Here is a 107013-nt window from a genome sequence, read left to right as displayed (position 1 = left end):
TGAAATTCAGCTGTTTATTTGTCCAGTGTTCAATTGAATTTCGAGGATGGAATTATTTTAAGAGAGGTAGAATGTAACGAACCTTAATTTTGTATTTTTAGTAATTCAATACTGGATTAAGTAACCGAAACCTTCAACTTTTGTACATTTTGCCTATATTCTGTCATAATAATCGATTAATTGGCTTTAATGAATCTATTAATTCATTTTATGCCAAAATAATTGGTTCATTACCTGATATTAATCAAATTAGTTGTTGTATGATGTTAGGTACTTGTTTTTGTAATAACTTTCAAGCTACTTGTTTTTGTAATAAATTTCATACCCAAGATCTCCCTTGTGCAACTAGTATCTACTTAAGTACTCAATTACTCTTTGTAAAAAAAAAAATACTCAATTACTCATATAATAGGGCAAGCACTTCAATCAGCCAACCCAAACATTTCAAAATAGAAGCACTAAACAAATGGCAGCAGCCATGACAAGAATAATCAAACAGAACTTCTTCATTATTCAGAAGGTGAGAAAAACATAAGAAGGGGGTTGAATTGTGTTGACTTTTTCTCCTAAGCTGAAAACACTGATCAGAAGGAGATAGAGTGCTACTTGTGAAGTGATGTTCAGAACTAGATGCAGCGGATAAAACAGAGAGAGAAGAAAGACACAAAGCAATTTATACAGGTTCCTTCCATAAACCGGAAGTCAGTCATGTCCCCTTGCACTTCAAAGGAGAATTCACTATGTAATATCTGATTACAATTGCTCACTGCTAAAACTAGCAAGAGACTTCAAATTGCTCAAGCACAACTGCAAGAGACTTCCTATGCTCCTGAATACAATCAAGAGACTTCTAATGCTCAAGCACAACTGCGAGAGACTTCTTAATTCAAACAGAATTACAAAGAAAAATATTTGAGATTGAACACTTGATATACAATCAGTGGTGTTCACAATACAAATTAGATACAGACTCTTAAGACTCTAGAATTTCTAAGATATGAAAGTTGATAAGAAATTCTAAGTGAACTTTTGAGTGCAGAACAATTTCAGCAGAGTTTTGTCACTTGTAATTCTTGGTATTGTTCTGTATGAAACTCTAAGTCTTCACTCCTTTATATAGAGGTATGAAAGAGACGTTGTGAATTGTCAGCATATCAAAATAGAGTCGTTTGAAGCTTTGATCAATCACCAATGATCTTTTGCCTGATATGGTTATTGTCCTATGAAGGATCAATTTCAAATGCATTCCTATTGTGAAGGAACATCTTTGCAGGCAGAGCTGTTTTTCTTGTCTTGTAGCAGAGACAAAAACATAGTAGTGGAGGTAGTGGTTGTACACTTCGTACAATTGTACTTTGTCAACACTCTTTGAAGAACAAACATCAAATGCCTTCAAATCCTTTCAAACTAGTTGTTGCTTCATTTTTCCAGTCTTCTGCAATGCTTAGACGAGATTAAATCCATTGAACAGCCTTTGAAGCTTTATGTTGCATCTCGTGATGAACTGCAGCTTCTGGTGATTTTCAGCTTCTGATGACGTCATTACTTCAGGAGCACTTTTGTCTTCAGGAGCAGTTTTCTTCAGACGCTTTAAGCTTCCTTTTTGTTGATTCCTTTGCTCTCTATTGTTCTTCCAAGACGTTTTTAAGATGTTAATTTTTTTCTATAGTCATATACACTTGAACAGATATTAGCATATCTAATTGACAATTTTTAATATCTTGTTATCATCAAAACTCTCAAGGGTTAATGTTACACACATTTTGTTCCAACATATTCACATACAAGTATAACACCTATTACCACACTTGTTTATCTTAATTATATGCTTCTTGTTATATGTTCATTAAGGAACAATCGTGCTCAATTTTCTTGTCTAAAGATAAGTAGATTTCTTATAGCTTCGAGTTTTCAAGAACCACCAAATCTTTTGCTATGGTCGACCAAACTCAAACGTATGAGATTTAGATTTAAGTTCTCAAGAACCTCCAAATCTTTTGCTATAATCGACCAACCTCAAATGCATGAACTTTAGCTTTAAGTTCCCAGGAACAATCTACACCAACCTTGTATGAGCTTTCCATGTGTAACTTCTCGGGTACTCATCTTGCACTCAAGATACCAGGACATAGCAGTAAACCTTAACCTGTAGGAAATTACACTTGGTTGTTAGTGATTGATTTGTTTGCAGAAATATGACCAATGACATTCTCATTCTTGTGCCTCTTGCTTCTACTGTTGATGTCACTTTGTTTTATGATTATCTATTTCGGTTTGCTGATTTTGTTAGCTACTATATGGAGATCTAAAGAATGGTATATTGTTTTAGTTCATTAAGATTCTTGATCCATGGCTTTATAGACAAAATTAAATAAACATGTATTGTATTTAGATGCATGCTGAATTGCTGATCAGTGATTAGTTTCTGTTATGGATTATTAATCAATATTTAGGTGCTTTTTAGTTAGCTTGTCGACAACTACGAAGATAAGTTCTTGCTATATGGGCACCCTAGTTGTTGCAGTTGCAAGCAAAGAGTGTAAATGAAATAAAAAATTGACTTAAAAAATAGTTAGAAGTCAATAGAAAATCATTGCTTTGGTGTTGGTACGTGCACTAAGTGATTCTAGAGGTCATTTTATAAAAGCAAGGACAGCTTGGTATGATGGTGTACCCAATCCAATGGAAGCAGAAACATGGGGACTCAAGGAAGCTACGATTTGGCTTGATGAAATGGGGATGTTAAATGTGTCGATAGAACTAGATTGCAAGCTGGTTACTGATGGCATAGGGGACAAATCTACAAACCAATCTGAGTTTAGCAAAATTATTCATGATTATAAAATTCTCCTTTTCAACTTTCCAAACTTAGTTTGGTTAACAGCCAAGTTAATTTTGTTGCTCTTCGCTTAGCAAGGGCGTCAAAATTTTATGTTAGTTGTCATGTGTTTGATTATATTTCATCTTGTATTTCTCACATTTTGATGAATGAAATAGGGCCCGTTTGGATTAGGTTTATTTTGAGCTTATGAAAAAGAGTATACAAATAAATAAGTTTTTAGGTATTATTCATAAATTTGTAAATGTAGTTTATGCAAAAAATAATTTATGAAGATACAATTTTCGTTTGTGAGGGCTTATAAATTAACATAAAAATTTATTTATTTGCATAAGTTATTTTCCATAAACTTAAAATAAGTCTAATCTAAACAGCCCATAATATAACTTTGTTATTGTCAAAAAAGAAATCAACGGAAAAATTTGTATGAGCTTTGCCTGCAGTTGTCAATCAAATATCATCACATTCTAAAATTTTGGAAAGACAACCTTGGCCTCACCATTAAATTTGACTGATTATATACGGTAGAAAAAATAAAAATAGAAAAGGTTTTTTTTTAGATTACCTTTTTTTTTTTACAAAGCTAACAGAAACAAAAGGAAAAGAAGAGAACAAAGAAGCTAGCCAGTCAAGATTGAGGAGGTCCTTGATGTCTTGAATCAAAGTAGCATACTTATGAAATATAGGGATTAGTTCTTTAAGGATTTGAACACAATAGAGAGAATCCGTGTAGCTGAAAACCTCTTGAAAGTTCATCTCGTTGGCAAGTAAAAACCCTCGATGAATGGCATAAAGCTCAGCAAGAAGGATGTCAGATGTGCCTGCAATGTAACCTGAAAAACTTGTAATCCAATGTCCAATTTGGTGTCGAAGTAAACCTCCAAATCCTGCTCTGATGAGATTTCCTAAACAACTGCCATCAATATTAAGAATAATACAAGATTGATTAGAGGAGTTCCATCGAACCCATTTATCTGCAATCATTGGGGATGGAGAGCTAGAGAAGCAAGATATAAGGGTGGCAGATAAGTTACGAGCTTCTATGGCAAGACGGTAGGTAGGGATAGAAATATTAGAGAAACAAAAAGAGTTCCGATTTCTCCAAACCGGTATCGTGGTGAAGATATTGGAAGATTACCTTTAAAGAATGGTGGGTAATTTATCCATCAATCAATGAAAATGAACAATTTATTGGTAGGGTCAAGATAGTTCATGATACCATTTAAAAATGTGGATGTTTATTAGTTGTGGTAAATTACCCACCATTATTTTATGGGTAGTCATAAAAGATATGGTAGAAAAATAAACAATTTTGATGGCATTGCCTTGATTAGCAAACTTGATTTGCAAGTTAACGTTTTCTATATAATATATAATATAAGAGCAATGCTATATATCAAGAAAGATTTTATCGTTTTCCATAATATAAATCTTACTTACTAAAGCTTGTCAGGTCAAGCTAACCCTAACCCTAAAATTAACTTAGCATTTTACCGATCATTCTAAAGCATTTATGTCCAGGTTTGACCTCCTCACCCTTAATACACGCCATAAAGTCATTTCATTACAGGTTGTAGTAACTGCCATTTATAACACGATTGCACATTATTTTAATTTTTGAAATAGAATAACACACGATTGCATATTAATTGTCATCCCAAATTTGAAATGTGAATTAGATACATTGGAAAGAGAGTAACACACGATCCCATTAATAAAAAAAAAACACGGCTGATTGCATATTAATTGTCATCCCAAATTTGAAATGTGAATTAGGTACATTGGAAATAGAGTAACACACGATCCCATTAAAAAAAAAACACGGCTAGAAAATTAAACCCGTGAATTATGTACAAAATTGTATAATGGAAATAAAATAACACACAATCAATTGTATATTGATTAGCATTAAAAACACACGATCGAAAACTTCACGAAAAAAAGGAGACCACATGGTTGCATATTAAAAAAAAAAAATCACACGGTTTGTATAATGGAAATAAAATAACACCCAATTAATTGTACATTAAATAGCATTAAAATCACAGGTTGAAAATTTCTTTAAAAAAAAAAAGTCCACACGGTTGCATATTAAAAAAAAACAGCACCGTTTGCAAGTTTAAAAAAAAAAAAACACGATTTGCATATTAAAATCAGCCTCCTTTCTCCTTCCATTATTCTATCGTTGATTCAATTGGAGGGTCGTGGTATTGAAACTCTGCTGTCCTATCACTGCTTGACAGGTAATACAGTTATTTTTTCTCACAATTACGACGTGTTTTAATATCGTTTCCTATTTTTCAAACCTTTATGATGTTGCAGGTCCTTTGCTAAAAAATTCAGCTTCATTCTTTGAAAGTGTTGTCAACAAGTATTGTGTGAAGTTTAGGACATACAGTCGAGTATGATGTTGAAGAGGTGAAGATGATTTTGTCTGACATGTTCCAATTTTTTTTAGGAGAGGCCTGCATTGGCCTAAAATTAAATAGCCTAAAATTACAAATGAAAAAGTGTTATAGTGCAAATTAAAATATTTCTTATGGTAGGAGAATTATTTCAAACGATAAATGAATGAAAAATTAGGTTCGTTGGAAAATTTCTCAAGAATTATGTTATGCTTAAATACGTTGCATTAAACAGTAATTCTATTTAATTTGTGTTCCTTTCGAAAAAGAAAAAAAAAATTGTGTTATGAATGGTGGTATAATTATTTTTAACGTTAAACATTATGAAAAAATACTTGCTCTCAAAATATCTCAGAATTCATGTCAATCAAGTTGGTCCATTAAATTTAATTCCACAATTAAAATAGAATTAATTTTTGATTAATTGTAACTTCCAATTTTAGCTACAGCAAATCAATATGATTAATTTGAGTTGCTGAAAGGGAGAGTCAAATGATTGCAGTATTAATGTATAAACTTCATTTAAAATGCATAAAAAGATGATGACTTATTAATATGATTACATAAAGATTTTGATCTCAATGACAGTAAATGTCAAACCTGTAATTCCGTAGCCTAAAATTACAAACGAAAAAGTGTTATAGTGCAACTCAAAATATTTTTTGCAGTGGGAAAATTATTTCAAAAGATAACCTATTTCGAAATTATTTTATGCTTAAATACGCTGAGTTAAACGGTAATATACATTAATCTGTGTTCCTTTTAAAAAAAGACGAAAATTGTGTTATAGTGCCAAGGTCCAAAATTTTTATGGTGGTATAATTATTTTTAACGTTAACCATTATGAAAAATTACGTGCTCCTAAAATATTTCGGAATTCATGTGAATATGAAATTACTTGCTAAAGTTTTGTTCGTAACATATATAGCGACATTGAGAGAAGAACACACGGGAAAATCTGAAAAGATCTTTTGTGATGATGATGTAAGTTAGGTACAACGATAAACTAATGGTGTAAATTAGGTACATCGGAAAATAGGCCTGCATTGGCTGATGAACACAAAAGAATGATGTCAAGCTTGACTACAGAACAACGAAATGCTTATGATAGAGTAATGACAAGGGTTGGTGAGGGTATGCCTGGTCTGTTCTTTCTTTACGGTTACGGTGGCTCGGGAAAAACATTCATATGGAGGGCTATGTGCGCTGCACTGAGATCTCAAGGTGAAATAGTGTTGGCAGTTGCATCGAGTGGAATTGCTGCATTGCTGATACCAGATGGAAGAACCGCGCATTCTAGGTTTTGTATTCCTTTCAGTGTTGACGAGTGTTCAACATGTACCATTGAACCAGATTCACCATTGGCGATATTGATTGTTAAGGCAAAGCTCATAATCTGGGATGAAGCACCGATGATGCACATACATTGTTTTGAGGCAGTTGATCGGTCTTTTAGAGATATTCTAAAAGCGGTGGACGGGCGAAATAAAAACATTCCATTTGGTGGTAAAGTTGTGGTTTTTGGTGGTGACTTCAGACAGATATTACCAGTAATACCCGGAGATATCATACCATAGGTTGTACATGCGACAATTAATTCTTCGTATCTTTGGAGATTTTGTGAGGTTCTCACTCTCACCAAAAATATGCGAATTCTACACGGTGCACATGAGTCGGAAATTGAAGAAAGAAAGCTATTTTCAGATTGGGTATTGAGTATTGGTGATGGTACAGTTGGGGAAATCAATGATGTGGATATCATTGTTAGTAATATGACTTACTTATCAGGTGATCCTCTTGCTTCAATTGTTTCTAACATTTACCCAAATCTTTTAAAAGATATGAGCAATATATATTACTTCCAAAACATAGCTATATTAGCCCCTAAAAATTCCATTGTTGATCGGATAAACGAGTATGTGTTGGACTTACTGCCAGGAGAAGAAAAAATATATTTGAGTTATGATAGCCCATTAGCAAATAAAACAGGTACCGATGCAGTAGACGATGTTCATACGCCTGAATTTCTCAACACAATAGTTGCGTCTAGACTTCCAAATCACAGGTTGCGCTTAAAAGTAGGAGTTCCAGTGATGTTGTTAAGAAATATAGATCAGAGTTTGGATTGTGCAACGGAACTAGGTTGGTCATTACAAGGATGGGTAAGTTTGTGCTTGAAGCACAAGTGATATCCGGCCCTAACATAAGTGATAAAGTTTTTATTCCAAGATTATCTTTGATACCTTCTGATACTAGAATTCCTTTCAAGTTTCAACGAAAGCAATTTCCACTTACCATTTCTTTTGCAGTGACTATAAACAAAAGTCAAGGCCAATCTTTGAAACATGTTGGCGTATATATGCCATCACCTATCTTCTCTCATGGTCAATTTTATGTGGCTTTGTCAAGGGTTACTTCAAGAGAAGGTTTGAAAATATTAATATCTGATGATGATGATGATGATGAAGACACTGATGTAACGTCTAATGTAGTTTATCACGAGGTTTTTTGCAACGTATCCTAAATTGTGTACTTGGAATGATTGACCAGAATTAAACTTCTTCTTTGTTAATCATTTATGACTGACAATTTTTCCTTGGTTGTGTACTTTCTATTATTTAACAAAATTAAAATTCTACTATTCCTATGATTCATAGTTGGAATGCATCATAAATTTTGTACTCTCTATGTTATGTTTTACGGCTTATTGTTAAATTTATTATGACTTATTCTACATGAAATTAAGACCCGTGCGTCAGCACGGGTCATGGTTCTAGTATCGCATTAAGAATTCATAGCAACAAACCCTAACTCGATCACTTACTCTCTATTCTGGAATATGGGTCGTCACTCTCCATCCTCCAACCCTCAACTGAGCCACTGCACCATCTCTCCTCCACCGCCTTCTCACCGCTCTCGCAACACAAACATAAGTGCAAAAATAGTAGGAGCCATAACGGCAGCACAGGGAGGGATTCGGAGAACAAAACATCTGAGCGGAAGGAGAGGAAGAGAGTGGAGTGGAAGAGCCATATCTGGAGGAGCGGACATAGAAGGTCTCAGTGGTTGCCGAAGGATCACTCTGCAGCTGCAGACTTAAAGCCTGGCGATGAAGTGTCTGGTGATATAATCAACGACCTAACCAAGGTTTCCATGACCATGGCCAGCCATTTGTTCTCCAAACAAAATTTTAAAGAAAAGAATGTTGTGTTTTCGCCTTTGACGCTACACACCGTGCTAAGCATCAACGCTGCTGGCTCTGAGGGTCCCACACAACAAGAGCTTCTCGACTTCCTTGGGTCCAAGTCCACTGAACATCTCAACTCCTTCGCCTCTCATCTCCTTTCAGTCGTACTCAAGGATGCTTCTCCCACCGATGGACCTCGCCTCTCTTTCGTCAATGGCGTGTGGGTTGAACAAACCCTTTCTCTTCAACCTTCCTTCAAACAAATTGTAGCTAGCTACTGATTACAAAGCCAATTTGGCTTCCGTTGATTTCCAAAACAACAAGGTATGTATATCCATTGTCTTTTCTATATGTGATTGTGTCACAATAAGGTATTTCCTAAAGTTTGATTAATAGCTATTATGTCGATTTTGGATATTGGAACTTGGAAGTGTTTGTTATTTTCCCCTTAGTTTGACTCATAACTTTTGAAAACATAACTCTGTTTATTTAGAAGGAAGAGATGATTATTATTACGATCACTGTCTCCTTCAGCATACAACTATAATAAGATGATTTTAGAACAGCAAGTATCAACTTCTATGAAAATAATTGACAAATGCAACTGTCCTCTCCTTATTGTTTTCCACCGTAATATGTGAAAATTATACTGACAAAAAGTTAATTTATTATCTTGAAAATTGAAAGAATTGTGAAAATAATTCAATTGATCTATTTGCATAACTGATTTTTAAATTTGATATGGGTTTAAAGGCTGATGAAGTGGCTAAAGAAGTAAATTTATGGGCCAAAAATGAGACAAATGGTTTTATTAAAGAAATTTTTCCTCCAAGATCGGTCCACAACTTAACCAGACTCAGTACTTACAAATGCAATGCACTTTAAAGTAGCATGGGATTGGGATGATCCATTTGATATTCCGATGACTAAAGATTATGATTTCCACCTTCTAAATGGCAAATGGCAGCTCAATCAAAGTTCCCTTCATGACTAACATGAAGGATCAATTTATTAGTGTTTTCCATGATTTCAAAGTACTTCGTCTTTCTTATAGGCAAGGTGAAGATAAGCGCCATTTCTCCATGTACATTTTTCTTCCAAATGCAAAAGATGGATTGACAGATTTGGTTGAGAACATGGCTTCTAAATTTGAGTTACTAGAACACAATCTTCCAGTTATTCAAAAGAAAGTGAGAAACTTCAAAATTCCAAGATTCAAATTTTCAATTTGGCTTGAAACTTCTGATATGTTGAAGGAGTTAGGAGTGATTTTACCTTTCTCCCTCGGAGGTTTAACAAAAATGATGGACTTTCTAGCGGGTCAAAACCTTTTTGTTTCCAACATATTTCAGAAGTATTTCATTGAAGTAAATGAGAAAGGCACTAAAGTTGCTTCGGCTAGTGCTGCTGTAGTGACACTTTGCATGTGTATGGGTGATTGTCTATTAAAGAATCTTTATCCAACAATCGAGACTAATTGACCGGACAAGAAAACAATATTTGCTCCCTCTTATTAGACTTTTTGTACAGGAACAAGAATAGAGAGGAGCGAAAGATAAAAGAGAGTATTATATTGTTATATTATGTGTATATTTATGTTATAGGTGAGTTCTATCATAGAAAAAAATTCTTATGAAGGAAAAAGAGTACGACATCTAAAAAAAATTATAGTTAAGGAAAAAATGTTCAACATCATTTTCATGTGAATTACCTCGTTAAAAGTCTTGTCAGGTAAACTAAATGGTCTTCCCTATGAAGACAATAGTCTTACCAGAAAAAAAAAAAAAAAAAAAAGTATAGAAGATGTTTATTTCTCCTCATGAAGACAATTATATCTGAGACGACGAAGAGCAATCTTTTATATCAATTTCGCAAAAAAAAAAAAAAAAAAAAAAAACTTCAGAGCTACTTTGAATGAGGTGTGCAAGATTTTCGCACAAAATAATTTGTTGAATATTAATATCACCATTATTCTAAAGATCATTTGTTCAAAATAATCTTGGAGAAATATGTTTTGTTCGGTCTCCTTCAATGTATCTATATTTCAGCTGAGCAATGCATGTCGTATTATCTTCATAAACGATTGTTGTATCCATTTTTGGAAGATAATTAACAATTATTTTGCATGCGTTGAACCCAGGACCTTAATCAAACACATTCTCTACTTACCTCGTTTAGTGCTAAAAGGAGCTTAATAAATCTCCATGAAATGAATGTATCTCCACTTGCACACTAGTAACTTGCTTGTGGTCTATCATTATGAGGATCTGACAAAATACTTGCCTCTACATAAGCAATTAATCATAGTTCTGGTATTTTGAAATAAAATAAACTCATATCCATTGTATCTCAAAGGGAAGGGAGGTGAGGTGAGGAGAGAAATTTCAATTACATATATGTTTGGTTCAAAAGAGCAAGGGGGAGAGAGGGGAAATTTTGATTACATGTATGTTGGATTCGTGAGTCGTGCTGACAAATGGGCTGCCTATTCAGCCCACGTGGGCCAGCACATATAAATAGGTTGGAGCGATCTGCCTCGTTTCCTAAATAGGCCGCCAAATTTGAGCTCGGCCCAAATATTAATGAGCTATGCATGAATTTTTGAAACAACATCTGACATTTTGTTTGCCGAGCTTACTGCAATCCATCATGGTCTTCTTCTGCCCATAGAATCAGGCATTGACGAAATGGTTTGTTACTCATATTCCATGCTCTCCATTAAATTTCTCAATGAGCATGCTTCCATTTATCATGTCTATACTATTTTAACCCAAGATATTAAGGATCTCTTTTCCACAAGCAATTTCTCCGTTTATCACTGTCTCAGAGAAGGGAATCAATGTGCAGACTTTTTAGCTAAGCTCGGAGCCACCTCGAATGAAGAATTTTCTACTCATGATACTCCTCCAAGCGACCTTCTCCCTGTGATCAAGAACGACATCCAGACCAAGCATGCCCATGTAAAATACAATTCTGACGATATGATCCAAACGTATTATCGTTTTTCGTTCTTTTTTACCGTTCGACTAGTGATAATATATATATGGGGCATATCAGGTGAGAACAGTAACTTTACGTGATAATGATAAGAATAAATAGTAGCTTTTTGGATTTAAATTTAAGGGCTGAGATTAAAAGAGTGCAAATCCTCCAAACTCACGCAAAAGCTTTTTTCATTGTGCTTGTTCTTTCTTCTTCTCCTTCGTGTCTCCAGCCTTCCACCTCTTGACCCATATACTTCTCAAATCCGACAACCACCTTCTTCGTCACCCTTGCCGCCGCTTCTCTCAGTTTAATTTGATTAGCGGTGAAAAGTTTGTGTATATTTGATTTGAAACAAGTTGATTAAGGGTTGGAGTTTGACGTTGGGTAAAATTGATTAAGATTTGAAAACAAAAATTGATCATGGTTGGAGTTTGAGTTCAATGGTGGGGGCAGATCTGCCTTTGCCATCGTGGAAGAAAAGAGGAAGACGAGAGAGCGTTTCATGTGGTGTGCTAGGGTGTATATTTAGTGTTTAAATCACAACCTTTGTTTTTTAATCTAATGGCTGATAAATATTCTTATCATTCTTATATATAAATGTCATTCTCACTTTTATATATATATATATATATATATATATATATATATATAAATGCCATTCTCACTTATTAACCATTTGATTAAAATAAATGGTCAAGATTTACTTGCTCATTAAAGATACACATGTTCGCCCTCCATTCTATAAGCACGTCTTCTTCCTCTTGTTCCACTCTCTTCTTCCTGTATCGTCCAAATTTGCATACTTGCTGCTCTAAAATTAACACAAATTGGTCACTATCTTCTTGATTGTTATTTATTATCGATTCTTCCTTATCATTCTAATTGAAAAATTGCAAATTCAAATACCTAATTTTTCATTCCCCTATGGGTTGTTACTAATACCAGCGAAAAGCTTAAGAATCTTTGGTGAAAACTAATTCAACTAATGTACAATAGAAAATCATAGTAAAAGCTTCGGCAATGGTGAAATACGCTGGAGGACATTAGAGTGACAAGATCCCATATTAAAACCTAAGTGAAGTACGCTTGACGTCAAAAAGGGTATTTTTCTCTTCTCTCTGTAAAATCCAGAAATAGATCTGAATCTCTTTGTAGTACATGCAGAATAATCGGTGGAGATGGATTGGCAATTTCCGAATTACGGCTACAGTATTACAGAACCGGTGGTGATGCATGGGTGTCTCCGTGCTTAGGTTTGCAAAAATAGGTCTGAATAGAGAGGAAGTTTTAACGCGAGAGATGAGTGAATCCATTAAAATATGTTAAGATTAATTAATGGTTGTAAAAGACTAAATTGTAAATTGAAGCCATTTTTGTGGTTCAGCGAAGGGAAGAAGAACGAAGCCCAACAGTGAAGGAAGAGAGAAGAAAGGAAGGCGAAAGGAAGAGAGGTGCATACGGAACGTGTGGAGTTGCTTCAAATAAATATCAGCCGCTAGATTTGATCTAACGGTTGTGATTTAATCCTCTCACCCTCTCATTTATAAAGTCCTCTCATTTGAAATGTCATATATATATATATATATATATATATATATATATATATATATATATATATAGGGAACTTCTACGGTACACTCACAAAGTGAGATGTACCGGTACTCCTGCTTCATAATTTTATAAATTAACGATAATTTTTTATGTAATAAATAGCTATTTGTCAATATTTATATTTTATAGAACATCATTTCATTGTTTACAAGAATTATAGTAATTTTTTTTTTACATATTATCATAAAAAATAAGTGGGTGTATGTTAGCAACTCCTATAGACATTTGCTACAGCCACTTATTTTTTAGAAGGTATGTTTTAGCAAGTTATAACTAAAAAGTAGTCAAATATACGGTAAGGGGTAGCTTGCTAAAACACTCCCACATGAAAATTATCGAGTGTACCATAGAAATTGTATATATGAGAGTTTCTACGGTACATCCTTTAATTAAGGTGTACCAGTACACCTATTTCATAAATCTATAAGTTAACGATAATTTTTATGTGATAAGGAGATATTTATCGACTTTTATATTTTAGAAAATATTATCCCATAAGAAAAAACATCATTTCATTTTTTATATGAATTATACTAAAATTTTTAACATTTTATTGAAAAAAATAATCAATATTCACTATTATGAGTAATAAAAATTAAAAAAATTTGAATTTTGCTTTGCCGACACTTTTGAAAAATAAAATATAATTATTATAATTATAAATGATAGAAAATATTTTTTTCTAAAGAAAATAAATCATTAAACTATTCATTTAAATACACGGTTGTACCGGTACACTCAAAATTATCGAGTGTACCGGTACTCTTGTTGCACAAAATTTATAAATTAACGATCACTTTAATGAAATAAAAAGGTATTTGTCAATATTTATATTTTAGAAAACATTATTTCATAAGAAAAACCATCATTTCATTGTTTATAAGGATTATATTAAAAAAATTACATTTTGTCATAAAAAATAATCAATATTCATTGTTATGAGTAATAAAAATTCTTAAAAATTAAATTTTATTTCGTCGAAGCTTTTGGTAAATAAAATTTAATTATCTTAGTTGTCAATGATAGAAAATTATTATTTTTCTTCAAAAAAACAACTGATTTATTATTAATTTTACGACTTGGTGTACCGATACACCCAAATTCATTGGGTGTACCATAGAATTTGCCAGGTACACCCAACATTTTGAGTGGACCGGTACACCAAACATTAAATTAATAATTAAATTGATTATTTTTTGAAGAAAAAATAATTATTTTCTATCATTGACAATTATAATAATTAAATCTTATTTACCAAAAGCGTTAATGAAATAAAATTTACTTTTTTTGAATTTTTATTTCTCATAATGAAGAATATTGATTATTTTTTATAAGAAAATGTTAAAAATTTAATATAATTCATATAAACAATGAAATGATGTTTTTTCTCATGAGATGGTGTTTTCTAAAATATAAATAATGACAAATAACAACTTATCTCATAAAATGATCATTAATTTATAAATTTATGAAGCAGAGTATATGTACACCTCAATTTGTGAGGTGTACCGTAGAAGCTATATATATATATATATATATATATATATATATATATATATATATATATATATATATATATATATATATGTGTGTGTGTGTGTGTATATATATTTATAAGAAGGAAAGGTCTGAACAGAGGTTTTTGATTAGCTCTCTCTCCTGCGATTCCAACTACACAAACAAAAGTCGCGATTTCCGTTCTCTTGGTTCCCTTTCTGCAACTCGTTCGGGTATTTTCGATCTTCAATTTTCCTGTTCCTCTGTTGTGATTTATACTTGTTCATGTCATTTTCCCCTGATATTTCTGAACTGAAAATAAATTTGAAATTCTGAATTGCAGAAAACGGTGCGTTGCTATGGACCCATCTATAGTAAAGCTTCTCGAAGACGATGAGGATGAAACTATGCATTCCGGTGCAGATGTCGAAGCCTTCCAAGCAGCATTGAATCGAGACATTGGCGGAGATGCTTCTAATTCTCACCTTTCTGATTCTGATGCAGGTATCCTCCAATTTATACTTCTCTATCTGTTGTTGATTGATTTTATAATTTTCTGTTTGCTCGATAAATTAGTTATCATATTTTTATGAAGGAAGCAATAATTCATTCAGTCAATCATTACCAACGTGGCCAACTTCGAGCCACGACAACCAGACTGACTCTCAAAATCAGGAGCCTAAAATTGAACAACAGCAAGAGCAACCTTCTTCTGAAACGGAGCAAGGACCTATCGTGGAACCGATACAGAATGTTGCCTCACAGGATGCAAGTAATCTTAATTTATCACACAGCCAATCACAAGACGAATCTCTACAACGCCAGACTTTACCTGTTTCTCATCAACAATCTCAAACAAATGAAGTTATCAAATCTGAAAAAGAACCTGTTTTTAACAACGAGGCAATCAAAACAAATAATCCCAATGAACAATCTCAGTATGCAAAGCTGCAGCAGATGAGTAATCAACAGGCCTCGGTCAACGAACAACCTATTAGCCAAGTCAATCGTAGTAAACAGGTACCATTTGGCTTGTTGCTCCCTATATTGATTCCCCAACTTCCCAAGGACAGGGCAATGCAACTTCAAACTTTATTTAACAAATTGAAGGTGGGTTTCTCAAACCAGTTTCATATCATGTCCTTTTTCCCTCTATGCCGTGCTAAACTACTAAAGTTTGTTGTGCAAGGCTTTTTCATATTTCTAAGTTTTTCATTTTGTCAATTTCGTTGTCATTTGTCTAGAGAGATGAAATACCTAAAGAACATTTTGTACGGCTTATGAAAGGGATTGTGGGGGATCAGATGCTTAGGATAGCATTAACAAAAGTGCAACAACAGGTAGGCAGAATAGATGATTTTTCCTAAGGTGGTTAGAGATAGATTTCAACGTTATGCTAAGAACCATCCTTTTTATTGCAGACAAAAACCAATACAGGTTCTTCTGGACAGCAGCCCCCTGTAAGGATGCCAACTGTTACTTCCAGTGGAACAAAATTTAACGATCCCCATGCATTAGCACAACTGCATCAGAGAAGTATGAATGCTGCTGCAGACCATTCTCATAATGCTTCTTCAGCTATCCAAGTGAAGAGTGAGCCAACCTATTCAACTATGGACATCAGTGCTAAAAAACCTCAGGAACATGATGTTCGAGTAGTGCAATCAAATCAATTACCAACATCCAGTTCTATTGCTGTTAGTCAAGAAACTGAAAGATCTGCCGTTCACATGCAAGGCCTAAATAAGCAGCAACAACAGCATATACATTTCCCATCGACATATGGAGGCAGTGGTGGTAACTACAGCCATTTTTCCGGGACAACCACTAGTTCATCATCATCTTTCAGACCACAACCTCATCCTCATGATTCACACATAAGGCAAATTCCACATCCGAGCATTGGTCTAAATCACTTAGGTGCAGAACGTCAGAGTTCTTTCAATGATCCTAAGAGAATGCCAGGTGGATCTGTGTCGACTGTGGTAAATAATACATCATCACACCAAACTTCAAATTCTTGGCAAACATCAGCAGAACAAAATTCAGGCTTGTTTTCATCTACTTCATATGTAAAAAAGGAACCTAATGACCTTTCTATTGAGCAGCAACATAGGCATCATTTATCTAAGTTGCATGGGTTGCCTTCTGTTAATTCTGGTCAAAATGAACAGGGTAGTGGTATCAATCAAGGCACTGTAAAGGACGAGTTTTCAAGAGGTTCTTTAGCATCCACTAGCATGGCGCATACAACATCTGCTAGCTTGCTTGCGCCAAATACTGCTTCCCATTTTGCATCTCAACCAGATCCAACTGTCTCTGTAAGTTACAAACTAATTTGCATGTCTTTTGTCTAAAGAAGTAGTGCCTAAATTTTGGGGATCAAATAGTATCCAAATGTTCTTTTTTGTTTTCATGATCATGAGCATGACACACCCAAACAGTATTAATCTGCTTGAATTGTTTAAAGAAAATTTCCCCCTATGTTATAATTTTGTGAAATAGTAAGGCGTCTTTTTGAGAGATTGGGAAGCTTTGCTATTTTCACGTTCTCCTCTTCAACTTTTTTTTTCTTTTTTGTTCTTTTGATTTAGAGGATTTCTTGTTCTTGTTCTCTCTCTCTCTCTCTCTCTCTCTCTCTCTCTCTATATATATATATATATATATATATATATTCTTCAGTATCAATATTTTTCTTCTTCTTCTTATATACAGTTTGAAAGAAAACAAGTAACCAAGAACTGATTGAAACTAATCCGAAATTTTTATATTGTCAATAATCAAGAGTCAATTTATGGTACTATATTATCAGATCTAAATAGGGCTGCTAGGATTTGTAGCTTCTAACAGCATTTTCTCCCTTCATGTGGAGAGAGTATTAAAGGATAGGACTCTACTAATTTCAGTAAGTTGCTAACTGTTTTGTAACTGTCAAAACTGTATGAACACTGATTATAACTGTCAGTCTGTCACAAAACAGTTGGCAACCAACTGAAAGTTAGTTGATTCTTATTCTTTAATGGAGAGTAACAAGCCTATAATTTTGCATTAGGTTCCATTTCATGCTACTTTTTAAAGCATTTGGCTGTTACATAATATGAATTCATTCTTTTTTTTTTGTGTGTAATTTTTTCTTGAAAAACAAGCCATTGTTCTGTTTGCAAGGGCATGTTCATCACCGTTTTTAATGATATCTTAATACTTTGCTGATACTCTATTTCTTTGCCTCCTTTTCAATTTTATTAGGTTAGCTCTCAGATCCCAGCTAGCACTTCTGGTGTCATGTCAAAGACACCACTAAAAAAACCTCCTCTTGGCCAGAAGAAACCACTTGAGGCACTTGGTTCTTCACCTCCTCCTCCAAGGTGAGTCGTAGCATTTTGCTTATTCATTTTTTTTTTCTGGGTTAGTTATTGCTGTCAATTACTGATTTTGATATGCATATCTGCTTGCTATCCTACAGTAAGAAACAAAAGGTGTCTTCTCTGGAACCAAGCATTGATCAGCTTAATGATGTTACGGCTGTTAGTGGTGTTGATCTTAGGGTATGATACTTCGTCATATTGAAGAAAACCATAGTTGGGAACACATACTTTTCTGTTTTAAAATTTCAGGCTATTTTTGTGTTCTCTTTTTATAGGAGGAGGAAGAACAGTTATTTTCTGGGCCCAAGGATGACAGTCGAGTTTCAGAAGCATCTCGAAGAGTTGTCCAAGAAGAGGAGGAAAGTCTGATTTTACTGAAAGCTCCATTGCAGAGAAAATTGATTGAGATTAGTTAGTCCTATTTATGTCATTACTCTGTCCATCTGATTTTGTTTTTGCCATTCTTCAAACTTATCTAGATATGTACTTGGGCCTATATAAGCCTTATAGCTGTTGTATTTTGTCATGTTGGCAGTGACCGAGTGTGGCTTGAAAGGCATGGGTAATGATGTGGAAAGATGCTTGTCACTGGTGAGATTAACCCCATATTTCAATATTTGTTACAAGTAGGATTCCATGTAATCTTACGGCTGAAAATTAATGTTCAGTGTGTGGAGGAAAGAATGCGTGGAGTAATAAGTAACATAATTAGAATGTCAAAACAGGTCAGTTATTTTCTCTAACTGCTTGTATGAGTAGCCTTTATGTCAATATGTAAATTTTCTTAATTCCGATAATTTTCCTACCAGCGGGTTGATATTGAGAAAACAAGACATCGGACTGTTGTCACTTCAGATGTTCGACAGCAAATCATGACAATGAATAGGAAAGCAAGGGAAGAGTGGGAGAAAAAACAGGCCGAAACAGAAAAGCTCCGGAAACTAAATGATGTGGGTTCCATTTTGTCGCTTTGTGGAATTTGATTTTTGTATAGTTGATTACATAATACAGTTTTTGTCCTTGCACTTTGGCATGCATATATTTTATATTTTTGCACCACAGATTCACACGGACCTATGTGCTTATCATTTAAAACTTGTAATGCTATTTTTTGAGTATAGGTAGAGGGTAGTTCCGGAGTTGATGGTGACAAGGAGAAAGATGAGGGTCGTAATAAAGCAACAAAGGTACTGCTGTCAATTTAGATGATGCAATTCACCTTTATATATGTGGAAAGTCATGTTTTTATTGGTAATGCATTGTAGGTAAACAGGGAAGTAGATGACAAAATGAGGACAAATGCTGCAAATGTGGCAGCCCGAGCTGCTGTTGGGGGAGATGACATGCTGTCAAAGTGGCAATTGATGGCTGAGCAAGCCAGGCAGAAGCGTGAAGGGGGGACGGACACTGCATCTGGTTCTCAGCAAACTAAAGATATCAGTCGCAAATCTTCACCATCATCAGGAAGGAGCACAAAAGATAATCAAGAAAGGGAGAGAAAAGGTCCAACTTCGCTTGGGAACTCAGGTGCGTTTCTTTTTGGTTGTTTCCTGCTACTTGCAGCTGTCTACAAATTCAATGGAGTTTCTATCATTTCAGTTGTATATTCAAACTAGTTAGTCAGGCTGCATTGATTTTTATGCATATCTTAAAACAACTTATATATAATTTTTTGCTTCAAAATAAACATTAATTATGTACATGCTATTACCTAATATTCAAATTTAGTAAGTGCAATCAAAACTCTGCAAAACCCACACTTTCCTTGCATAAGAGCGGTAAAGAAAACCGAAGTCTGAATGAGAATAGGAGAGGATGGATGTACTGCCCGCCTTCGTCCAAAATCAACCAGTATATATTGAACTAACTTATAAGTTGTTTTGGAGCTCACTGGTTGATTTTGGATGAAGGCGGGCAGTAGAGAAGCCAGGAGTAGGAAGTTGGGCTCACTAATGGAAAACAGAAAAGAAAAAACAACACTGGCAGAAACTAAAAATTCAAAGATAATATTATAATGTATAACTTTTTAATAAATAATTGTTTTTTTTTCAATAAAAACTTACTACTTTTAGTTGCTTTAATATGCGCAATATTGCACATGTTAGACAAACCCTATTATAAATATCACAGCACAGTACTGAAAAGATTGGACAAATCTCAGAAGCACAGAAATCCAGTTGGAAGTAATTAACTGTATCAAACAGAAAGCAGCTTTGTAAGCAACTGTGCTTTTTTAAACACTTGCATTTGGCTAAGAAATGTAGGCAGAAAATACAACAAATCAATAAATAAAAATGCAGAATAATTTTTATCAGAACATGACATATCACACATGTGCCAGCAGGGGGTTTGTTTTTATTTTGTGTGTGTAAATTTCAATTGCAAAATAGATTCTTGAGGCAGAAAAAATTGAGGAAGATAATTGGAGTTGTGATGATCAATTGTATAAATGGAAAAGATCTAAGCTCTTGTTAATATGTTTTTTTGGCTGAAGTGGTAAATATAAATAACTAAATGTGGAATATCTTCTCAACTTTTTTTGTTTAATAACTGTTTAAGACAGTATTGTTTGTTTTCCCTCGTGTGTTCCCCGTGATCAAATTGTCTGGAGTTTTGAAAAACTGATTCTGCACGACCTAAACATGCATAAAAAGTCTTGTCAAATTCATACTTCACTAATAAAACTTTATAGCCCCATGGTCTCCAGATACAATACAATATGTGTGTGTACCCCCATGTTCTGATTACATTGTGCAACATTTTTGTTGATACTATGTCCCTGTGATCTTGTTGCCAACAGCGGCTAGGAAATTTGGGAAAAATCATTCTCATGGATCTCAAACTCGCATAGCTCGTAGCATCTCTGTGAAGGATGTAATTGCAGTCTTGGAGAGGGAACCTCAGATGTCCAAATCATCACTCTTGTATCGAATGCATGAGAGGATTCATTCTGATACTTCAACCGAATGAGGTAAAATGAAATATCTGGGTAATTTTTTCCTGTTTATATTACCATTGTGCTTTCTCTCATCTTATACTTATTGATTGATCAATGACATTATCTTATACTTATTGATTGATCAATGACATTATCTTATGCTTATTGATTGATCAATGCCATTAACTTATGCTTAATGATTGATCAATGACATTAATTGGTCACAAGTTGGAGATCGACTAAGTTTTCTTTATTAACCTGGATATTTCCAATTATATTTGGATTTGGTCCCGTTTCCAAATTAGCTTCAAAGAAACTAGCTCTTTTTTATGTCCACCCACTGCATTCTCTTGTATGCATTTCACTATAGGGTAACATGGAAATAATGAAATTAAACTGAAACTCGTCACTGAGAAAATTTGAGGTTTGAAGCTGGGAGTTATGCCCCTTGACACTGTTGCATCCCTGGCTCCATCTTAATTTCACTGTCAAAATGATAGTCATGATTGTTGCCGTATCAAATTAAGTAGCATTTACTGTTTCAATCTCCAAATGTCTGGTCGTGGTGGGTGTGTTGGATTTGCATGCTCTTTAATTGTACACCTCAAATTTCTGTAGATAACATATCGGGATGGTGATATGCATCAGGGCGTGTGTAAAAAGCTTCGACTCATTCAGTGAAAGAAGACCTGAAATTATTTGTTTTCTTTTTATGCTCCAAAAACTGCAGCATGTAACAATTGAACATTGATGTTATTGCAGGACCTGCTTTTCTGACTTTTATCTTGTAGTAATGAAGAACCGATTTCAAACTTTACTGTGTTTTGCCATGATGGACTCACTTTCTTGACCTTTTTCTTGTAGTAATGCAGGACCTGCATTCAAACTTAGAAATGTGAAATTGTCACTCACACAACTGTATTCCATATTAAACCAAAAAAATGTTTGTTTAGCATTTGTTTTGGATGTCTGAAGAAAATGTTTACGTTATTTTGCAAGACATAGATTGGAGACATTTGTAAAAAAATACTATAGAAATTGTATTGATGATTACATTAAGGGTTACAATCAGACTTCTGTGTCGATGAGAATAATTAATTAGTGCAATTAGCTAGTTTAACCAACTTTTGCATATATATAATAGTTTAAGGATTATACACAGACAGGATTTTCTTTTATAAATTCAACCAATTAGGTTTTATAATATAGACAATTATCAAGATATTTTAAAAACAGCTTAACAGTGTTATCATGGTCAAGACTCGAGTCTTATCGTTAAAGATTGGTAACAGGTATTTTAACTTTATATTTCTAAAATGATTTTTGTGACAACTAAAAGCAACTTTTAGATTTTTTTTTCTTTCAAGTTCTCAGTTATTTTGTTTTTTAACTTTTAGTAAAAACTTGTGAAAGTGATTATTTTAATAGCATTGTCGGAGAGTCTATAAGTTACAGTGTTTTCTACATTTTTGACCGAAATTTTTACATGCGCAAGATCGGCCTCATAATCTTTGTTCTATAACCAATATTCTAGCTCCTTATTAAACCAATTTAACTTAGATTAATATTTAGTTATAGATAAGAATGTATATGATAAATGTTTACGACAAAAGTGCTTAAATAAATTATATATCTAAACAAACCTAGATCATATTTGCAATAGTAAGATTCAAGCATTTATTTTTACTTCATCATCCGACAATGTCCTATGTTCATTGTTTTAAAACGAATTGCGTATAAATTATACTCCGCATGTTCCTTAATATATTTCGCTTTTGAGATTTGGATATTTTTCTGCCCATTCCCATGTTGAATGTTATTCTTTAATAATATCAATTATTTACCCACCTTTTTTCTCTCTCTTTCGGACTGTTTTATTTTATTTGTTGGTCAATAATTGTTGGATTAGGAAAAAGTAGATGGTTGAACAAAATGGCAGAGGGTGATTTGTTTTTTCGCTTTTGAAGAAATTTTGTGTTACTTTTTTACTTGTCATTTTGATGGTTTTAAGGCTATATTTTATCCACTTTACCCTTGCTTAATTATACTTTTCTTTTTCAATTTTTCCATAATGAAGTGATTGTTCTCCCAAGTAATAAATAGTTGAAAATAATTTGTGGAGATACATGCTCTCCCAAATAATTCTTTTTTTTTTGTTAAATAATCTGCTTTCACTTTAGCGCAAAAGCAAAACGTGGGGGGGAATAAACAAAAATGTTTTCACATAAAAGCTTGTTTGCATTGAAAATGTTCATTTGTTTGAGAAGTTTATGGAGATTTTGATTAGAGAGGCTTTTTAATAACAGAATTTTTTTCAAAAGCAACATGTATTAAGAAATGGAGGGAGCACCTAAAGTTTAAATAAAAATAGATAGATAGATAGAACAGACTCCCTTAGGCAATACATAAATGTGAGACAACCAAACGCCTAGCACTAAAAAATCTTTGAAATGTTGGGCTGTCACTAAAAATTGAAATTCTTCAACTATGCAACCTATCCCAGGTCCCCGACCATTCCCTACTTTGCTTTGTTGATATGGGCAAACTTGCCTTACACTAACAATAGTCCAATCAAAAACTCTATGTACATCAACAGCTAAACAGACTATGGCTCTTAAAACAAGTACACAATATTACACAGGAAGAGACTCTGGCAATGAATTTGGAGCACCACTACTACCATTGAGCACAATCACATTTCCATCGGAATCAGCATCCACTATAACAGAGTCACCCTCTTTAATCTCTCTAGCAAGCATCTTCTCAGCCATGCTGTCTTCCAAAAGTCGCATTATAGCTCTTCTTAGAGGTCTGGCACCATAACTAGGATTATAACCTTCGTCGACCACTCTCTCCCTAAATCTCTCTGTCACTGAGAGCTCAATCTCTTTGGTTTTCAGTCTCTCGAACACCTCCTTCAGCATTATATCAGCTATCTCCTTAACCTCCAGTTTTGTAAGTTGCCTGAAAACAATCATTTCATCCAGCCTATTCAAGAACTCTGGCCTAAAGTATTGCTTCAGCTCCTCGGTCACCAAGCTTTTGATTCGGTTATAACTGCTGTCCTTCTCATCATAGTCAAGGTCAAATCCTATGCGACGACCTCCTTTCTCAATCACACTGCTTCCAACATTTGATGTCATTATAAGAAGTGTGTTCTTGAAGTCGACAGTTCTTCCCTTACTATCTGTTAGCCTCCCATCTTCCAGAATTTGAAGCATCATATTGAAGACATCAGGATGGGCTTTCTCAATCTCATCAAAGAGTACAACAGTATAGGGACGGCGCCGAACTGCCTCAGTCAATTGACCACCCTCGGTATAACCAACATATCCAGGAGGTGAACCGATGAGTTTGGAGACTGTGTGCCGTTCCATAAATTCGCTCATGTCAAGCCGAATCATGGCTTCTTCAGATCCAAAGTAGTATGAGGCCAATGTTTTGGCCAACTCAGACTTCCCCACACCAGTAGGGCCAGAAAAGATGAAGCTGGCAATCGGCCGGTTAGGGTTCTTAAGTCCAACACGAGCTCGGCGGATAGCACGGCTAATGGCTTCTACTGCTTCATGCTGACCAATAACGCGTTTGTGTAAGGTCTCTTCCATCTTGAGAAGGCGATCAGATTCGTCAACTGAGACTTTATCAACAGGGATACCAGTCCAGGCGGCAACAATATGTTGTATGTCAACTTCAGTCACAAGTGCACCTACATCTCCTGCCTCACTCTCTGCCTTGCTCATCTCCTTGTTTTTTTGTATTAGTCCTGATATCTGAGCCTTAAGATCCATTTCTTTATCCCGTAGCTCTCCAGCCTACCATCAGCCCGCTGATTATTAGCCAAAAGTAAAAGAATTTGGAGATACATAATCGAAAGAACAAACCACTACAATGTCTTCAAACAAAAACTAGACTGAAGTCGCTATAGAACTTTAGTAAAGATAAAATAGCCTTAATTAGCTTAATATTATGTAATCTTGTATGAAAAAAGGTGGTTAAGTATCCTTAAAATGTTGGTTAATGTTATGCAAGCTAAATCTTAAATTATGGCCTTACCTTTTCAAATTCTTGATTGCGAACAGCTTCATCTTTCTCCTTAACTATCTGCCTAACCTCCTTTTCAAGCCCTCTTGCTTCTTCAGGTAACTGAAAGAATATAAATCCAGCCCAATTAGCTCAACAATAAACGAGACAAGAACTGCTGGTTCAAAAATGGTAGAAGAACAAACAATACCTGTGCATGTTGAAGTCGAACTCGGGAACCAGCTTCATCAATCAAATCTATAGCTTTGTCAGGCAAAAATCGATCACTGCAGAAGACATAATTATTATTAAGATAAACAGCAGGTGGAAAACAACAAGATACAGGGTACAGTTTGATTCATTCATATTCACAACTATATGAGAGTTCCAAAATAAATTTTGTAAACAATTTAAAGGCATAATGATAAATTCCAAAAGATTGACTTTGGTCAAAAAATTCCCATTTAAACATACAATAACCAAAGCCTTTTCCCACTACGCGGGATTAAACATGCAATACCAGAACTATTAAAAAAAATAAAAATTTACACAGCATAAATCAAAATTGAAATGAGGAGAGAATGTGCATAATATAAATTATGTCAAACCTGATATATTGATATGACAGCTCTGCAGCAGCTACAAGAGCATCATCGGTATAACGGAGCTTGTGGTGAATCTCATAGCGCTCTCTAAGCCCTTTCAATATTTGTATGGTTTCACTCACAGTTGGCTCTGGCACTTTAACTGGCTGGAATCTCCTCTCCAAAGCTGGATCTTTTTCAATGTGCTTCCTGTATTCATCTAGTGTTGTGGCTCCTATACACTGCATAAGTATTTAAATTTATTTACTTAAGAGATGAAAGTTGTGGCAAATTCAGCATATGCACAACCATATATATTCTTCAGTCTTCACATTTCATAGCCAGTCCAAAGTGACCATTCAGGATTTTTAATTTTTTTATACTATTGATAAAAAAAATGAACTGTTGAAAATGGGTTTAACTTCGGTGACTTTGAGTTTTGGTGACTTCATTGAAAATGTGTACACTTTTTTTTTTTCAGATAAAAATATTCCAAAGCTAATTATTGAAACATCAGCAAATATATGGTCATTGATCTGCAAGTCAAAAGTGAAATACTGCATTGTGATTTGATATACAGTTTGAAATCATTGTATTGCTGAATTATTTCCATACTACGTAAAATGCCGTGTATCTATTTTTTATATCAAGAAAATATTACCTGTAGTTCACCTCTAGCAAGAGCTGGTTTCAATATGTTTGCCGCATCAATTGCCCCTTCAGCTGCTCCTGCTCCAATGAGAGTGTGCACTTCATCAATGAAAAGTATTATTTCATCACTTTGTTTAATTTCCTCCATTAGTTTTTTCAATCTCTCCTCAAATTCTCCACGATATTTAGTTCCAGCAACAAGTAGACCCATATCCAGGGTTATAACCTAAATCATGCAGAATGAGGCTTTCATGTCAAGACGCCAAAAAATATGCTAAAATTCCATATCTAAGAACTTAAAACGGACCCAATACAGAAACTCAAAACAACAACACAATCATATGACTAAATACAACGCAAGGTGCTCCAGAACTAGTCTAACCATCTTGATGCAAGAAAGTTACTTTCCAGTCAAAATGTAGTATTGGAAGTAAATGGGCAAATATGTTGAAATCATATTAATACATTGAGCAACTTGAACATGTTTGTGGTGCTGAAAAAGAAAGAGCAAATAAACCAAACCAACAACAATTTGTAAACTAGAAATAGAAAGAAAGAAACACCAACCTGCTTTCCCTCTATGGTTTCAGGGACATCACCATTTGCAATCCGTTGGGCGAGACCTTCAGCAATAGCTGTCTTTCCGACACCAGGTTCCCCAATAAGACAAGGATTATTTTTGGTGCGACGACCCAAGATTTGAGTAACACGTTCAATTTGTGGCTGCCTACCCACAACAGGATCCAATTTTCCCTAGGATTTTGATTTTAGAGGACAAAGACGAGAGAAAATAAGCATGCTTGAACACATAATGAGACGTCATTAACAATCTGTCATTGAGAAAACTAGGATTGTAAGTTACCTCCTCTGCTAGCTTGGTCAAATTGGTGCCATACTCCTCCAAAGTTGGCATCTTGCTATTACTACTTCCAGAGCCAACAGTAGCCCCAACATTGTCAGCACCCTCACCAACCATGCGAATAACCTGTTCCCCTCAAGTGGAGCGCAAACACACAAACATAAATTAAGATGAAAGCATGTTCTTATATAATATAATATAATAAATATACATAAAAGGAAAACATAAATTAAGATGAAAGCATGTTCTTATATAATATAATAAATATACATAAAAGGAATAAATGAGAACATAATACTAGCCTGGGTGCGAATATTAGTTGGATCAGCACCCAAATTTTCAAGAACACGTGCGGCCACACCCTCACCCTCTCGAAGAAGACCCAAAAGCAGGTGCTCAGATCCGATATAATTGTGACCTAGAAATTCCAAAATGTAAGCCAAAATTTCAGCAAACGTAAACAAATACAAATATTTAACCACACTCCAAATAAAAGAAAGAGCAGAAAGCGCTGAAAGGCGGGTCAAAAAATAAACTAACAACAACTCGTAGATAATTTTAAACTCAGTTTGAATGTATTTAATTCAAATTGGTCAACCATCAGATCAATCAAAGCAACAATCAAGGCATGTTTGGAATAAATCATATAAATAACAAGTCATGAACACAATTTTCTCGTAAACAAAGTATAATTGATTTGATATGAAAAACGACATATAAAGGTATGCTATCACTTACCAAGTTGGCGAGCTTCCTCCAATGAGAGTTCCAAAACTCTCTTGGCACGCGGAGTAAACGGAATCTCAACAGCAACAAAACCGCTACCCCTTCCAATTATCTTTTCAACTTCCACGCGAGAGTCTTTCAGGTTAATTCCCATAGACTTTAGAACCTTAGCACCAATACCAGTGCCTTCACCAATAAGACCCAACAAAATTTGTTCTGTTCCGACAAAATTGTGACCAAGCCGCCTAGCTTCCTCTTGAGCCAGCATAATAACTTTGATTGCTTTCTCCGTGAAACGCTCAAACATGGCTCTAGTTACACATCTGCTACCTCTACCACCCCTTGCTCTATTAGTACCAATCTGAGTGAGCACCTTAGAATGAAAATCTTGTCTGGGTCTAAACATAGAATCCAAAGAGTTCAAAGGACGTAATCCAGAGAAACCAGACAGTCGCATTGTAGCAGTTTGTGTAGCATACATCATTCTGACAGACCTAGGTCTTGATCTCACGGATCCATTGTTGTTATTGACATGCCTTCGACCAGCCACTAGGCCGGGGACATTAATCGACTGTGCCAAAACCCTAGACATGATTCCGGAATTGTTCACTGCATTCGTTGATGAAAAAATATATCAGCAAACATGTAATTCAAATGAAATAACACACTGCCCCGTATAATTAAATGTGTACTTGCATTCTTACAATAAATGTACAGATAAATTACATTTCTTTTGAAACTTCCCACAAACGAGGGCTCAAAGTGAAAGTTAGTCAATCAGAATGCAATACAAAACTATAAGGCATATGAATGATAAATCAAATTTTTCAATTGAAGGCATATTCACTCAGCATTAATTTTACAAACAATTGAGATTAAATTGTAAAAATATTGAAGCAAAAACCTAGTGTTAAAGAACCCAGTTTCAAAGACTAATTTAACAAACCTGATAGGAAAAAGCAGTTGCAGAGACGAAAGAGGGTCGTTCGGTGAAGAAGAAGAAGAAGATGGTCGGTCGTGGGAACCGAGAAAGAAAGGTTAAGCGTGAAAGAGATTTTCCCTATAGGAATAGGATCTTTTTTTTTTTATTTTTTTTTTTAGGCTCCTATTAGGATGTGATTAACATCAACTTCTCTATGCACTTTAATTTTTTTTACACAAACATTCAATTAAATTTTTATTGATTAATTTTTAAAATATCTTTAAATTATCTATGTGGCATGAATTCATTGAATGTATATATATATTTTTTTTGACAAGAGATTGAATGTATCTATAAAATTATCTTTCATTATCAATGTATTCAAGACCCATGAACTCCCTTATCTATAACTAGAACCATAATGTCACTCAATAACTAACTATCATACCATCCCTTCAAAAAAAAAAAAAACTAACTATCATACCCTTTGTTTGGTCTGTTCATAATCAACTAACTAAGTGTCCGTAGGGAAACAGACAAGCAATTATGATTTACAATACAACAAAATCAATTCTTGAACAAAAAGTAGAGGTGTAACACACATTAATTATCTTGATTGATTTAGACATTTAGTTGTTGCAAATTCTATTGGACGTCGCGAGAGTGCCCAATAGTATTCACATGTTGTTAAAACGTCAGATACAATCATCAAAGTAAAATTTAGTTTATCTCGGTCAATTTAATCATCAAAGTAAAATTTATCAATTTAAGACATATCCACACAATATTGTAATTTATAATAGTACAGAGAAGGAAAAAAAAAAAAAAACATCTTAATTTTTCAATTGAAATTAAAAAACCTAGCGAAAAATAATTATAGAACAATTACAAAACCTAATTGAAGGACCATACAAGTGTCATCGTGAGCTTAACTCAGTTGGTAAGGACAATGCATAATATATACAAGGTTCGAGGTTCAAACATTGGCCACCACAAAAAAAAAAAAAAAAAAAAGGACCGTACAAGTATATGTGGTGTATGTTTATGTGTATATCTTGTTTGTGTAACTCCCTTCACGGACCTTGCCTTTTTTTTTTCATTAATGACAAATGTTAATGGTTGGTTTTAAGATTAATTTTTTCTCATTCGTCCGTGTTTGAACTGAAGACCTCTAACATAACCAACTATTTTTCTCAAAACTTACAAAGCCTTGGTCTCCTTAAACAACAAAATCTATTCTTTTAGTTGATATGAAATGACTTAAAAAGTAAACAACTTAAATATTGTTAAAAAAAATAGTCATTTCAATATGTAACATTGTTGTGAATTAGCTCACAACTTGCTAGAAGCAATTAACAATGAGAAACATTTTAAAAACCAATGAACATAAGTAAATGCATGTTTTATTAATCAAAGAAAAGATAAAAAATAAAAAAAATAAATAAAAAAAAAAACATAATTATCATATCATTAATTTAAAATAAAAAAATCAATTTTGAATATTAGATATATTATAGATAATTGATTTTCTTTCATTCTCCTTGTTTAATTGCCGATTAGAATTGACCTTTCTCCCCTCTTCCAAAACTCGTTCATCAATATAACCTCCCGTCCTTTACCACCTCCTCCCCCCTATTCCCCTCATTCGCCATCCACGTCCACTGGCTTATCTATCGGCATCTTTATTTGGATTTCCCTTCTTACCTTGTTTATCTTTGGGATAATCATTTGACTTTTGCCCGTATGTTATCTCAAAAGAGACAACAACAACAACTCAAAAAGAAACAACAAGAGGAAGTGGTAGAAAAAGCAGCTCAAAGATCTAACACATCCCCCCACGGCTCATCAGGAGCACGAGTGTGCGAGCGCAACTTTGCTACTTTGTGGTGTGTTGAACTTGTTTGTGCTTGTGCCTTCTTTCTCAAAACTAACAAAGCCTTGGTCTCGGTAAACAACAAAATCTATTCTTTTAGTTGATATGAAATGACTTAAAAATTAAACAACTTAGATATTGTAAAAAAAAAACTAGTCATTCAAATATTTAAAGTTGTTGTGAATTAGCTCACGACTTGTTAGAAACAATTAACAATGATAAGTGTTTTAAAAACCAATGAACATAAGTAAATGCTTGTTTTATTAATCAAAGAAAAGATTAAAAAAAACATAATTATCATATCATTAATTTATAATAAAAAAATCAATTTTAAATATTAGATATATCATAAATAACTGATGTTCTTTCATTCTCATTATTTAAATTCTGATTAGAAGTGACATTTCTCCCCTCTTCCAAAACTTGTTCATCAATATAACCTCTCGTCCTTTCACACCTCCTCCCCCCTCTTCCCCTCATCTGCCATCCACGCCCACTAGCTTATTTATCGGCATATGGATTTCCCTCCTTACCTTGTTTGTCTTTGGGGTAATCATTTGACTTTTGGCCAAATGTTATCTCAAAAAGAGACAACAACAATAACTCAAAAAGAAACAAGAAGAAGTGGTAGAAGAAGCAGCTTAAAGGTCTAACATAGCCCCACGGCTAATCAGCAGCATGAGCGTGCGAGCGTAGGTATTGCTACTTTATGGTGTGTTGGATTTGTATGTGGTCGCGTCTTCTTTATCTTTGTATTAGACTATTTTATTTATGTGTCAGTTGTTGTGTTTCTATAAGAATTCTCAGTTTGGTAGGTTTAGTATTGGTCGATTTAGGTTGTTAGTGCACCCGGTACATGCTAGTATGCATTACAAGGTTGTTCTTTTCAATGTACTTATAAGGATGATTAGATTGATAGCTGAATTATTAATTTTGATTTTGTAATGCTTCCATGGTTGTGATTTTTTATGGATAAACTATAAATTACATTATTCACCACTTTGAAATTACACGAGGAAAACCAACAACATGAATTGTTTATTTGATCTCTCGTTTGTTTTTATTCATTCTTTTATATTTTCTTCTTCTTTTTGCACAAAGACGTAAAATCAAATAAACTTTTGCAGACGCACAAGTACAAAAAATTGTTATCCATCTAAAAATTAGCATACGTTATTATTATGAAAAATTTAGTGCACCTCTAAATATTTCTACATACTATATATATGTATTACTAAAAAAATTGGTACCCCTTTATGTATATATCGCATTGCAAGTGCTCAAATTTGATATAATTAATAGACTATTACTTTTCCCACCCTGATGCCTTCTCGCGCGCCCTTCAAAAATTTCATAAATACACCTGGTCCGAATTACGTAATCCGGACCAGATTGTAAGTGTTTCCGGAATATATAATCCGGACAAATACGATATGAATATTTTGTGTCTTTCTTTGACGTTAAGGGTCTCTGTTGACCGTTATACGATCCTCGCATATGCTACCATGACACCACTAACACTCCTAAAATCTACCTAAAAAACTAAATTTTTTTTATGAAAATGTAAGAAAGGAGGGTGAAGAAGAATGAAGGAAAATGTTGAAGATCCAAGACTTTTTATAGCCTAAAACAAGTCATAGGTAATTTGGAAGTCAAGGAAAACATGTTTTTCATTCAAAACCGTCCAAAAAACGTATTAAAACTCCACTAAACGGCATAACCTTTGGTGAAACGTCACCGGCCAAAATGTTACTGAGCGTTTCCGGATTTTATAATCCGAAATGCATGAAGCTATTCCGGATTTTAAAGTCCGAACTGCATCAGAACCTTTTGTTTGGATCGTTTTCGTTGTAATTGCCTTAGAAAAAAATAGAACAAAGGTACACAACATAAATTGAAACAACATAAGACAAATAGACAGTTAAAAAAAGCCATAATAACAGAAATGATGAATCTTTTAGGAAGGTGTTTTCAAGAGGATTTCTTTGAGTTAGATCATGTTGCCTTGCCAAATGACATATTCATCTGGTAGACAGCAATATCTAACTCATAGCAACCTCTTAATATTTTTGAGTTATCTCTCTATCAAGGAGGCATTAAAGAGTATCTATATATTTTTGACAGCATGTTGATGATATTCATCATGCCGTTATATAGAGATCTATATATTTAAAACAGCATGAGAAAGATCCTCAGCACAATAATAAAAATTTGCATGGTCTCTTTGGTGTGCTTGTTTGTATTTTTGGCAGCATGCTGAGGATCTTCATCATGCAGTCAAATAAAGAGATAACTCATCTATTTGCGACCACATGAGAAAGATCCTCAGCTTAATGACAAAAATTTGCATGGTTTTCTTTGGTGTGTTTGTGTGTTTTGATGGTATTGAAGCTGAAAATCGGAGAGGATGTATTTATAGAGGTCCTTGGATTTTGTGGATCACGTAAACTCCTGGTGCAATGTGGTCCATACAAAAGAATCCTATGCTGACGTATTCCGGATTTCGATTTCCGGAACACACATACGCCCTAGGCAAATCCGGATTTCGTAATCCGAAAAGCATATCTTTGGTTATTTTATCGAATAAATGAACATATTTTATGTAAATTAAAACGTAATGAAAGTTTAAATAATATATATTATTCAAAACATAATGCAACAGCTTAATTCAACAACACATAACTAACACACAATTAAAACAACATAAAACACGTGATTAAGTAAAACATAGCACATTATCATGGATCGTCTAAACTAACTACTTCCTCCTCTGTTCCCTCCAGCAGAGCTCGGATCTCTTCGTAGTTCCTGGTCTGGTGCAAACTTTTCAGAATTTTTTCAGCAGATCTAACCCACGAAGCGTCCAACTCGATCGGTCCTCTTGTACTGTGCTGACCAAAGACAGAGAACATGGTTCGCACGTCGTCGTCGTTCTTGAGTTTCATCTGGCCGAAGCGAAGAGATCCAACTAAGTCGGACAATAGAAATCGATATTCAACTCCGACCACCCTCCTCGTGTCTTTGTGGTTGAGTTGACGGTTGATTTGATCCAGCTCATCCTTCAACCCGGAGAGGGTGACATCGTCTCGAATCCTAAACAGATGGGTGGTGTTCCACCGTTGTAGTAGACTGCCGCTAGCTTGGTGTTCAGATCAAAGACAGGGAATTCTATGTTTTTTTGTCTGATGTAGTTTAATTGTAATGAAAACAGGGACCCCCTATTTATAGAGGTATGTGGGCATTGTGGACCACAAAAATTATCAGTGCAATGTGGGACACACAAAAGAATCCAATGCTGAATAAATCCGGATTCTAAAATCCAAACCAACCCTCACCATACTCAAAGTCCCAAGTTTCCCGTTGTTCACCCCAGTATCGTATGTTTCCGGAATACACATGTATTCCGGATTATATATTTCAGATTACACTAGAAACTTTTGGCCAGTGGTCTGCACCACAAAGAAAACGTTTTTCAAACGTTTTGGGCGGTGGTCAAGTTGAAAAACGTGTTTTTACACGTATTTTGACTGTAATTATGGCCTTAAAACACGTTTTTGGTCCCTCCATCACTATAAATAGGGTTCATTTTCTCAAAAATAGTCACACCTTCTTATTTCTCCTCTTATCCTCTTCTGCAACGATGTGTTTTCATCGTTGACCTTTCATAGAAAGAGGCCTCTTTGGAAATCCATCAGGGGTCATATGATCGGTCAATAGGGAAGGGGTCAGTCTAGGTGTGAGGTTGGTTTGCCTGAGTGTCATGTTGATCATCATTGTCTCTTGTTCCCTAGAGGCCCCTGTGCCCCCCATGTCTCCCCACCAACACCAAAGCTACTGGTATGTCCCATTAGGCAGCATTGGTTTCTTCTTCCCCGCCATCTTCTTTCCTCCCCCCCTCTTTCCTCTCCACCGGTGGTTGGAGCCACTGGTATTGCTTATGTAATAAGTTAAGAGTAGAAATAGATTTAGCATCTCATGTAATAAGCTTAAAAAGCTTGAAAATTATTGTAATGTATTGTTCATATATTAATAAAATGAGTTGTTTTTATGTTTGTGTCTTTTTATTTATGTTTTTTATTTTACGAATTTTGAAGATTAAAATTGCTAAAGTTCTGGTAAAACATTATTCCAGATTTTCAAATCCGAAAACATCTGCAAAATTCTAATGCAATCCGAAAAACGAAATCCGAACCAGAGGTAAAATTGAAAAAAAATAGGGCGCATGAGGAAAAGAATAGGGTGGAAAAAATAATAGTCTAATTAATATTGTGGCCTAGAAAATCTAAAATATAAACCTTTTCAGCAAGTGAGCGCAAATAAAAGTATCATACACGAATAAAGGTTGGTCAGAAAATCAACCAACTCTAGTTTCTAGATAAATTTCAACTTACTTTAAATTTGTAATATATCATGGAAATAACAAGTCATAAATTTTTTTTCATAAACAAAGTAAGTAATTGACTATACATTCAAAATGACATATACATTCTTATTTTACCAAGTTGGTGAGCTTCCTTCAATGAAAATTTCAAAACTCTCTTGGCACGCATAGTAAACAATTTCTTTTAATAACGGCAAAATCACTATCTCTCCTAATTATCTTTTCACGTGCATCTTTCAGTTAATTTCATACATTCGTTTACATAAATATTGGTGCCTCCACCCAACAAAATATATTCTTATTCGACAAAATAGTGTCACAACATCTAAGAATGTTCACTCAAATTGGTGAAACACTATGCATCTCCGTCGCTACCAATGTTCACAACATCTTTCAGTTTTATGAGATTAGGGATATGTTCGAATAAATAGTATATGAGGTCCCTCCTGTGCATGCAGACAAAAAGATCTGAAACCAATTCCAGTTTCGTTATATATGTTATGTATTGTTCGTGAATGATGTAAGAGTTAGTACTTTTTTTTTTGACAAGAAAGTTGTTAGTACTTGAAACTAAGAGCAACTCAAGGCATATGTGACGAATGAAACCCTTGCCAATATCAAGGTAAATAACTCGACTCACGTCCTAATATGTGATGTCGAACAAGATCAGCATCATTTGTTGAAGTTTAAAAAAAGTTCGTTGTTATTTTTTAATCTCTCTCTGCATAAATTAAAATCATTTTGTACATTGTTGAGTTGCATCAAGAGTAACATCATAAAATAAAAGATTTTAAAACGTTAAGTTTGATAGATCTCAACACTATATCAAATAAATTTAGATTTATTTCAAATTTGTACATATTATCAACATGTTATAAACTTTTAATTCAACGGTCAAATTTAAAAAATATTTGTCAAATAAAATGTTATGCGTTTTTTTGTTGAATGCCATTAATCTTAACAAATCTTAATAGCATATTAAATGATTTTACTTTTTAATAAAATTCCGTAGGGACGATGCGTATATTATAAATTTTCAATCCAACGGTGGATTTTATAAAATTTGTATTCGTTAAAATGTTATTGTGCAGTGTAACATTGCACCAATGTAATTTGATTCTTCATGTATAGATAATTTGAAATACGTACTCATATATAAATATATATGGTTAAATATGTTTTTGATGTCCTTGAATATTTCAACTTTTCGTTTTAGTCACTCTAATTACTTCAACTTTAATCTCCCATAAATTTTTCACCATCACTTTTGGTCTTTGCTTTTCGGTCAACTCATATATCATTCAAAATTTTGAATGAATGAGTTTTTGTACAAATATTTGTAATCAAGACCAGAGAAAATAGACAATTTATTTATGACAGATAATAAAAAATAAGATTAAATTCAGTTTTGCTCTCCGTGTTTTGGTACAATTGTAATTATAGTCCTGCCATTTTTAATTGTTAAATTTTGGTTCCCTTTTTTAAAATTCTCGAGGAACCAATGATTTTGATAATCAAATTTGATAACGTGACAATAATTTAGGTGATCTGACATGAAAACAAAATATCTATTTAACGAAAGCCTTAAAAAAATGGGTTGTTAAATTGACACAGAATTTTGTACCAAAAAAAAAAAAAATTGACACAGGATCAATCACACGGTGGAAAAGATAAATTGCAATAATATAAAAGGCTCAAAGCGAATAAATATTGTCACACCATCAAATAAGTATGTCAAAATTTATGAATTGGTCATATTTTCTGATATGGAGACCAAAATTGCAAAGTTGGTAGCCAAAATTACGATTTTGTTAAAATAAGGGGAATTCTTTTGTATTTAATCTTCAAAAACGTATCATTATATATATTTTTTTTGAAAGAATATCAGTATTAATATGTCTCTCATAATTATCTAGGGTTAATAATGTTTTATCCCTATAAAAAAAAATTGGATTCGATCCTTATAAAATAAAGATTCAAGCCATATGACTCAGCAGAATCTCTTGCGAGCAAAATAAAAAATACCCTATATTAAAGCACCGTTAACCCATCATCTTAATACAATGGTCTTTGCATATCATGATTTTGAAATATAGCAAATCTCTCACTTCAAATAAACTACTACCACATCCTAAAATTTAATAATTGTGTATGTGATCCATCAAGGAAGGTGTTAATAATGCTTTTAATCAGGGATGCTGCAAAGCTTAGTGGTTCTTCCACTATAAATTGTGGTGGACCTTTACTAGTGGCTGCCAGGGTTTGTTGATAGTTGGGTGAAATAACATTGCATAGTTAGCATTAAATTAAAATTAAAATAGACAAAGGAAGAGTGCGCAATTTCAACAATGCCAGATCACTTATTATCAAAGAAGCAAGACAATTATTCCAATCTAAGCTCTCTATGATTGGACAGTACGCTTAAATTTCATAGTTACAGTAAAATTCCTATGATCAGGTTTTGTCTAGTAGGCCACTAATAATATTCCAACTGAACTAAAATGGACTGAAAAAAGGTTTTGTTTTGTTTTTTAAAGTAACAACTTGATTGGAGTCGTGTGTTATTATTGTCTATTACTCCTTTAAAAAGTACAATTTGTGAAGATAATTATTGTAATAATTATTTGGTGTCGTGTTGACTCGAGACCTTAAAATGTGTTTTCTCAAAGTCTCAGATTCAATTCTCCTTAATACCAATTTTAATGGGCTAGTTTGACTTAAAAAAAAAAAAAAGTAATGTGAACTTAGTTTCTCATTTTTATTGGAAAACCTTATATGAACCACTGCTCAAGGGGTAAAATAAATTCTCAAATACTATGACAGCATACACAACTTATAGCTCTATGGCTTTGATTTATACTTTTTGTAATTAGACCAGCCATCAAAGACTGTGAATTATAACATGTTAAGTTTGCAAGTGACCAAGAGGAATTCCATTGAAGCGTGATGTATGTGGTAGAAGAGATTTGGCAAATCCACCGTATGTGTACATTATCTATTTATAAAGCATGATTTGGAGTTATGTGGTCTCCAACTCAATGTCACCAAGACACTGAAGTTGCTTATCTGTTGTAAATTACGTTATTAATCTTTATGTCACATACATCAAATCACATCATAGTGTCGCTTTTTTAAGTTAGTTTCTAAAATATCTACATTTATATCTACATAACGTGATTTGATTGGATGCATGTATACAATAAGATTAGAATGATTGTGTATACAAATTAAATCTATAAACTATTTAGAGGATACACCCAACTATTTGGAAACATGGAGGAAAATTTATAAGCAGAAAAGGAATGCCTGTAAAGTATAAACCAAAAAAGTTAAGAAATTAACACTTTTTTTCTCTGTAAATGAGGTTCCATAATACCATTTCTTGATACTGTAAACACCGAAAAATGATGTATATTGATGCAATACTACTTTTATTATTTTATAGACACACTCACAACTACACTATTCTCTGTTCCCAATTGAAATATGTATTGGTTATAAAAGAATCTACCAATCTCCACAGACTCAATAGTTCCAAACCAATAATAAATACCAGCTATCCCTGCAATTCTAAAGCAAATTCAAAAAGAAGCCAAAACTACAACTCTCATACTGGAGCTAAAAGATGAACATGCTGATTTTCAAGTGTCTTCAGATGGCTTTGCTGCTAGTTTTGTCTAGCAGATTCACCATAGCAGAAAAGAAAACACAACATCTTAAAAGGACATACATAATTCACATGGACAAGTTCAACATGCCAGCAAGTTTCGACGATCATCTCCAATGGTATGATTCATCACTAAAATCAGTATCAGACACTGCAGAGACGATGTATACCTACAAACATGTAGCTCATGGCTTCTCCACAAGGCTAACTACTCAAGAAGCAGACTTACTCACAAAGCAACCGGGAATTCTCTCGGTTATCCCTGATGTCAGATACGAGCTTCACACAACTCGAACACCAGAGTTCCTCGGATTGGAGAAAACAATCACTCTTTTACCGTCCTCTGGAAAACAAAGTGAGGTGATTGTTGGAGTAATTGACACAGGTGTATGGCCTGAACTAAAAAGCTTCGATGACACTGGACTTGGACCAGTACCCAAAAGCTGGAAAGGGGAATGTGAGACAGGTAAAACCTTCAACTCATCAAACTGTAACAAGAAACTTGTTGGTGCAAGGTTTTTTGCTAAAGGCTACGAGGCAGCTTTTGGACCTATTGATGAAAACACGGAATCAAAGTCACCAAGGGATGATGACGGGCATGGAAGTCACACCTCAACTACAGCAGCAGGTTCTGCAGTTGCAGGAGCAAGCCTCTTCGGTTTTGCTTCTGGGACAGCAAAAGGCATGGCTACACAAGCTCGAGTGGCCGCTTACAAAGTGTGTTGGCTTGGTGGTTGCTTTACATCAGACATAGCTGCTGCGATTGACAAGGCCATCGAAGACGGTGTTAACGTCCTCTCTATGTCTATTGGTGGAGGTTTAACGGACTACTACAAAGACACTGTTGCAATGGGAACTTTTGCAGCCATAGAACATGGAATACTAGTATCCAGTTCAGCAGGAAACGGTGGACCTAGTAAAGCAAGTTTGGCTAATGTTGCACCATGGATAACCACTGTCGGTGCCGGAACTATAGACCGCGATTTCCCTGCCTATATTACCCTTGGAAATGGGAACAGATATAACGGCGTGTCTCTTTACAATGGAAAATTGCCACCTAACTCTCCACTGCCACTTGTTTATGCTGCTAACGTCAGCCAGGATTCCAGTGATAACCTGTGCAGCACAGATAGTTTGATTCCTAGCAAAGTTTCAGGAAAAATAGTGATATGTGACCGAGGAGGAAATCCTAGAGCTGAAAAGAGTTTGGTGGTCAAACGCGCAGGAGGAATTGGGATGATTTTAGCAAACAACCAAGATTATGGTGAAGAGCTAGTTGCTGACTCCTTTCTCCTCCCTGCAGCAGCTTTGGGAGAGAAAGCAAGCAATGAAATAAAGAAGTATGCTTCTTCAGCTCCCAATCCAACTGCTAAAATTGCATTTGGCGGTACCCGGTTCGGGGTTCAACCATCCCCAGTGGTGGCAGCTTTCAGCTCTAGAGGACCAAATATACTCACACCAAAAATACTCAAACCCGACCTGATAGCTCCAGGAGTCAACATTCTAGCTGGATGGAGTGGGAAAGTTGGACCAACTGGCTTGTCAGTTGACACAAGGCATGTGAGCTTCAACATCATCTCTGGCACATCCATGTCATGCCCCCATGTAAGTGGGTTAGCTGCTCTTCTTAAGGGAGCCCATCCTGAATGGAGTCCTGCAGCTATAAGATCCGCACTCATGACCACGTCTTATGGCACGTACAAAAATGGGCAAACCATAAAAGATGTTGCTACTGGGATACCTGCTACACCGTTGGATTATGGTTCCGGGCATGTGGATCCAGTAGCTGCTCTTGATCCTGGTCTTGTATACGATGCTACCACCGACGACTATTTGAACTTCCTCTGTGCCTTGAACTACAATTCATTTCAAATAAAGCTTGTTGCAAGAAGAGAGTTTACGTGTGATAAAAGGATCAAGTACAGGGTGGAAGATCTCAATTACCCATCTTTTTCTGTGCCATTTGACACAGCTTCAGGCAGGGGTAGTTCTCACAACCCAAGCATTGTCCAGTACAAAAGGATTTTAACTAACGTAGGGGCCCCATCGACATATAAAGTTTCAGTGTCATCACAGTCTCCTTTGGATAAGATCGTGGTTGAACCACAGACACTTAGCTTCAAGGAACTTAATGAGAAGAAGAGCTATACTGTAACGTTCACATCTCATTCAATGCCTTCTGGTACAACAAGCTTTGCTCATCTGGAATGGTCGGATGGGAAACATAAGGTCACTAGTCCCATTGCTTTCAGCTGGACTTGACTGTGATATTTCAATGTCCTAACCCTGGATTACCTGCTGCAAATATGGTCCAAGTACGAGAATAATTGTATCTCTCTTTTTCAGTAAGTGTTTGGTCCAGCTAAGAAGCCTATAATAGAGTCATATATGTATGCCTCTTTGCTGTGATTCCATGTAAAGAATAATTTTGTAGAGAAAATCCAGGACAATGGCACATGTCAGAATTGTAATTGAATAGCAATCCCAGCTTTCTGCAGCTTACGTCACAAATGAACTTATCAAATAATTGATCTATTTTACAGGCATCAATATGACATTTCACTAGCATATTTAAATTATTTATTGTCAATGAAATTAGTGATGGGTAGAAATAATAATAATAAAGTAATAAGGAAGATAAATATGGAGCATTAACCAAAAACTGGCGTGTCAAGACAGCAAGGATTTGGTTACACCCAGTGCAGGACAGGTACTGCTTGGAGTGATACATCTAGCCAAATCCTCAGTTCAGAAAATTTATCATTTTTGTTTTAGGGAAAAAGAAAAAAAGAAAGCAATCCTCATTTCAATTATCAATTATATCCCTAAAATGCAACAACCAGAGCGTGCAACAGTGATAGACATTTACCAAATTAGGAACAGATTAATGGTTGAAAATTCAATGAATTAATGAAATGCCATAATCTTGTGTTGCCAACTACTCTACCACACACACACAAAGCCAGTAGACTTGCTCGTGGTTGAAGTGGTCCATGGCATGCAAATGCATATAGTAGTGAGCTCATGTTCCTTAGATCATCAGTATGGTGAACATGCATAGATACTGGTTTTTCTAACTGTATCCCCCAACTTACCTCTGAAATAGGAGTATACGATGAGTCATAAATTGGAACACCTACTGTACCTCTGCCATCCAATTCTAGAATCAATTCTAAAGTAAATATCAGCTGATTTTGTTTCTGCCAAACAATCAAAACCACCAATCAACTAGAAAAAAGAATCTGTCTTTCAATCAGAACCCTAAATATACCATGTTAGCAGCTACATTTGAATGTTTTAAAATCCATTTTTATGGTAACTGACTGACTACTCAGTTGCTCAAGTTATTCAATAGGATGATGACATTTGCATATGAACCCATTTTGGCTATATGGCTAGATTGTCACCCCTACTTCATAAAAGCATAACAGAGGGAAATCAGAATTTTGATTTTACTCCTTTGAAAGAGACAAGTTGTAGCCTATAATGTGGAATGGAAATCTTAGGCCCCAATTACTTTCTATGTTTCATGTTTTCATTTTCACTTCAACTAATAAACATAAAAGAAAATAAATTTAATATTTTCCTCACCATTTTCTTTCACAATATTTGAAAACAAATCTAGCATTTCCAAAAACTATGAAAATGTCAAAACATTGTTTAAATTATTTTTGAAAATACATTATTCATAGTTTGTCGTCCATCTTCTCCTTATCGCAATGCTCCACTATATGAGTATTTCATCTTCTTATTAACAATTTAAAATGAACATGAATTTTAGGTAAAGAAAACTGGAAATATTTCTAGAAAGTAAACGGAGGCTTAGATTTTGTTCATGTTAACATTTTAAAATGAAATCCTTCAATATCAAGTACAATGTACTCTCTTGACCCATGTAGACTGTAAGCTCATAATTTTTTTTAAATAATTATAAGCTCACAACTTCTAAATTCAAAGTACACCCAATGTAATAAAATTTTGAAATAAAGCTCAAGATGTCAATATGACACTACCTGCTCTCTTACAATACCATTCGTTACACAAGCAACAATACAATATGTGTTAGTATCTTTCTGAAAATGCGAACAAAATCAGACCCTACATTCAAAACTAAAAATCACTCAGAGTCATCTGCAGACTGACAAACAGGGAGGTAGTATGTATCAAGCTGCCAGTATCTGTGTTTGACACCTTCCCAAACTTCTTCCCCCAAACAATCCTTAACAGGCAATGGAATTAATTGTGTGGAATACCCCATATTCTCAAGCTCAAGAGATACCAAGTGGCAGTAAACAACATGGAAAAATGCATTACCACCACAAAGGCCATTGAAGAAAGAGTATATTCCACCCAGCTTCAACAATACAGGGAGATGTTGGTGGAACTCTCTCAAGTCGTCATAGTACTCCCCGTAGGTGTCGAAGAATATCCCTGAAAAAGAATATAAAAACAAATGGCCCACGTCAAAGAGTTTAGAAGCACGGTCCAGTTACAAATTACCAGGCATTACAACCAAACAAACAGAAAGAACAAACAGAAAACCTTCCCTATGTTTTTCACATAAGTAAAACTTACATTCTTGGAAAGCATCTGGGAAACAGCTACAACTTTTGCATATTTCCAAATACCGTTGCAAAATAATAGCTCACAGTAGTGTGTGACTTAAGAATTACCCGGCCTTTTAACATTAAATAAGTGTGTTTGGTTTATCGATGGATTGTATCAGAATTGGTTTAACTTCCTATCAACTGTGATGTTAGTGAAAATACATGTTTGGTTTCTCTCAAACAAAATTTATTTTAGCTTAGAAGTGATTAAAAGTAGCATCTATGTTGGATTAGAAAATTAACACTACTTTTATATCAAACTCGCTTTCAAAGTTAAGTGATCCAAACATAAACGACTTCCCTTAGAAACTAAATTCTAACCACATAAATTTCACAAAAGATAAAACTTAGGTAATGTGCTATAAGCCCTGTTACTGCTGTTTTTTTACTGAAAGATAGTAAAACTGTAAGCAACAAATTTGAAAGAGTGCTAAAAAACTATCACTTGAGAAGAAAATAGCAGTCTTGTGAGATTAACGTAACAACAGTACTATAAGCATTGTATTTAAGTTTAGTCCTTTTATGAAATCAATTCTATTTGAAATTATGCTTATCAATAGCTCTATCAAAGTACACACTAAAAAGACAACCCAATCAATTCTAGTGCAGCAATTAAACATGTACCGGAATAAAACATTGATATTTATGCACACAAGAGTTAGCAATTACCATCATATGTTTCAAGCTGAGACAGGACATCTTGCCAACGGCCAAAAATGATCTTAACATTTTCCTTCTCGCCCCAACCCGTGCGAAGCATACGTTCATAAACCTCAGGATGAGCCTCGACAATAGTATGTTTCACAGGTGAATATTGCTGTATAGCTGTATCAACAAGACCCATTCCAAATCCAATATTGAGTACATGACCACCTCCAGAACAAACAGCTTTAGCATGAGCCTCCATCAATGGCTTCTCCCATGCCATCATCACAGCTTTACTCTCAGAATCCATTACTTTATCTTCACTAAAACTTACCCTATCTTCCAAATAATCATAACCGGAATCAGTGCTTTTCTTTTCCTTCCTAGCAATTGTTCCCAACACTAATTCAGATCGAATACCTAATAAAGTAAAATACACAAAATGAACTTCTAAAATTACTCTAACAAAGTAACTCAATAGTACCGACACTTCTAATGGAAGGCGTGTTCCAATATGTGTCAGTGTTAAACACAAACGCGACACTGACATGTATAATTACATTCAATTATGTAATTTTCTTAAATTATTACTGATGTTGACGTGTCGGTGTCGGTGTCAGTTTCGTGGCAGGCTGCATAGTTAATTAGATATAAAGAATGATTTGAATTTGGTACCAGCATTGAGAAGAAGCTCATAAGCTTCTTGGTGACCTTCTTGCATTGCGAAATCACCGGCGGAGAGGTTGGAAGGAGAAAGAGCGTTCCAAGGAGCACCGGCGGAGAGAAGGATGTCGAGGATGGGTGCATGGCCGTGCTTTGCGGCGTGCATAAGAGGAGTGAGACCATCGCCGTCGAAATAAGTAACGTCGGCGCCGGAGTCAATAAGAGACTTTACTTTCTCCGTCTCACCCTTAATCGCCGCCTCGCATAGTTCTTCTTCCTTCATCTTTGCGCCACTCTAAAGCTTACTCAGCATTTCTTCTCTCCACTTCTTTTTATTACTTGTAATCTATTTTTAATCATATGTTTTTAATAAATGTGTCCAAAAAAAAAACCGTTTTTAATTATTTATTTTTTAAGAGTTTAATGATGATGGGTTGATAACCTAAAATACCGGCAGATCGATGATATTTACTATATAGATAAATTATTTTAAAATATTATTCTAATTTTTTTTTTTTTGGTAAATAGAGATAACTTTCATTAACCAAAACAGTCATTACAAACTACACGGCAACAAAAAGCCACAAAAACAAGGAGCAAAAGTTAATCTCACACAACAACAACCAAAAGTCAAAGGTCTCACAAGCTTAACATTAGACTCTTCATCTTTTTAGATTTCAACCCACTAATGTAAACGATCTTCTTAATTTGATTAAGGAGCTTCTGAACCGATTAATGTATGTCCTGAAATCTTCTGGCATTCCTTTCCTTCCAAATCATATACTGCGTGATACTCAAGACAATTCTACTCATTTGATGAGTATCATTGTTCCCATTGCACTGCCTTTGAATATATTGCATCACACTCTGCCAGTTGCAATCAATTATGTTCATATTACTCCAATGCATTGCACCTGTCCAAGGATTTTATACATGTTAATCTATATAACTTTGAACATTAATGTTTTTAGTTATTTATAATAAAAAAACTATACAAAATTGATATTTTGAAACTATTCATAGAACATTTTTATTTTTTTTGACAAGATACATAAAACATCTTATAAAATAATTTTTATATTTATATTAGTTAAAAAATATGAACAAAAATAAATTATATGAATAATACACATTGTTAAATTACAAGTTGTAAAAAAGGAATGAGACAATATGTTTTTACATGTCTACGTCATACATGAAGATCGAGCAAACATTAAGTGTTAATCATCAAACCTTTTTATCTTGGTGATTGAAGGATTAACATTAAAAAAGAAAAAGGCTCGTGTTAATATATAAAGATATAAATTATATATTAAAATTATTTCAATTTATTTCTCAAATTTTTCAAGAATTACTTCTTTTTTCAATAAATACTTAGAAATCCTTAACGTTTGACCATAAAAATATGTGTAAAGACTCTACCGATATCAATTTGGATGAACTAATTTATCTTCTTGAAATAAAATATTTACTAAGGTATTTTTTTTTGGGTCAAGATTTACTAAGGTACTTTTAGATTTACATCAATTCTGAAAATACATGAAAAAATAAAGGGTTAAATATGTTTTTGGTCCCTATAAATATATCAAATTTTCGTTTTAGTCTCTTGAAAATTTTTCTTCAACTTTTTGTCCCTATAAAATTTTCAATCACTACTTTTGGTCCCTATTTTTAAGTTAATTTTTGTATTTTTTAATGAAATTGTGCAAAAATGTGTAAAATATTGTAAAATAATTTCCAAAAAAAAATTAGAATTTTTTAACAAAACATAAATTAAATATGAATTTTTAACCGTAAAAAATATATAAATTTATGTTTTGTTAAAAAATTCTATTTTTTTTTTAGAGATTCTTATAATATTATGAATTTTTTATTAAAATGCTTAATTGATAGGATTAATACTACATTTTTTTCGTTTTCTCTTTAAAAAAAAACTAATACTTATTTTATTTTTTGCAAGAACTAATACATTTTGACCCCTATCTTTTTAAAAGTTGCGGTTATGGACCCCTAACTAATTTAAATACAAAACAGCCCTATGTTTTGATTCTTTAGCAATTTTGGACCCCCAGTCCGTTGTTGACTCGATCAACGCTGACGTAACACCCTAAGTGATGTGCCACGTGACATTTTCTTTTTTTTTTTGCCTTAGGGTTCAAAACTGCCAAAAGAATCAAAACATAAAGGAGAAATCTCGAGAAATAAGTATAATTTTTTGATTAGATTTTGGTTTTGAAAGTGCGAAGTTGAAACATGTTATTATATGATGTAACCAAAAAAAAAAAAAAAAACATGTTGTTATGCGTTCATGAAACGGAAGATTGTAGTTAGCAGCGAATCAGAAAACGACGGCGTACCGGCTCACATACAATATCGCCTAAAAATAACCACGCACGCGATTGGATCCATCATTTGAGATTTTCATGGCGTCAAGTTTTGATCGTTGGGAAAAAGATCCTTTCTTTAACGCCGCCGAAGAAGTTCAAGAATCTGCAGACAGGTTTTATTATTATTACATTCATTTTTATTTAATTCTATATTTGTTTTTCTCTTTTAATTAATTCCATTACGTAGAAATTCAAACCCATTTATTCTTTTTCAATTGAATTATTATTAAATTTATAAGCTTGATGAATTTTGATGTTTTTCTCGTTATTGAATAGCTATGATTTGTGTGCTTGAAGGGTAGAATCTATTTATAGGACATGGATTCACGCCGTCAAAGATGCATCCAGCCCTTGGAACTCTGTTGAACTCCGCAGAGATCTTCATACCGCCCTCGGCACCGCTAAATTGCAGGTAATTCATTTCATCTTAGAGCTGAAATTCAATTCAATGCACATATGAATATTTTGAATTAGGTCATGAACTAACATTAAATCAATACACATCTAACCTGCAGTCATTAAGGCTTTGTTTGCGAGTTCAGAAGGGAAGGGAGGGGAAGGGAAGGGAAGGCTTTGAGGGGTGGAAAATATGAGGGAAAATGGAGAAATCTTTCAAAAAATTTAAAAGAGTAGTTTTTTTTAGAGAATGATATAAATTAATGCATATGATTAATATATTTTTAATTTTAAAAAATAATATAACAACATAGATTAAATTTGAAGAATTCATATAAACCCTCCAAAACCCTCCTCCACTACAATTTTTTTAGTTTCCCAAACGAGGAGGGTTTAGTATTATGAAGAAAAGTTAACCCCCCCCAAAGCCCTCCCCTCCAAACTCGCAAACAAAGCCTAAAGAGAGTAGTGACAATGATAATGATTACGCTGTTGAATTTGGGTTGGAAGTGCAGTTAGATGAGTTTCAACGGGCAGTCAGATCAAGTTATAGCAAAAGCTCGAGTAATGATACTAGAAATAGGCACCAAGATTTCCTTGTGGCTATTGATGGCAAGGTTTCAAAAGTGGAGCATTTGTTACAACTGCAAGAGTCAGTGCCTTTAGGTAGCAACAAGGTGTCTCCGCCTTGGGTGTCGCTGGATGAAGGAGAGCGAAATGAGCTAGCGTCATTTCTTTCAGGGATGCCAATGCCGTCTGCTGGTGGCAAACCTCCCCTTAAATGTACTTGTAGAGACGGTGAAAATCCACAATTAAGTGATGCAAATTCATTTAGAGCGATGGAGGAGGAGAAACAGCATGGACATCGCAGGGTGGCTAGTGCTGATGTTGATATTAGTTCTTGGAAGATCGCCGTTTTGGATGATGTGCAACAATCAACGTCCTCTAATGATTCTTCTGGTCCTCTGCATAAGGTAGCCAGTCTCTCTGGATTTTTTAGTTCCGTGGAATCCATCTCTAAGTTTAAGTGGCCTAAGAATGGTTATAGGAAGCTGAAAGCAGGGTATCATCATCAAGAAATTGATAATGCACTACTACCGTCAACTGAATTCAATGGGGTGCGTTCTTAATCTGTTTTTTTTTTTGTTTAAATATGCCTTTAGTCCTTGCACTTTCATCAGATTTTGGCATTGGTCCCTACACTTTTTTTTGTTTGGAATTGGTCCCTGCACTTTGTAAAAATATTGGTATTGGTCCCTCTATTAACTTTCTGTTAAAAAAAAACACAAAACTATTGGTATTGGTCCCTGCACTTTGTAAAAAATATTGGTATTGGTCCCTGCACTTTGTAAAAATATTGATATTGGTGCCACATGGCGTGAAATGATTGGGCCACGTGCGTGGCACTCCGTTGGTTTTGTGTTTTTTGTTTTAACAGAAAGTTAACAGAGGGACCAATACCAATATTTTTACAAAGTGCAGGGACCAATGCCAAACAAAAAAAATTGCAGGGACCAATGCCAAAATCTGATGAAAGTGCAGGGACCAATGACACATTTAAACCGTTTTTGCTCGAGTATTTTTAATGTTTACCTAATTGTTTGATACTTATATTTTCACTCAAAAAAGGCCACCAATGAAAGAAGTAAGAGTTGCGTAAGTAGGTGTGATGAATGTTATGATAAGCCACTTCACGGGTGGTATGGGGCTTTCCAAAGACAACTTCAAAGATCTCAATATCAAATGCAATACAACCGGCCTGTGCAATTGACTGTCTGGATTGTTATCATCCTTTGCTTCATTGGTAAGCTCTGATCTTTGTGTGTTCAAATAACTGTCTGGATTGTTATTGTTATTATCCTTTGCGTCATTGTTAAGTTCTGATCTTTGTGTGTGCTCAAATAACCGCTGGATTGCTTTTATTCTATGATTCATTGGTAAGCTCCGAATCTTTGTGTATCTAGACGTGTCTACAAAAATGTATGCACCTGCATTTCTCAACCTGTTGGTCATTTCCACTTCCATGTTTCCCGCTTCTTACAACTTCCAATAATATATATGTCCTTTTCATAATGATTTCCATTTACCTCTAACTCGGTGTCCTAAAACCTTACTTATTTCCCCCTTTTTTCCATCCCTTTGCTGATGAACGGCATTTCTTGGGAAAAAAAATCATACTTTTTTGTGTTGATGATTTTGTTGCTGTTATATGGCGGCTCACACCGACACGGGGTTATGTTAAATTTCTAGAACCAAGAATAAACAATATGCAGTTTGTTTTGGAAAACTTCTAAATATCATGTAAGAATTGTCACATTTTCCTCTTTTAAAGCAGTCCTATGGAATTGTATAGTTGAGTGCTTCTTCCTCCCAAAGGGTATTGTGCGAGCCTTCGGTTCTTATGCCTCACCGTTTGACGGAAGGCTTAGAAGCTATCTCAATCTAATTGCTCTGTTCAATTGTTGCTCATATGGATTCTACTTCTGTTCAGTTTTCTTTTCCTTTCTCCTCTCATTCTTGTTGGCTTACAATTTTGATTTATGTGCAGTTTTAATTGCATTTTGTGCAATGTAGAAGGGAAGATATAGATGCATCTTATGTCAGTTTTTGTATGTTTCCAAATTGGGGATATATATAGACAGTCAGAAGTTCGTATAATCTATGATGTCGCTTAAGCAAGCGAGAGGTTTTTTACGGTTCTCACTAGCATACGAGGTGTCAATATAACACGTAAAGTGCTTTGAGATAATTATTTAGAGCATTGTTTGATACATAGATGTACCACTTCTTTACTATTTTTTTGTCTTTTCCCCATGTTCTCATGAATAATTGTGTTTCTTCTCTGTTCACAAGTTGTACATGCCAAAGTGAATCGGCCTACTAACTGTTGTAATGTATATTAAAGTATGCCTTCTCGGTATGAGAATTGTATATAATGTACGAAAACATTAAGTTTTGTACATACAAATTGAGATTGAAATGTACTATCTTCATTCATGTGAATTCACAAGCACAGAGGCGCCCCTGGAACTTTGAAGTTAGGGCTAAGCACGTATCTATTTATCTATTATCTAATGTGATGTTCTCCTTTTTGAAGTACAAATAATGTTTTTGGACAAGTTGAAGGACAAATAAATGAAAACAGCTTATTGTAAAAAGTTAATTAAAACAGGTGTATTAAGCGAGTAATTATATGTGTAGTCCGGACCATAGGAAAATCATAAGATTTTTGGTACGTTTTTGGAAGAAGAAAAAAAAAAAAAAACTACATATCAGTGTCGCCTTTTCCAAAAATCAGTATGTCTGGTTCCATTTCTAGAATGGTTAAAATTGATTATGATATGTTTGGTTGCTATCAAGTATAATTGATTTTGTCTTTAGAATCGATTCCACTTGAAGTTAAGATTTATAGTCTTTGATTATAGAATTGATTTTTACACATAAATTTAAAGTTCAAATTGTTTTTACATGAATGTCTTAACACAAATCGCTCCATCTTCAACTCATATTTTATCAGAATCAATTTTAAGGAACTATTCATTTAGCTTTGTAACCAAAAAAGATTTCTTATGTTACAGGTATCCCTGTTGTACTCACAATTTTATGCGCTCATCAGTAATACAAAGAGAAATGTAACCAAAAAAGGTTTCCAAACAGAGTATACTATGCTATAGGTATCTCTGCTGTACTCACATTTTTATGCACTTACCAGTAGTACAAAGAGATATGAATATGATGGTATCTCACTTGATTGAGCTAAGAAATTTAAGGAGTATGAGTCAAAAATTCAGAGTTCAAACCCTTACAGGAGAAAAAAAATACTCACATAACAATTAAAACAGTAACATTTGTTAATAAAAAAACACGAATTAAAACGATTTCCCATTATCACCTTCAAAAACAAAGTTTCAATAGGATGACTTGAGAGAAATATTTTGGTGGTCACCTCAATAAAAATACATACTCATACATTTTTTTCTTTTTTGTCCGTCCACCTAAATGGTGTGCCTAAATCTTGTGACCACAAATTTTCTTGTGATTTGATCTAGTAATCAACAGTGTCTGCTATGGTGATGAGGCGGTAACCAAAATAGATACAAGCAAAAATAATTGGAACAAAGAACTCGAGAAATGTCACAGTTTTGGACGTACTGTCCTCTTTGATCACAAAAGCACTCATTTCTTTGCTCCTTGGTTCATTGTCCTCAACAACATCCTTACCATCAACTTTTTCAACCGTGGCACCTTCAAGTACACCCACTTGGTATTTTAGGACTAAGTTTTGAGCTACTTTACTGTGTCCAACAGCATCAAACTCCTTTGTTGCATCCTTCCCTGCAACCTCTACTATCACTTCTTCTCCTCCTGGATGTTCCTCCAAGAACTTTGTCACATCCAACACCTACAAATAAAAAATTAAGCAATTTTCAAGACCCTTCTAAAATATGTTTATGATATTATTGAGATACTTTATTTTAGATAAATAACACACCACCAATAATGCCTTTTTTTTAGTAATGAACGGATTAATTTACTTACTCTGCCGTTGATCACAAGCAAACAGTCTTTGTTGGACTTGTGGTTGGAGATCTGTGAGAGAGTGAAAACTCTTTGATTTGCCATGCTTGTAAATGAGATTTTGACTTAGAAAATTGAAACAATAAGCTTGGTACTTTATAGGCAGGGTGGTAGATGTGGCAGTACATATTAGTAACATCTTCTATAGGTTATCAACTACCAGTCTACCTACCACTTGGTGACTTGGATAGGAAGATCAAACAATCTTACGACGTATCCGTCGTTTATTGGATTTATAGATGTGAGTTTCAGCATGCACATTGCACAAGTTGTTTTACGTGGCTCTTTCTTCTCATTAAAAAAAGTTACTACATAACATAGTATACGGCATAATAGGATTGAAACTTTTCTTTTTAGGAAATAGGATTTGAAACTTGAACACACAAGTCTTTGAAAATGATAGATTTTACTTTTTTTTTAGTTTTTTGACTATTGTTCTTGATACTTAACCGATACCTAATATCTTTTAGGGAGGTTTTCTCACCCCCTTCAAATTACATTCTTTTTCATCTACAAAACTTCAAATTAAGACATTATTTAAGAAATTTGAGTCCAATTCTGGTCAACCAGTTGAATTCAATTTTGTATATGATATACTCATTCCAATCTCAATTATAAACGAAAGTAACTAACAGCACAATTTTATGATTTTAGTGAATATTTTTGATAGGGTTATAGGGAGAAGGTGGAAGGCAAACTAAGATGAATGGATTATGAAAGATAATGAAACAATGTTTTGACATTTACAATTTTTTTTAAAATGTTAGATCTATTTTCGAAAATTGTTATATGCTCTTTTATGTTATTAGTTGAAGAGACAATAAAAACAGAAAATATTGAAAGTCAGTCTTGATGAAAAATTAAGTTTAATTAAGTACAATTTATATTAGTGACTTCACTATAAATTAATACATTTTTGAAAGTACCATTGATGATATTTACTGCTGGGTTGTAAAAGCATTTTGGTTCTCATGGATGGTAGTAAAATTTTAATTGAATGAATAAGATTCTAAAAATAATAGCAATAAAATTATGTTGTTTATACTACTTTATATCCTAGTCCTAGACAGTAAATACCAATAATGTTTCATTATAATCAAAATAGGGGGGAGTATAATTTTTTTTACGAAGCCAGCAAAATACTAGTACCATTCATTTCATAAACTACTCCTAACTAATACAATTATCAGTTGCAGTGAATGCGAATGAACTAAAAAGTTTTAGACAAGATTTGTGGCTTCATGTTATTAGAAATGTTATTTGTGTCCATAGGCATAGGGCCATGCAACCCTGTTCATGGCAGACCAGTAATAGGTAGCAATCTACATTAACTTGAAGGTGCAATGACACAGATCCTATCGTGAATTTCTTACTTCTGGACTGGATTTTGACAACTCCATGCTATCACTTTTCTCCTTACTATCAAATTCCACTCCTTGAAATGTGATCCTTGACAACCGATACCTGCTACCATAAGCACTACCAAAACCCCAACCAAGCCCCACTCCAACACCACAGCCTCCACCTTCAAAATGAAATTGAACATATTTATTGATATGAAATGTTAAAATAAACTTTGAACCTTACAAATAATAGTCATTTTGTGGTTACAGTGGGGACCTAGGGGAATTAAGGAAACCTATCCAATAAATTATTGATTCTTTCCAATTGATATCCTTATTAAATAAGACTAACAAAACCAGAAGGATAAACATTAACAACCAAGTCACTAGAGTCATAAACATTTGATGTAGGACAATGTCTATGATGGACACCATAATAGGTTGTTTTCTTTTAATTTCAACCACTAGATCTTGCAATTCCATCAAATCTAAATGGACCCTCTACACTGATTTTTTATTTCTTCCTCCTTCATTCTCATCCACCCATCGCCCCATTTCCCCTTTAGTGGCCACCTTTCATGGAAATAGGGAAATCTCTCAATCATGCTGGATGTCATATGGGAAGTTAGATAATGCAGCAACCAGCCCTTCAGTACCGTTCCTGTTTCCTCCAATCCCATAACCATCACTGTCATAGTAACCAATGTGCAGCGAAGCAAACCCAGTTGGGATCCTCTCACAGTGGAACCGGAACCCTCCACTCACCTTAAAATTCGGTGAAACAATGTGTCCATTTTACTCCCCGCACGACGTTGAAGTACAAGAAATTGAAGAGAAATACCGGAGAACAAGCGTCGGAACTCAAGTTGAGAACAAAGATGTACCAATAGTCAAGTGCCCGATTTGGGACACCCTAAATTGGGAATCACATTGGACTCTAATAAGACGCCGGTGGGGTTATGCATAACTCTATTTTATATAAATATATATATATTTGATAAATAATTTGTTAATTAATATTTTGTAAGTAAGAATAATAGGGTTAATGATGAAGTAGAGGAGAGGTTTTGGGGAAGTTAAGGTGGGAGTAAATTAGTGAAGTGAGTTCATCAAAGAAAAATAAGTTGTTATTTGTTTGTTTCAAAAGGTTAAGGTTTTAGGTGGAGGATGGATATTTTCTGATGATCAAAGGGGAGGGGAAGAGACGGTAGAGAGTGGGATAGAGGAGAGAGAAAGGCAATTTGGTGAGGTTGATGCATAATAAAATTTGTTAGCTCAATTAAACCAACAGTCTAGAAATAATGATTTCTGTAGACCAACTAATACTGTGGTCAACCATAGATTTTGCCTTGATGTAGAGGTCCTAGAAATTAACATACATGATACTGGTTTTGGAGGAAAATCGTTAGCCATATCATATAGAAACCCTAGCCATTAAATGCTGAAAATTGAAATTAATAGAAAGAGAGAAGGAAGCAAGATTCATGAGTATCATACCTGCACCAAGACCCAAGAAGTTCAATGGCATACCTGTGCACCAGATAAAGATAAAAGATCAGACAAGTTATCTCTAAAGTAATAAGAAAAGTGACGAGAGACGGATGGGGGTGGGGAGGAGCTAACTTGGTATTGACTAGAGCATTTTTACAAACAAAAATACTCATCGAGTTAATACAGTAACAAAAACTGAACAATAGATATATAGTGCATTGCATTATTTTCTAGGATTTTGATACTCAGAAAGGAAATAACACAGGGAAGAACAACAACACATAACAAATCATCTGACAACTGCAGTAAAAAGAAAATAAAACAAATAAAAATTGATCAAATCAACAGAAGCTTGCCAAGCAATCACTTCACAGTAATTTGTGACGCCATTAGACTTTTTCATATCAGATTAAAAACTCAAAGCCGGATGAATATAAGGAATCTAGAAAGCAGGAGTATGGTTTAAAATACTAAATCATGTGTTCCAATTATAAGCTCTTATTGATTAACTCTCTAATAATCTAAGAAAGTTCTTCTAGTCCACCCATTTTCCATCCTCTGCCGAGAAAAAGCAACGAATGAAACTAAAACTTTCGATCCTCTACTAAATACCAATATACAATCAGTTATATAAACAAACATACGGTCTAAAGTGACAACTTTAGAATAGAATGAAATGAAAAAATGACTTCTGAATTGTGGGCTAAAAGAATTTAGAAATGAAATTGAAGACTGAAACGGACCTCCGAAACCCCATCCAACACCAAAACCGCAACCAACACCGAAACCTGCAAAATAAAAAAACGTGAATTAGATAGAGATTGGAGAAGGTGAATGAATGAATGATAACGAAATTTGGCATACCAAATCCGATGCCGGCACCGTTGAAGTTTGTGATTACCATTTCTTTTCTTTTCTTTCTATGCAGACAGATGAAAGGAAAGCCAGTTAAGATAGATACTCTTGTTGTCGCTGATCCTACAGACTTACAGTCTAGAGTGTGGACGATAGAAACTGGAAGGCCATTTGGACCCGGAAAATCTTACCGGATCTCGACCCAGGACCCGGTCCATTCTTAAGAATTTCTTTAGACTTGTGATCAATTTTTTTATTTATTTTTATGATTAGTGAATTCATTTTAGAAAATAAAAGTATATGACCTTTTTATTTTATTTTCTTTTTGGTTATGCTCTAATTCGTCAAGAATGTAAAACTTTTTACATGTATAAAAATTGATCTCTAGTTATTATGTATAACTACTAAAATTGTTTTTGTTGGATCAAATTCTTATGTGAGTCTTGTTTGATATTTTTTGATGTTAACCCTTCGATTCCTAAAAGAGAAATATTCTAATAATTTAAAATTCGACCGGAAAGTAAATAAAGTCACAAACAAAATTTTATTTGATTCTCCTAAACAATTACTAATACTTTAGTGGAGCTTAATGTTGGCTGATATGAAACCCATTTGGAGTATTAGTTCTAATATTATGCCTAATTTTGTAGTTGAATTTGGACGGTCAAGATGAGAAAATTTGAATTGGTAGATTTAGCTGAGAATGAAAGGCATTTTCATTGGAGCTGGGATTCATGAGCTACGCTTAGCTGAAGTTAGTATGATGGCTCTTGAAGAAACCACTCTCTTCCAACATTGTTTTAGTTGAAGGTCACAGTTTGTTCATTTTTTAACGTCCCATTAAATTGATGCAAGGGAGAATCCTGTCAAATAAATTTTGGCAGTACAAAACTTGTTACTGTAGAATTAAATAAAATGGACCGAGAGTGTTGGTAGATCTAGAAGCCAGCAGTTCATTGAAGCATTCATTATAAAGTTCAACGTTTCTCTACTTGTGACCAACTTGTCACGCACAAGATAAATGATAAATGCATAGACTTTTTCGTTAAATCATTAAGCAACTCGAATTTAATTGAAAGCAAAAAGAAAAGCCACAACGTGGATATTATTCACGGAACAATCTTGTAAGCTCTGGTCTTGTCTATCCAATTTATGAGCGAATTCTTGCTATTTCTGAATCCCAAAAACCCATGCTCTTTCGCCTTGTTCATGCTATCTACAATGTCTTCCATTCCAAAAGTAGCATCCGCAACCCACCACTCAGCAACTTCTTCCAACTTCGTAGGTTGAAGCTCGTTCTCCTTCACAATCTCATCCCAAACTGGACCCTTATCCTTCATCATCTCAGCCAACCTTAAACGAGGACCGTCCTCGTATCCATACTCCTCAATCTCAAATTGTTCCGTCAAAACCTTCCACAATTGTTTCCACCTAAAAACATCACCATTGCTACAATTGAACGCTTCATTCTTAGCATAAGTATCCACTGCAGCCCAAATGTGTTGCTCTGCAATCAAATCTGCATCCGAAGCCATATAATAACTCTCCCAAGCTCTCTTGGTACCGGGAAATTTCAAAGAAATGTGTTCATGCTTGCAAATTGCAGCGTAAAGGCAAAGCGTGCCAACAACATTCATCAAACTGTAAGGTGAGAATCCAAAGATGAGAAGGGGTCTATGAACAGACCAACTCAAACCCTCTTTCTTTTTGGTTTCTTCAAACAAGATATCTTCCTGAGTGTAATAGAAATTTGGTATATCCAAACGCGGTAGATCCTCCGTAAAGGACGGCTCGTGGCTATTAATCTTGTCGATCAACGCGAAGGGTCCTAAATAGTGTTTCCCACCAGTTTGAAGAGACACGTGGCAGAGATTCGGAGCATTTGGGATGACAGCGCGGAGGACGTTCAGTAACATGACCCCGTTAACCTCGCAGTTATCTTCCTCCGTGGGACGGCTAGTCCAAGAGACGTAGAAGATGTGGGTAACATCGGTGAGAATGGAGAATTTGGTTTGGGTGTCATTTGAATTGGTTATGTCACGCTGAATGTATTCGATTGGGTGATCGGCGTTCCAGGAGGGCCGTGGCCTCCGTGCAACGCCATAGACCTTCCACCGACCACCTGGTGTGTCTGCTAGAGGTAGAATTTCGGCCAGACTGTTGCCAACAATGCCAGTCACGCCGACTACCAACGCCACATTCTGGAAGCTTTGCGGTGCTTCATCTTCATCCAATTTCTTCTGCATAAACAGAAACTAATTATTAACAAGTGAAAATAAAAAATGAGAGTAAAGAGAGATGGTTGCCTTGCCTTGGCAGCGCCGATAGCTCCAGACCACCACCAGCTCATAGTTCAAATTGAATGTGAAGAGGATAGAAAGTACCCCAAAGAGGCAAATAATGGTATGTTATAGAAAGGCTCCTCACAGATAATGAGAGTACTGTATTTTAGGATATGCATGTTTGTTTGCATTATTCAACTTGTAGATTTGTGTAGAGTGGCCCCAATCACATAATAGCAGACTATGACATTTCAGCTACTGCTTCATTATAATTAGTATCAAATGTTGCTTATTTTCCATTCATTGTCTTTTTTGTTAAAATTGTTGAAGTACTAGTATTATTTTCAGCATTAGATATGGCAGCATGGGCAGGTAAAAAATATGTGTTTAACTTTCGGACACACTCACACAAATGCTTTTTTTTAAGAGAAATTGATTTAATGATGTTGAGTGGTGTCCCTGATTTATTTCATCTTTTAATTTCTTTTATCGTTGTGTGCATCCAAATAATTTTATTTATGATTTTTGTATATGTAAGACCAGCTTCTTATGGTAGTTTCTATCCTCTTTACTAAAACTTAACGCCAGCATGTAAGGCAAAGCTCTTTCTGGCTGCAGTGCTAACAACGTTACATTTATGCCTTCCTGCCCTTCAAAAGTTCAGTATTTTTTCAATCAAGTGTTCTAATATTTTCCACCAAACAATGGTCTAGAAATGTTCATATAAGCCTTCTCCAGCTTATGATATCAAACTGATGCAATATTACAGTAGTGCTATAGTTTTCTGAGATACATATTACGGGAGGAATGAGGAAGCCTATTCCGTTTTGCTTGTCAACAAATTGAGAGGAGGGACTAGGATTTATCTTGTAATAGACCATGAACATTTAACAAATTAATGTAATTAGCAACTGGATTCCTATAAAGTTTTGACACACCAATTAGGTTCATTATATTGGATTATATATAATTATTTATATAAATATCAGTTAAGTCCTTTATTTGTATTATCATATCAAGATCAAGACTACATAACATTCTATAGACTACCCTTGAAACTCAACTCTTGTCCTGTTCTCTTCAATTTTTAACATAATGTCAAAGAGTGAAGTTTGATTATTCTTGTTGGATTCTCTCAATTTCTTACAAGTTGAAGTGTATAACACTCGTTTATATCACAAATTTTCAGAAATTGAGCCTTTACAAACATAAACAAATGCATTTACATAAACAAAATTAATCTCCCAAGTATAACATCAATAGTAGAACAAAGTAACAACAAACACAACATAATGATAAACGGGGATGAATGCACAATCTCTTCAGTTTTAAGAAAGTCGAGTTTTACTTACACAAACATCATTCATGGAACAATCTTGTAAGCTCTAGTTTTATCTATCCAACTTATGAGCGAATTCTTGGTGTTTCTGAATCCCACAAACCCATGCTCTTTAGCCTTATTCATGCTATCTACAGCCCCTTCCCCTCCAAACATAAGATCCACAAACCACCATTCACCAACCTCATCAATCTTCGTAGCTTCGAGTTGATTCTCCTTCACAATCTCATCCCAAACAGGACCCTTATCCTTCATCAACTCCGACAACTTCAAACGAGGACCTTCCTCGTCAAACCCATACTCCTCAATCCCAAACTGTTCCGCCAAAACCTTCCATAGTTGTTTCCATCTAAAAACATCACCATTGCTACAGTTAAAAGCTTCGTTCTTAGCATAAGGATCCACTGCGGCCCAAATATGTTGCTCTGCAATCAAATCCGCATCAGAAGCCACAGAATAAGACTCCCAAGCTCCCTTTGTACCGGGAAATTTCAACGGAACACCTTCGTGCTTGCAAATTGCAGCATAAACACAAAGTGTACCAACGAGATTCATCAAACTATAAGGTGAAAATCCAAATATAACTTGAGGTCTATGAACAGACCAACTCAAACCCTCTTTCTTTTGAGTTTCTTCAAACAAAATATCTTCCTGAGTGTAATAGAAATTTGGCGCATCTAAACGCGGTAAATCCTCCGTGAACGGCGGCTCATGACTATTAATCTTCCCGATCAGATCAAACGGTCCTAAATAGTGTTTTCCACCGGTTTGAAGTGACACGTGGCGGAGATTCGGTGCGTTTGGGATAACGGCGGTGAGTACGTTACGTAACATTGCGCTGTTGACTTCACAGTTTTCGGCTTCAGAGGGACGGTTACTCCAAGAGACGTAGAAGATGTGTGTGACGTCAGTGAGAACGGAGAGTTTGGTTTGGGTTTCGTTTGGATCGGTGATGTCGCATTGGATGTATTCGATTGGATGATCGGCGTTCCAGGAGGGTCGTGGCCGCCGTGCAACGCCGTAGACTTTCCATCTACCGCCTGGTGTGTCTGCTAGAGGTAGAATTTCGGCGAGGCTGTTTCCGACGATGCCGGTTACTCCGATGATTAGTCCTACGCTCTGGAAGGTTGGCGGTGCTTCGTCTTCATCAAATTTCTTCTGCAGATAAATATAAAATTGTTTATTAGTAATAATTAAAGGGAAATGAAGATTTGAGAATGAGAGAGATGGTGTTGTTACCTTGGCAGCTCCAATTGCTCCGGACCACCACCAGCTCATGTTTTTGAGATTCAGATATCAATACAAATGGACAGCGAAGAGGAAAATAATAGACCAAGAGTTGAGAAACGTTACTTATGGGATTTGTTTTTTAAAACTTGGAGATAAACTCGTAGATTTGTCTAGACCAAGAGTGACTGACGATGAATTCAGACGGGATATGTCGCCTCAACGTTACTTATTTGGATGATTTGGTTATCACCCGATCTCCATAATTTTTTTTTATCTTTGTATTAAATAAGATGACTCGGGTTATACAAAAAAACATAACACTCATTAATGTTTAAAAAAATCATCAGATAAATTAAGATAATTTCTTAAATTTGTTATTTAAATTCATGTCCACCTACTTTGATATTATTATATGATCAAACATAAATTAATTCTTATATGTATATATATTATGAGTATAGTAAATTTGAAACACTTTCAAAAAAATAGAAACGTTTACTTGTATAATATATTATGAAGATAGAATAAAAAATAAAAAGAGAATACATGTTTCTTTTCTTTTTTTAAGAAAGTAAATATACAAGTTATTCAAAAAAATGACAAAATACAAATTATGCAAAAAAAGAAAAAGACAATACAAGTTGAAATGTGAATGGAAAATTAATATGGTATTTTGAATTAATATATAATAAATATGAATCAACATTTTATCAAAACAAACAAAAGTGGTGCAGTGGTTCTTAATATAAAACAATTGTTCATTAAAAAAATCGGTCAGCTCATTAAACCGCCGGTTCGATCGGCCGGTCCGGTGCGGTTTTCAAAACCATGCCTTAGTGTATCAAAATTTTAAGTTTTTTTCTTTTTTGAGAGCAAATTTTAAGGTTGAAATGCAATTTTTGTCACTCTATTTACATATTTTTTAACTTTTGATTCCTTTTTTAAAAGTTATTTTTTTTCCCTCCATTTAAAAAGTCAAAAAAAAAAAATTGATCCTCCTCTTCTTTTAGTGATGTGGCACATTCATTAATGATAGAAAGAAGATTTCATGTATTACTCTTTTGGTACACCCTTTTATAGCACTGATGACATGACATGGAAATATTAAACAATTTAACTTTGTAAAGAATGATAAAAAAGAAAAGAATAGATCTAGCAATTTTTTTTTATATTTTGTCTCCTATCTAATAAACGCGATCTCTGCTCTCTCCATCTCTCTGTCATCGCCATCTCCTCCCAATCTCCGACCGCCGCATTCTCTCTAACGATCTCTTCTCCATTTATATATCTTTGTAAACTAAACTTTAGTTATCAACGGGTTAGAATTGTGGTTATGTGACACCTCTAAAAAAACCTCACACCCTCTCTTAATTCCATGAGTTTAAATTGTAATGACGTGTCACCTCTGAAAAAGCATCACACAACTATCTAATCTAATCTTCTAATAATGTGTCGCCTCTAAAAAAAAACTTTACACTGTCTCTTAATTCCATGAGCTAAAATTGTAATGATTTGTCACCTCTAAAAAAGCCACACACACATCTATCTAATCTAATATTCTAACATTAATAATTAAGAATAAGTGGCAAAGTTTGAGTTATAAAAAACTTCTAACCATTCCTTATTATTGGTGGATCTGGATCCTCTCCTGCCTTCTGTTATCTGCAGCCCCTCCTGCGCAATCCTGAGTCGTTGGATTAATCCAACGATTTTTTGATTAAAAGAGAAAAATGCCATAATTAAAGGAGAGAGAAAAATATCACATTTATTCATTTTTCTGGGTTTTCTTCTTCATCGATGCCGTTGTTCTCTTGGGATTCTTTTACGGTAAAAGTGTTGATTTTAGTAACCCAAAATACAAATTAATTGAATCAATCTTTACCACTTTCAGACAAAACATCAAAACAACATTTAAACCTTTTTTTCTGTCAACAAAAATAGTAAAGGAAAAGAACAATAGATGAGAAACAAGTTGGGCATAGGTGAAATCGTGATTCCCCTCTTTCAATGGCTTTTCACATGCAAAAATGGTGAATTGTTATTTTGAATGTTATGCTTTTCTATTCAAAATTAATATTTTAAAAGAAAAAATCAATCCTGCTAAAACCCAGTTGTTAATTCATCCATGATAGGTAAAATTGTGATTGATTATGCTTTCTAACAATGATTTTGACAAAGAGATGATGCAAGAAAGAAATCTCACAGCAACAACAGCAAGAGGATAAGGCGGGAGAGATGATGAAAAAAAATTGATTTACCCATTTGTTTCTCTTTCCTGTGATGTCACCGCTTTTATTTTCCTTTTCTCTCAGCCGTTGGATCTGTGCAGGAGAGATGGCAGGAGACAATAAAGCAGCAGAGGATTCAGATCCATTATTGCTACCTATAATTGTCTGTGAATTCAACGTTTTAACATTATCATGTTCACTCTTATATATTCAATTTCTTCACTTTTCGACTTCCACAGCTTAAAGATCTTTTCTGAGAATATTTTTTTTCTGGGTGGTGTTTTTGTGAGAAATAAACATGAATTATTATAATGTTTGAAATTCTAAATGCCAAAAAAATAAAATAATTATAGTGTCGTATGACCTATTTTAACGAATATCATTGTAAATTAAACTTGATTCATTCTAGAGTTAAAATTATGTCTATGTTGCACATCTATAAAAACCTAATTATATAAAAAGTCTTTTGTTTTTCATTTTTAGACCATTCACAACGGAGCACCCCATTTTGAGTGCTTAAATGAGTCATCTTTGTCTACATCATTCATTTTAAGGTTAAATATCTTTTCAGTCCCTACATTTTACGTTCTTTTGATAAATAGTCTCTACATTTAAGTAAATGTTTTTAAAATCCCTACATTTTACTCCGGTTACCAAATTTAGTTAGTCCATGTCGTTAATTTCTTGTTCTTCTTCCTCCATTAACGTTTTACAATCCAAAATTCCTCCTTTTCCAAATTTCTTCTTCCTCCCAAAATTCACCTTCCCAAATTTCTTAATCTTCCTTCCTTTTCGATTTCGATTTGTCCCCTTCACCATCTGTATCGAAGCTACCTTCTCTTCCCTTTCTCATTTTCGAACTCCCCCTTCACCATGGCTCGAAGCATACTGAAAAATGGTATGAGTTCGTCAAGTTCTTCTCTCCAAACCAAGACCCAGACCATTTATGTTTTAATTTCAATTTAATTTTGTGTGTAAGTAGAATTTGTTTTGTTTCTCAGATGAAAAGTGTGACCTGCAATATGTTTTTATGGGTTGATGATGAAATAGAGAAAATGAAGAAGTTACATCAAATGAAGTAGTTCAAAATGATTCAAATGTTGCTGCAGTTGCTGTAGAGTTAATTGAAGAAACTATAAAAAAAGTGCAAGGCTTTCAAAGAAGTTAAGTGCTGAAAAGATGAAAGGGAAATTTATGAATTTTCTGCTATTTGTGTTGGTGTTTATCAACCTGTGTTTTGTAGAAAAGTTGTTTGTTTAGGTTGTAAGAAAATGGCATTAGATGAGTTGGGTAGTGATAGGGTTGTTGTATGGAGTTAAGTTAATGTATGGAGTTAATCTTTTTCATAACTACAATTTAACACTAAACATGGTTTAATTTATATTCATTTAATTGTGGGACCATTGCTGCCACATATACATCCACGTGTCTCTGTTATTTTGGCCACATCACAAACTAATTGGGGGCCACTTGATGCCATGTCAGCATTCCCTTTGGAAATTAACGTCAGGGACTAAATTTGTTAACGGGAGTAAAATATAGTGATTTTAAAAACATTTACTTAAATGTAGGGACTATTTATCAAAATAGCGTAAAATTTAGGAACTAAAAACATATTTAACCCTTCATTTTACAATAATACTACCCGTTCCGTTTTAAAATATAAGCAAAATTTACTTTTTAGGTTCATTTATTTAATGATGTATGTGGTTCATAATATGGATCACATACATCATTAAATGAATGAACCTAAAAAGTTAATTTTGCTTATATTTAAAGACAGATGGAGTACTTAATAAGCATCATTTTCTTCAACCCATCACCTCAAATGAAATTACTAAATAGGTCCCAGAAGTAATTATATATCATTACATTTCAACCAAAATTTATTTATTTCATTATGATTTATTAAATGAGGTGAAGAGAGATGGTGTTTTCATAGCCATCATTCTCCATAAGCACCCAAATATTATACTCCACAATAGAGGTGCCTGTTTAGTATGCTGTTAAATAGGTGAAGTACCCACCATTGTGAATATCCTTACCACCTAATTTCAATTCCGCCCTCCTCCCTTAATTGGATAAAAAAAAAAGTTATTTTGTTCTTATTTTTTACCACCTAATTTCAATTTTGATGGATTAAACATTATATTTAAATTGAATATAAAAGAGGGTACATACCCAACCAAATTAGATAGATATGATTGTGTTATTCACCATATATTTTAAACAATCACAATGTTATTCTCTACTCTCTATCTCTCTTATTTGGTTTTACTGTTTGATTTGCTTTGCAGATTGGTTCTAAATTCGTTCTAAGTTGAATTTTTATTTGTTGTCATTATTATTTGTTCTTCTTTTTTCTTCTTCTAACAAGCCCACTATTCTTATTGAATTCACGACATATTATTATGTTAGGTTTTGTTTTATCATTGCCAAGCTCTATTTTCCTAATACGGGAATGAATATAAACAAAAACAGAAAATTAAAATGAGTGAAAATTTTTGAATTAGATAGACAATCTGCTGATTTTAGAATATTTTCAACAAATATATGAGAAATGATTGTTTGCACGACAATCATACGCACGACAACTAGCACAAATGCTTAACAACCCTTGGATATACGAAGCATAGCACCTAACAGTTAACTCGAGTCCCGAGTCATAAAATTAGGGGGGGTTTTGCCACATTTAACCGCCCCTTCCTTTATTGAGTGTCACCCTGTTAAATGGTTTCGCTTTACGGTAAATTTCAGAGGAAAAAACATATTGGGAGTCAAAACTTCAAAAAAATGATGTCAAAATCGTACAATGACAAAGACTTGAAAGGTCAAAGAGTACATTTGATCCTACTTTTTTATGGTGATAAATACTCCAATTCTAGTCTTTACGTGAGCTTTTAAGTTCAGTCTTCCAGTAAAATTTATTCACCTTTAAACCATATCAATATTTTGTTAGGACTTTTTTGAGGATTAAATTTATGTATTCTTTTAAAAAAATCATAATGGTGACTGATTTAAATAAAATACAATATTATTGAGGCCTAAATTAACATTAATTTTTTATATGGACTAAACTTAACAATTCGTGATTTTTTAGGTACCGAAAAATATTTAATCTGTTTTTATGTTTTAAATTTCAAAAAAAATATTTCTAGATTGAATAAATATCATCGAAATTGATAAAAAAAAAAAACATTGCATAATATATGTACAAGTTAAAGTACTCAAACACTTCACTTATTCAGCTTAAAATTGAATTTCTAACCAATCAACTAATTTTAAAAAAATATATATACATATATCATCCGGAGTTCCTAGAGTCACTAGAGCTGTCAAAATGGCACAGGCCCACCGGGCTGGCCCTCTGGCCCTCTATTTTAGTGTGGGTCGGGCCGTAAAAAAAGTATGAAAAGAACGACCCTGCCTTTTTGGGCCAACCCATCGAGCCTGTGTTTTACAAGGTCGGCCTGGGCGGGGCCACTGGGCTTGCGGGCCAGCTCTTTAAGAACAATAAATACTATATAAAATAGTTTTATTAAGTAACACTGAATTATTTTATTATGTAATATTGGATTTTGTTGTCTTCGAGGTTCACTTTGTGAACCGTGATAAATACTTTACTTTTGCATTGATTCTTTTGTGTTATTTATCTTTATAGATCTTGATTTAATAGATCTTTTTTATATTATTTAACAAAGTTTACGATGACATGTGATTTATTTGATGTATAATAATTTATGTAATATTTCTATTAAAAAAAATGTCATATGTAGCTTTGTTGTTCATTGCGTCGATTTTTTTTTGAAAAAAATAAAATAATACATTTTGAAATATGGACTGGGTTGGCTCACGGGCCGTGTAGCCCACCACTAATTAGACTGGGCTCAATTTTGAAAGTCCATTTATCAAGTGGGCCGACCCACTCTGACCCATTTATATGAGCTGGCCCACCGAACCGAAGCGGTTTTGGCCGGACTGACCCATTTGACAGCTCTAAGAGTCACCCCATGTTTTACACACTTAACACATGTCTTTTTCACTTTTTGAAAGTGGGAATTAGCACAGACCATTACTAGTGGTTGACTTGTCTTGAAACAGAGCACTACCATACCAAGTACCAAGTGGTGGTAGCTTGTAGGAATGTAAACTTTGAATTTGATAGAATGTGTATGTGGTCTTGGTATTCTGCCTCTAATTGGTTTAGCCGTTGTGGCATCCATTTGTATTACTCCTGTTCCGCAATATATGACCCATTTGAAGATGTGCAATTTTGATCTAATTTACTTTGATCATATTTTTCTACTAATATATAAAGATAAATAATATCATATAAGATGTCGTTAGATTCATCTCGATGAGTATTTTAAAAATATTAAATTTTCATAATTTTTTCTAATATACTATTCAAGATATTTAAACTCAAAATTATGCATTGTCATGCGTAACACGGTCAACTGTGTCTGTCATGTATTGTGGGACGAAGGTACTACCTCATCTTGAGTTACACACCACCATCATCAAAACATTATTTTTCATGTAAACATTACTATCAATTTAATCCTTTAAATTATTACTCCATCACTAGACAGTTAGACTGTACCATGAGCGTACGTACTCAAAGCTGCAACTACACACGACTCGTGTGACACAAAACCTAAACCAGCTTATCTAACCAAATCAGTTTACAAGTTCTTAAGAACATAATAATTTGTTGTCAAAAATATTAACCATAATAGACATTCAATCTGAACTTTTCTCCTGAGACTATTATCTTGCAAACAACAACCCCATTCTAATGTAATGAAACTGGATAGCTGAGTCAAAAATTCATAAAAACAGAGTTGATCTCCCAGTACAACAACATTATTAGTACAGCAGAAAAAACAGAACTCACAACATAAATGATAGACAATCTCATTTTATTAAATCACAATTCTCCCTCGAATCTTACTTATTCTAGATGATAAATAAAGAAAACAAACTAACTGATGAAAGTAGAACGATAATAAGTTGGATCAAATTTGATTTCACTCACTCATGGCACAATCTTGTAAGCTCTAGTCCTATCAATCCAATTGATAAGCGAATTCTTGGTGTTCCTGAATCCCAAAAATCCGTGCTCTTTCGATTTGTTCATGCTATCTGTAAACCCATTCCCTCCAAAACAAGCATCTGCAAACCACCACTCAGCAACTTCTTCCAGCTTCGTCACCTGCAACCCATTCTCCTTCACAATCTCATCCCAAACAGGACCCTTATCCTTCATCAACTCCGTTAACTTCAAACGAGGACCTTCCTCGTCGAACCCATACTCCTCAATCCCAAATTGTTCCGCGATAACCTTCCACAATTGCTTCCACCTAAAAACATCACCATTACTACAATTGAATGCTTCATTCTTAGCATAAGGATCCACTGCAGCCCAAATATGTTGCTCAGCAATCAAATCAGCATCAGAAGCCATGTAGTAATTCTCCCAAGCTAACTTAGTCCCTGGAAATCTCAACGGAACACCCTCATGCTTACAAATTGCAGCGTAAACACAAATAGTTCCAATGATATTCATCATACTGTAAGGTGAAAATCCAAAGATGAGAAGTGGCCTATGAACAGACCAACTCACGCCTTCTTTCTTCCCTGTTTCTTCAAACAAAACATCTTCAAGTGTATAATAGAAATTATGATAATCCAAACGCGGCATATCCTCTGTGTATGGTGGTTCATGGTACTTGATCTTGCCGAATGATTCAAAGGGTCCTACATAGTGCTTACCGCCGGTTTGAATTGACACATGACGGAGATTGGGAGCGTTTGGAATGACTGCAGTGAGGACGTTTTTGAGCATAGCGCCGTTGATTTCACAGTTTTCAGCTTCGGTGGGACGGCTGGCCCAACAGACGTAGAAGACATGTGTAACGTCAGTGAGGACGGAGAGTTTGGTGGTGGCGTCGTTTGGATCGGTGATGTCGCATTGGATGTATTCCACAGGATGATCTGCGTTCCAGGAAGGTCGTGAACGGCGGGCAACGCCGTAAACCTTCCATCTACCGCCTGGTGTGTCTGCTAAAGGTAGAATTTCGGCCAAACTGTTGCCGACGATGCCGGTTACGCCAACCACTAAAGCTACGTTCTGGAAGCTTCTTGGTGCTTCGTCTTCATCGAGTTTCTTCTGCAAAGTAATAAAAGAAAATCATTATCAATAATTGAAACTAAAAAGAAGAAGAAGAAGAAGAAGAAGAAGAAATTGAGATAGTATACCTTGGCAGCACCAATAGCACCAGACCACCACCAGCTCATAGTTGAGATTCAGAGATCAAATAAAAAAAGCAGAGATAAGAAAGTGACAAGTAGAGAATTTGTTTCGTTGTGTGTGTTAGCATGTGTATTTGGTGTTTTATATACCTGTATATTTGGGTAGAGGAAGACGTACTATATTGACCACTTATTAATACGTCGGTCGTTGTTATCTAGTGTGAATTTGAAAAGGTTGTTATTTACCAAAAATATATTAAATTATTCTATGCATGAATACGTTAAACACGTTTTTTATTTTATCTTTTTCACGGTATAATAAACACACGAGTTTTATTTACAACTGAGTTTTTTTTATCATCTGGAAAGGGTTTTTCTATATAATATAAGATTGAGAAACAATTAAATGGTCTCTCCACAAGAGAATGCTAACAAATGTCTAGCAAATATCCAGTGTTTGGACGAGGTGATTGAATTTTTTTAAAGAGTTTTAAATGCTAGGCAATTCAAATAATTGAATTAAATTGTCTTTGTTTTTAAATATTTTTGTTTGGATGAAACAATAAAAAGTTTTATTGTCATCGTTTTTGGAAAACTTTTATAAATTTTAATTTTTGGGCAAAATTTGAAAACTAAAATTAGGGGTCAATTTGCAAATTTTGGAAATTTTGAGGGGTCAACTTGCAAATTCTTAAAAGTTAAGGGGTTGAGTTGCAATTTTTTGGGATCAATTTAAATTTTTTGAAAGTCACTCTCAAATTAGTTCCTGACTCTATTAATAATTCAAAATAGTATTTGTCAAAAGTTTCTCAATTAAGTCCCTCGTTATATGACAAAAACATAGAGACAGGGATCTAATTGAAAAACTTTTGACAATATTTCAAAATAGTCATTGGTTTTATCAAAAGTTTTTCGATTAATTGTCTCGTCATGTGACAAACATAGAGACATGAATCTAATTGGGAAACTTTTAATATATTAATAAAGTTAGACTTACAAGTTACAATGATAGAGACCAAATTGGTGGTTTAGTCAATGAAGAAATTTAAAAATCTTAACTTTTAGAAGTCATTTGAAATTCTCTAAATTTAACTTGAACAAAATACTTCATAAATTTCTATCATTTTTAAAATTCTATAAATTATCATCCAAACAATGGAATTCACCTAAACATATTTAAATTATCTCAAAACATTACATTACCTTAAAACATTTCCCCATCCACACACATTTTTAGGGTATTTGTTAGCAAAAACACTTATTATTTTATCAATTTTTTTTTTATCAAACTATCTCTATCAATTTAATGTTTTTTCTACTAACATAAGTGCAAAGTGAAAATAGTATTTTTGGAGTTACGGTTGAAATTAAATTAAAATAGATAACTTTATAAGTGTTGTGTTATATTACTTTGTCAAACGGTTTGGTAGTATTTCCAAAACAAAAATTTCTTTTATGAATTTCTTATTCTCAAGATACATGTTTTTTTTTTTTAGAAAACAAGATACATGTTATCATGACCTTTAAATATAGGCTAAAATATGGTTTTGGTCCCTGCAAATATGTCTCGTTTTGGTTTTAGTCCCTGTAAAAAAAAATTGTTGTTTTTGGTCCCTGCAAAATATTTTGTTTTTGGAAATAGTCCCTGTCCAAAAAAAATATATTTTGCAGGGACCTTTTTCAAAATCAAAAGATTTTGCAGGGACTATTTCTCTAATAAATGGTTCAGTCATCATGTGACACGTGTACAAATTATCACAAAAGTGGAGCAAGGGACCAAAACCAAAATGAGACATATTTGCAGGGACCAAAAACAACAAAATTTTTTTGCAGGGACTAAAACCAAAACGAAGCATATTTGCAGGGACCAAAACCATATTTTAGCCTTAAATATAATATGTAATATATCTTTTTTATAGAATAAGCCAAAAAAAGAAATATAACAATCAAAGTACAAGAAGTGTTAAGATTGATAGGAGATGAGAGTCAGAAAATAAAAACACCTAAACAAACGACCAATCCAACAAAAACAAAAAATGATTCCTACGGTTACCACACATAAACATCTAAGTAGTTTGAGAACTTCATTGAAATGATTTGTTAGAGAAACCTGGCTTTAGTTTTAATCCAAAACCAAATCAAAATCTTCACCAACTCAATAAGAGGGTCTGTAAAATCAAAATAACTTGATTACACTTCTTCAAAATAATCCAAAAAGAAGTCATCAGTATCACACTCCATCACTTTATTTTCATTGAAAATCAAAACTATAAATTGAGTGGTCTGAGTAGAGTTGTTGTTTGAGAAAACACCACTAGTTCAATGTCAAGACGAAAAATTTGGGCAAAATTTACAAGATACATGACAATAAAAAAATGTTTAGATGTTTTATCTGTTTGAGAAATACTATGTTATAGACATTCCTACAAACCAGGTTACCAACAGTTAATTATAAATGATTCCCTAAAAAAAACAGTTACTATTATAAAATGATATATTTTTATATGACATTGAAATACAAGGCCACCTTTATATATGTTAAAATTCCCTAAAAAAAGACTTTATATATGTAAAATAACATCACATTTTTTCAGAGCAATATGCCATTTTTTTATTATAAAATACTAAATTAAAAATGTACCAAAAAAAAAATACTAAATTAATTTATGTTTTCTTTGACAAAAATACCAAATTAAATTTCTATTTCAGCTTCAGATGTCATGTGACCGACCAAAAGTGTGTACGAATCAGACGGTATGTCCCAGAAAAATCGGGACCTGATGGACGGACAATTATTTGTGGATCTCCCCTTGAAAGTTGAATCTTTGAAAAGAAAATATCCCAACAGCCATGAAAATAAATTAGTTGAATGAAAAGTACGTTTTCCAATAGGAAGCGGGAGTGGTTATGGTGCATAAGGAAATCCTTTCCTTATGCACCGTGCATAAATCCCAACATAATTGTTTCCTACACCCCCAAAGTGAGCCAAAATCATTTTTATTCAAAATAAAAGAAATCTGATGGTTGTGATGTGTTTATGCACGGTGCATAAGGAAATAACTTATGCACCATAACTTTTGCCGAATACAAGATAACAAGAACATGTGGAAAAACATATTTATAAAAAGGGTTTTGTTAATAAGTGTTAATCTATAAATAGAAATTTTGTCTTAAAAATATAAGACTTTATTTTTTATAAAATAATGATTACACAACTTTTCAATAAAAATTTATTTGTTTTAAATGTTTAACCATTGTGTTTGGGACACTAGTTAACATTCTCTCTTTATAAAAATCGTTGTTTTTCAATTGATTGAATTAACAACTACACCCTCCGGTCATTATCATAAGTAAAATTTTACATTTTAGATTCATTCATTAAATGATGTATATGATCTATAATAAAAATCATATACATCATTAATTGAATGAATTTAAAATACAAAGTTTTGCTTATAATACTGACCGGAGAGTGTACTTCATAAGAGTAAATTATTTAGAAGAAGTGGAGAACCTTAGAGTTATTGGAAATAGTTTAGAGTTATTGGAAATAGTTTATTCTAATAATTTAGAGTTATTGGAAATAGTTTATTCTAAAATTCTCTTATCTAAAGATATCCACATCATCATAATCCTACTTGACATTTGTTCCAAAAATTTCTCCCAATTTTTAATACAAACTTAATAATTATAAATTATTATTAAAAACCATTTTTTATTAATCATTAAATTGTACATTAAATACATAGTTGGTTACAATCAAATAATTATTAATATAATAATTGTTTCGATTAAAATATATATGTTACATTAAAAATTTGTATGTTACAATCAAATGATTATTAATATAATTATTATTCGATTAACATTTATATGGTACATTAAAAATTTGGTAGTTACAAAATTATAACAATTAACTTGAATAAATTATATTTTCAATTTTGGTCCGTTACACTATGACAGTAACCAACTAATTAAAAATTTAATTGTAGTAATTAATTTTTAAGGTTATATAATTAATTTTTATTCGTTATAAAATTATATTACTTAATATTAATAAGATATTATTAAATTTCAAATGTTATGAAGTTAATTCTTTGTAGGTTACATGAAATATAATCTAATCGTTTAATGCATATTTTAAAATATTAAATACGTTGATAATATTAATTTTAAAACGGTCAAATTAATAATTAATAGATATTAACCGTTATGGTACTATTTTTCTATATAAATAGTAGCGCTTTTGGATACGAGTACACAACAATCACAAAATATAGTTCTTCTTTTTATGTTCTCTGGTTCTCTGATATCTATATTCTAAGTAATTTCTGTAATTTTTTCTATTGCAAAGAAAAATGTCTACGAAACACGACTTCATCTCTGATGTTTCGCCTAGAAAATAATCGTGGACATTGATTGTGAGGGTTGTTCTTGCTTGGTTTGTTCAAGACTACAAAAATAAAAAAACTACAATTTTCTAAGGAGTTGGTTCTAATAGATCGAAAGATACTTTTTTCATACGGTTTTTTTGTTTGTTTAAAGTATAGTGTTTTAATCTTTGTTATCTAGGGTGATAGAATAGGTGCGTTTATACGAAGAACATTGATCTACAAGTTCAAGGAGCAGTTCCAAGAGGGAATGGTGTTCACGATTTCCTCATTTGATTTTGCTTGCAACAGTTGTTCGTATAGACCATCACACAACGAATACAAACTGAATTTTACAATTAACACAAAAGTCAAAATATCTAAATCTTCTTTGGTCCCTACAAACATGTATTCGTTTACACTACATATGATGTTTTCAATGATTCTTACGACATGAAATATAATTTGAATCATATTTTTATCATCAAACTAATTTCAAACCCGTATCCCTTTCTAACAACATGAAATAAATTATATATTGATTTAGTTGGTGGCTTGACTGGGGTGGAATTTTTTTGCATGAAGACCTCAAATCAATTATATTAAAAACCCTTCAAGCACAAGATGTGCACAATAAAGGAAAATACAAAGTTCAAGATGCATAGATACAAAAGAACCAAATCATGAGGTAGAATAACCAAGATAAGTAGAAAGATTGTTCCACCGACATTTCAACTCAAAATACATACATGATTTCTTAGTATTTTGTATCCAGAAAACGAGAAATGTAAATTTATCTAACAACACCATAAACTGGTTCTTGTGACAAAAAAGTAAGAATCTTTGTCTTTCCAAATAATTCAAATGCAAGTGAGCAAAATGAAATGAAAACTAAAATGAATTTTTTTTGGAACAATTGAGAACCACTGAAATGAAGAGTACCCTCACAATAATTAATTGGAAGAACACAATAATTCCAACCACTTTAGAATATTATGTCATATGCTACTAAAGAATTCACACTAAAAATAAAAAAGATAATTCTCCTCTTTTTCACATACGCCAGAACATAAAAATAAGTTCATATTTTAAATACTCCATCAAGCTAAGTTGCCATTTATTAGAATTCATATATTCAAGAGCCTCCACGAAAAGAGAGAGACATTTAGAGGAGCTACTTTGTTCCTAATGAGATTTTTTAGAGCCATAGGTTCATCATGCTCCACTTGCAACTAGATGATATACCCCTTTGTTAGGGTACCTTTCACCATGATCAACTCTAAAGAAACTTATAAAAAACGCTAGCATTAAAAATAATGTTGTCCAACAAATAACAACAATATATCCCTTGCACCTCATTCCAAGAAAAATTCTATGACATCGTCTCCACCCCATCCAACCCTAACCTACGTATCTCCTAATTAAATGGCACAAAGTTATTTTGATATAACTCAAAAGTTCTTCTAAATATATCACACAAAGGACCACTCTACAACCACGAATCATTGCAAAAAAAGGAGTATTTTTCTCATTACTCTCCTCTATCATCAAGTTGTCATCAAACCAATTTCTAATCCCCACTCCGCCCCTATTTTAACACCATGGAAGTAATTTTACCACACATACGCTTAATTGTCCCCACTCTTCACATGAACTCACCCAACCTATTCTAAGAAGCTAAAATTTTAAAATGCAAACTCATTGATCCATATTAGCCTCCAAAACTATTCACGTAACAAAGATAAGTTAAAATAATTCTGCATTATACGAACCCTCAAGCAACAACTATATCGACCAAGACACACCTTATCTCACTTAACCCAACTGACTTTTCTAGCTTCCGCTCTCTCTCCACACTAAAAATAATAAGGATTCAATAAAATAATTTTTACTTAAGTAAGCCTTGAAGAATGAAAGAAATTAAACCAATTGTGGTGGATATTGAAGGAGAATACAAAGATACATTACAAGAACATTGAATTGAATTCGAATGGGTGATATCGATTTGTTTTTATTTTTAATATATAATACATTATGATATTTAATTATTATTTTAATTATTTGTCAATTAATTTTTAAGAGATATCAGTTTGAACGTACTCTTTTTTCTATCTTCTGGTAAATTTAAAAAGACGAATCTGAATATTTTGTTGGCAAAAGTTAAGTTGGTCCTAGGTAAGTATTTATAACTATCAACTTGATTATTTAATACCATTAAAACGTACTTATTTGTTCATTTACTTGAACCATTTTATTTGTTTCTTTAGAGATTGGAAAACGATGTTAGAAAATTCTTTTCAATCAACTAAGATCAAAGTCAACTGTTAAATTATGGAAACAAAAAGAACTAAAGAAAATGTATGCTTATTTTGATGAAGGAGATTTTTTTCACAATCCTTTTAGTAAATACATTTTCTAATAAATGGTAAAACAATTATCTTTATTTTTAGTTGCCTGATCTAACCCACATTAGCATACCAAAATAATTTTTTAACCTTACTCTTAGGATCACCATTGAGGAGGTGAAGAACTTGCATGAAATTGAGTGGGTTGACATAGATCTCCTACATTTTTCTTCCCCATGTTTGATGGAGGTTTTAGTTTGTGGATTTCGGTTAGGAACATTAAGAAGGAGGAAGTGTTTGCTTGGAAAAAAGGGGAAACGATGAATTCGAAATCATAACTACACTAAAACGTAACGAAATTAGGTTAGATTGTTTTAATTTGTGATCCTTAATCTCTAATTAAAAAAAAATGAAGAGAGGAGATTAAATAAAAAAAATTTCTCAAATTTTTCTCACTAGAGATAATTTGCTTCCGAGAGAAATACTCTCTCCAATATTTTTTTAGGGACTATCTCCAATCTTAGATATAAAAAATAAACAACTACCTTTTATTATCTTAAACTAAAAAAAATATATAACTTACTTTGACTCTATTTAATGTTATTTATCCTAATATACATTTTAATTCACGTAAGTTTTATTTTTAATATTTTTTATTCTCATGAAACAAGTTCCAATAGATGGTACTTTTCATAATTTTATTTTTTTTAGAAACATTCGAGAAAACTAATTGCATATAAGTAAATTTTTGAACTTCTATATTTTTTTTATAATTGAAATCCAAGAGAGTATTGTGATTAAATAAAAAAAGTAATAGGTTTATTCAAAGTGGTAGATTTTTTATTATATTTTTATAAGACAAGAGCAAAAAGAATAATTTCAATTAAGTTGTTACCCTACTTTAATCGATTGCCTGTTGCTCATATATATTATTAAAAAAAGGAAAAAAATTATATAAAACCTGGGAGGACAAAAAATCTGATCCAGTCAATCCAAGTGGATCCACCCTAACGGGTAATACATGAAAAAAGATCAACAAAGTGGATTCAACCATAATTAATTCTAACAAATGAATATCGTTAACGATAGACGTTTGTGAGGGCAAAACGGGTCTATAATTTAGCGAATTGATCGATCTTCAACACAAAATCGGATCACGTGCCATCAACTCCCTGCATCAACGGAAACAACCATTAACGACTCTTGCAAATCCACACAGTCTCATGTTAATCAAGGATTAACGGGATACGAAACACATACATATTCTTGAGAGTGGGGAGTAGATTCAACCGCCAACACGGTAATTAACAAATCCACACGCACTAACTGTTTACTGCTATGATCAACATCAAATCAACAGTTATTTCTGGCCCTACATAGAACCGCAACGACCTCCAAAGAAAGGGAGGAGACGGCGGATTCGAATGACCCACCATAACCAATCCACACATCGACGAAAAAGGTCTAAAACGGTGGCAAAATATAGGATAAAGAACGGACCCTTTCGGGTTTCAACCAAACCAACGCGGGGTTCTGCCATTGAGAAGCCAACACATAAAACCAAACAAGATCGCTGGTGACAACCAACAATTTACGAATACCAACAACTAAGCAACCACCACCCGTAGCTGATGCGGTACTGGTTGAATCGGAAACCAACGACACGAATTGTTGTGGGAATCGGAAAAAGGGTGGTGCGGGGGGACGACGCCACTCATCGCACCATCGTTGCATGTTGGTACATCGTAAGTGATGAAGGTTTCGAAAAAAAAGGGTGAGGTGGCGGAAGATTTCTAAAGAGAGGGCAGAACCAAAATAGTAGATTATAACAGAGGTAATCATACCTCTTATTAATTAGATATATTTTTAAGAATATAGTAATTATTTATAGTATTTTTTTAGGTCAAATGCATCTAAAGGTTCTTTAAGTTTTTCGTTTTTTCCAAAGTGGTCCTTTAAGTTTCAAAAGTCCCAAACAAGTCTTTAAATTTCAAAAGTCCCAAACAAGTCCTTTTAGTTTTTGAATCGTTTCAAACAAGTCCTTTTAAAGGATGATGATGATGATTAAGATGATAGCAACAAAGAGCATTATCCACCATTTGCCATACCTAAAAAGATGACTAATTTTAAGTGGGTGTTAGGAGCCAGATTTGGTACCAAAGATGAGTTCAAGGAAGCAATTACCAACTATGCTATCTACGATATGACTTGTTGGAAACGATTCAAAAATTAAAAGGACTTGTTTGAGACTTTTGAAACTTAAAGGACCACTTTAAAAAAAACGAAAAACTTAAAGAACCTTTAGATGCATTTGACCCTTTTTATATTTTAAGCATAGTTGGCATGATCCTGCCAACTCTGTCTCAATTTTAAATATGAAGATCAAGTACTACATAATATCAAAATTCTGAATGATATCCAACTAAGAAAGTCAAATAATGTGTAAACCTTGTTGATAATTGCTATCGAGTACGGATATTGCGGTAAGAATTTTCACGGACGCTTGTAAAATCCTAATATCCACGCGCTACTGTTTCTACACTTTTTTTAGCATAAAAAAACAAGACAAAAGCAATACGTTTGGTTGTGTGAGCAACAGATCATCATCACTATTATAATAAAACAGAGTGTGTCTTCAATAGCCACTAATTAACTCATTAGCAACAGATCATCACTATTATACTAAGAAAACATTCTAAATAGCTCTTGTTCTTAACAATTGTTCTAGCGGAAGCAATACGGTTGGTCGTGTGAGCCATAACAAAAACCTCTGCAAGCCCACCGCAAACTTCCTTGAGTACATCACCCACATCTACGACCTGCCAGTCGTTGCTATCGATTGCGCCACTGGAAAAAATCAGCATCTTCGCGAGATCGAACCGGAACCCATATCAGAGTTGAAGAGGTGTGTCCAACGGTGACGGTGAGTTCACTTTTCCGGGGTGACGGTATCGGCCATGAATTGAATTGATGCCAGTGAAGTTGTCTTGACAGAAATCTGGAGTTTATGAAAATAGTTGGTGGCGTAATTTTTTTTTTTGAAACAGCAAAATTTATTCTTCGACGAGAGGGTGAAAGAAAGACCAACACTTAAAATCATGAGGCCGAGGTATACAAACTAAAGCACACCTAGAGGAGCACCTACAAAAGGATACCCCTGCCTCAAAATCAGATAAAGTGAGCTGCACTAATGAAAAAACCAGAAAAAAACCAAAAGATAGCAGGCCTGCATAGGCACCACAGCTGCTAGCATAAGCCAAAACCCCTTCCAACTGAAACTGCACCAACTCCACAACACAAACAGACTTAGGAAAAAACCAAGCAAGCCACATACTGGCTGTTTCGAGCGCAAGACAGCAGGCAAAACCCAACACCAGAACTGCTATTGACAGCAGCAGAAAAACCAGCAAATCAAAAACTAGACAGCGCCCCACCTAACAACCAACTGTCATCTCATCAAACAATCGCGAGGGCTCCATTCCCACTCGTAATATAAACAAGCCAGAACATTGAATTTGCCCAACAACCATCTCGATGACAGCACCTTTACATCATCGACGACCTCATCCCAACTAGTCACCACACCATTAAAAATACAATCATTTTGAGCTTTCCAAATACTCCAAATTGCCGCTTGCCAAATCATTCTCAACCCCTTCCGGATTTTCTTGTGCATTACACCACTACTCCAACACTCCCAGTGAATAAACAAGTTTGGGGGCATAATGAAATTCAAGTCTAGCCTCGACATAAGCTTCATCCAAATTCGCCTAGCCATCTCACAATGAAGAAAAATATGGGAAGTGAATTCGTTCGACGACACACACCAAACACAATTCGAACAAATATCCGGGGGCAAACATTGTCTAATCTCCAAATTCAATCTAGTTGAAATGCGGTCTAAAAATGCCTTCACACAAAAGCGGCCACCTTAGATGGAACTCCATCCTTCCAAATGTGTCGAAAAACACGCTTCTCTCCCTCCGAGTGAACTCCATCCTCCACCTCCCTTCCTTCCAACTTCACATACATTGATTTAACCGTGTAAACCTCCTCCTCCCCCAACTTCCACCTCCACCTATCCTCTTCATTTGAGCCCAAGAAACCATCCAACTCACACAATAAGCTCGCAAGAAGGGTTTCTTCCCACACAAATAGTCGACGCCTCCACGTAAAGCCCCATCTCTGACCTTGTAAATTTACAACCCTCATTGCCTCCACCGTCGCCTCTTGTTAATTAGATATCGAGAAGAGTCTTTGATATTTATCCTTAAAGGGAACCTCACCTCTCCATGCCACCTTCCAAAAACTTGTATTAACCCCATTCCCCACACACCTTTCTATCTTTTCATTAAACTAAAACTCCTCCCCACCTTTATCTAGATTCACCAAATCCTTCCACCACTTGGAAGCATTACGCATGCAATAGTCCCCCCCACCTTCCAATTTAGTGCAAACCTCCCTCCCATATCTCTCCTCAAGCACCTCCTTCCAAAGAGCATCTTCACCATTCAACAACCTCCACCTCCACTTGGCTAACAAGCTCAAATTCATCAATCTCACATCCTTTACCCCGAGACCACCCATTTCCTTCGGTTGACACACCACACTCCACTTCACCCATCTAATTTTCCTACCTCCCGCCGCACCTCCCCAAAGGAACTCCCTTTGAATTCTAACAATCTTCTTCCAAACCGTAGCTGGCAATTTGAAAAAAGAAAGATGAAAAATAGGAATAGAACTTAATATGGGATTCAAGAGAACAATTCTCCCTCCAAGGCTTATATATTTATTTCCCCAAGAATTCAACTTCTTCGCGAGATGTTCCAAAAGCGGTTCCCAAGTTGCAATTCTACCCGGATTTTCTCCTACCGGCAACCCCAAATAACGAAATGGTAAGCTCCTTTGATTACAATTCAAAAAATTGCACGCCATTTCTTCTTCGCCATTTCCGTAATGACTTAAGAAAATAACACACGTTTTGTACAAAAAAAAAAAAAAGACTAACACACGCGTCTGTACATATTCGTACTCAAAATTCCTGTATCAAATATCATTTTCCTAATTTTTTTTAAATAAAATGTATCCCGTGCTTGGCACGTAAGCACAGGGCATTACACTAGTTCTATACAAAGTTGAATATTTTTTGTAAAATTTTAAATTTACAAAAAAGTTACATTTATCTTTATAAAAGTTGCATTTTTTATTTCTTAAACAATCTTCTAATGACACTAGTTACATATTCTCTATAAAAGTTGAATATATTTAATTTTGTCTTTTATGAATATGTTATAAACTATTTTTTTCACTACCACAAAAAAAAAAAAAAAAAAATCCTAGCAATGATTTTTGGATTAAAACTCAAACTGGTTTGAACCGATTCATAAAATCATAATCATATTTTTAAAAACCAATATGGTTCAGTTTATAAACACAAATTTTATTTTATTTTGACAAATATCAACACTGATTTTAATTTATTTTTTTTAAGGGATTTTTATTTTTATACAGTTTGGTTAATCATCCCATGCACACCCCTTGGGTTAATACAGTCATACATTTTTGCATCCATTTTGTATCGCTCTAACCCCAAAATATTCATTGTAAACTCACACAATCCATTGGAATTGAGCTGTCTTCAAAAGTTTAATACCCTCGCATGTATTTGCAGTTCACCCCTTGTGTGTGTGAATGATTGATTTAGTTTGTGTGGTACCATTGTTGCCTGAGCAATAAGCAACAATTTATATTATTTTATTATTATATGAAAATGGAAATGTGGTCCTCTCCATTTCCCTGAGTGCTGGCTGTGCTGGTTTATGTATATCATATCAGTCACGCCTTAGCTTTCTTAATTATTTTCAAAGTTAGCTATTTTTTTTTATTCGTACAATCATAATTAGCTATTATATTTATATGCAACACACCATTTGCCATTTTCAACATGCAAAAATAGATTATTTGTCTTAAGACACAATTTCAAATTGAAAATGTTTAAACACACATACATAAATAAAAAAATTATGACTAAATCATTTCAATTTTAACCTTTTTTTTATTTGTATGTGTACCTCAACATTTTTTTTATTTGAAATTGTGTCGAAGTAAGACTTGCTCGGCTTTTTTAGAGCCCTATTTATTTGATTTGAATCTGTCACCGACAAATTAAGTATGGATACAAACATAATATATGTTTCAAATTGAGTTCTAACCTATAGCAAGTGTCCAAAATATACGAGTTGTCACACAAGATTCTCTTCTTCCGTAGGCAAGTAGCCAATTAAATTTGATCACTCAAGTTAATCGATTTACATCAGCTTTCTTTAATCTCCTTCTTGCTCGTTCAATCATTCTCCTACTAGCTTCTTTAGCGTGAAAAGGTTCTTCCATAATGGTAGACAAATCTGAAAAATATCATAGTAAAAGTGTACGTGATTCACCCTTGCTTAAGAAACACTCTAAAGTTCAAAGAAAAAAGCGCAAAAGCCATTCAAATTTAAAATGAGATAGCTATACACTGCTATTCATAATTTCATTTTTCTTTTATAACGGCAAAATATATTAATCAATAACAGGTTACAGGACCATATGTGTTGTTCAAAAATCAAAATAATAATAATAATTACCTGGCATGGTATAGATAATTTCATTTTTCCTTGTAATTAGATTCTACGACTCTAGCTGCAATGCAAAAAAACATGTAGGGCAAGGACTTAAATAATTACCTGGCAAGAAACTCCTCTTTTCCATCATCATCATCTTATGATCACAAGGTAGGTTTTCCACAAGTGGAATATTAACATTGTCTACTACCTTTGACTTTGAACAAACATCGCCAAATAGCCACGTGGCATCCATTTGTTTGCAGAACATCTTCGCAGCATGATATGAAACCTTAACATGTTTGTTCTCATTTGACTTAACAAAACCATTCATAAACATTATACAATCCATAAGACTCTCTTTAGCCATTCCTTTCATATCATAAGCTTGTGATCTTCTCCAAAGACTTTTCCCATGTGTATTTGTTGGATTAGAGAGACAAAGTGCACGTGTTGAATCACTTATAGCTGAATCAGGATTTTTAAGCAACAAATTACACTCAGCTTTGTTACTATAAATCACCATTCTTTCATTTCTATACCTCAAAGGACAAATATTAAGTGCTTCATTATATTTCAATAAAGCTTCTTCTACTTTTCCCAAACTAAACATATGATTCGCTTGTCGCTTAATAAACTTTGCCGTAACCCTTTTTTCTTCTAATTTTACCTCTGACATAAGTTTCTCCTTATTCCTCCTAACCATCATAATATCTAGCGAAATAAGATTCGTAGAAAATTTATAATGATGATGATTATTATTATGTTCAAGAAGTAGCTCTAGCACCTTTGTGATGATGTCACCAACATTTGATTTATCACCAAGTTTTCTAAGTTCAATCAAATCAACAAGACATGAAACAACATCAACATCATCAATAATAACTTTGTACCTTGTATTTTCATCCTTGAGAAGCAATAAAAGACAATCTATACCAAGGTATTGCCAATCATCACAAGATCTTGAGAGGTTACAAAGTGTTTTCACAACTTTTGGTAACTCAACAATTTTTTTTCTTCCAATGTTATTATAACAAAGGATTCTAATGAGTCCAAACCCACCTGGTGAAGTGTTATTCATTAATCCACCCCACATATCACACAAATCATTTAAGAACTCTTTTTTGCATATGAGATTCAAAGACTTATTGTAATCTTTGCAAGCAAAACAATTCAGAAGATAAATAGACCAACATTGAAGTTGACTAGCCCATTCCTCGGCTTTTCGATTCTCCATTTCCAAATCACCTAAACCTCTTGTAAGCAAGTTTCTGTGATACTCAACTCTTCTCTTAACTGATACAAATTCAACATAGATTTTTTCTAAGCAAGTTGAAGCTAAATTCATTGTTAATTTCACCAACTCTGTTTCATACTCTGCCACTGATTCAAAAGTGCTATTGTAACTAGCTAAATGACCAAGTGCTCTAACAGCAACTCTTTGTTCAACCCAACTTATTTTACCTTTCAGAAGCTCTAACAATGGCGGTATAACACCTGATTTCACAGCTATCTGTGAAAACTCTTCTTTGTTCATGGTATAAGAGCCAATGATATGAGCAGCATAATAAGGTATGTAAATGTTTTGATTTTGAAGAAGCCAGTTTTTATTTTTTATACCTTTGGTGATTAGTTTGGCCATGCAGCTGAATATGCCGAGGGATGGAAACTCTGGATCGTTGGGTTGGGTCATGGCTATGTTCCACAGTCCACTGAGGACCAAGACATGTTCTTGATTGTCTCTTTGATGCATTTCTTTGAAGCAGGTTGATATTTTTGCTTTTCTGAGAGATGGATTTTGTTCTTTCATAATGCAGAAAAAACAACAAGGAGTGTTACAAAGTTGATTATGTGGAGAATGTTCGGTTATATCATCATTGGTGTTGTAAGTTGTTTTGGGAATGTTGTGGTGGGTTTGTGGTTTTTTCTTCATTTGTGAATGCATGGCTGTATGATTGGAGATATCTTAGTAAGCTTTGGCTTGGTGTTTTTATTGGTTTTATATGGAGAAAGATAGTGAGGGATTCAAGTTTGAAATGTTATTGTAAAAAACATGATATGGTTGCTTACATATTCTATCCCAGGAAGATTTGGAAATTGACATGCTTTTTCTATTATTTTCAGATATTAATTTATGGCATAAACTTTGCATACTTTTTAATCTAACTTCTTTGAACGTGTTTGACTGTTTTCAAGTAAAATTGATTTTAATTTTAGAATTAATTTATGGGATAAACTTTGCATACTTTTTAATCTAACTTCTTTGAATGTAGAATTCATAACTTTTGTCTTCTACAATTGATTGTTAACTCAATTTTATTTTTTAACCTACTTGTATGTATACTCGGGAAAAAATCATTTTATATTCTACTTCATGTTTTAGCCATAATAAATTTTACAAAATCAATTTTTGTCACTTATAGGGAGAGGACCTAAAGTATGAAGACAAAGGTCAAAGTTGCTTGAATCCGTCATAGAATGACGATGACTCAGGTGGTATATCTACAAGGACTAAAATATCAAGTCAGCGAAGGTTTTAGGAGAGCCTAGCAACTTAACCGAATGAGAGAATGAAAATGTACACCCAGGGTGACGATCCTTTTTATAGGTGATGTGTGAGAGACTTAGGGTTTGATCATGTGTAATTGAAAAGGTTAGGTGGTTACGTATAATACAGTGTGAATCATGGATCACTGTCTAATTGTTATCAGAAAGTCATGATTTGATCACATGATTTGTTCATGTTTGTTGCTCAACAAAGTTAGGTATACATACTTAGTTGGATATGCTTCCATTGTGAATTGGGTTGAGGTTCTTGAACAAATACGACCTTGGCTCAATCTAAAATAATCATCGTAGAATCAAACACACGTTTGCTTTTAGAATGACTTGAATCCAATATCGCCTCTAATAATAAAATATTTACAATTTTAGGTTATATAGGTTTGATTATGATTGCCAATGAAGGTAGTCACTTTTTTTTATGCAAAATATGATTATTGCATTTGTTTAAAAATCAACAAAATAATATAAGAGGGGATATAGTAGTGTATACAACTAGATTCTTATATTGATACTCTAACTTGACAATGAGCAATCTTGTTAATTTGTCTCTGAACAACCTTAAGCTGATAATCTACGTGAAGACATTCTTAAAAATTACACATCTATATCTTTACCATAAAATGAAATCTTCATTTTTTGAAAGTCTAAAGTACTATCATGGTTATGATTACATCACAAACTAGGAAGTAGTAATAAGATCACAGCTCAAAAGATAGATAAAAAATAGGCATGATATTTCTTTGGAGTTACGGTGAATTTGACATAATTACGATGAAACACTAAATTTTTAGTAGAAACTACGTCCGGAGCTTCTACAAAATCTCGGTGCCTTGGGAGATTATTTTTTTATTTCTACCTTACTTTATCCACAAAAACACAAATCTACCCTACATTTTTAAAATTTTCCAAAAATACCCTACTTTTTCAGATTCTTCTGGTACCACACAACTCCAAGTTGCGGGGTACCCTAAAAGTTGCAAAAAAATTTGTCTTTATTATACCCCACAACTCCAAGTTGCGGGGTACTTTCTTTATTTTTTTTTTAATACCCCACAAGTCAAGATTGTGAGGTAGTTTCTTGTTTTTTTTTTTTTTAAAAAATTTAAATACCCCATAACTTGGGGTTGTGAGGTACTCTGTGCTGGGACCCACGCAAAGATTTTGTCTCCCACATTTTTTTTTCTATCACCTGTGGAACAAGACATTTTTTATAATAATCGTAGATTTTATTGTAAATATTTTTTTAGAAAATTATTGTAATTTTATTTGTTATATAATTATTTTTTGGTTTATTATTAAGTTTTTTCTTATTCTTTTTATCATATTATAAAAATTTTGATAGAAAAAAATGGGATAGACAAAATCTTTGCGTGGGTCCCAACATAGGGTACCTCACAACGCTAAGTTGTGGGGTATTTAATTTTATTTTTTTATTAAAATAAGAAACTACCTTACAATCTTGACTTGTCGGGTATTAAAAAAAAATTAAAAAAAATAAAGAAAGTACCCCACAATTTGGAGTTGTGGGGTATAATAAAGACAAATTTGTTTGCAACTTTTAGGGTACCCCGCAACTTGCACTTGTGTGGTATCAGAAAAATTTGAAAAAGTAAGGTATTTTGGAAATTTTTAAAAAAGTAGGGTAGATTTGTATTTTTGTGGATAAAGTAGGGTAGAAATAAAAAAAAAAAAATCGCCTTAGGACGCTTTCTATAATTTCTGTATAAAAAGCTCAACACTTTTTTGTTTTTTGCTGTATCTTAGGCTTCTCTAACAAGTGCTTCCCAGTTCCCACATGAAAAGCGAGCACAAGTGGTAGTTTGTAATGTTCAACACTCTTATGAAAAGCTGCTTTACCTTTAGTTTATTAATCTAACTTTTCTCATTACATCCTTTTCCATACAAGAGTTTTTCATCTTTATGTGAGAAAGGGGATCACGTAACCACTTTGGTATTTTGGTATTTAATTTGCATCCAATCAGTGTAGACTCATGTCGCAACAAAAATGACTAACTTGATACAAATCTGTCATCAAGCTTCATTTGTCAATAACACTAATGCTAGTCCTATGCCTATAAACTATAAAGCCCTTCTTTAAGCAAAAAAGTAAACAAAATAAGTGTTGTTAAACATGTATATTATGGGAAACTCACCTACCTTTAGCCCACAATTCTCTCTAATTTCTGCAGTTAAATATTTTAAACAGCTTATAAGATGTAATATGTCAAGAGAAATGAACACGTAATAAGGGACCACAACTTCAAATGAGAAAACAATCTTCTAATATTAGAATGTGGTCCCATTGCATTACCAAACTTACACATTCAAACAAAAATATTCAACATAGTCCTTAGAAACCAAAGTTATATGGATTAAAAACAGAACTAAGTACATATGGTTGTGGTCTCAAGAATATGCGGCTGCCGTAGGTGGAAAGCATCAAAAGGATGTTTCTTAGATTTTATCTTTTACTTAAGAAGATTATTATTTCAGACATGCTTCAAAGATTCATTTAACTATCCCAAAATGATTGAAGATGGGATTTTATTAATCGTTTGTTCGTACTATTGGCATGGAAAAATAACAGTAACAACTTCTAAGCTTATGATGGCAAAGACTAGATGTCTGGACACATCAAACTATGCAGGAATTGAGCATGAATCACTGTTTCAAAAGTTGTTCAAAATCCAAATCCACTTACTCCCTTGGCAACCAATGAAATTTTCATTTGGTCGGTTATCATGGTTATATTCTATTATTATAAAGTAGATGAATCTATGTGAGTGTTGGAGGTGCCTCATTGAATTATAACATAGTGTTTATCATGATAAACACTTATGTATAAGCTATTTCTATAACACAATAATTCATTTTATTTTATTTTCCGTATAAACTATAAGCTGTTGTCATAATCTATCTTAGAGAGCTTATGAAAATAAGTAGAAATCAACTTATTAACATATAAGTTGCTTCATAAGTTCTCCTAAATAGTCTCACAAGTGATTATACTGGTAGATTAGATTAGATAAGACATTCCAAACAAGACCTTAGTCTGTCAATGTCTCTATTTTTGGTTAAGGAATGCTCTCTCTATTTTCCTCGGCGAGACCCTCTACTTCCAATATGTCATCGTCTCGTGTATGGGAGAGAAGTATAAAACATATAGTTCAAGTGTGATGGAACTCGACCAACACACATTTCTTGGAGCTGTGATAGTTTGAGTTTTATGGTCTACAGCCCCTCAAGCATAAGGCGGCCTATAAGGGCAAATGTTTAAAGAATTCTGCTGATTTTGATATGCGAAACCAATGGCAAGACGAACACTTAGTACGATTTTCACTAACACATAATGTACTTAGAGATCACTTAGAAGTGTCGCTAGTTTGCACTTTAATAACATACAACTTAATAATCAGACATTCCTTATCCCTATGGGGGCAAATGTTTTGTGTCACAACCATGTTGAAAAGCTAAACTTGGGAAAGAATGAGAGATTTGTGGATATGCTACAAATAGTCAACAACTTTGTATTGAAAACAAGTCATCCTAGGGGAGAAAGTTTTATAACCAAAAGCAGATGCATGTTAGTTGATAAGGAATTTTGTTTTCTTTACATAACATTTTGGTTTCTAAATCTGTGAGTTATGGCAAGTAAAAGAAAAACTTGTAAATTACAAGAACCGACACCAGATAATGCAGTTGCCCCCTTATAATACCAAAACAAGTTCTTTTATAGCTACTTTTCTAAATCATCACAAACTAGTTCCTTTATTATGCAGCAAGCCTTTAAATATTTCCATCGATGACTACAGGGAATTAACAATATTTTCAACATAGTAATGAATTGTCAATATATATCTGAATAACCAGAAACCATAGATCCAGAAGAAGAAAAATGTAGCTTCCTCTAATTCTGGCTAATTGATTCACGTTTCATGATAAAAAAAAAAACCAGCATATATTAGGTACCTACGCTCTAACATTCTTAAATACCATATGATTTTCATTTAAGTGGGTAGAAAATTTCTTAGGGCTGCAAACAGTAACTAGGCTTCCACAGAATGACAAATGATAGCATACTATAGTTATCACTTATCAGGCAATCAGCTAAACCCAAAACGAAAACAAGTGGAAAAAACCTTACTGTGCATAATCCCCCGCCAAGAAAAAACCACGAGAATATTTCAATTCAAGTTTGTCCCTATTAACAAAATTGATGAGACAGTGTCCTGCAGCAGAAAAGCACAACTGACAACCTTGCTGCATTATCTGCCTCCAGCAAGGTATCAGTATGGATAAAAGTCTTGAAATTAGACAACTAGGCTAATGCAGAAATTTCCCCTTTGCTACACATCACTCTTCATCTTCTGACTTGGAGAAAACTCACAGGTTTCACTTACAGAAGCAAACCTTAGCTCAGCTGGAGGAATGAAACAGTCCACAGAAAGGCCAGGGACATTGAAAGCCACTTCCTCAATTACCCATGCTTCTTCCATTCTAGTTTTAGTGTGGCTCATTGCTGTTTCTCCAAACTTGAAAAGTGTCACTTGAGAACGACCCGAATGAGCAATCATAATCCCTTCAACGGGTCTGTAATCGTCAAGGAATGAATTGATTGTGGTCTCCCAATAAACAGCATCGCCTCCGTTGTTCTGAATACGAGTCAAATGGGAATCTTCCAAGTGAATAAGAAGTCCTGTTTTCTGACTAAAGTGTCCAAGCAAAACATGTCTTATGATCTCTGATGAGCCTTCACTTCTGGCTTTTAATGTGGATGGATCAGAACATATTTTGAGAATGAAACAGTCCTCTCCATTTATCTTCTTCTCACCAACACATCTTGAATTGATAAACATGCTTGCAGTTGTTCTTGGATCAAGACCCTAGATAGAAACATAAACAAGTCTAAATTATAGAGGGGCAAGACAAAAAAAAGGAAATACTCCATATAGTTATTCTAACTAAGCTTAACCAACTTGCAACTACCTTAAATAAAATCCAACTAATTCTAACAGATATAGAAATGAAACCTGAAGAGCACGTCTTAGAGGCCTAGCTGGCCCTTTGGCTGCATGAGGACCAAGCCAAGGTGTGTGCCGCCACACAAGCTTCCCATTGCAACCTGCATGAACCTTGCTTCCACCAAGAGAAAGCTCCACATACCACATCTCTGGCTTCATCTGCCACAAGACAAACCCACCGGATTGTGCAGCTTTAGTGGGATTCCGAGTGCGCACGAGCTTGTTAGCCGTCTCAAACTCGGAAGCAATCATCCGCACCTTTCCCATTGCATAAACATTGTTAATGGAATCCTGAATCTTCAACCCCCCAGAAGCTGCTATGTACTGCTGTAATATGTACTGAGCAGAAGATGTTTCCTATACCAACACTCAATAAGATAGTTACGGAAATCTCCAATAATCAATTAATACTAATTATCTTATAGAAAATGGAAGAAGATAAACTTTTCAGAGATCAACATTCAACAATATAACATTTTCCAGAATTAGTTTAAGTTGGTTATAGATTTTAAATAAAATGGTTAGTATTAATTGCAAGTTAGTTATGAATTTTTAGCTTAACTAGAATCAAATTCTGATTCGATTGCATGCACACTGACGCCGTTAGCACATTGGTGTCCGTTGGACTAAGATGCACCGTCCAGATTTTAAGTTAAATATTTAAGATTAAAAAAAAATGCATTAAAATTTAGGCGATTTAATCTCAATCCATTGACCACCAATGTGCTAACTTCATGAATGTGTGCAATAAGTGACTCAGGGGAATCCAAATTTGTTTGAACTTTGAATCACTACATAAAATGTATCTTATACTCATACAATCAATATTTGATTTTCTCACTAACATGCTTCTCAACAAAATTCATGCATTGAATGGAATGACATTATCTCTAAGTATAATACTAATGGAAGAAAAAGAAAAGTAAAAAAGGGTAAAGTGAAAAACTAACAATGGGAATGTCTTTGATAGCAAGGTGAGGAAAGGGCTCAGTGATGGTGACATGAAGAGGAGCAAGAGGTGCACCCAAAACACTAAGCAGCAACCTCAAATCAGAAGATGAGGAAACACCGAAGCTACATTCTGTTTCCTCTGGTCCCTCCCTCAACGGCGACATTGCTTCCAACGGTGGCCTCACCGGAGTAGAAGGGCATATTCCTCCAACAAACAACTCAAGTGGAAGAACATCCTCTTTCTTCTTCCGCTGGAGTAAACTTGACATCGGAGAACTACTGCTCGCCGGCGACATCCCTCTCATTAAGTCCTCTTTCAACCCCCAAAACAAGCCTTGTTTCTTCTCCATAGTTAACCTAGAGTGTTGAAAAAGTAGGAACAGGAAGAGATAGTAACCACAACAACCACAAAGAACAGAGATAAAATAAAAAATAAAAGACAAATACTACAACAGGAAACAGCCGCGAGAAAAAGACATTGGACTTTGGAAGTGCTCGTGTCTAGTTGTATTTTTTGATGGATTTATGTCTTGGAATTTAGAAGACAGGAAAATGGAAAGCGACAGAGAGGACTGGCCAGTTGAACTTTGAACCCTGGTCCTCCTGATCCTGACAGACACTGCTCAGTAGACGAAACCAAACGGAAATTCGTCTAGGTGGTGCGCCGTTAACTACGGTCAAAAGTAGTCCGTTAAGGTCAAATCAATCTTTCACTGCCCAATAACATCGTTGCTCTTTTGGTTCCAAAACATACTCATGTAAAAGCGATGGAAATCATATTTGTTTCTCTTATTATTGTTTTTGAAGTAGAAAAATTATCTTATTTTTCTAATTGATTTTATAATTTCTTATTTTTGTATTAACCTTGACATGTAATCACCACGAATAGTTGGTGATTGATTTCTACTCCAACTACAATTTCGACCATTATCAACCACTATGACCACCTTCAAACACCACTATATCCACACATGATATTCAATCTAAGTCTGGATTATCATAAAGTCTTGGACAAAAAAAAAAAATTGCAACATATTTATAGGAGTTTACATAAGAAATTGCAAATAAATAATCAAAAAAATTAAGGAAATTGTTCAATTTTTAGAGGTTTATATATAAAAAAAAAAATAAAAATCGGAGGTATTTACATAAGAAATTAAAAAAAATTGGGTCGAAACCCAAACGGTTGCCTCGGCACACCAGGCCTTAGAACCGCCCATGAATCTAACTACCACTAACTATTATTGAAACCACCATTATGACGGTTCACCCCTTTTCCTTCCGACGGCCTAAGCTCCAACATGTTTTCCCAACTTTTTCTTTTCATCGACCCCAAGGTTCGCCGCCATACATCACGGTCCAAAAAGGTTGTGTTATTATGTCGCATTGAGATTTCAAACCCTCTTCTTTGTTTGGATAGCTAATTTTCTTGCGATCTTTTGACGGATTGAGTACACTATATACTTTTCTTCAATTGGTGGATAAATTACTATTTGGACTTCTCTCTTTCTAATAAAATTAATTTTGATGTTGAAAACAATATACATAAATTTGCAACCTACAAAAGTTTCAAATGATCAAATCATAATTTAAGTAGATATCTTTCATTTGATTTATATTGTATCTTTGACAAGCATTTGAACACCAATAAACCACATGCTTGATGGTTCATCTTAAAGTTGACGGAATTCTTTGCAATGCGATTGCAAGGTTCAATGAAATCATGGTCATTGAAAAAAAATAAAAACATTGAGAATTAAATTTAGAAATCAAGAGATTAAATGTTTAATGATATAGATGTTCACACCGAAGAAAACCGAAGAGATTCCCATGTCATGAATCAGGGGCGTAGCAAGGACCCTAGATCATGGGATTCAAACTTTTGAGCGTTCAAAGTCAAACATTTGATACTTGAATGTGTACTTAAGTGTCGTATTAATATTTTGATGTATCGAAATTAAAAATACATTCACGGGTTTCTCTTTTATTAGTTTTTATCCTTGAATTTATTTTTAGATCGTCAAATTTAGGGCTGAAATATGTTTTTTTTGTTGTTGTTCAATTTAGTACATAAAATTACTAACAAAAAAGACACACTTAAAATATGTTTGCAATTTTGATACATAAAAATATCATTACAACACTTAGCTCATACAAACCCCTTGCTTAGGGTCCTGACTCATATGAACCCCCTGGCCACAATGTAGCTCCGCCCAGTGCCAGGAATCCATTCCCCATCTAAGAAACTCATTGAGTCCGTGACAAAATAAATCTTAAAAAAAAAATGTTATACAGTAACTTAAAAAAAATAAACAAATTATCTTTGACTGGAAAAAGAACAGAATGTTAGATGAGTAAAGAAACAGATTTCTGGTGAATCGTAAAACGGATTGGATTTGGAGGGACATCTGGAGTCTGGCCTCTGGATTAGCCGAAACTTTACTACAATATTCGAAAATTGAAAAGGTGTTATAAAAAAGACTCCTTAAAGCATGCATGCTTGGAATAGCATGTCGTTTACATCCTTTTTTCCATGTTCGAAAGCAACTTCTTTTCAAAGGAAACAAAAGAAATTGCTTTCAAGTTACAAATAATCAAAATTACGTAATCTTGTTTATACATTAGTAGTACCCTTTCTTTCAAAAATAAAATAAAATTAGTAGTACCTTTATTTTATTTTATTATTGCAATTACATAACGACCAACTAGTACCAATTTATTCTCAGATTATTTGAGGAAATATGTCATTCTGGTTGTTTATCATTGCCTAAAAAACTAATATTGGAATTTAATTTGGAGGTAGGACTGTAACACATAGAATTAAAATCTCGTGAGCTTAGCTCAGTTGGTATGGACAATGCATAATAATATGCAAGGTTCGGGATTTGAACCTCGGCCACCACAAAAAAAAAAAAAAATCAATCGCATTGATTTTTTTCCTTCAAGAAAACATTTTATTAATTAATTAAGCATGAATTTTTCATGTAAAATTTTATCATGGCTGTTTTGAATTTAATTATTTTGTAACATTAAAGTAACAAAATCTCTTACTTCAAAAAAAAAGTAACAAATTCTCTGCAAATAAAAATTAACAAAAAAAAAAATTGAGAGGAAAAACTAACATACACTTTTTTTGTGTATAAAATCATGTGGTTTAAGGTCCATTTCATTACTTACATAAAAAAATTAAAGAAAAAAAAAATCATTTCATGAAAAATATCATAATCACAATCCAGCTGTGTCAATTTGGCTATATGCAATTACTCTTTCTGTTATTTTTAACTGCTTGTGTTTTTAGGAAAAGTTTGGTCATAGTTTATATTGACTACTTTTTGCTAATTATAGCTTTATATTTGCACTTCTTTTACATTGATATTAATAAGAAGAGGGACCGAGAGGGGGATTAAATTAGTGAGTTAGCCAATAAAAAGCAAGAAGATATTAAACTAGATGCATGTTTAAACAAAGAGAGGAAGTACTTGAGAAGCAATGAAGTCTCACGTAACATCATTCACCTAACTTTCATTAACTCAGGTACTACAAAAATCACATCCCTTTAACTGGCTCACACTTCCACAGCACAACCTAGTACTAAAGTTTCAAATTCGGTTGTTTGGTGACAGCCAACCCTTAATACCACATCACAACTCTATATATTATGCCCCTATTCTTTTAATTTATACAACACTGTGAAATCAAGATGAAGCTTGCATTTGCAATACTCCTTCTTGTCCTCAGCTCCTCTTTATTGGAAGTCTCATTTGCTGGTTCTGGTAAGCCAATAGTATTTATATTATTGATGTTCCTTCCTCATTTGTTATCCTATCAGTACATGTGCTTAATTTGTTTCAATTTATTACTAGTTTAGTCCATAAAATAATAGTATCTTTTCAATTTAGTCCTAAATATTAAAATTTGTCTTTAAAATATATGAATGAAATCTTCGATTTAGCCCTTAAAATATATGAAAAATGATCATGTTCAAGGCCAGACTCTAGGAGAATATGAAACTCCCATCTTGATTGACTAATTGAGTTGGGTGAACATCTAAAACTAAAATCTCATATTATATATTTATAACTAACTTGTACTTTTTGAAGATTTTTTTAGCCCAAAATTTTGACAACTCAAACCCTAACTTGGCATTTTGGTCTGCCTTGATATTGTTAGTCTCCGGCATCTTAAAAACATAGACGAAATTGACGAATTTTATTTACTTAAGGAGCACTTATTATGTTTATATATTTTAGAGGCTTTACTAAAATAAATTAGGGAGGTTTATTCTATATATGCCACTAGATTTGCTTTATAAACTAATGAAGTGTTGTGGATTTAGATTTCTGTAACAGCAAGTGTGCAGTAAGGTGCTCCAAAGCTTCGATTCAGGACAGATGCTTGAAGTTTTGTGGGATATGTTGTGAGAAATGTAACTGTGTACCATCTGGGACTTATGGCAACAAAGATGAGTGTCCTTGTTACAGAGACATGAAGAATTCAAAGGGCAAAGGAAAATGCCCTTAATTCGTAAATTCATGTTTCCTATATCATATCCGTGCATAGCATCACAATCTATCTATCCTTTCTAGTTTCTACTCTACAAAACGAGCTTATGTATCTCTATAAGCTTAATTATGTCATGTCTTAATGCGTGTATCTCAGCTTGCTGATTATGATTTCGCATATGTATTAGATAATAATAAACCATTTATGCTGTATAAGAGAATTTCATTATTTTCATTATAGTTGAATCAGGTGTAATGCGAATGGTGAAACAAACTCGGAGTCATGTTAGGCATGTGAGGGTTATAATAAGTTCATAACCACACTCAACAAATAAGAGTGTATTTGATTTAATTTAAAGTTTCATAACTATAGACTAACATTTCCTCAAAAAAAAAAAAAAAAAAACTATAGAATGAGCCAACAATTAAAATCGTTTTTTTTAAGGAATTAAAATCGTTTTAGAGGTAAGTTTGATTATATACAAATATCGAGAAATATGTAACTAAAAATTTATGTCATTTTTACAAATAAATATCAAAATTAGTATTTAAATTTATAAGTTTTTGTCTCGAGTGTAGTTCAGGTGGTGGTTACCAAGGACATTATTTATAAGGATTAGTGTTTAAACATCGAATTTTTCACTTTTTCACACTTAAATATATGAATCTACCCATTAACATACTTTAAAAGAAAATGTATCAAATTAGTCCAATACAAAGTTTGAGGCTTGTAAAAGTGGGAATTGACCATTCATGCCTAAAACAAATTCAATAAGCAATTTCCTGACAGACTAAACAAATATATGAATGAACCAAGTTTACACTAGAAAGAGAGTGATCTCGGGTTGTGTATGTATAAAGCTTGTTTATGGTTTCAGATCATACCGCGCTCATTTTTTTTATCATTAATGTAAAATAATGTAAACTATTTATATGGTATGACATGAATGATAGATATTCGAGTCCCCGTATTAGTAGTTGGTTTGATTAAATAGATTTGGGTTAGTTTGAAAAATTAAAGTCAGCATGGAATATGTTGTGAAAGTGTATGGTTTGACCTATTAATATGTTTAAAAGTATATTTTATGTTAAGAGTTTTCATTAGCTTGAATATATAGATGCAAACCTGACAGATCTAATATTTTTTTTTAAAAAAGTTAATGATATATTTAATTAAATAAAAAGGTTTTATTTTATGGAAGTTTATGTATCATCGAATTATAAGCTAGAGAGCACACGGTTTGCTAAAACATCCGCACACCGATTAGCCTCTTGATATGAGTGAAAAACTTCAACATTTCAATCAATCTCCAACAAGTGACGAATTTGATTTACCGACGCTCGACCCAAGCGACTATGTAACTTACTTGACTTCATGATCTGCTCCACACTAGCAGAATCAACATTCAACTCAACTGCTCTAAATCTCATCCGCATCGCATAGCTCAAACCGTAAAAAACTTTTCACAATTCAGCCACAAACACACCACAATCTTCGATGAATTTGACAGAACCACCAATCCATTGTCCATCACCGCCTCTAATAATACCACAACAACTAAACTATATTCCCTCCCCTACAAGCACCATCCGTATTTAAATTCACCCAATTATCTTGCGGAGGCCTCCACCTAAGGAAACCTATCACACGTTGGAAATAATTTTGTTCGTCATTCTTGCTTGATTGTAATCTAATGAAATCTTTAGAACATGATTCACATGATTAATTGGTCTAACAAAATTATGTTCATGCAACTCCTTATTGCTCCACGTCCACAAACAATGACGAGCTATCCCCAAATATCTCTCCAATCTCCATTTCCTCTCCAACCAACACCATGATTTAAATTTAAAATTAATCCAATTATCCAAGTTACCCATAATTAAAGAATTGATTGTTATCTTCATTTGGAATAGCACTTTTCCACAGCTGCAGCACCCCCTTAATGCATGTAAACAAGTTTCCTCCACGTCATCGCAATAAACACACATTTGAGGGAGAGACACCAAGGAGTGGTAATAACGGTGATAATAATGTAGCTCAACTCAAGACAATATCTCACCAAAAAACAACCAAGACAGTGGTGCAATCTAATCCAAGCTGTGGTTCCCTATCGGGTTTTATTTTGGTTAAGCAACGGGAGCAATAACTTCCACAAGTTATATAATTAAGAGTTTAAGATAAGATCTGAGATTGGAAAAATAATTCCAGTAAAACAAAAAGAGATTGAAAAAAATTATGGGAGGAGGCATTATGTGTATAATTGTTGTTAAATACGAAAGTAATTTTTTTTAGGAAAGACAACAAGATAAACTATAGAATTGTTTCTACAACATTTTTTTACAGAAACAATTATTGTTAAATTTTTACGTTCATCATCATACATTACAAAATGCTTCGTGATAAACAACATTTGAGGTTGTAGTGCTATCAAAGAGAGCAACAAAACGATCATCAACCGATGAAATTATAAGAAACAAGGAGAATAATGAGATATTATCCTCAGATTTAGTTCAAACTTAGTTCCACAAAAATATAAAATAAAACGACCCACAGATAAAAAGATACTAAAAAAACAACGAACCACCTAAATTAATCCATCCTCCACATTATTCTCTTATTGGACATACAATAATATAGAGCAACAATAACAGTAGAATCACAAAAAATTACACATGTGGAATATCAGAACTTGTGAGACCAGCCCGAGCTTCCATTGCAATGAAAACAGCTACGGAGCATTGTCCTCTCTAGTCCATAAACTGTTCCAAAAGCAAAATCCTTCCATCCATTCCATCCATTCCATGCCAGTAACACACAACAAGAAAACTGAAAGAAACTAATAAAACAACACACATACCCTAAGGTCCCTTTTTTTTTTTTTTTTTTTTTGGATAACTAATAAACAACTAACACACATAGCTTAACACACTAATTTTAAAAGGGTTACTCCTAGCAGGTATGAAATACATGTTTATATATTATTACGCCGATTTTTACCCTCAAACTTATCAAGCACCTTTTTGCCAAACATATTGCTACGCATCATTTGAGAATTTGCTTCGACCAGTTCCTCCAAGGCATTCTTAATGAATCTAGCACCCTGTTTATTAATTAAGAAAAACAAAGTTATCACAACGGCCAATAAACCAAGCCTTCTAGCACAATGAAGTATGCAGCTAATAGAATATTGAGTTTAATACAGTGTTTGTTTATAATATAATATACTCTACACATGCCAAGAGAAAGTGACAAACTACATATTCCAATAAAAACCATGTGTTACATGTTTGTTTCAACAGAGCAGTTGCCAACAGGACCACAACAAATAAACTGCTTAATAATTGAAGAGATGCATGATACTTACGTGCAGGACATTAACAAAAACCAATTTTAAGCCTTTTTAAAATAATTTAGCCATCTAAAGAAGAAAATATGTATATAGCTAACATCTTCGAGTAGATACATTTTTTGAAAAGAAAAAAAATATATATATATATTAATCCAACTAAGACAGCCAAACCATGCATTTCACTCTTTGGCAATTAGCCAAGATACCGAATTAGAAAATTGAGTGATACAGAAAAACAAAGATTAAGAAAACACAATGCATTCAAGAGAGCTAACCTTAAATTTATTCAATGCAGTACTGATGACAAAATTTCCATAAGGATCCGTAAGGAGCCTTGTTACATTAGGATCATTTAGCAATTCTATAATGATGCAGGAAGATATATCCACTCCTGAATCATGCAAAAACTTTTCCACTACATTACTGCCATATTTATTGCAGGAAAGAGATACAAATTGCTGCTGAAGCTGATGGTGTAGGTTGCCTGAGACTGTTGGTATTTTCAGAGATATTAGATGTTGAATCACATAGTTGCTGCAAGATGAAAAAACAAAACACAATGAAGATTTGTAAAGTTGGTTATATTGGCTAGAAAGAAAATAACCAAATGCTTGTAAAAACAAACCCGTAACAATCTTCTGCTAATAGTGGAGCATGAAGTATTATTTCATGAATCAGAAGATTCTTAGTTGCTCCTTGAGCATGGCTAACACAATACTGCAGCACACAACATCCGGTCTTATCTCTTGAAAGTGACAAAGAATTTCTTGCAATAACTCCCAGGAATTTCTGTGACAAAAGTCCATAATCAGAAACATAAACTGAAGTTAAGTAATTTTACAAACCGGTATTTATCTAATAAGAGTGGTTATCCTTTTTCCTTTCTTTAGAACTTAGGCAAAGAGATAACAAATAATTGTATATATGCTGAAGTGCTAGTCCAAACAAGAGCAAACATACCGCTATTCATTTACTCTAAAAAATGTGGATAAAGAAAGGAATACTTAAAACAAAGTGTACAGTTAAATATGATAACAAGAATTAGTTTTCATAGTGTAGCATGGCATGATTCCTAGAGGGTCTCAGAAAAACATATAAAGCCACAATCTGCAGTGCCAGCAGTTGCATTTAAACACTGCAATCCTGCTTAATATCCGGGATTGTGAAACACAACCTCAATTTAAGACCTTAACCCGAACCCCGACAAAATCTTAGTCAATTTATGAGGAAACTGCCTTAAATTACATGTAAATAGATTGTTTTGTTTGTAAAAGGATCCACAATTTGAACTTAAAGTGTCTCTCTAGTTTAACAACAATTGAAAGTGTATATGAATACCTCAGTATCAGCATGTGGGAAATTTTTCAAACAATTGAAAACCACACGATGACCATTGATATCCTTAGACAATACAATAGCTCCAGGGGTCAAAGCTGACATAATTAGACCTCTTTGCTCTCTGGTGGTAACTTTCTCCAACAGTTTCTCAACAGAACGAGATCTTGAACAATAAAATAAATTTTCTCAGTACATATACATATGAATTAATCAATTACAAAAAACACAAGTTACAATGCCTTAAGAAACAAGAAACAAAGATTCTTGAAAATATACCCATGAAGACTAAGGCAGATTCTGATAAACTGAGCACCATGGTGTGTGACCAACAGAACAATTTGAGTCTTTTGATCTTGGTTACAAACTTCCACCATTTTTGTAATGACCTCATAACCAATAGGATCAACCATCAACTCACACATGTGATTAATCAGCTCCAAGAAAAAGTATGAAACCCCTTCAGGTCCCAAATTTTCCATCACTTCTTGCAAAATCTTGCTCCCATGTGTATCCTTCGCTAACGAATAAACCCTCCCACGAAATTCATCAAACCAATGTGCACTCATTCCATTCACATTAACATTATTAACATTAACACCATCATTAACCCAAGTTGGCACAGAGGATTCATTCCTTAAAGCACATTGAAAATTTCTCATAAGTTCTTCACTACCATAAAACATATCATTACCATAACCACCACCACCAATACCCCCATTCAAATGATTATACCTAATCTGATTTACATCATAAGAACTCAACCGCGGCGACGGCGACGAAATTCCTCTACCATAAGCTATGTTATTATTATTCCTAACAGGTCTATTGAAATCAGGTTGACTAGGATTAGAGAGTTGAATCCCATAGTTATAGTTATAATAAGGATTAACACTAACACCAAGACCAGAGTAATCATAATCATTAAGATTATTAGCAACACCATAACCAAAAGATTGATTAGGATTAGGATTAGCAACAGAAAGACGAGAAAAAGCTTGTTCTAGGGTTTGATTAGGGTTTTCGATTTGAGACATGAAAGGGTTTTGGTTATGGTTATTGTTCTGGTTCTGGTTTTGGGTTAACGATGCTATGTAACTGAACCACTGTGATCGAGGTGATAACGGCGAATCACCGTTATCGACAGAATCGTTAGGAATGAAACGATTGTTCGACATGGAATCGTTTGATTGTTTGATTGTTACCTAAGGAAGATGAAACAGCGATGACGGCACAGTCACACAAGGTTTGACAAAGAACACAGGGTTTGGTTCTAAGGGTTGTGTTTTCAGAATAAAGAAAAGAGGGTTTTTATATAGTAAATTAATTAATATTAATATTATTAACAAAGAAAGGGAAAAAGAAATTAGGATTAAGATTTTGAAACAAACGATCGGAGATTTTGGGAATGAAAGTAGGGGTGTTTGTTTTAGGAGTAGTGTGGTAAGGAGAGTAGTCCTAGGACTCAAAATTCTGCATGCAATATATAGTAACTTTTCATGCGAGAAAACGAGTACTCATTTAATTAAATATATCAAAAAGTGTATAGTTTTGTTTTTGTGTGTGACAGTTTGTGGGGAGTTTTGGCCTATGAAAATGAATGTTCTGTTGCATTTTATAATGTTAACCCCACCAACAAATACTTGAATGGTCCTTAAAAAAAATGAGTTTTCTGTTAAAAGAAAAATAAATAAATAATTTTTTTTGAAGGGTCGTATTTTCAAATAAAAAATATTTAGACATGCATATACGGATATAAGTTGTTTAATTTATTATTTATTTTTGTATATGTGTCTAAATTTTGGAATTAAAGAAGACTTTTCAACATCTCTGTATATCATTTTCAAACCAAGTTGCTTGGGGGATTCCTTTCAAGTTTTAGTCAACACACTTCTAAGACTCTTTCACCAACAATTTTTTGTCTATTCTAGCAAAAATACCTAAAAGAGACATAACCTATACTTATATTTTAAATGCTTTTCCCAAACTGCCAAAACCATTGTATTATAATAATAATTAATTAATTCGATCAAACTTCTCTTACAAGTTGTCAATGATTTGACAACGGTAGGGGTTTGGTTTGGTTTCAGCTTTTATTCTTTCTTTATCAATGGAATTATTTTGGTTTACATATTTATTAATGAGAAATCCATAATTTTACAACTATATGGGTTTCATTAAATTTGATATTTTGTTTTCATATTAACACGAAATCATGCCTCTATTCTTTAAAATAAAATAAAATTAATGCATGCATGCCTCTTTATAAGCTTTTAATATGACAACAGAAATTTTAATGGATTTCGTGGCAACAATTATAAATAAAACTATTTATATCTTTAAATATAAGTTTCATTTAAGATTATTATTATTATTATTACTACTACTTGCTCAATTTTTTTTTATCATTATTAGACTATAATATTTTTATTTTGAAAGATTAGTAGATGTTCTGAATTCGGACTTAAAATCACAACAATACAAACTATGATGTGTGGAGCAAGTATCAATGACAACCAACAACCAAAGTAAATCACAAGCAACAACAATAATATAGACCTAGTCTATAAACCAAGTGCATAGCAAAACCACAATCCAACTAAGGAATAAACAAGATAAAGAAAGCAAAAGAAAAGAAAAGATAACAACACCAATAAATTGTTGACCCAGTTCGGTCAAACTTGACCTAATCTTGGGGAGAGATTGATCTCTCCAATCCACTATCAATGAGTTCTTACGAAGAGATACAGATGGGTTACAAGATATTAACTTCAACAAGCTCACAAAGAACAACCATAATTTCTACCCATTTTCTCAATCTCACAAATGAACAAGACACTCATGATTTTCACTCTCCCAGGGTGTTTAAAATTGTTTTCCAACTCTAGAATCTAACCCCCAAAAGAGAACCAACCCTTAGTTTTTGATTTCACTAAGGATATTCTCTTTTGGTTTTACAAGACTCACCTAAGTTGCTCACAAAAACTCTCCACTCATGTGTTTCCCAACCCCATGAATCTTCCCCAAAAGGCACCAACCCTTTTCCCAAGAGCCCCCTCTTTTGGTTCTCCAAGATTCACATCTTGAAGCTTTGAACCTCACCCAAAGACCTTCAACATTTAGTATCTAAAACCATAAAAGTTCTCTCCTTTGATTTCCATGAGATTCACCAAGCTTACCCAACAAAATGGGTCGTGGAGTGCTTAAAACGTGTTTCAGATATGTCTAAATCATGTCACGTTTTGCCTTCAGAACCGAACATGCATTCGGCATCAAAAATCGTGTCACGGTTGCCAAATCGTGTCACGATTCTTCACATTCATGAAGATTCAATTTTGAGTAATATACCAACATTAGACTATAATAAACACTTTTGCAATATTTTTTTTTTGGTACAACACACCTTTGCAATTTAAAATACAAAAATAAAGTTGCTTGGGCTCCGGTGGTAAGGAGCTTTTTCCAAGGACGTATCCGGAAAATATCGGGTTTGATTCCCAGGAGGAACAACACTTGGTCAGTGCACATGCCTCTACACATGAGCCGGATTAGTCGTCAACCTTTGGCGGGTGCAAAGCCAAAAAAAAAAAAAAACGACGATGCTATATTATAGGTTTAATTACATTTTTGGTCCTCTAACTATTTAATTGGTATCGGATTGGTCCTCTAAGTAAAAATTGATTTATTTTGGTCCTTTAAGTTTCTCACCGTTACTACATTTAGTCATTTCTGTTAGTTTTATTCAAATAAACGTTAGAGTTTGTTATGTGGGTCCTCTAACTTTATTTATTATATCATTTTGATCATATGCCTTATTAAGGTATTATGATTAAATAGTGACTGATATTATTGGTAACTGTTATGATTCATATGTATATGTGAAACAGGAGGTCAGATACCCACATAACACAAACCCTAACATTTATTTGAATAAAACTAACAGAAATGACTAAATGTAGTAACGGTGAGAAACTTAGAGGACCGAAATAAATTAATTTTTAATTAGAGGACTGATTCAATACCAATTAAATAGTTAGATGATCAAAAAAGTAATTAAGCCTATATTATATATCCTGAAAGGGAGCATCGCAAAATCGTCCGAGCAGGAAACAAACCAATCACAATTTCCTCTTGGGAAGAATACACGGGAGGTCTAGCGAAATCGTGAAGGCTTCGTGTCGTGAGCCATAATCAATATCATTTCCGTTTCAAATATTAAGTAAAGAATAATTTGGTACATTGCCAATGATATTAATTAAAGAAAAAAATCTAAAATAAATTGAGTTTGTTGAGAGATAAGACAATGAGGTCACTCTGCAAATTTTAACAAACTTTAACAAATAGTACATATATATTTTTGAGAATTACTTTTCCCACTCTATAGGACTTTCGCGCCCCTGCGTTTTTTTCAAAAATGTTCTTGAGGTTTCCAGATTTCATAATCTGGAATCATGTTTACTATTTCGAATTTTATAATCCGGACAATTCTTATATATAATCAGTCATCGGAATCTCTCATATTTCAACAGTTTTGAGTTTTGCTTTTAAAAACTACAAAAAAATGTTAAAAACCTGTCAAATAAAATCATAAAAATACCACAAAAAATTCTAAAAATCAAATAAAACTAATGCAAATTTTTTTCAGATTTTTCTGAGAATATGAATAATTAAAAAATGAAAAATGGGTCTAAACAATGGAATTTTGGATTTTGAGGGGCAGAGTCCCGTAAGAAGTCCCTTCTATGGGAGTCATGATCCTTGAATTTTTTCTGATTTTTTTGGGAAAGTTTCAGAACAATCCGATCAAGTAGCCCGAAAACTCGATTTTTGACTAAGAACATGTAACAATGACCCAAAACAAAAGGATAAGAGTTAGAATATTAATATTGTCCTAAAATGGCTATACATGTTACAAATATGTTTAGGATTTGTGCTGATACAGTTCGGATTATATAATCCGAACTATTTTACCTTAAAAAAAGGGTGTTTAGGAGGTTTTCGGATTATGTAATCCGGAAACATCATGTAACGCGCCTTATTTTTTTAAGTTTCCGGATTACAAAATCCGGAAAAATCCATAACTCCATTTTTCACCCTATAACAAAGGAAAACACCATTCCGAATTATGAAATCCGAAAACTTCAAGGACATTTTTAAAAAAACACAGAGCGCATTAGAATCCTATAGAGTGGAAAAAATAATACTCTATTTTTTCATAAACATACTCGCAGATACCACATAAAACTCGCACAAATAATTGGAAGACTTTAGTTTCAAATTTAAAACGCCATAAATATATTTAACCTAACAATTTCAATATTTACATATTGATATATGACTTATGGATACAAATAACATGTCTTTATCTAAGTTCCCATGTCATCATTTTTTTTTTTTTTACTAAGACATATCGATGGTTCTTGATTGTATTCAGCATATATAAGATAAAAATGGATGTGCATTGTGTAAACAACTAGCTAAGTTTATATCAACAACAGATGAGAAACAATTTTCATAAAAAAAAAAAAACACATAAAATGATAATCAACTATTTGATGTAATTAATCCATTTGGTTTGATTTGGTGGTGTCGGTTTGACTTGAAACTTTGAAGTATGCTTTTCTCAAGATCTTGTGTATAATTTTTTTGTGTTAATTTCGATGGATTAGTTTGATTTTTTTTTTAAAACAAATTATTTTACGGTAATTTTTTCAATTTTAAAATAAACTCATGTAATTTTAATTGACGACATAATTTTATTTAAAAAAAATATAAAAGATAATTTTATTTAAGACGTATCAGACGCTAAATATACATACTGCATCTATCAACTAAATATTAAATTTTGTCTTTGAGAGTCAACTCATATAAAACAAACATCGAGACTGATTAATTCAAGAATTTGGATTGAGTTAATTAAGCGCCACCGGAAATCGTCGTTGAAGTAAAGGTTTTGTTTTGTTACCTTTGAAAGGAGGGGGTGGGAGGACGAGGAGACTCTTTATTATTTTTTAATTAACCAACCTTCTTTTATTTTATGTAAGTTTTTCATATCCCAAAAATATTTGGTAATGCAACGTGAAATTGTGCACCTATACTAATAATGAGTTGAAAATCTGTCAAAAATAATAATAACATGAATTGAAAACATGATGTTTTTTTATGTTTGTGTTGAAGTTTTTATGTTTTCCTTGTTATGTTTTTTTCTTTATTCAACTGTTGTTTTCATTTTTTTTTTTAAATTTGTACTCCATGAATCTGCTTAAAATTTTTAGAGTCACTTTTTTCTTGGTATTGTATTTTGATAGGGGATTAATGTGCCTATCATAAATTTTTTCATTCTTTTGATCCTAAAAATAATTATGAATTGATGTTTTAAGAGACCATCTATAGTCCATACGAGCCAACGTCGTCAACAATTCTTTACCATTGATTATATATGGAAGAAATTATTTTGGTTGTTAATAATAAGATTTTAATTTGTTGATGTCCCTTTGACTTTTGAAAATTTTCATGTGTTTTGATTGTGTTTACTTAACTTTCAAAATATGGATAAGTAAAGTCGCATCTCTATGATTCTTACTCGACAAATGTTTTCATTTTGACAAGATGAGATCAACTCTAAGGGTGTGTTTGGGTGCGAAAAGAAAGTGAAAAGAGAGAAATAGGTGAGAGAGATTATATGAAGAGAAAAATAAATGAGAAATAGAGTAGATTTGAGGTATTGTTTGGTTTAAAACAAAGAGAAGAGAAATATGAGAGAGAGAAGCGTGTTTAATTTGTAAAAAGACAAAAATATCCTTTTATTAAAAATTAATATATTTACACTAAGTACAATCTTTTAAGATTTTTATATGATTTTTTTTTTTTGGAATAAAAGACTGAATATTATTAATTGGAAATATCACTAAAATACACCTTAGTGGCCTCAAAAGGCACCTCCTCCATCCATATTTTGTTTGGATCGGAGTGGGCAATCTGAGCCATTTTATGGGCCAGCCCATTACAATTTTATCTATATGCTTAAGAGACCACATGTCAAACTTTGATTGGAGAGACCGGATTTCATATTATAAGCTTTCCTAGATAAGATCTATCTTCACTATTGTCATTATGAATCAGACGAACCAACTGTTCGTTATCTACCTCAAACATTATCC

The 107013-nt window shown here is 33.7% G+C and overlaps 15 protein-coding genes across 19 annotated transcripts; 5 read left to right on the top strand and 10 right to left on the bottom strand.

Moving 5' to 3' along the window:
• Positions 1-9384: 9384 nt before the first annotated feature.
• On the top strand, positions 9385-9912 carry LOC25489945 (serpin-ZXA). The gene has a single exon (XM_013606308.1). The coding sequence runs from the start codon at positions 9385-9387 to the stop codon at positions 9910-9912; it is 528 nt and encodes a 175-aa protein (XP_013461762.1).
• Positions 9913-14642: 4730 nt separating this feature from the next.
• LOC25489943 (transcription initiation factor TFIID subunit 4b) lies at positions 14643-21898 on the top strand. 3 transcript variants are annotated; one of them, XM_039831793.1, is made up of 15 exons: positions 14643-14757; positions 14868-15028; positions 15120-15544; positions 15769-15864; positions 15946-16845; positions 17771-17889; positions 17988-18069; positions 18165-18300; positions 18425-18480; positions 18558-18614; positions 18699-18839; positions 19011-19076; positions 19155-19416; positions 20690-20860; positions 21446-21898. In XM_039831793.1, exons 2-14 carry the CDS (start codon positions 14884-14886, stop codon positions 20857-20859), a joined length of 2655 nt encoding a protein of 884 aa, XP_039687727.1. In that variant the 5' UTR covers positions 14643-14757; positions 14868-14883; the 3' UTR covers position 20860; positions 21446-21898. The 3 variants fall into 3 exon arrangements, with proteins under 3 accessions (XP_039687727.1, XP_024634193.1, XP_024634192.1); XM_024778425.2 differs by having other exon boundaries at positions 15120-15634; positions 21590-21898; XM_024778424.2 differs by having other exon boundaries at positions 15120-15634.
• Positions 21899-23178: 1280 nt separating this feature from the next.
• LOC25489942 (chaperone protein ClpC, chloroplastic) lies at positions 23179-28772 on the bottom strand. The gene is made up of 10 exons (XM_013606305.3): positions 28614-28772; positions 27680-28276; positions 27244-27359; positions 26945-27067; positions 26650-26835; positions 26093-26308; positions 25456-25673; positions 25059-25134; positions 24881-24970; positions 23179-24639 (listed from the first exon to the last, which is right to left on the bottom strand). The coding sequence occupies exons 2-10, from the start codon at positions 28257-28259 to the stop codon at positions 23461-23463; spliced, it is 2784 nt and encodes a 927-aa protein (XP_013461759.2). The 5' UTR covers positions 28260-28276; positions 28614-28772; the 3' UTR covers positions 23179-23460.
• A 9349-nt stretch (positions 28773-38121) lies between these two features.
• LOC25489941 (subtilisin-like protease SBT1.7) lies at positions 38122-41060 on the top strand. The gene has a single exon (XM_013606304.2). It carries the CDS (start codon positions 38469-38471, stop codon positions 40770-40772), a length of 2304 nt encoding a protein of 767 aa, XP_013461758.2. The 5' UTR covers positions 38122-38468; the 3' UTR covers positions 40773-41060.
• Positions 41061-42337: 1277 nt separating this feature from the next.
• LOC25489940 (protein arginine N-methyltransferase 2) lies at positions 42338-44769 on the bottom strand. The gene is made up of 3 exons (XM_013606303.3): positions 44438-44769; positions 43787-44182; positions 42338-42941 (listed from the first exon to the last, which is right to left on the bottom strand). The coding sequence occupies exons 1-3, from the start codon at positions 44706-44708 to the stop codon at positions 42628-42630; spliced, it is 981 nt and encodes a 326-aa protein (XP_013461757.1). The 5' UTR covers positions 44709-44769; the 3' UTR covers positions 42338-42627.
• A 1880-nt stretch (positions 44770-46649) lies between these two features.
• Positions 46650-50256, top strand: LOC25489939 (uncharacterized). The gene is made up of 5 exons (XM_013606301.3): positions 46650-46925; positions 47110-47224; positions 47724-48326; positions 48838-49012; positions 49757-50256. Exons 1-5 carry the CDS (start codon positions 46849-46851, stop codon positions 49780-49782), a joined length of 996 nt encoding a protein of 331 aa, XP_013461755.1. The 5' UTR covers positions 46650-46848; the 3' UTR covers positions 49783-50256.
• Positions 50257-51037: 781 nt separating this feature from the next.
• LOC112420340 (cytochrome b5) lies at positions 51038-51921 on the bottom strand. The gene is made up of 2 exons (XM_024779213.2): positions 51748-51921; positions 51038-51610 (listed from the first exon to the last, which is right to left on the bottom strand). The coding sequence occupies exons 1-2, from the start codon at positions 51829-51831 to the stop codon at positions 51254-51256; spliced, it is 441 nt and encodes a 146-aa protein (XP_024634981.1). The 5' UTR covers positions 51832-51921; the 3' UTR covers positions 51038-51253.
• A 928-nt stretch (positions 51922-52849) lies between these two features.
• Positions 52850-55645, bottom strand: LOC25489938 (protein TRIGALACTOSYLDIACYLGLYCEROL 5, chloroplastic). The gene is made up of 4 exons (XM_024779214.2): positions 55485-55645; positions 55364-55408; positions 54627-54659; positions 52850-53311 (listed from the first exon to the last, which is right to left on the bottom strand). Exons 1-4 carry the CDS (start codon positions 55522-55524, stop codon positions 53142-53144), a joined length of 288 nt encoding a protein of 95 aa, XP_024634982.1. The 5' UTR covers positions 55525-55645; the 3' UTR covers positions 52850-53141.
• A 647-nt stretch (positions 55646-56292) lies between these two features.
• Positions 56293-57921, bottom strand: LOC25489937 (3-oxo-Delta(4,5)-steroid 5-beta-reductase). The gene is made up of 2 exons (XM_013606299.3): positions 57787-57921; positions 56293-57715 (listed from the first exon to the last, which is right to left on the bottom strand). Exons 1-2 carry the CDS (start codon positions 57823-57825, stop codon positions 56585-56587), a joined length of 1170 nt encoding a protein of 389 aa, XP_013461753.1. The 5' UTR covers positions 57826-57921; the 3' UTR covers positions 56293-56584.
• Positions 57576-60580, bottom strand: LOC25489936 ((S)-8-oxocitronellyl enol synthase CYC2). 3 transcript variants are annotated; one of them, XM_024779212.2, is made up of 3 exons: positions 60336-60580; positions 59110-60254; positions 57576-57715 (listed from the first exon to the last, which is right to left on the bottom strand). In XM_024779212.2, the coding sequence occupies exons 1-2, from the start codon at positions 60372-60374 to the stop codon at positions 59121-59123; spliced, it is 1173 nt and encodes a 390-aa protein (XP_024634980.1). In that variant the 5' UTR covers positions 60375-60580; the 3' UTR covers positions 57576-57715; positions 59110-59120. The 3 variants fall into 3 exon arrangements, with proteins under 3 accessions (XP_024634980.1, XP_039687725.1, XP_013461752.1); XM_039831791.1 differs by lacking the exon at positions 57576-57715 and adding an exon at positions 57878-58015; XM_013606298.3 differs by lacking the exon at positions 57576-57715 and having other exon boundaries at positions 58851-60254; positions 60336-60579.
• Positions 60581-67347: 6767 nt separating this feature from the next.
• Positions 67348-68976, bottom strand: LOC25489935 ((S)-8-oxocitronellyl enol synthase CYC2). The gene is made up of 2 exons (XM_013606297.3): positions 68816-68976; positions 67348-68726 (listed from the first exon to the last, which is right to left on the bottom strand). Exons 1-2 carry the CDS (start codon positions 68852-68854, stop codon positions 67593-67595), a joined length of 1173 nt encoding a protein of 390 aa, XP_013461751.1. The 5' UTR covers positions 68855-68976; the 3' UTR covers positions 67348-67592.
• Positions 68977-81435: 12459 nt separating this feature from the next.
• Positions 81436-84199, bottom strand: LOC25489931 (uncharacterized). Its single transcript, XM_013606293.3, has 2 exons — positions 82250-84199; positions 81436-81928 (listed from the first exon to the last, which is right to left on the bottom strand). The coding sequence occupies exons 1-2, from the start codon at positions 84069-84071 to the stop codon at positions 81819-81821; spliced, it is 1932 nt and encodes a 643-aa protein (XP_013461747.1). The 5' UTR covers positions 84072-84199; the 3' UTR covers positions 81436-81818.
• Positions 84200-88673: 4474 nt separating this feature from the next.
• Positions 88674-91381, bottom strand: LOC25489930 (uncharacterized). The gene is made up of 3 exons (XM_013606292.3): positions 90663-91381; positions 89722-90069; positions 88674-89574 (listed from the first exon to the last, which is right to left on the bottom strand). The coding sequence occupies exons 1-3, from the start codon at positions 91011-91013 to the stop codon at positions 89038-89040; spliced, it is 1236 nt and encodes a 411-aa protein (XP_013461746.1). The 5' UTR covers positions 91014-91381; the 3' UTR covers positions 88674-89037.
• A 2674-nt stretch (positions 91382-94055) lies between these two features.
• On the top strand, positions 94056-95411 carry LOC25489929 (peamaclein). Its single transcript, XM_013606291.3, has 2 exons — positions 94056-94436; positions 95000-95411. Exons 1-2 carry the CDS (start codon positions 94364-94366, stop codon positions 95182-95184), a joined length of 258 nt encoding a protein of 85 aa, XP_013461745.1. The 5' UTR covers positions 94056-94363; the 3' UTR covers positions 95185-95411.
• Positions 95412-97734: 2323 nt separating this feature from the next.
• LOC25489928 (pumilio homolog 15) lies at positions 97735-101190 on the bottom strand. Its single transcript, XM_039831790.1, has 5 exons — positions 100133-101190; positions 99857-100019; positions 99144-99307; positions 98794-99052; positions 97735-98269 (listed from the first exon to the last, which is right to left on the bottom strand). Exons 1-5 carry the CDS (start codon positions 101029-101031, stop codon positions 98141-98143), a joined length of 1614 nt encoding a protein of 537 aa, XP_039687724.1. The 5' UTR covers positions 101032-101190; the 3' UTR covers positions 97735-98140.
• Between the last annotated feature and the right edge of the window lie 5823 nt (positions 101191-107013).

The sequence above is a fragment of the Medicago truncatula genome, chromosome 3, assembly GCF_003473485.1.
Source record: "Medicago truncatula cultivar Jemalong A17 chromosome 3, MtrunA17r5.0-ANR, whole genome shotgun sequence".
Classification (NCBI taxonomy): Eukaryota; Viridiplantae; Streptophyta; class Magnoliopsida; order Fabales; family Fabaceae; genus Medicago; species Medicago truncatula.
The sequence above is the reverse complement of the archived record's forward strand: the minus strand, read 5'-3'. Positions and strand labels throughout refer to the sequence as shown.

Bases quoted from the DNA above. Each gene is read 5' to 3' on its own strand.
- LOC25489942 (XM_013606305.3), bottom strand. From the start codon at position 28,259: ATGTCTAGGGTTTTGGCACAGTCGATTAATGTCCCCGGCCTAGTGGCT. The intron at 25,674-26,092 runs GTAATATTTTCT...ATACTTATGCAG, and splicing joins TTGCTAGAGGTGAACTACAG to TGTATAGGAGCCACAACACT. The intron at 25,135-25,455 runs GTTTGACATAAT...TGTCTTCTGCAG, and splicing joins CTGTCATATCAATATATCAG to TGATCGATTTTTGCCTGACA.
- LOC112420340 (XM_024779213.2), bottom strand. From the start codon at position 51,831: ATGGCAAATCAAAGAGTTTTCACTCTCTCACAGATCTCCAACCACAAG. The intron at 51,611-51,747 runs GTAAGTAAATTA...TTTTATTTGTAG, and splicing joins TGCTTGTGATCAACGGCAGA to GTGTTGGATGTGACAAAGTT.
- LOC25489931 (XM_013606293.3), bottom strand. From the start codon at position 84,071: ATGCATTCACAAATGAAGAAAAAACCACAAACCCACCACAACATTCCC. The intron at 81,929-82,249 runs GTAATTATTTAA...GATATTTTTCAG, and splicing joins AAAGAGGAGTTTCTTGCCAG to ATTTGTCTACCATTATGGAA.
- LOC25489945 (XM_013606308.1), top strand. From the start codon at position 9,385: ATGGCAAATGGCAGCTCAATCAAAGTTCCCTTCATGACTAACATGAAG.
- LOC25489936 (XM_024779212.2), bottom strand. From the start codon at position 60,374: ATGAGCTGGTGGTGGTCCGGAGCAATTGGAGCTGCCAAG. The intron at 60,255-60,335 runs GTAACAACACCA...ATTTATCTGCAG, and splicing joins GAGCAATTGGAGCTGCCAAG to AAGAAATTTGATGAAGACGA.
- LOC25489929 (XM_013606291.3), top strand. From the start codon at position 94,364: ATGAAGCTTGCATTTGCAATACTCCTTCTTGTCCTCAGCTCCTCTTTA. The intron at 94,437-94,999 runs GTAAGCCAATAG...TTGTGGATTTAG, and splicing joins AGTCTCATTTGCTGGTTCTG to ATTTCTGTAACAGCAAGTGT.
- LOC25489940 (XM_013606303.3), bottom strand. From the start codon at position 44,708: ATGAAGGAAGAAGAACTATGCGAGGCGGCGATTAAGGGTGAGACGGAG. The intron at 44,183-44,437 runs GTACCAAATTCA...TTACTTTATTAG, and splicing joins TGAGCTTCTTCTCAATGCTG to GTATTCGATCTGAATTAGTG. The intron at 42,942-43,786 runs GTAATTGCTAAC...ATTCTTTTTCAG, and splicing joins TCAGCTTGAAACATATGATG to GGATATTCTTCGACACCTAC.
- LOC25489939 (XM_013606301.3), top strand. From the start codon at position 46,849: ATGGCGTCAAGTTTTGATCGTTGGGAAAAAGATCCTTTCTTTAACGCC. The intron at 48,327-48,837 runs GTGCGTTCTTAA...CACTCAAAAAAG, and splicing joins CGTCAACTGAATTCAATGGG to GCCACCAATGAAAGAAGTAA. The intron at 49,013-49,756 runs GTAAGCTCTGAT...ATTTATGTGCAG, and splicing joins TATCATCCTTTGCTTCATTG to TTTTAATTGCATTTTGTGCA.
- LOC25489937 (XM_013606299.3), bottom strand. From the start codon at position 57,825: ATGAGCTGGTGGTGGTCTGGAGCTATCGGCGCTGCCAAG. The intron at 57,716-57,786 runs GCAAGGCAACCA...CTGTTTATGCAG, and splicing joins GAGCTATCGGCGCTGCCAAG to AAGAAATTGGATGAAGATGA.
- LOC25489943 (XM_024778425.2), top strand. From the start codon at position 14,884: ATGGACCCATCTATAGTAAAGCTTCTCGAAGACGATGAGGATGAAACT. The intron at 17,890-17,987 runs GTGAGTCGTAGC...GCTATCCTACAG, and splicing joins TCTTCACCTCCTCCTCCAAG to TAAGAAACAAAAGGTGTCTT. The intron at 19,077-19,154 runs GTACTGCTGTCA...AATGCATTGTAG, and splicing joins GTCGTAATAAAGCAACAAAG to GTAAACAGGGAAGTAGATGA.
- LOC25489928 (XM_039831790.1), bottom strand. From the start codon at position 101,031: ATGTCGAACAATCGTTTCATTCCTAACGATTCTGTCGATAACGGTGAT. The intron at 99,308-99,856 runs GTATTCATATAC...CTTTTGTCACAG, and splicing joins TCCCACATGCTGATACTGAG to AAATTCCTGGGAGTTATTGC. The intron at 99,053-99,143 runs GTTTGTTTTTAC...TTCATCTTGCAG, and splicing joins TTAGCAGAAGATTGTTACGG to CAACTATGTGATTCAACATC.
- LOC25489938 (XM_024779214.2), bottom strand. From the start codon at position 55,524: ATGGTAATCACAAACTTCAACGGTGCCGGCATCGGATTTG. The intron at 55,409-55,484 runs GTATGCCAAATT...TTTATTTTGCAG, and splicing joins CGGTGCCGGCATCGGATTTG to GTTTCGGTGTTGGTTGCGGT. The intron at 53,312-54,626 runs GTATGATACTCA...TTCATTTTGAAG, and splicing joins CTTCTTGGGTCTTGGTGCAG to GTGGAGGCTGTGGTGTTGGA.
- LOC25489941 (XM_013606304.2), top strand. From the start codon at position 38,469: ATGAACATGCTGATTTTCAAGTGTCTTCAGATGGCTTTGCTGCTAGTT.
- LOC25489930 (XM_013606292.3), bottom strand. From the start codon at position 91,013: ATGGAGAAGAAACAAGGCTTGTTTTGGGGGTTGAAAGAGGACTTAATG. The intron at 90,070-90,662 runs GTTAGTTTTTCA...GTGTTGGTATAG, and splicing joins CTATCAAAGACATTCCCATT to GAAACATCTTCTGCTCAGTA. The intron at 89,575-89,721 runs GTTTCATTTCTA...GTTTCTATCTAG, and splicing joins CTCTAAGACGTGCTCTTCAG to GGTCTTGATCCAAGAACAAC.
- LOC25489935 (XM_013606297.3), bottom strand. From the start codon at position 68,854: ATGAGCTGGTGGTGGTCTGGTGCTATTGGTGCTGCCAAG. The intron at 68,727-68,815 runs GTATACTATCTC...ATTACTTTGCAG, and splicing joins GTGCTATTGGTGCTGCCAAG to AAGAAACTCGATGAAGACGA.